Source organism: Xyrauchen texanus, chromosome 22, assembly GCF_025860055.1.
Source record: "Xyrauchen texanus isolate HMW12.3.18 chromosome 22, RBS_HiC_50CHRs, whole genome shotgun sequence".
In the NCBI taxonomy this organism is placed as follows: domain Eukaryota; kingdom Metazoa; phylum Chordata; class Actinopteri; order Cypriniformes; family Catostomidae; genus Xyrauchen; species Xyrauchen texanus.
This window is the reverse complement of record NC_068297.1, coordinates 22434198-22564549: the sequence shown is the minus strand read 5'-3', so window position 1 is coordinate 22564549 and position 130352 is coordinate 22434198. Positions and strand designations below refer to the sequence as shown.

At 36.8% G+C, this 130352-nt stretch overlaps 6 protein-coding genes across 9 annotated transcripts; 4 read left to right on the top strand and 2 right to left on the bottom strand.

The window, feature by feature from the left end:
* The first annotated feature begins 998 nt into the window (after positions 1–998).
* On the top strand, positions 999–14279 carry abraxas2 (abraxas 2, BRISC complex subunit). Of its 2 annotated transcripts, none has more exons than XM_052153924.1 (9): positions 999–1078; positions 3323–3413; positions 6081–6117; positions 6247–6313; positions 7735–7925; positions 8639–8758; positions 9328–9412; positions 10440–10557; positions 10654–14279. In XM_052153924.1, the coding sequence occupies exons 1-9, from the start codon at positions 1007–1009 to the stop codon at positions 11103–11105; spliced, it is 1233 nt and encodes a 410-aa protein (XP_052009884.1). In that variant the 5' UTR covers positions 999–1006; the 3' UTR covers positions 11106–14279. The 2 variants fall into 2 exon arrangements, with proteins under 2 accessions (XP_052009884.1, XP_052009883.1); XM_052153923.1 differs by having other exon boundaries at positions 8636–8758.
* A 2706-nt stretch (positions 14280–16985) lies between these two features.
* On the bottom strand, positions 16986–75896 carry arhgap5 (Rho GTPase activating protein 5). The gene is made up of 7 exons (XM_052153913.1): positions 75656–75896; positions 68634–72520; positions 68305–68458; positions 28495–28572; positions 25341–25472; positions 21399–21504; positions 16986–18860 (listed from the first exon to the last, which is right to left on the bottom strand). Exons 2-7 carry the CDS (start codon positions 72345–72347, stop codon positions 18545–18547), a joined length of 4500 nt encoding a protein of 1499 aa, XP_052009873.1. The 5' UTR covers positions 72348–72520; positions 75656–75896; the 3' UTR covers positions 16986–18544.
* A 6211-nt stretch (positions 75897–82107) lies between these two features.
* nubpl (nucleotide binding protein-like) lies at positions 82108–87938 on the bottom strand. Its single transcript, XM_052153927.1, has 11 exons — positions 87590–87938; positions 87034–87181; positions 86895–86929; positions 86678–86768; positions 86165–86204; positions 85990–86080; positions 85628–85721; positions 84395–84480; positions 84129–84249; positions 83862–83944; positions 82108–83308 (listed from the first exon to the last, which is right to left on the bottom strand). The coding sequence occupies exons 1-11, from the start codon at positions 87719–87721 to the stop codon at positions 83246–83248; spliced, it is 984 nt and encodes a 327-aa protein (XP_052009887.1). The 5' UTR covers positions 87722–87938; the 3' UTR covers positions 82108–83245.
* Positions 87939–87987: 49 nt separating this feature from the next.
* Positions 87988–89141, top strand: dtd2 (D-aminoacyl-tRNA deacylase 2). Its single transcript, XM_052153929.1, has 3 exons — positions 87988–88344; positions 88451–88520; positions 88654–89141. Exons 1-3 carry the CDS (start codon positions 88231–88233, stop codon positions 88974–88976), a joined length of 507 nt encoding a protein of 168 aa, XP_052009889.1. The 5' UTR covers positions 87988–88230; the 3' UTR covers positions 88977–89141.
* Positions 89142–90507: 1366 nt separating this feature from the next.
* On the top strand, positions 90508–100108 carry pomt2 (protein-O-mannosyltransferase 2). The gene is made up of 21 exons (XM_052153918.1): positions 90508–91069; positions 91161–91245; positions 91383–91487; positions 93883–93991; positions 94143–94251; positions 94346–94505; positions 94598–94704; positions 94814–94896; positions 95020–95129; positions 95976–96042; positions 96124–96184; positions 97034–97112; positions 97427–97578; positions 97666–97757; positions 97892–97968; positions 98072–98143; positions 98227–98286; positions 98372–98477; positions 98554–98694; positions 99199–99310; positions 99622–100108. The coding sequence occupies exons 1-21, from the start codon at positions 90741–90743 to the stop codon at positions 99725–99727; spliced, it is 2322 nt and encodes a 773-aa protein (XP_052009878.1). The 5' UTR covers positions 90508–90740; the 3' UTR covers positions 99728–100108.
* A 375-nt stretch (positions 100109–100483) lies between these two features.
* On the top strand, positions 100484–122944 carry lin52 (lin-52 DREAM MuvB core complex component). 3 transcript variants are annotated; one of them, XM_052153932.1, is made up of 6 exons: positions 100484–100507; positions 101121–101195; positions 101437–101474; positions 101547–101613; positions 101850–101933; positions 122246–122944. In XM_052153932.1, exons 1-6 carry the CDS (start codon positions 100489–100491, stop codon positions 122299–122301), a joined length of 339 nt encoding a protein of 112 aa, XP_052009892.1. In that variant the 5' UTR covers positions 100484–100488; the 3' UTR covers positions 122302–122944. The 3 variants fall into 3 exon arrangements, with proteins under 3 accessions (XP_052009892.1, XP_052009893.1, XP_052009890.1); XM_052153933.1 differs by lacking the exon at positions 122246–122944 and adding an exon at positions 110121–110381; XM_052153930.1 differs by lacking the exon at positions 122246–122944 and adding an exon at positions 102028–102194.
* The last annotated feature ends 7408 nt before the right edge of the window (positions 122945–130352 follow it).

Here is a 130352-nt window from a genome sequence, read left to right as displayed (position 1 = left end):
GAATACAAAATTCCTGTGTCTCCTGGAGATTATGCCAAAGTCTTTGGAGCAATTTCTTCTGGTGTTTGCATGTTATATAGAGCTCAACCAAGATTGGACACACAACAAATAACTTTGTTATCGCTGACTAACACTTCAGTTGGTAAGATCTGTTTTTCTTGTAACAATGGTAAGAACAATAAACTAATTAGAGCCCTGTTCAAAACAGATATTATCACAGTCCCATATGTGGTTCCATACTGGAATAAATTTGTGAAAAACATTGACTGGAAGAAGGTCTGGCTCTTACCCAACCAATATTTGCTGACCAACAAAATTAGAGAAATATCGTTTAAAATAATTCATACGTTTTACCCGTCTAATGATCATATTGTTAAAAAATTTAAAAAAGACATTGATGTAATGTGCACTTTCTGCTCTATGAGTATTGAAACAGTTACCCATTTGTTTTGGAACTGCCCTTTTGTCCAAAGTTTCTGGTCTGATATTTGTAATTTTATTGCAGAAAAAATTTAGAAAGATTTCAAGTTGTTTTGGAAGGATGTTCTTTTTGGTCTTTATGACCTCCATAGAACTAAGACTAGGCCTAATGAAACTTTCATTATTAATCTCATTATTCTCTTGGCAAAATTTTACATTCATAAATGTAAGTTTGCGCATTCCAAAACATCTTTTATTGCTTTTAACAATGAGGTTAAGCAATATGTCAACACGCTTAAGTATTCTCTTAATCAAAAGGCAACAAAAACTGTGAATGTGTGTAAACAATTTGATATCTTTTTGTAAATCCGTACTTCCCCTGGCAAAATTGTGATGATGTGAGTCTTTTGTTTATGTTTTGTTTATGTTAAAACACCCGCAATGTTGGAATCTGCACAATGTATTATTGTTATAATGGAGATGAACGTTCCTGTAAACTGTGCAATTGTTGAATAAAAAAAAAAAAAAAAAAAAAAAGGTTTGTGCGGGCTCAAAGCATTGTGGGATCGGCGCGTGTGTTTCCATCATGGCGGCGACAATTTCGGGTTACACTTTTAGTTCTGTGTGTTATCACAGCGCCAACAGCAATTCCGACCATGTAAGTACTTTGACACCTTCCTTTATGGGTAAATTTGTAAAGGCACGACCGCATGCCGAAACAACGAGCAGTTGGCTGCATCAAATCACAATTAATTCATTTCCCGGAGTCATCTTCCTGGTGTGGCTGTACAGTGGCTGTGTACCAAAACGTAGTGAGCTGCCTACATAGACAGCATTGTGGGGGACCGTTGGTGTAATAGAACATTGATAATCGTGATTCAGCTGCATTTTAGAGCGTTTCGTGGCAGCAGCATTTTGGGGATATCTAGGTCGAGTTGAGCTGATCGCAGCGCTCTTATGTTGCTTATAAATACTGACTAGTTAGGAAGCTCACTACAAGTTGAGACGCAATCGGGGTGACAGCTAGCAAACTGACAAGCCGACAGCATTTACTAGCTTGTCAGAAAGTGACATTGCCATTAATCTATTGCTTGATCACTCTCTGGTATTAATGTTTGCTTTTAATAAATGGAATCTCGGCCAATGCGTGTTACGGGAATCAGTGCGTTAAGAGTCACTTTAGCTGGCCGGCTAACTTGCTGGCAAATGTGAAAGTCTAGCAGTGCGTGTGTAATGACGCGTCCGCAAGCTGTTTGATTCGATAATGATTTTCTTTATCTGCTGTCATGCTCACTAATGTTGTAGTTGCATTGACACCGTAGAAGTTAAGCATTAGGAAGTAGGTGAGCTTCCATCGACCCTGCAGGCTTTTCTGCATAGCTGGTTTCGGTTGGTTAGTCAGGTGTTATGTTTAACCTATTACTTCAAGTCCTTTTTCCATGAATTATAATCTGAGTGACTACTATTTTAGTAACTTTGATTTGAGCATGCGTATTGCATTTACTGCCAAAGTAGGTAGCGTTCATGCATGAGCTTTTGTTAATTTTCCACCTTCATGAATCCAATTTTAATGGTTAAATATCAATGTTTAATTAGTCCTTTTGAAATAAATATTTAAAGAAACAGCCCGATAAGTGTGTTTGATTTTGTTGTCTTCCTGAAAAGCTGTTTATTTGCAGTTCTGTAATAGTGTCATTATACCAATGTTTTAGAGTTGTTTTTTTTTCTTTCATGCTTCTTTTATACAACAATTAGTTCCAGTCCACTCATTTTAATTGTTTTTATCACTCTGCTTGTCTGTGTTTGCTAGTATTGCTGCTGTACATAGAATTCCAATTTTATGGTTCACACTAAGGGTCGACCTATCCTGGATTTTGGTGATACTGATAACTAAATTGGTGGGAAAGTTTGATAACAGTTCAGACATTTTCTTATTCTTTCCTTAATATGATCGGCACATACAGGTCAGGCACAGTTTAACCAGACAAAATAAAGATTTTGAGCATAACGTGAGACTTATCTATAAACAATCCTTAAACTGGGACTCTTGTTTTGAAATGACAGAGACTTGGCCCCTTAACAATGCTATATATTAAGGATTAACCAAATTAAGTTTTTTTTTTTAATCGATTATAATTAATCAAATGAGGTTTAATGAGGAATAAGGTTTATTACTATTCACAAAAAAGGAAGTCGATGACAATGAATGTGCTGACGGGTCACATTTTTATATAGTCACATTTTTGTTTTGCATGCCCTCACTTCAACTTTAAACACTTGATTATCTAATCAAAATAACAAAATATGCATTGAAGTGAAAAAAAAAAATATATGGATGAATATTGTCAGTGATGACAGTTTTAAACAGCAAATCCCCACAAGGTGTCTGTAATTGTTTTATTTCACCTCTAGAGTCCTCTGTTATATTGAAGAATCAAACTGTTTAACTGTAGAATCCTCCTGCACCGGCAACAGAGGAACACAGAGAAGATTATTAGCAACATAGATTTTTGCAGATCATCGACAGTTCCAAAAAGCAGCTATTGGCACTGATTAATCGGTAAGACCGATATTGGTCTACCTCTAGTTCACATCAGTGTCACCAAACTATGTTTGTTGGCAGACAAAAAATAAACAAAATATCATGCAATTTTTGTGCCAGTTACTCGAGCAGTTTCTCCATATTAACTTCTTGTTTATAGAAAGCAGGATCACCCTTGTGTTGATGTACTGCATGTGATTTCACTGAAATATAAACTGTTATCTAATGTATATTTAGATATAGTATATCTTTGACTGATTTAATGAGTTCTGATGGATTGAAGTCCATAACTTTATCTTTGCCATACAAATGCTATTTTGATAGTACTGAAATAAAATGTGTGTTTATTGGCTCTTTTAGGAAGGCTTCCTGTTGGGAGAAGTGAGACAGGAGGAGACTTTAAGCATCAGTGACTCACACATCGGTAGCTCCGAATTCCTCAATGTAATAGGTAAAACCTTCTTTGCTTGCTTTTACTTTGACAAAGCTATAAGGCACAATTTAGTGTCCTGTGTGACCATGGAAGCTTGATTATGCATCGTAAAAAACAAGCATTCGTTTACTGAAATCCTTGGTGGAAACCTCAGTTGATACAAGCCTCAGGTCAGAGACATAACATTTTTCTTAGTGCAGGCCATAGTGAGAAAGCATTCCAGTGCAATGGCTTTCCATTGTGCTAAAAGTAGCATAGATAACACAGGGGCTTTTATCAGTTCAAGATATGACATGACCTGCACATGGGGGCAAATGCAAGCAGGAGCATATGACATCACTAAAATATCAATATTGCAGGGCTTTAGTTAGATGGAGGTCAAGATGATTGTTTAATCTCAAAGTACTGAAGACTGTCTTGGTTGTCAATAACTTTGATTGTTAGTAACCTGGACAAGAATAGACTAATCTCTGAACTTCAGTACTACAGGCAGTTTACCACTTGAAGGTCTTAGCATTATATGGACACACATCATTACCATGTTTTCAGAGTGACAATATCAGAGAGAGGCAATAACAAAATGTGCAGATACATCAAGACATTTGCTTCTTTTCTGTGATTTTCTTGCATCTCAAATGAGCTGGCTGTGCAAAAGAATGTCATCACTGCATTAACAACTATTTTGTTGTTGTTGTTGTTTTGTTCAGTTCAGTTCTGGATGCAATATTTCCCAACTTAGTTCTAACAGTCATAATTTGCTCACCCTCATGTCATTCCCAAACCTTATGACTTCCTTTTAATATGAGGAATACAAAAGGAAACATTTTATTGTGTGTCCCACTCTGTCAATACAATGGCAGTTGATAATGACTAATTTTGAAGCACTTTAAGGCTCATGCATCATATTCCAAACCTTCTGAAGCTATACAATAGGTTAAGAAACAACACAAATTTTAGTCATGCTGTTTCTAAGATCTTATAGACGAAGGGGGGGGTTGCTCAGAAATCTTTAAAATGTCTTAATGTCTTAAATTCAGTTATTACATAAATTATGCAACAAAATATTTCTTAATTTCTTAATTTTGGGGGGCATGGGTAGCTCAGTGAGCATTGATGCTTACTACCACACCTGGAGTCACGAGTTAGAATCCAGGGAGTGCTAAGTGACTCCAGCCAGGTCTCCAAAGCAACCAAATTTTTCCGGTTGTTAGGGAGGGTTGAGTCACATTGGGTAACCTCCTCGTGGTCGCAATTTGTGGTTCTCGCTCTCAATGGGGCGCGTGGTAAGATGTGCATGGATCGCTGAGAATAGCATGAGCCTTCACATGCTGCGAGTCTCTGTGGTGTCATGCGCGGCGAGCCACGTGATAAGTTGCGTGGATTGACTATCTCAGAAGCGGAGGCAGCTGAGGCTTGTCCTCCGCCACCCGAATTGAGGTGAGTAACTGCGTCACCATGAGGACCTAATAAGTAGTGGGAATTGGGCATACCAAATAGGGAGAAAAGGGGATTAAATTATTTTTTTATTTAAAGAGGTCTTAAATTTGGGGGCAGAAAGATTGGTATCGTGATATGATCTAATGTGATTATTAAACTTCAAAAGAAAACAATTTAATTAAATAAATGCATGCGCTGCATCTTTCAGAGTGAAAACACGGCACTGTATGATCATGATGTAGTGTTGATGAAATATGACAATGTTTACTTTTAATTGTTTATACTGTTACATGTTGTAGATTATTGTAGGTGTGCACATTTTATATCCCTTATTTGTTTGAATTAGCATCTGGAAGCAGTAAAGAGCAAACATTTCAAAATCCCCAGTGTATATCAAAGTTAAAGTGCATCTGGAATTTAATTAAATTTGGACTCTTGTAGCCTCTGTTTGGCCCTTCCCATCACAGGAATGAAAGTCTAAGAACATTTAATATTGGCTACCAATTAAAAAAAAAAACTATTGGCAGACTAACTGTCTTTCTTTCAAAACATCAAATTAGCACAATCCAATATCAGTCGACCTCTAATTTGTATTTATTTATATAATGGTACATAAACCAATTTTATTGTTGTATATATTTCACAATAAGTTTGTTTTGGTATGGGGATATGGTAATTATTTTATTTGTTCAGGTCTTGGAAAAAGTTTATTTTTTTTAAAGTCTTAAATTAGATTTTAACAACTCTGCAGCAACCCTGAAATAGCTCTTCTTCAACATTAAGAGATCATGTCTCTATGATTGGCAGTTCTCCTAGAACATCGTCATCTCTGATCAATTTTCAAAGAACTACACAAAGTGGGTCTGAAAAGTATCTTACATTTGAGATCAAGGTTATCCATGAAGGTTGTGATTCCACATTGCATGAAACCTAACAGTTGAGAACCACAGAGGGCTATAATTATTTGAGTGTAGCAAGAGTGTTTACTTGGCCAATTCTAAGTCTAAGGTTACTTGGCAGATTATTTAATATAGATTCCTTCATACCTCACCACTGATTTACATAAATATAACAAAAAATATCCTTGTGAATATTTTAGAATTTATATACATGTTTTGGACAGTCTCAGTACACTTGGTTTTCTCAGATATTTGTGTTTTGTCAAATAAAGAAAATGGCATGATTTCATGATTAGTCATGAGTTGAATATGATTTGACGATTAGTCATATGTTCTATTTCTCTTTCAGAAGTACATAATCATGAACCTTGTGCACAACTGTTTAGGTAAGTACTTCTTGTCTAAACATTAGTAGATATATTCTCAAATAATTATTTTGAATGCAGGATGTTGATATATTTTTCCATGTCCAAGTTATCTGTAAGTTTTAATTGAATATATAATTTATGTTTCAGCTTTTATGACTATGCAGGTTATGTCAATGAAGAAAATCTCAACAGAATCCTCAAGGACAGGAGAAAAGTAAGTAGCTTTATTAGAGGGTCAAGTAAACAATGTAATGCAAATGCATACCAAAAAAGTGAGCGAGCACATGACATTATTAACAGGTACCATACATTGGCTTAACAATTAAGAAATTGAATTTGACCCAGTTTTTCAGACTTATTTGACTTTATCAGGGTCCTACAAAAGCAAATCATTGTTTATAAATAAATGTATATGCTCTCTTCTGTAATCTATTAGATCACAATTGTACCATTACTACAACTGTAGTAGGATTAAAGGAGTGTTCTTAGGCATGACACCAATTGGAGTATGATTTACTTAAACTCCCTTAAATAAAAATTCACATCATTTACTCACCCTCATGCCATCCCAGATGTGTATGACTTTCTGCTGAACACAATTATTTTTAGAAGTATATTTTAACTCTGTAGGTCTAGTCAATGCAAGTGAATGGATACCAAAGTTTTGAATCTCCAAAAAGCACTTAAAGTCAACATAAAAGTAATCCATAAGACTGCAGTGGTTGAATCCATGTCTTCAGAAATTATATGATAGGTGTGGGAGAAACAGATCAATATGTTTGTCTTTTTTTTTTTTTTTTTTTTTGCTATAAATTCTCCTCCCTGCCCAGTAGGTGGTAATATACATCAAGAATGCAAATTGCCAAAAACAAAAGAAGGATGTGAAAGTGGAGATTGATAGTTTAAAAAAAAAGGACTTCAATATTGATCTGTTTCTCAGCGACACTTCTGAAGATATGGATTTAACACTGAGTCTTATGGATTACTTTTATGCTGCATTTATGTGCTTTTTGTAGCTTAAAAATGTTGGCACCAATTCACTTGTATTGTGAGGACCTACAGAGCTGAAATATTGTTATAAAAAATCTTCATTTGTGGTCCACTGAAGAATGTATGTCTGGGATGGCATGAGGGTGAGTAAATGATGAGAGCATTTTTATTTTTGGGTGAACTATACCCAAATATATTTGCATAAATGCATTGCTCAGCTTTGAGTGGCTTATTGCTTTTATAAAACAGCAGAAACTGCAATATGATCAAAGACATCAATGTTCAATAAACAGCTTATTTAAAAAATAATAAGAGGGATAAACAATGCTTTCTTACAGTACTGTAAGATATTACTTGCAGTAGCTGTTGACTGTTTACAGTTACCAGGCAACAGCAACTCAGCACATCAATTTAGACTAGTCCAGTCACTGGTATGTCTGTCTAGTGCATGTTTCTATAGATATAAAAAATAAAAAACAGCACAGATGGACACAAAACACATTCGGTGTGAATGCCCCTAACAGGTTCGGGCATGGCTCATACAATCAGAATTTAGATCTTGTTTTAATTGAACTTTTAGCATGCTTTTAATATAAAATAATTTTTTACGTACACGGTATGAAGATGTTTCTTCTTTCAATGCAGAATGTTATCGGCTGGTACCGGTTTCGAAGGAACACCCAACAGCAGATGTCATTCAGGGAGCAGGTGATCCACAAGCAGTTGACCCAAATACTTGGCATCCCAGATCTCGTCTTCCTTCTCTTCAGCTTCATCTCCACCGCCAATAGTTCCACACATGCTCTGGAGTATGTGCTCTTCAGGCCCAACAGAAAGTATGTACATGCTGTTTAATGAATATTTATGGAAATATGATATAATTAAGGATAGAACAGATCTTGCAATATGTTAAAATCATGATTCTATTTAAAGGAATGTTTTGCCCCTATGCCACTGAAACTAGCATGACTTTCTTCTGCAAAACACAAATGAAGATATTTTGACGGAGTCAATGGTGACCAACATTTCCGAGCACCAAAAAGGTATTATAAAGTTAATCAATCTTGACATCTGCAGTCTTTTTGCGATCACGATTTAAAGCTTGATTATACACTGTATAAGCGCTCTGCATATATGTCAAGTGCAAGGAAGTGTAATTGGATGCCTATGAGACTGCAGATGTTATGATTTATAGTGAAAAGTGGGTTCCATTTTTGTCTGTTTTTCATCCAAACTGATCATATCTCTTCAGAAGACCTGGATTAAACACCTGAGTGTTCAACACCCCCATTGACTTGCGTTGTATGGATTTAGTCACATCATATCTCCATTAAAATATCTTTGTGTTCTGCAGAATAAAGAAAATGAATGAGTTTGAGTCGGCATAAGAGTGAGAAAATTAAGAGAGAATAATCACTTTTGGGTGAACTATTCCTTTTATTAATGACTCATTCTTGAACAAAGGTCTTTTATCAAAGACCAAAATTGCTCCGAAGTTGTTTACCATATCATATATAATGTTTACAAATGGGATTATGTTCCTCAGCAGGTATAATCAGAGGATATCACTAAGCATCCCAAACCTGGGTAACACCAGTCAACAGGAATATAAAGTCTCTTCAGTGCCCAACACCTCCAAGAACTACGCTAGCATCATTAAAGAACATGGGTGAGGGAACCTGACAGCTGCATTGAATTGTTTTAGCTGTACACTCACAATATAGCAAGTAAATGCTGGATTTCATTTTTATATATATATATATATATATATATATATATATATATATATATATATATATATATATATATATATATATAAAACAGTTGACCGAAATAGGTTTTTCTATGGCAGATACTGGTACTGATATATGGAGATTAGGTTGGCTTAGCATGCTCCTCCACAAATTTGACAAAGTATTTACTTGTGTTTTATTCAAAAATAATTTAGAACAGAACATTTTTATTATCCATTAACAAGGTCAGTAGTTTCTGGAACTAGCACAAGTGGGAACAACTGCCTCTACCAGCAATTTATATTTTCGGGTAGAACTAAGGTAGAAAAATCAAGATTATTTCACTCTTACACCATCTCATATGACTTTTTTTCTACGAAACACTAACACAAGTATATTATGTGTTTGCACTCAGGATCATGATAGTCAATGCAAACCTCTCGACAACTTTTAGGCTTAGAAATGTCTTAAACTGATTGCTAATTAAATTGCATTTAATTTATAGGGCTGAGTTCTTCGATAAGGATGGGGTGATGAAAGACATTCGAGCAATTTTTCAGGTGTACGGTGCTCTACAAGAAAGGGTGCAGGTGAGGTGTACTGTTAAACTCCTGTAAAAGTTGGTTAAATGAAGAGTTCACCCAAAAATAAACTTTTCTCATCATTTACCCACATGTGTATGTGTTCAGCTCAAGAAAAAAAAGTCAAAGATTTTTAGAAAAATATCTCTGCTCTGTAAGTCCATACAATGCAAGTAAATGGTTCAAAGGTCCAAAAAGAACATATTCAAAGTTTAAGCTACCATCCACTTGCATTGAATTGACCAACAGAGCTAAAAATCTTAATTTGTGTTCAGCAGAGGAAAGAAAGACGTACACATCTGGAATGCCATGAGGGTGAGTAAATGATGAGAGAATTTTTCTTTTTGGGTTAACTATTCCTTTAGCATTCAGCAGAGTTTGCGAAATATTAAATTCAAAATATCTTTTATTTTTGTCTTAAATGTAGAAGTTCTTGTACTGGCTGCAAATGCCATAACTGCACTGTTAAAATATTATATTGTTGTACTTTCTAACATTATAAAATATCATATTACAGGGTTCTCACAGTCATGGAAAACTATTATATAATAGGGAATTTGAATGTTGTTATTTCCAGGTTTGAAAAATCAAGCCTATTATTCTAGTTATGCTCCACTCTAAAATAATTCATTGACTAGAAATAGCTTTTTGTGAGCGCATTTATTTATCCTTATTATTTAAAAGTAAAAAAAATAAATAAAAAAAAAACTGTGGGAACCCTGTTTATAATATTGTTATATATATATATATATATATATGAATGTATGTATGTATGTGTAATGGGAGCCAGCTGGTACATGATAGCTGTGCGGTATATGTAAAACACACTCCCCTGACCTCAAGGGGCACACTAGCGACTATAGCCTTAAGCCTCCTTGTTAGCATGCCTGCCTCCCCTGCTGGAGACGCCGGTTCAAATCCTGCTCGTAGCGGGTCAAGCAGGACCGGTTATATGTACAGTGTATATATAACATTAAATACAATCAGTTACTGTATAATAATAATAATATGCTATGATTTTTCTGTTGTCTTCCAGGCAGTGTGTTCCGAAGTGGATCAAAGTGAACAAGTGAGGGAGAAAATCCAAGGGGAAGTGAACAAACTCAAAGAGGAAATCACTCTCAGGAAACATAACACAGCTGAGGAAGAGAGAAGTATGTGCTGATGACTGTTAATAATTGCTCATTAACAAAAGGGGAAACTATTGCTCTTTAAATATCCGTCCTATTTTTTGTTTCCTTCCTTCACAGGACTTCAAGAAGCAACCAACACTGTTGTCTCACTTCCAGATGACTCCGTGCTCTCCGACCCTTTACACTCTTCACTGACACAAGTGGTGCTCTCAGGTCCCTCGGTGGAGCCCAGTTTAGAGAGACCTGTCAACTCATCGTCTCCACCACTTTACAGCACCGCACTGCCTCCAGATTCACCAAGCGCTATCCTGCTGCCTCGACCCCAAGCTGTGGGCTCGCCCGGCCACCCGTCTCCCAGTCTGGGCTTGGGCAATGGAGACGGCTCCAGCTCAGATTCTTTGAACCGTCAAGCCACCGGCCAGGAAGATGATGATGATGAGGACAGTAGCGAGTATGAGAATTTAGTTAGCGAGCAACTGCAGTCGCCTTCCGTAACAGAAGCTGTCACACTTGGACGACCGGCTACCCTGTGGCCTGATGGAGATGCCCACAGCCCACCGGGCTCCTAGTGATGAAACAAAGTGGGAATATAGACAAATAAACAGAACTAGCTTTGATTGTGAGGAGGAGAAAGGGGTGAATGGGTTTTGGAGGGTGGTGTTCAGAACACAAGGAAGCACTTGCCTTTTGGAGTTATAGATACAAGTTATGACATGCTGTCCTATTGTACACATTTTAAGGGAGAGTTTACCAAAATTGTAAAATTCTGCTATCATTTACTCACCCTCATGTTGTTTTAAACCCATATGACCTTCTTTCTTCCATGGAACAAGATGGCTAACATTCAGCCTAACAAATCTTTTTTGTAGTTTCGTGTTTGGAACTACGTGAGGGTGAGTAAATGATGACACAATTTTCATTTTTGGGTGAACTGTTCCTTTAAAGAAAATTGCTGAGCTTTGAGCAGGGGAGTTCATTGTATTGAGACTGTAATGCATCCTGTGCAGAATTGTGAAGTGGTGATGGAATAATATCCCCAGCCATGTACTGACATGCCGTTTCATACTCTCCTCCCTGCTTTTGTTGGGGTGGTGAGATGCAAATTGCTTACTGGTTATCTCTTGGCATCTGCTACATACCCACTGGGATCATTCAGTTCTTACACCATTTATGTCTTCTACTGTTTTGCCTTCTTTTGAGCTGCATTTGAATAGAAACACAAAGGGAATGTGTTTGTTTTTGCGGCCTTCAATTTCATCTCTGTGAGCTTGCACCATGATAAAAAAAAATGCAGTTATTATAATTGCTTAGGACTGCACCACTCTGATACTGATCTAGAACAGTTCTTGTTCTGGAAGTTATTTTTTATTTGATCAGTTTTGTTCTGTTGAGTAATATTAATGGCCTGCTTGCCAACAAAAACAATCATTTTGGTCAAGGATTATACTAGTTAGCTCTTTGATAATGGGTGCATATACTATTTTTTTTTTATGACGTAATGTAGATCATTAATCATTTCACTGGTTTGATTTAAAAGAACACTTTTTTTTTTTTTTTTTGTCCTAATGTTGAACCAATAATGATATTATTTTCTGCTGCTCTTCAAACAAACATTTTACTATTGAGCTTTAACTGAAGTTACCAATCAGAATTCTGAACTGAAAGGGTCAATGATCAAACTACAGCATCATCAATCTCAGGATTATTTTACAGTACCAGAATGGTTTCTTTCTCTCCATCTATTCCTTAGTTAAAAAGAAATTATTGTATTTATTTACATTTTATTCCCCAAACCAATGCAGTGGTGGTTCTGTTTAGCGCTCTGTGATAATGTGAAGTAAAATATTTCAGCTATATGCAGCAGATGAAAAACTTTAAGGTAGATTAATCTTACAGAGTAGCACAGTATCTGTTGTATGTTTCGTAATGTCTTATTCACTTTCAACCGAGGCTTTTTCCCTGTTTGGTTTGTTTGGGGTTGAATCTCACAAAATGTCATGTTCATACTCCACTGCTAAATCAAAAGAAAATGTATATGTTGTCGACATGCATAAAGAAAATGAAGCCTATTTTAAGGACCGTTAACATTTTTGCATGGACATTATGAAGAAAATTGAGCAGTGCACTCCCCTTTAAATTCATATTGCAGTAATACATCTGATTGCCTAAATTTCTTAATCATTCTTAACTGTATTACATTTAAAAACACTGTTGTGCAATTCATATTTTATTAAAACCAGCAATTAAGGCAGGACATAAAAATACTACTGTGATGCATAATAACTTTAAAATAAAAAATACAAATCTATTTTTTGGCATTACAGTAGTACAAATATGCTTAATTGTCATGAAAATAAAAGAAAAGACCTCATTTTGTTCATGCAAATATAATCTCTCTTGATTTTGGGGTGAAATATGACTTGATCTATGCAGGTTTTGTGAGATTCATTCATGTTCAGTGCATTGTGTATTATTTGAGCAAAAAACTTGAATCAGATTAATGAACTTTTTCTTTTGTTTTTACCCAACAAATCCTAAATTCTTAATCTTTTCTCAGGATCTGACTTGCTGACATTTATGTTGCCAGAGGTTGAGAATGTCTCACTTTTCATTCAGTATGTTTCTCCAGTTTTGGGTTTGACAAAAAAAAATAACAAAGCTTGTTTCCTGGCATGAGAGTGCACTGACAGAAATGATTTAGTTGGCTGTATCATGCTGCATTGTCTGCTTTTAAATGTTTAGTCCTAGTTTTAGGCCTCAAAGAGTATCTTCTAATTTAAGTCTGAAAGCCAACACCCTGGATGCTTTTTCACAAGAATCTGAAAGTTTCACTGAAAGTGTTAAACTGAACAATGTCAATGTGGTGGAGAAATGCCACATTTAAACTTTACATGTTTGGACAGCTGGCAGCCACTCCCTCAAAGCTTTAAAAATGTGATTTTATCAAAAGAACATGTCAGATCATAACTGCCACTTAAAATGAAATAATATATAAATATATACACACACTTTGATCTTTTGTTTCCTTTAAAAAATATTCACTGTTTATGAACTATCACAGTTTTATTGTCACAATATGCAAAAACCTCTTGAAACCCTTTTCAAAAATCCTAAAGGATCCTATGAAATGAAATAAGATCTGTTGCATAATGTGAAATTCCTCCATGTTATTTTGTATACTCTTGGATATTGTGTAAACTGTATCAGAACCCTACACGTGTTGTATTAATGAAATTGGATAAATGATCAGTTAAATAAAGGAACTCATTGGGAATCTAGGAATTTTTAAATCTACGTCTACACTAATATATCTTTGAATGCAAACTCCATTTCAGTTTCTAACATTATCATTTTCAGTACACTGTTATTTAGAGCCTTTTCAAAAGTCTCTTGTTTTCAGTGGTGGAAAATTATGAAGAGCAAAATCAATGCGTTTCTAAAAAAAAAAATTAGAGAGGGTGTGGCCTCAATTCCTTGTGACGTTCTATAGGGACATGATCCTATTGGGAACCTCATAGTCCTTTTTGGAGCTATGAGTTTTCTAAAAGATCTAGTTGTTTTGTGTTCTATAGGATCCTTTAGGGTTGTTCCAAATGACAGATCAAATAACCCTGTTATTTCATTGACAATGTTAATAAGATTGCTGCCATATTGCCTTTTGCCGTCTCCCTACACATACTTTCAAATCGGATATTGAAATAAATCCAAATGTGGCAACATGCCATTTTAATGGGGAAATTACAAAGATGTTACTGTTATTGTTATTGTCAGTTTAGTCAGCTGTGGGTCGAACATGTCTGTTTCCCTGAAAACCAGCAGCTGTGAGTGATTAACATTGCTCCCATCAGAATTGGAATGAAGTCTCTCAGTGCAGGTCATGCTTTACAAGTGCAATCTGTGGTTGGCAAGCTGTTGCACTAGTGCACCAAGCACCTGCAAGCATCAACCGTTGCCATCTACTTCTGCCATAAATATTCCACCATGTTTACAATATATAAAGTACATTTACAATTCTAGAAGCAGTGCTTTAGCGAGCATAGATTGTATCTTTAACATCCTTTGGTGTCATAAACGCCTAATTTATCTGAAGCGTCTAGCAATAAAATATTTAAAAAAAAAAAGTGCAAAATATTTTACTTTTTAATTACCAGGCCAATTTATATTTTGCATTCTCTTAAAGAGATTGTTCACCCCAAAATGAAAATTCTCTCTTCTTTTAATCAACCTCATGCCAACCCAGATTTAGTTCTTCCTTCTGCAGAACTAAAAACAAAGATTTTTCAAAGAATATTTCAGCTCTATGGGGTCATACAATGCAAGTGAATGGTGGCCAGAAATGTGAAGCTCCAAAAAGCACATAAAGGCAGCATTGAAGTAATCCATACGACTCCAGTGGTGAAATCCATGTATTCAGTAACGATACAGTAGGTGTTGGTGAGAAACAGATCATGAATCAGATCATTTCATCCATGAAAAACAAAAGATGTTGTTGACAGCTTTAGTCACCATTCACTTTCATTGCATCTCTTTCCCATTCAATGAAAGTGAATGCTGACTGAGGCTATTGAACCCGAACATTCTGCTTAAAAGAATATTCGTGTTCAATACAATTTAAGCTCAACTGACAAGCATCTGTGGCATAATATTAGTTACCACAATTACCAAAAATTAATTTTGACTCATCCCTACTGCAAAAATCTGTGTTCCAGAGAGGCACTTACAATGGAAGTGAATGGGCCCCAATTTTTTATTCAACTACTCACTTTTTCAAAAGTATATCCACAAGACATGAACAGTATGTGTTATCATGATTTTATTGCCAATTTTGTTGCCATGACGATGTAAAGTCAACAAACACTGTAATCACTGTAAAAATTTAAACAACTTTACAACTAATAATACATGACTGTAAGTGCTTTTATAAAACTATAAGCTTCACATTTCTGCTTTTAAACCCTCCATAGATTGGCCCTCATTCACTTCCTTTGTAAGTGCCTCGCTGTAACCGCAATTTTCATTTTTTGTTTTTAAAGAAAGATGGGGACGATTCGAAATACATTTTTGTGGTAATCCACATTACAGCAAAAATGCTGTCGATTGAGCTTAACTTGTACTGAACCCAGAACATTCCTTAAACATCTAAACACTTTTTGTTCCATATGATAAGGAAAGTCATATGGGCAGGGGCGTAACTAGATGGAGGGCAGGGTGGGCAGCCGCCCTAAGGCCCAGCGCGAGAGTGATGAAAATGTCCAAGGCCCCCTAAGGAGGGGGCAAGACAGTTTCTTTGCATTGGGGCCCACTAGATCCAAGTTACGCCACTGCATATGGGTTTAGAGCACATAAGGGTGAGTAAATTATGACAGAAATTTCATTTTGGGGTGAACTATCCCCTTTAACTAATTGTCATAGATCAAGAGGGCTATTAAACATAAAGACTCAAAGCCACATTTTAACAAATGAGAGTTTCACAAGAGTTCCACTTCTTGCCAAGAATAACTATTTGATTTGTTACTCCACACACAGACAAAGTGACTTTAGAGATCAAATGCAGGAGGCTAGAAAGAGAACAATCCCCCCTTTGTTAAATTCTCACATAAGAGGTCAAAAGCTTTCAGCTATGATTGGACTGTGGAGCAAGTGTTGATAGAAAGCTCAGAGGGAACAATGAATTCCTTTCAAAACAATGTCAAATAATTGTGATTTTGGTCTTTTTCCATTTGATCATCTATAAACTTACACATTATTCTCTGTGCTTGGGGCTATTAATGAGGATTTATGAACCTATTCTGCAAAACATGAACATGTAGAGATTGTGTTTAAGAATGAATATATATATATATATATATATATATATATATATATATATATATATATATATATATAAAATCAATAAAGTGCATATATGTTGTTGGTTTTGTTTGTGTAGTTGAAATCTAGTTGACATGTCTCCCAGTGTGACGTGCTAGCTTTTTGTAAAATATAATAAATTTTTTTTACCTCATTAATTGAGACTACATGGAATATTAGAACTTTAAAAAAAAAGTTTTTACACTGCAAGGCGGTTTTAAAGGTGCACTTAGTAATAAGTCATAATCTGTTTATGTTCACTGACAACTGCAATGCAAAAAAGTACAGTCAGCTATATTTCTTCTTGATTGAAAGGGTCTAATTACATTATTATGATTATAGCTTAGCAATTATACAAAAAACTTAAATATAAACATTAACAAACATTTTAAACAGAATTTATGAAAAACACGTCCATGTTATTTGTCAACTACCCATGTTGGCCTGATGGTGGCGCACTTCATTCACAGATATGCAGGGGACATTATAAATGCAGCCTGTCACTGTGGCTTGTTTATAGATACAGTTGTTGTTACTTTAAGATGATGTATTACAGCTTGTGCATAAACTGAAAAATAAGCTCAGACCAATATCATTTGTCAAAATCATTTATTTACTATAATACATAGCAGATGATGTTAAAATATTTAGTTTGTACATCATATGAGGCAGTCATATGAACATAATGTTTCTCTTTTTTTAAACTACACTAATGGGATGCTAGCAGCTGCACACTTACCCTATTGAGCCCTTTCCTCAGTTTTAGTGATTCAATTAAGATATAAATCTTGTCTTACAAAGCTTTTGCAAAAACCTTTTCATCTCCATTTCCATCCATTCACATTCAAACTCCTGCATCACTTCAACAAAACTAAACATCTCTGTGCTATTCCACACAAAGATTGCAAGCTTTCTAAAACAGCATTTGTTACAGTGGAACAAAATTCAGTACCATCTAAAAAAAAAAAAAAAGTTTATTCATAGGGAATGGGTACAAAGGGACGGGTACACCGTCAATGAATCTAACCCCAAACTTTAATACATCATACCACAAAGGAATCAGATTATAGATTTTACAAGATTATACAGAGCTCCAGTACCCCGGGATTTTTGTTTTGTCAGCTGTCAGATAACGCTGACATTTATATATATTGTTTATACAGATATTTATATTTTCCTATTTTAGGGAAACAATTAAACAAAGCCAAAATCTGATATTAAAAGTCGAACTATGGCATGACACAAACAAACAAATATAATAATTTTACCCTATTTTAATGTTCCCTCAAACAAGTGAGATAAAAAACAAGTCTTGCATACAAAACAGTTAAGCATTAATGTTTCTTCAGCTGTTAAACGTTCAGTTATTAGAGCCAAAGGACATGCAAATTCAGTTCATGAAATGATTAAACAGAACCATAGACATTTTGAAGGTGGTCTGCGAAAAAAAAAAAAAAAAAACATTAAACCAAATGTAGATAACCAGGCCATCTTCTAATGCCTAGATCTCTGAGATGTGCCAAATGGTTCCAGTGGGCTGTTTCCCTTCTGTGGTTTCCAGAGTACAATGGCCTCCTGGTTCAATGTCTGTAGGACAAAGTGCATCCTAAGCAGGTGCCCCTGATTTTAAAACGTATATTAGTTCCACCCCAGATGGTGCAAGGCCTTGGGACACCACTACCCCAACTACTGCCATCTTTAAAATAAAAATGTACAAAAAAAAAAATCTTTAGTCCATTGTAAAATAAAAATGAGAGACAAACAGACAAATGGCACACTTTGCCATTATTACAAGCCGTGCATGTGGTATTAATTTTAGTGAAAGATTTACAGCTCTTTTGTCTTCAGAAACAAACAAAAATGGCATTATAAATATATCTTCCTTATATTTGCAATGTGTGAATCTAGTTAATGTGCACATTTACTGTCAAAATAACATTGACATTTTTCTTAATATTTTTTTATTCAATCCCTTTCAGTCTGGCCAAGAAACAAAAGAGGGAGAATAACAACAAAAACAAAAAATATTTTTTTATGCAATAGTCACATTTTCCGTTGTACTAAATCTTTTGACTTTTTTGACTTTTTATTTTCAGAGGCTTGCACGCACATGCACGTGCGTGTTGCAGTCAGCCGAATGTGAAGTTGAGTTTGGGGTCTATATGAGGGGTTCTGGGGGCAGTGGGTGCTGGATCTGCTGTGGTTGGAGGGGAGGAGGGAGCTGCAGGGCCAGCAGGGACTCCAAGCCGTGGCCGTGAGGGGGAGGGGTGCCCTCGGCGCTGGAGGGCTCTGTGATTTCACCACTGTAGAAGAAGTACTGGCACTGTAGGATGAAACTCTCAATGACAGACTGATTGAGTTTAGTGGTGGAGAGCGTGTCCTTGTTCTCAAAATCAGGCCTCATAAGCGTAGGCCAGAAACAGATGGACAGATTGTCTGCGGTCATCAGCGTGGTCTTACTATGCTGACTTACCCTGGAGAAAGGAGACATAGAGTTAAATTTACAACGTATTTTTATTTAATGTTAATGCTAATCTTCATGATAAAAGATTACTGTGAGTGGAATTAATTATTAATAGCAATTAATTTATCAATTTGCATTCATAAATTTGGTAGATGCCTCTATACAAAACAAATTACAGTGCATTAAACCTATGCATTTTTTCAGTTTTTGGGTTCCCTGGAAATTAAGGGTAGACCAATAAATCGGTTTTCCGATTAATCGATGCCGATAGTTGCTTATCTGCAAAACTGCAGAATGTGTTTCCTCTGTGGCCAGTGCTGGAGAAGTCTACAGTTAGAATGGCTTGGCTTTACAGTATAACCATGGCCTCTAGAGGTAAAATAAAAAATTATCACTGACACCTTGTGGGGATTTACTGTATCTAAATCTTTCATCACTGACAGTCAGTATTCATCTACAATAATCCTCACTTCAATGCATATTTTGTTATTTTGATTAGTTAATCAAGTGATCTAAAATTAAGCTAGAGCATGCAAAGAAAAATGGATGATATAGAAAAGTGCCCCGTCAGCACATACAGTGAGGGAAAAAGTATTTGATCCACTGCTGATTTTGTATGTCTCTCAATCAGAGATTTCTGGCTCCCGGGTGTCTTTTATACAGGTAACAAGCTGAGATTAGGAGCACACTCTTAAAGGGAGTGCTCCTAATCTCACCTTGTTACCTGTATAAAAGACACCTGTTCACAGAAGCAATCAATCAATCAGATTCCAAACTCTCCAACATGGCCAAGACCAAAGAGCTGTCCAAGGATGTCAGGGACAAGATTGTAGATCTACACAAGGCTACAAGACCATCGCCAAGCAGCTTGGTGAGAAGGTGACAACAGTTGGTGCACAGAAACACAAATTAACTGTCAATCTGCCTCGATCTGGGGCTCCATGCAAGATCTCATCACGTGGAGTTGCAATGATCATGAGAACGGTGAGGAATCAGCCCAGAACTACACAGGAGGATCTTGACAATGATCTCAAGGCAGCTGGGACCATAGTCACCAAGAAAACAATTGGTAACACACTACGCCTTGAAGGACTGAAATCATGCAGCGCCCGAAGGTCCCCCTGCTCAAGAAAGCACATGTACAGGCCCATCTGAAGTTTGCCAATGAACATCTGAATGATTCAGAGGAGAACTGGGTGAAAGTGTTGTGGTCAGATATGACCAAAATCGAGCTCTTTGGCAACAACTCAACTCGCCGTGTTTGGAGGAGGAGGAATGCTGCCAATGACCCCAAGAACACCAACCCCACCGTCATAATGTTTCCACCGTCATGGAGGTGGAAACATTATGCTTTGGGGGTGTTTTTCTGCTAAGGAGACAGTACAACTTCACCGCATAAAAGGGACGATGGACGGGGCCATGTACTGTCAAATCTTGGGTGAGAACCTCCTTCCCTCAGCCAGGGCATTGAAATTGGGTTGTGGATGGGTATTCCAGCATGACAATGACCCAAAACACACGGCCAAGGCAACAAAGGAGTGGCTCAAGAAGAAGCACATTAAGGTTCCGGAGTGGCCTTGCCAGTCTCCAGACCTTAATCCCATAGAAAATCTGTGGAGGGAGCTGAAGGTTTGAGTTGCAAAACATCAGCCTCGAAACCTTAATAACTTGGAGAAGATCTGCAAAGAGGAGTGGGACAAAATCCCTCCTGAGATGTGTGCAAACTTGGTGGCCAACTACAAGAAACGTCTGACCTCTGTGATTCCCAACAAGGGTTTTGCCACCAAGTTCTAAGTCATGTTTTGCAGAGGGGTCGAAAACTTATTTCCCTCATTAAAATGCAATTCAATTTATAACATTTTTGTTCAAATTAACCTACCATTAAAATTATAGAATGATCATTTGTTTGTCAGTGGGCAAACATACAATATCAGCAGGGGATCAAATACATTTTCCTCACTGTACAATGTATCTTCATTTCATATTTTGTGATTATTAATAAACCTTATTCCTTGTAAAAAACTCATCTTCTGAATAAAGGCTATAAAAATTAAATATAGAAAAACGTATAAAAAACGTAATATAGAGCATAGACCTTATTCACGCTAGCGCCATATCATTTTTCAACAGGAACGACAACGAGGCTGAGAGGAAAAGACTTACAGTGTCTTCAATGTGCTGCACTGCACTTTAAAGTGTTTTTGGATCGTTCTGTGTTTAGTACTCCACTAAAATTCTGCTCTAAAAGTCTTTTTTGTGCTTAGATTAAATCCAAGTATAATTGGGAGAAACAGTGTGCCATTTTTTCGAGCTTTCTTGTACTTGTACTTTTTCCTTTTTATTATCATGCAGTAATACACTGACATAGTACTCCTAAAAGTATTTTTTTTTTTAAACTTTAAGCATATATGCATGTTTAAAATCTACAGTCTTTCTCTTCCGGGAAAATGGATAAAACATTGTAATGACTGATCTTCCACCGATGGATGTATAGATTTCCATCCAATTAAATGATAATAAATAAAGCCACAAAAAGTCAGAGCTTTACCTGTTTAGGTGAGTGATGACATATTTGAAAACTTCATAATTTACAGGAGGAAATTTTCTCACGATTTCTTTCAGCACCTGCAGCCTCTCGTAGTGATCTACAATTTCTGGAGAAAGGGAGAGAAGTGAGGAAAGATTCAGACTTTGAGAATTTCAGACTTATTACAGACTTTGTGGTGATAATTATTTCATGTTCCACAAGGACTGAACATATCAAACTATGGAGCACGTAATTAACACATTTGTGTTTTAAACTTTTACAGCAAAAACACAAAGATAAAAGAACAGGCAAGCATCAAAACTAGCACTTGCAACAATTGCACTTTTTGTACACAAATTATGCACTCTTAACCACAACAAACACAGATTTTAGTGAAATATCAGAATTTTCAGAGAGAACATCATCCCTGAATTTACAGTCATTTATCTACAGCAGAGTGGATCATAAATAATGAGGAATACAGCACAGGGGGTCTTGGATTATATTTAGCACTGGGAAGCAACAAACGTAAATGCAGATACATTTAAATTACTTCACCAGATTCCTTGGGCTGGGATTAGACAGTGTGGTGATGGGATTAATATTGAACGCAGTAAAAAGTAGTAAAAAATAAAAAAAAAAACGAAATTGGGTCTGCAAAGAGAGAAAAAAATGGAGACTGGTAGGCTGTTGAGGCATTGAGGTAACACAAGCAGGTCTCTCCTTGTCTTCATATTTGTAGCAGACACACTTCCTATCTTTATTGAAGACATAACCATGTGCTGATATATCTGATGTAAACTGAATCAATGAACTTGGCTTATTTTGCCTTGAATATTAGCAAAAATAAAAGGTTGGGTGTTAACCATCACAGGTGGAGAAGAACTGTGCCTACAGTAATCTACAGCTGGGGTACAATCAACCATTGTAAAATATATACATTATATATCGATATATATATCTATACATTTACTGTATATACATATATATATATATATATATATATATATATATATATATATATATATATATACTGGCGACCAAAAGTTTGGAATAATGTACAGATTTTTCTGTTTCGGAGGGAAAGTGGAAAAAGGAAAAAGTGGCATTCAACTGATCACAAAGTATAGCCAGGACATTACTGATGTAAAAAACAGCACCAAAATCTCATTTTTGAATCAAATCTAGACAGGCCCCACTTCCAGCAGCCATCAGTCCAACACCTTATCCTTGAGTAATCAAGCTAAATTGCCCATTTGGTACTAGAAAATCACTTGCCATTGTATCAAACACAGTTGAAAGTTATTTGGTTAATTAAATGAAGCTTAACATTGTCTTTTAGGGGTGGGGGAAAAAAAAATTTCACCGGTGCGTCGCGATTCATACTCAAACGATTCTGAATTGATTCTCAAAAGAATCAATTCTGAGATCAATTTAAATCACGGTAGAGCAGTGGCGCGAGTTAAGTGCATACACTAAAATCAAGTGCACAAACACGACTGTTTGCAGACCAGCTGTATCAAATACATGACCATTTGTGCCTGAATGAAACTACGATCCTGAAATTCTTTCACAAACACACGCATATAGCAACGGGAGAGTTTATTTGTGATAACAAGTCAACATAGAGTACAACATGAAAGATGAGCTCGCACCCATAATTGCACTGATTTGCAGACAACGGGGAAAGCAGAAAACAATTTATGATGAGGCAGCAGTTTGGGAGATGTTTGAACATGAGAGCTTAATGTGATCTCATGTTACATTAAATTAGATCAAATGACCATTCGACAACAAAACATTTTGTTGAAAATTTTATTTTGTCGACGTTGTCGATAACGTCAGCTAATCGTTTTAGCCCTAATATATATATATATATATATATATATATATATATATATATATATATATATATATATATATATATTAGGGATGTCAATATATAGCATTTTTTAAATCTAATTAATTGCATGAAATGGCAATTCCTTAATTGAATTAATAGAATGTAATCGCATATATAAATATTTGCTGAGAAAGCCCCTCAAATAACAATAATTCTATATATAATGATCAAATAATTATTAAAAGTTATATAAAAATTATAAATATAATATAATTTGCAAAAATATTTCGGATAATTAAAATAATAATAATAATACGTTTATTTTATATAGTGCCTTTCTTGAACCCAAGGTCCTTTTATATGAGAGCAAATACATGAAATACAGCAAATGGACAAATAACATACATTAAACAAAAACAAATTAAATATTCCTAACAAGCAGCAAAGCGATAACACTGAATGAAGAGATGAGTTTTTAGATGTAACTTAAAGGAGGAGAAGGTGGCGAGTTCCCGAAGGGGTTGTGGAAAAACATTCCTAAGCTGAGAAGCCATGTAACTTTCAATTCATGTCAAATATAGCCATTTAAAAACTAGTGGCTTTTCATTGGCAGATGCTAATGCAGATATATAAAGCAGGGTTTTTCCAACCTTTTTTGACATAAGTACCCCCACGTCACCAACAGTAAGGCTCAAGTACCCCTTCATTGGTAAAAAAAAACAAAAATGTGTACCACAGAATATCATGTAATGTTATAATTAATATTGATAAATATTGCATTTTGACTTAAACAAATACATTGAAACAAAAGAATTTAGAATTTATTCTCTCTCTACCGGTATATATAATTTTCTTTTAGTGGACATAATATACTTTTCAAAGACTTAAAGTTGAGTCCTCAAGTTGTGTCAACTCTGTTACCACCATAACACCCCCTTATTAATGAAGAAACTCACAGATAAAAAAACTCACAGATACAAGTAAATGTCTCTTTTTTTATCACTTTATCTTATATTTTATCAGGTGTTTTCAGAAGGGGACGATGTTAAATTGTTATCCCGGTTGCTATGATTTTGTACAGAAAAAAGTGGACATTAGATCTGAAGAAATATCAGCACTAAATTCTCTTTCTAATAAACACCTAATAATCTCATAACCTTGAGCTTAAATCTAGTGATGGCTACATCAACTGTAATGTCAAAATGTCAACTCTGTTACTGTTTTAAAGAAATAGCTATATTCCAACATATTTTAGAAAATGTCATTTAGCTTTAGATGGCACAGCAAAATTTCTTAGCACAATGAAGACTAACCTTTCTAACCTTTCAGAAATGCACATAAACTATCAACTTTTTGAAATGGAAAAGGTACTGATTGGAATGACCCATAATGAAAAGACGAAGTTGATGGTTATGACGTTTGTTCATCAACAGCAACTAACAAAACTAGGCAATTTGAGCAGGAACAAACCCGTTTTTGAGTGATTTCTTTCTGTTGCAGCAATTGGCATTAACCAGAAGGCAAAGAACCTCAATCACATATGGACAATGTGATAACTTATCAACAAATTATCAAATGTATTGTGTTAAACATGCTAAATATAAATGTGTATGCTTTTCATTTTACATCAAATCATTACTGTGAACCGTATATATCAAAATGAACTATTCAGATAATTAAATATGTTTAACTGCATTCATAATTTTTCCATTGAAATAGGATGTCTCAGTTCCTTTTGTAATTATTTATAAATTAACTCCAGATGGATATTTAACATAAGTATTATATGGTATTTGCATTCTTTATATGGTGGAATTAATTTACCATTGGAAGTCGACATGAATAACAAGCGCAAGCTTGTTCAAAGTTGAACACATACATAAAATGAGAAGTACACAAAATTGCTTAAATTAAATGAACACTTTTCACAATATGTACTTTCCATTGGCAAAGCCATCGGTTTTTGTAAATTTGGCAGTTATCGGCCAATGCTGATAATCTTCAAAATGCCAAATATTGGCAGTTATAATCAAAGTGTTTAATGAAACAGTTTGTAGCTTAAAAAAGATAGAAACCTCTAACAAAAAGTGACTGAGACAAAGTAATTAGTCAATACTTACTGGCTGCTTCCACTAGCTCTGGGTGGAGAGAGTATGGTATGAGGGGGTCAGGGAGGTCAGCAAAGAAAGCTTTCAGGGCCCCAGCCACTGCGTTCACAGCTACATCCATCACAATCAGATCAACACTATGGTCTGAGAGAGGAATAAAAATAGTGTGAGCTTATAGTTATGAACTGCCTTTTTCAGAGTTGGTAAAGCACATAAAACAGCTTTACCTGGATATAGCGGGGGAAAAAAAAGAAAAGTGGAGAGCAAAGAGAACAAAAACAGTGGAGAAAAAAACAATGAAAGTGAGGAAAATACAGAAGAGAGAGGAAGGCTGTAAGAGTGGGGTTTCAAGTGAAATGACAGCTGTCAGACTAGATAAAAAAAAAAAAGACCTGAAAAAGCACTGAATGAACATGAGAAAGGGGGTAAAGCACCTAATTCACAGAATCGGGAGGCTGCAGAAGAAAAAATGAGAGAAAGACTAATGGCTCCAGGCCAGTGGACAGACTGTTGCGTATAGTGGCTCTTTTGGGCAAACGATGGCTCACTGAGTGAATAATCTGATCACTCGGCCACTCATGTGCACAGCTCACCCGCTAGAGATCACTAGTATTTGAGTGGATTTCATTTTGGCCACATAAGAAAAACATTGGTAACACTTTACATTAAGGTTCTATACATTAACAGTAGTTAATGCATTCGATTTAATTTAATAAGAAATAACTACATTTATTTACAGCATCTATTAATATGTTAATGTTAAAAATAAGTCTGCAAATTAGTATTTGAGGACTTGGCAATGACTTTTAAGATATTGACATTGACAGCAACAAACTGCACCTAAAACTATTTTAACAAAACATAATTCCTTTATTGTTTTTATGAACTCATATTAAAGAGATTACATGGACTCTTTGTACTTAAAAAAATTATTTGTCACTAAGCAGGACATTTTAAAATGAACTAGTGAAGGCACAAAGTTCATAAAAAATGGTAAAAACTTAAAAGATATGGTGACCACCAATGATCATCTGATAATTCTGAACACGATGCATACAAAAAATGAATAAAATAAACACAGGTGTATTTGTACACAGTTAGTTCATGTAAACTATTGTGTTAATTTAACATATACAATCATATCATAAAGTGTTACCCATAAATATATTGCCTGTAACCACCTCAGTATATTTAAAGTGCAGAGGCTGTTTAATTTAAAGTTTTTAAAATGAGACATTAATGGATCACTCTATTATAAACTGGCAACAAGGAGATCTTTTGAGGCTAAACTTTGCTGCATAGCGTCTAGTGCCAATCACTGCTTGATGTAATCCTGCTGGCACCATGTCATTTTAAATGTCAAGTTTGTTTATATAGAAATGGGCCATTTAAAGTGTGGCAGATCATAATCACGTCATTCAGTGACTTTTTCTTATTTGGCAGCTGCAGTTATTCATGCTGCTGAATGGAGCGTTCACCCTTTCAGTAAGTCTTGATAAAAGTAAAACTTCAAAAAGTAGGGCAGGTTAATATTTTACTGAGTTTGTAGTTTAGTGAGTACATGGTACATACAGTTCTTCCACAATAAAATTAGCTCTTCCTTGCACAAGACAAAAAATAATCAAAACAAAGTAAAATAAATCTTATTTTTTTAAACATGAGCCATTTGCTAACTAGCAAATGACCAGATGTTGTTTTGAAGTTGAGAGATTACTTTGTTTAGGTTATATAAATATTTTACTGCTTTGTGAATAATACACTGTGTCATAATCAGGCACACACCATGCTTGGTAGCCCCATCCAATGTTTAATTTCATTGGTCCACAACAGAGCTGTTGAGCCATGATGTCACTTTGTAGGCAAACCCTGAAGGCTAATTCGCCATGGGTTTCCAAAGGAATTTCCTATGGGTGTTTATAAAGGAATTTTGGATTTACAAGTAGAATAAGGTCTGTAGTAAATTTACCTGAAGATACATAGACATTTTCTTCATAAATTACACACATTCATACCACAAATGCAAATTTTTGTTTTGTTTATTTTGTTTATACAAGTATTTTGCTTCAATGCAGGTTAAAAATTCACATTTGGGGTATGATTGAATATAATATGTTTTAGAACAAAATGTCCAAATGTATGAAACAGGAAAATTCTGAGAGAACTAATGGCTCAAACATGCCAATTCTCTTTTGGATTTCTGGACTAAACCTAAACATTTCTATTGGTCCAAATATGTTTCTTTACTTCATTTATAAGTGTTGTTTTATAATACATTTTGCTTTTCAGTATAAATTTCTCCAACTTGTTATCATAAACACAATATATGGCACATTTCCAGAAACATACATTGATCTTAAATGATTTTAAATTGTACTGGAATGTATTTAATTTATGTATGTTACTATATTTCATTGTATGTAATTCATTCAATTTCATTTTATGGACCATGGTGGAAGAACACTTAATTTCCCAGAATGCTCTAATTTAATCAATACACAGTCAATAATTTCACATTTTGATGATCTGAAAACAATGTGGTAAACATTATGTTGTGCTCTACCTGAAAAGTTGACTTTGCAGTTGGAGGGGAATAGGCATAATAAGACAGAATTAATAATGCAAATATTTTTGTTTTGTTTTGTTTGTTTTGTAACTATTGTACATTTCTTTGAATTACAATTCAGTAAATTGCTCTTCCTGTCCTTCTAATTAAAATTTTAATTAAATATTCTGTGGGGTGTAGCCAATTTAATTCCACCTCCAACTCCACTTCAACTTCAGCCTGACCCTGATGAAAGTACTGTAATACAATTTAGTACAATATCACCACCTGAAATTATTTGAATGGATGTACCAACAAACCACTGGATCACATAAAATTACCTGAGACTGTTTAGCTTTCTGGTAAATACTGCAGCGCAGAGTGTCTCTCGGGACAGCCTTAACAAATTGAACCATAATTATTCTAAATGGTGACCAGATATCCACCCGTTGTGAGAGCCTGGCAAAATCTAATTTACAAATTAACCATTCAAATTGGAGTTTATTAGGGCCTCCTTCTATCCAATTTATGGAATATGTTCCTACATGTGTCCTAGCAACATGTTATCAGAAGCTTGCAAAGGAAGCCTAATGTCCCACAGAGCCAAGTTAAAGGAGCACATACCCTGGTCGAATTGTTTCTGAATGTTGTCTTGATCAGTCTTGTTTCCACTCACTCGATAAAGGCCCTCTGTGGTGAGACCTGCAAATTTAAAGTGGCACTTCATTAAAATCAATCCTGCAAAGGTTATGTGACAAAATCTCAGTGCAACAAAGCAGTTAGTGGCAGAGTGCTCTTGAAGGAACCACATAGAGGAAAGCAAAAAACAGCAGCACCGTAGTCAATTCACAGTTTATTATTAAACATAAAAGTGAAGAAACATTAGCAATAAATAAGGAAGAAAACATACATTAAGGTCACCAAATCTGAATTTTTGGCAGCAAAACAAGATTTTGAAATGAAACAATGCATCTCTATAAACTCGTACTGTTCGAAATCAAGTCGATTTTTCAATTGTTTGGATGCTGAACAATTAATTCAGGTATGCAAACTTTTATCCAAAAACAAAAATTGGTGACTATTCTTCCGGCATCCTTCCACCTCTCCATCTTATATTTCTAACATTTATCTCAGTCCCGTACTCAAGCCCCTCCATTATGGACAGCATGCAAAATCTCTTTACCTTAATTCGATCCAGGACTACTTGAACTAGGGGCGGGAAAATATAGATATTCCGATGCAACGCGATCTTCATGTTATATCAATTCTTAAATCCCAAGATCAATCTTTTACTCTATGCGACAACCCTCTACAAAGTGAGTTAATCACTTGTATATGCGACCAAATTTCACGCTATTTAAAAAAAAAAAAATCTGTGATTAGGCACTGGCTGGTAAACTTTCAGATTTCACTCACCAGTGTTTGAGTAGTAGCTTATAGTGGCGAAGAAGTTCAGTAGCGAGATCCTTTAACTGCGTGCTGAGAGTAAAAGTTTGGTTTGACTCATTCTGTGTCCAAAGACGAGATCCACACAATCCATATGTCACTGAATAATGTCTCTTTTAATACCCTTTATGTTCTGTACTGTCAGTTGATGATTAAAAACAACAAAAAAGAAACATTTAATTCTAATCACACATAGCACGGATGCGCTTAAGAAACGCATCCTCAATCATTAAAATGCACTCACTGGCTGATGCCGGTAGTCTTAAAGAGACAATACCGATTTAGCACATGTTCAATATATCAATGTAAATAATTCTAGAGTACAAATTATGCATTTAAACTAGGGCTGCATGATATGTAAAAAAAAAAAAAATGCAATATAAGATAAGTTGTTAGAAAATGTGATATGTGATACCCTCACCACCCAGGTTGATTGGAAGATCGCAAACATTATTGTCTTTTGTTCCAAATTGCATATAGACTGCATATAATATGTACAGTTTGACCATTATCTATGTAGCAGATTTTACAATTAATCTTTAATTATTTGTAATTTTTTGTTGCTGTAAAAAGCATGTGAATATAAAGTTAATTTCACCATATTGTGGAATATCCTAAAATAATATGTGTTGTAAATGATTTTATTTTTACACTCTTAATTCATATTCGTACTAATTTCAAAATTAGTTCATTCAAGTTGGGAACTTTTATTTTGAAAAAAGTTGTCTAGAAGTGTTTGCTATAGACATTTACTTTCTGCTTTGGTTTAATGTGATTGTTGTCAGTCTGAAATTGAGATTGAGAGGAATGATTTCACAAGATAGTCCATTAATTTAAATCTTTGAAATCCCCATCCTTTGATATATCCACACAGAACACAGCAGCCAATAAACAAGAAACGTTTGGGTTTGTTTAACAGCATATGGTCTCATTGTTACCTGCACACACAAACACTCTGAGTCGAAGCAAAGGACAGTGCCAGTTATAGCTAAATACTGTATGCTCAAATTGTGACACTCCACTGTATTAAAATCATTGCAAGCACTTTCCATATGCATATTGTGATATGTACACTTTATCGTGCAGCCCTAATGTAAACAGTAAACATGTTACTAAACTATATATGCACATGCAAAATATTATATGCAATTTCAAGACATTTATTAATGGAATACACTGAATTAAAAAAAAATTCAAAAGCTGAAATGATGATAGATATGATGAAAACTAAGAAACTTTTTAGAATTGTACCTATAAGGGTTAGGAAATCACCTAATAACTAATAGTATTGGCTGAGAGAGAATTTATTTCATATGTGAGCAAAATGGGCACTGAATCCCATATACTAGGGCTGCCCTCTAATAGTCGACCAAATGTTAGTTGATGAGAAGCATCTTGGCCGACCAAGTTTTGACTGGTCGGTTGGTCGCAGAAAAAAAAACTTCACAGGAAACCGACGAACACTGATATTACTGCTGGTTGGAAGCTAGATGATACTATGGGGTAATTTTCGTTATGCAGGGTTAGGGTTTACCCTACACAATAAAGCAAGACACCTTGATTTCAAACTTTGAACTTTATTTAATATTTATTTTAACAAAAAATTCAGAGGAAACTGGAAAAAAATTAAGTCCAATTAAAATGTGTGATGTTCAACTTTTGAAAGATGCCTTTACAACAGTTGTGAAGGGCAACATCTCTCTGGCAAAGAACCTACTTCATCTGTGAACTCTCTACCGGTCGGATATTTAGCTGGAAAATACATCGTGTGTGTGAATAATTTTCACGATATATATATATATATATCGCAATATCCAATTGCATCGGCAACACCCGGTCTGAGTGCTCAGTGAATATTCTTGCTTTAGTGATACTGCATTGAAAATGTAATTAATTAATTTAAAAAACAAAAAACTTACATCAAATACATTTCTAAATTCAAATTGCACTCCAAACAAAACGAAGAAGCAATTAAAATAATGAAGTGATCAAAAAATATTATATATATAGGCTGCAGAGTTGTGGTCATAATGAACTGTTCAGTGGAAATAAAGCAGACTGAACTCAAAGCACCTCCTGAGCTGAGATGTGTGAGGTAATTTGCAGAAAGCATTTTCCCAAAAAGTTAAATGGTGAGTGTAAAAATGTTTTAGATTTTTATTTCTCATCCATAAAAACACTATCATTACACAGGTATTCATATTTCACTAAAGACCAAGTATAACTATGAACAGACATTCCACAGTATTTCATTCCTTTTACAACTATTGTTCAAATATTTAAAGTCATGCACTCAAGCCAGTAAACTAGGCCACTCCAGATGGATGAGTGGACATACAAGCAACTGAATGTGAAAAAGATTCAAATGAAAAAGTAGGCCAGAAATGCAGATAATGCTACAGAACTCAAACGACACTTCCCTGTTCCCTGACCGAAAACTCAGCTCACATCTCTTATTTTCATTTTGTCTAATCTACTGAAGCCCGTTTATCAAGCTAAAGATAGCTCTGTGAAGTCGTGACCGTGTGCAGCTCCGCGGCGCTCCGGAGTGCCGAAGCAAAACACAGGGTGCCCGCAGTCACTATTTAAGCTTGTGGGCTGCTAACGGCTGTGAGTGAAAACCGCTGGCATTCTTCAGATGTTCCCACATGTCAGAGCTAGTTCCTCCTACAAAGTAGTGCGAGGCTACAGTGAGGCGCCTGTTTAGCTCACTGGTGTGTTCACAGAAAAGGGCAGGTGTGCAGTGACGAATGTGGGCTTTTATGAAAAAAGGAGACTTTTGAAGAACAATTGAAGAAACATTGACATTGAAAGGTTTTTCAAGCACAGGATATTTTTCGGTGGCCATCTAAGGGCCATCACAGTGTGCACAAACAAATTCAATGACATTCATCTCACATTCTAAATAGATTTCTCATCTTACATGCACATTTATGTAGGGCCCTATGAAATCCATTTATTTTTTCCAAATTCCATTTTATTTTCTCCTGTTTTACATTTTAATTTCTGGGTTTTAAAGTTTAATTACATTTTATCATACAGTTTATTCAAATGAACTCTGTATAAATGTTATAATTAAATGAGAACAGAACAATTACTTTTCAATATAACATAAAATCATTTTTATTAAATGAAGTGCTTCTATACTGATCCTCACAGCACATTCCAAAACACAACATTGCAGGGGTTGTTGTTGTTTTTTTTGGTCAGATACAGTGCTGCAGAGTAGAGCATCACAGTTTTAATAATAGCAGTTATGAAACTCTTGCTTTTGAGATATTGCTTAAATATAATGTCATTATTATTGCTATATTATTATTCACATTATTACTATTAATACAAAAACATTGAATATTATATTTTACTATACAGAAGTAATACATTTCTGTCCCATTTCTTTTCAATTTCTCACGCCTAGTTAAATGGATCTTTTATGACGAATTCACTTCACTCCTCCAGAAAAGCTGTTCACTATATGGGCTAGTATGCTCATTAAACCACTAAAGGCTATGATTTAATTATATAAATATACTGTATAGTCTGGATGAGCTCCTTGCTTCACAGTGAATAAAATGATCTTCTCTTTGTCTTTTCTCAGATGCTTTGTCTCAATTCTTGAATGAGAAGTACTTTTTTTCTTCTTCAAAACAATAAGTTCAAATCTTTTGAACAATAATTTCAAATCACTAACAGTTTAGAGAATGATAAGACTTTAAAAAAGTGAGCCAAAGCGATTGAGAAAAACGTTAATGATGAGGTTAGTGTGTCAGCAGTGGTTTCTCGCATTTCACTTACTGTTAAAGCACACAGCTGACCCAGACCGTATAGGCTATTTGTTTAATTAAATTACAGCCTTCTGTGGTTTAACCATCACAAAATGACATATCACCATTTTTTATTTGTTTAATTGTGCATTTTAGGGGTCAACCTATTATTGGCCTGGCCGATAATTGGATCCGATATTAATATTTTTTCTAATTATCGCAATCGTTATTGTGTCTGATCTGATTGCCAATTAAATAAACGAATTTTAAAACGTGTTCCATTGGCTCTAATGCCACCGCCTCTCTCTGAAAGATCTCTGCTTGTAGTCTGGCTCAATGTCATGCTGCAGTATTATCAGAATGGTTATATGTCACGAGTAAATGGCCAATCAAAACTGTACTGGGGGAGAGGTGGGATACAGGAAAGCAGCGAGAGAAAGGTATATCACTGAGAGGACAAGCTGTTTTCAAAGGTAAGAATGCAGATACTGAAGTTGCAATAAACATCACAATACTCTATGTCAGCAGTTGCCAATTAGCGGACCGGGTTCCAGGTCTGGACAGGTTTCATCGGAAGTGCGAGACATTATGACAACGGTTGCCCCCTTACATCTTTTCTACACAAAAGATTAGCTGCGCGACAAACAACAGAGCTGTGTACATTGCAAGCACTCCGGGGAGTAGATAGCAGTGTTGTAGTACTCGAGTACAGGACTCGGACTCAAGTAATACTCAAGTCGCGATATTGATGACTCATCTAAGACTTGAACACTAATGACTCGGACTTGGACCCGTGCATTAGGTGCATTCTGAGAGGACTCTTTACAACCGTTAACTTTTGCGTTCTGCCCTTTTATGGTTGAGAACACATGCATGTCATGCCATGTACCGGTTGTGCGACAGCGAATCTCTGCGCTTGCATGCGGATTTCCTTTGCTTTCACTCAAAACTGGACACGCACTCTCAAATCTCCCTGCTCTCATTCAGAGAGTGTGTGTGTCACTCAAAACATGTAATCTGTACTCACAAATCTATTATAATGCAAAATAACTGCCTCTGTTTATTCATACAAATATTCTGCCTCTGTTTGACATGGTATAGTGAGGGAGAATGCAGAGTTTGAGGAATCAACTCGCCATTTGGTTGGTGGTGCATAATAAATGGTTAAATTCATACTATACTGTAAGAATGATATTCTGTGCTCACTGACAATGTAAGATATTTGAGCAAATAAAATGACAGAAACCGTTAACAAGAATACATTGCAACTCAAGTCCTCTCAAAACTTTCACCTCAGTAGAAAACTTACCTGCACAAGTTTGTCTAGAACTTTTTTTTTCTTGGTAGATTTTTCGGAATCTACCATATATGGCGGCACATTAGGTGGCATTAGAAAATAAGCGGAACAAAATCGTAAATCGTTATTATGAGTTATAATTATAACGAGACCATAAGATCATATTGGCTTGTGTTCATACTTTTTTGACAGGTGCAGTTTTACATGCAAGTTTATCACAAATGTAGGCAAAAACAGTTATGAAATTCCATTGTTAAAAGGAAAAACATTCATCCATGAAAAATCATGTGAATTGCTCCAACACCTAAATTATGAATTTTGTTAATATAACACAAGAGGACAATACCTGAGAATAAATAAACTTCAAATAAATAGCAAGAAGGCACTTTTGTTTACAGTGGAAAGTTATTTTTCCTGACATCTCATTTTTTATTTCCTTGATTATTGTATAGGCCAGTATACAACATTGTGATTAGACAGACAGACAGGTAGACAGACAGACATATAGATAGATTGTTGATAGTTGATTTAAAACCAAATGTATTTATTTGTTAAGTTTCAAATGTGATGACATTTTGTATAAGAGGAAGTAGCTTTCATTTATTACGTTTTTAATTCACTGACTGCATTGTTCAAAAATAGGCATGACAATATAGTACATTTAATATATTATTATTTTTTTATTTTTTTTAAATCAGTAGTTTTTAGTTTCAGATGCCAATGTAGAAATGTAGTATTGAAAGTCAGCCATGATTACTTTAATCCATTAGTGAAAGTGTCAAATAACAGGATGGTTACTGAGATTAAGCAAGTAGTATTCGGCCGGTCACGTGATTGTAACATGACCCCATGTCTTTATAAGGTTACTGATTTGACTGGAGTCTTCATTTTTATGTAAGTGGTCATGATATCCTACAAATATTGCAAAATTACAAATGTCTTCAGACATTTTTTTACTGAGGAAAGAATTACTGAGTATATATCGTTATTGTGATATAACATTCTGGTCATATCGCCCACCCTTACACATCTTGATATGTCTATTTTTAGCCAAGGATACAAATGTTGATCATCAACAGCCAATGTAACCAAAAGCAAAAACTAAAAGACAGTTAAAATTTTGTAAAATAAAGAATGTTTTTGGAGGGCCTTGGTAGCTCAGTTAGTATTGACACTGACTACCACCCCTGGAGTTGCGAGTTTGAATCCAGGGTGTGCTGAATGACTCCAACCAGGTCTCCTAAGCAACCAAATTGGCCGAGTTCCTAGGGAGGGTACAGTAACATGGGGTAACCTCCTTGTGGTCACAATTAGTGGTTCTCACTCTTAATGGGGCATGTGGTAAGTTGTACATGGATCGTGGAGAGTAGCATGATTCTCCACACGCAGTCTCCACGGTGTCATGCACAATGAGCCACATGATAAGAGTCGTGGATTGACTGTCTCAGAAAAGGAGGCAAAAACTTGTCCTCCACCACCCAGATTGAAGTGAGTAACTCGCCACCACAAGGACCTACTTATAAGCTGAGGTTATTGTTGCTTCGAGGACAACAGTAGGCATTCACGTGCACTTCATCTTCAGCAGCACACTTTAAGTTATTTTATTGAGTTTTCTAGCATGCTGACATGTAAATTGTAGCGTACTATAGGTTCGGTTTTAATCATTTTGATTTGCTTTTATGTCTTTTCTATAATCTTCTGATTATTTTAGTGTTGTACTGCACCCAGAGCCGCTGAGCTCTGCATGAGCCACGCGGCAAAAATAGGCTCAACGGCGAAAATATCCACTCACTGCCGTGTCTGGGATGCGTCCCAGAAGCGACTTGCGCTTGCAGTGGGAACAGTGTAATCTGTTAATATGGGCACCAAAACGAAAACTTTTCGCTCACAGCGGATGTCTGAAACCGCCGTTAGGGTCTATTCACATGTTTTTGCATGCATATGCTTTGTTTTCCAATAGTTTTCCTCTGTAAACCCATCCTGGACAGACATCTTTGACTGTTGCACTGCATCTCGCTGTTTCTTTGGCATCTTGCGCAGGACCGGCGAGACTTCTAGCTTGATTTTAGTGCAGGTGTCACAAAGATTCAACATTCTGAACAAGTTTAGGCTGCAAAGAGCCTTTGTTTCACATTATTCCTGATTGTTTTTGCAAAAAGCAAAGTTTGGTGCTTGATAAACATAAGCCAATGATTTTTCATTAAAATGCACAGGGGTAGATGATATACTGGTTAAAAACTAAATAAAGATTCATTGCAATGTACATGACTGAACATTTTTAGTTTTCAAATGTTTGAAAAGTCGATTACTTTGGACACGAGTCCTATTTAAAAAAATTAAATAAAATTTTAATAACTTTTGTTTATCAGTTTTCCCAAAAATGTGTACTGCATTGCTCAGCTCTAGAGAATTACCTTAGAAACTGAATAATGAACAGATTTTGGAAAACTTGTAGCTTGTTGTTTTGTGATGTCATTGAACTAGAACTGTGACTATCTTCCTTATTGGTGGCCCACCGATGACTCATGGAGATTTAATTATGGTTTAATGTTGTTAACATGCAATGGCGTGGGTTTGGATCCAGCCCTTTGTCAGGCCTGTCACATGTGAGAGTGTGAACCCTGGCCTGGTGGTGTTATGCACCGCCTGACACTGAACCAGCCCAGCCTTAGCGTGAGCTCACTTGCAAGTCCAGGAAACCGGCGAGACTAAATGCACTGTATGACATCAAATTCAAAGCCTTGAAGGAATTCACAGATACAAAACAGTCAACCTGCTCAGGAATGTGTCAGCTGCAGCTATTTGCTATTTCCTAGATCCTAGATAAAGCACAGTAGACACAAAGATATGGTAAACATAAAGATTTGTACTTTCTTGAGTCTTAGCCACTCAGATGACCCACTTTCTAAGAATTACTTGTGACATTGTAAATAGACTTTAACCAGTCCGAATCACCTAAAATGTTACTCATCATATGGAAATAATTCCAGCAGTTGTTGTAGTAACAGCACCAGTTAAGACAGATTGCAACCGTAATCCCACTGTTCCACAGTTTGCCTAAAGTATATGAATTTAAAACACAAAAATATTTAAAGATATTAGTTAGAAATAAAACTAAAATTATTATTTTTTTTAAAAATCAGTTAGCACTAGGACTGGTTGATTTAGCTAAAAAAAAAGAAAAAATGTCTCTTGATATTTTTAAGCCTTTTAATAGTATTCAATATTTAACCACAATATTTCTGTATTTGCTATGATAAGGCTTAAAAGTGTGATTTTATTTTCCAATCTGAGCATCAATCATTTTAGTAGAAGTAGATCTGGTGCTACTTTAACCACTCACAAGATGCATGGATAGAAACAGGACTTGCACAGAGGAATCCAGCAATACTTGCAGTGAAAACCTTTATTAGACTTAAAATGAATAACATTAACCAACGATGAAGGCCTACATGCCGAAACGCGTTGGACAATGTTATTAATTTTAAGTCTAATAAAGCTTTCACTGCAAGTTTGCTATACTCCTCTGTGCGCATCAATCTTTTTAACCAAAGTAATTTTTTACTAAACGAATGCAACTATTGCATTGAATAATTTAACAATTTATATGCACCAATACATAGTAATGAACAATATATATTTTTTAAATGCTACAGGAAGACCACCATGCACATTTTTGAGTGAAGACGCAAACAAATGGTTGAATCAGAGTTATGAATTGATTCATTGAAACAGTTTGAACTTCACAGAATGAATCAAGGTAATCAACTCTAAGGCCTTTTGGCTACTGAAGAGTCAGATACACTATTTTAGCATCTGTCTTAATGCAAAGGATTTTGAAATTAGTCCAATGACATGGTTTCTTTAGGAAAAAATCTATTAAAATTCTCTCATGATTTGACCCTCATGCCATCCCAGATGTGAATGACTTTTTTCTTCAGCAGAACACAAATTAAGATATTTAGAAGGATATTTCAGCTCTGTTGGTCCAATGCAAGTGAATCAGTGCCAACATTTTTAAACTCCAAAATCCACATAAAGGGAGCATAAAAGTAATCCATATGACTCCAGTGGTAAAATCAATATATTCAGACATGATTTCATAGGTGTGGGTGAGAAACAGATAAATTTTTAAAGTAATTTTTTGTCATATCTTCTCCTCCCTGCCCATTAGGGGGCAATATGCATGAAAGATGTGAATCACCAAAAACAGAAGAAGGAGAATGAGAAAGTGAAAGTAAAATGGAAATTGACTGGCAGAAAGGAGAATTTATAGTAAAAAAGCAGACATAAATATTGATCTGTTTCTCAACCACACCTATCATATTGCTTCAGAATATATGGATTTAACCACCAGAGTTGTCTGGAGTACTGGAGTACAAAGCAAGCAATTTCCTTCATAAGGTCAATGGAGTAAGTTATCTTGTGGAACTCACACTGCAGCCGAGTGGACCGACTCACTGAACATTCGCTTGACTGTTTGTGGATCATAGATCAGTCCTTGATCATGGTGTGCAAAAGTGTGCAAGCCCCTAGAGCAGCATTGAAGCTTCACAAGATGTGTAAAAATCTTGGTCTGACAGATATTTGGAGACAATTAAAACCATCTGGTCGGGACTATACATTTTTTTCATTAGTCCATAAGATTTACTCTAGAATAGATATTTTTTTATATCTACGTCCATCATTTCATCTGATGATGATTGCTCAATTGGAAAAAAAATTTGTCTCAGATAATGCCCTGGTGTGTTTAGATTGTCTGGAGTGCTTTTATTATACCCTTATGTGGATTTTGGAGCTTCACAACTTTGGCACCCATTCACTTGGTTGGACATATAGAGCTGAGAAATTCTTCTAAAAATCTTTGTGTTCAGCAGATAAAAGAATGTCATACACATCTGGGATAGCATGAGCTTGAGTAAATGATGAGATAATTTTCATTTTTGGATGAACTAACCCTTTATTGGCTAACTAAAAAGTGCTCTAAAATCATTGCAATATTTATGTTGCTGCCTATTTTTATATCACCAGCAGGGTTATCGCAAATATATTGTGAATATCTGATATATTGTCCAGCCTACGTTCCTTGTTCATCATACTAAAATGTGTAAAAACAGTCTGCGCGTGCATAAGCACACAGATCCAGTATTGCGTATCAGTAATTTTCAGATGTGATGATCTTATTTAGTCAAATGCTGTGAGGAAGGTCAATGTCATAGGTGTCCTGAAAACAGTAACAGGAAGCAGTGCCAAGGGAAGTGATCTTAATTTAGATGCATGTCTATTGTCCTCCCGAATACCTTATAATCTAGCACTCGACTTTATCTGCACCTCCTCATCAGTAGATTAGCATCATGCACTGCCTCACAGGCAACAAAAGGCCACAATGATACAGGAAATCACACATTACCGTAGCACAGGAAATATCAAAATAGACCACAAATGCAAAAACAGACCATAAATCAAATCAGACACTAATATAAAAAGCCAGAAAATCCCAATATAACATACATTTATCAGTCTGACATATTAGTACTTCTCCTTTGATAGAGCATGATTACCATTCTGGCTTAAAATTATCTGAAAAGATGTACACAGAAGGTCAGGAAATGAACACCTGCCATTATGAGTCCTGCTGTTTTATTACTAGAACGCCTGATTAAATGTTTACACAGCCAGAAATTTACACACTGGACAATATCGCATGAAAAGTACACCAAACCCAAACTACACATGTCTGATTTTGGGAATAAATACATCAATGTTAGGTTTTTAAGATCGTTTGTTTTCAGAAAAACCCTTTGATAGGGTCTTCCCTGTGGGGGTACATATGACAAAGGTTGGGAAACACTGCTGTAGAGCATAATGGCAAATGTCATGCAACTTATTCCCATGTACCAGTGATGTCTGGAAGGGGTTGAACATGCAGTAAAAGGGCAGAGCTCAGGGTCACAGCATCTGTAAATGCTACAGTGCATGTTTGTACAGAATCAATGTTCTTGCTTCAGTGCTAGGACGAACATCATGTTGGGACTGTAATATTTTCACTGAGCTTCCTTTTTAACATTGTCATCAAATTTTTTCAGAATATGGCATGCCAGCACAGGAACTTACTAGGGATGGGCTGCTATCAAAAGATTCATACCTCCACAGAGGCCTGTAAAACCAACCCAACATAGAGTACTCCCAGTCCCCTTCTTTGATCCATTTTGTATTGGTGAATTGCTGAACTTGGTAATTTTGAAATGTTTGAATATCTTAAAAGGAACAATTTATTTTAAATTAAAATGATTCATGCTCTTCCCCACAGGTTTGAAGATGGCTACAAAAGAATGCTCTGCACTGTTTGATTATACAAAGCTCAGACTAGTAAAGTGGTACCAACAATTGTTGAATTAATGTTGGACTGTAAATCTGTGATAAAAAAAAATAAGTGACCTGCCTACCTCACAGTGGGATTAAGGATTTTTTTTTTCTAGTTTTAACATTTTTAATGACATAAATTGTGAGATTCGATACACTCTGTTCCATAACAGTTCTAGGAAGACCATATGTTAAAGAATTCAAAATCCTCTGGCTTTGGAGACATCAAAAGACAACTTATGTGCTCATGCTGACACCCCTGAACAGGCCACGAGCCAGGGAATGGATTTGGTCGGAAAGATGAGGGAATTGCGGCGAGATATGTTGAACATGTCGGCAATGCTGACGAAGGTCGTTGCTGACTTAGAGGATCTTGCTGTAATATGTCGATCGATCACTGCCATCGAGATGAAATTCTCTGAGGTGGTTACAAGAGTGGGGGATGTCGAGAAACGGATCGATTATCTGGAGTCATCGGAGAGGGGATTATCTGCTAATCCGCTAGCAACCAAGGTGGATTAGGAGCATGTCTGGGTGAAATTGGAGGACATGGAGAACCGTAGCCGGCGGAATAACATCCATATTGTTGGATTTCCTGAGGCCGAAGAGGGTCAGGATATGGTGAAATTCCTCAATGGGCTTTTTCCGAATCTGCTTGACAAATAAGGCCATAAACTGGAAATCGAGCAAGCTCACAGGGTTCCTTCTCGGCGAGTTGTGGACGGAGGTAGGCCCAGATAAAAAAAATAAATATCTTGTGTTACGTGAGGCGAGGAGTAAAGGAAGTCTTTCTTGGAAAACCCACAGCATTTTCTTGTTCCCAGACTTGTGAATTCGACAAGAGAGAAACGTGATCGATTCAAGGAATGCAAGAAACTTTTACATAAACGGAAGTTCTCTTTTGTACTGATATTCCTGGCTAAATTGAGAATAGATTCTAAGGATGGCCGTAAAACATTCACAGCAAGCGATTTCCTTCATAAAGTAAATGGAGTAAGTTATCTTGTGGTACTCACGTTGCAGCCGAGTGGACCGACTCACTGAACATTCACTTGCCTGTTTGTGGATCATAGATCAGTCCTTGATCATAGTGAAGCAAAAGTGTGCAAGCCCCCTAGAGCAGCATTGAAGCTTCACAAGATGTGTAAAAATCTTGGTCTGACAGATATTTGGAGACAATTAAAACCATCTGGTAGGGGCTATACATTTTTTTCATTAGTCCATAAGATTTACTCTAGAATAGATATTTTTTTATATCTAAGTCCATCATTTCATCTGTTGATGATTGCTCAATTGGAAACATTTTTGTCTCAGATCACGCCCTGGTGTGTTTAGAGGTGTTTCCACATATGGGGAAAAATAAATCATATAGTTGGTGCTTTAATGTATCCCTTTTGAAAAATCCTGAATTCCAACAAATGTTAAAGGCAGAAATCAATGTTTATATGGAGACCAATTGGTCCTCAGTATCCTCTGTAGGCATGGCTTGGGAGGCACTTAAGGTGGTTGTTAGGGGCCGGATCATACAGTATGCCTCATTCACCAAAAAATCAAAATTACAAGAACTCGTGGAATTGGAAGGGAATATTAAAAGTGCCAGGGCAGAGCTGAAGTGCTGAATGTTATCTAATGGCCCCTGAATGTTGTCTAATATTGTCTAATTTCCGACTGAAATACAGATATAATACTGTTTTGTCACAGAAGATGGAGTTTTGGCTATTCAGGGAAAGACAGTCATACATTGAGTAGGGGGACAAGGAAGGAAAACATCTGGCTAGATAAAACAGAGAGAGTCTTTTTACCTTGGCCATTGATATTAACAATGTTTTTAAAGAATTCTATCTTGATCTCTATAGTTTCACATCTTCGTTTACTGATATTACATATTATAAACTTTGTGGAACCATTAGAACTTCCTAAACTGACAGCTGAGCAAAATAATTCTCTTGATTCTGAGATAACCTTGAAGGAGCTTGGAAAAGTAATTAAGTCCTTGTCTACAGGCAAGGCTCCGGGGCCAGATGGCTTTGCCACTGAGTGTTTTAGATCTTATGCTACAGAATTGGCTCCAATTTTGCAAGAACTTTATATGGAATCATTAAAGAATGGAAAGCTTCAGCCAACCATGACACAAGCCCGGATCAGACTGATTCTAAAAAAGATCCAAACGAGTAAAAGAGTCCAATTTCCCTGATCCAGCTAGACGCTAAAATATTGTCAAAAAGTTTGGCTAACCGATGAAGTTATGACATCTGTTATACATATAGATCAGGTGGGGTTTATTCGGGGCCATAGCTCTTCTGATAACATCAGGTGTTTCATTAATATCATGTGGTCAGTGGTGAATGATCAGACTCCTGTCACTGCCATCTCACTTGATGCCAAAAAGGCGTTTGATATGGTAGAATGGGATTATCTTTTTAATATTTTGGAAATGTACGGGTTCGGGAATGCTTTTATTGGTTGGATTAAGTTACTTTATAGACAACCGGTGGCAGCGGTATGAACAAATGGATTAATTTCAGATTATTTTACTCTGGATAAGGGCACCCTGCATGGTTGCCCTCTTTCCCCATTATTGCTCTGTCTTGCCCTGGAACCATTAGCAACCGTGATAAGATAGGAGGAGGATTTTCCAGGGGTGGTGGCAGGAGGGGTGGCGCATAAGCTTTTGCTTTATGCAGATGATATTTTATTATTCCTCTCTGACCCTACTAGATCTATGCCTTGTCTCCACAGAATCATTAATTCCTTTTCTAAATTCTCAGGATACAGAGTTATTTGGTCTAAATCCGAAGCTTTTGCTCTGACAGTGTACAGCCCAGTACCGGCTTTTCAACCATGCCCCTTCCAGTGGCCCAAACAGGGCATTAAGTATTTGGGTATTTTATTCCCAGTAAATTTGTGTGATTTAGTTAGAGGGTCTAATTTCGATCCTTTAACAAAAAGGTTTTCGAGCGATGTGGGCATGTGGGCTTCATAACATTTATCTATGATTGGGAAGGTTAATTTTATTAAAGTGAATTGTATTCCAAAATTCAACTACCTGCTACAATCTCTCCCTATAGATGTCCTCCTCTGTTATTTCAAGCAATTTGATAGCATAGCGAAGTCCTTCATTTGGAATGGTAAACACCCCAGATTACATTTCAGTAAATTCCATTGGCCGATTGACAAAGGTAGGCTAGGCCTACTCCTAAGCAATCAAACTGGCCCGGTTGCTAGGGATGGTAGAGTCACATGAGTGGTTCTCGCTCCCAATTGGGCACGTGGTAAGTTGTGCATGGATTGAGCATCAGCCTCCACATGAGGATTCTCCGCGGTGTCTTGAACAACGATCCAAGTGATATGATGCGTGGATTGATGGTCTCAGAAGCGGAGGCAACAGAAACTTGTCCACCACCACCCGGATTGAGCTGAGTAACCGTGCCACCACGAGGACCTACTAAGTAGTGGGAATTGGGCATTCCAAATTGGAAGAAAAGGGGATAAAAAATTAAAAAAATAGTCATCTTAAGCCTGCAGCTAAACAACTCTGAAAATAACAAAAGCCATACTGATTTAGCCTCTTTTCACATCAAAAACCATCATCATGTCGAATTAATGATTTAGCTTTGTAACATTACATAATTAAATGTACTCTTATATTTTGGATACTGAGCAGCGCATGATTTCAAGCCATGTGTATAACTGGGGTTTAATAATGTTTATAAACTGTTGATTTCTTCTAATCCAATGTGTGGATTACTGATTTTCACCAACACGTTAAATCAAGAAAATGTGGGAATTTCGCGCACCGTGAATAATGTACAGCAATACTTAAAGGGGTCATGACATGGTTTTTTAAATTGTATTATTATGTTCCCTTAGGTGCAATTATAGTATTAATATATTTTTTTTTAAGAAAAACTTTTAAAATCTAGTGATTTATGACCTTTTCCCACCCTGTTTCTCATCCTCTGATTCAAACAGTCTGTTTTGGGGGCGTTTTCCATTTAAGACTTCAGTGTTAACGCCCACTGTTATGATTGGCTAACGTCAGTGCCTATGTATCAATTATTGACGCCCCAGCCAGAACAATATGCAAGTAAACTAAGTAAAAACACTGTGATTATTCATAATGAATGAAATTGCGCTTTAAAAAGTAGTTTAAAGTTTAAAATAGATTACTTACAGTTTGCGTCGTCGTTGTTCCCAGAATAGTCGGCACGGACTTATCTTTGAGCAACAGTTTTCTGGCAAAGCCAGCATCATATTGAGATTTGTTCTCAAAACAGTCATCCTTAAAATGTACAGAACAAACGCTTAAGTTAACACTGCGGTGACTGGGTCGTCCGCAAAAAATAAACTGCATCCATTTTTCCCTGACGTCTGGATCTTTCGGCAGCTTATTCAGAGGTTTTGTTTGACCACAGCCAGGAACAGCACATCTGTGTGGCATCGTAATTTTCCTGTGCACAAGTAGTCTCTGTCAGAGCTCGCTGTCCATCGACTGAACACTTGTGAGGCGCACGGCGATACTGAAATGAGCGTAGTTGTCTTGCGCTTATAGCGTAGTTATGTTGTGCTGGAGGCGGTCATATGCAAACGCTGTTACGTCACTTCTAACCGACACGTCACTTCTAACCATGAATCCAGAACGAGCTGTATTTTGAGTTTGATTAAATAAATGATTCGTTTAGAATGGGGAGGACGTCTTAAAATATTAAACTTGCAGGACGTTTTAATGATACAAAGACCTCTTATATACCAAAAGATCAAGGCAAATTTGGTTTCTCATGTCATGACCCCTTTAAAATGTTGCGCAAGATGTGCAATCCCACTGCAAAATTATAGAGTGGTGGTGGCGTAGTGGGCTAAAGCACATAACTGTTAATCAGAAGGTAGCTTGTTCGATCCCCACAGCCACCACCATTGTGTCCTTGAGCAAGGCACTTAACTCCAGGTTGCTCCGGGGGTTTGTCCCTGTAATAAGTGCACTGTAAAGTGGGTTTTTTCTCTGATATTTTCTACAAATTGGTAATTGCAGCGGCAAAGACACTTGGAAAACAGTGAGGACAGTTCTAGGAGAGTGGATTTTTACGCACAAACGTCACAAGAGTTTTCTCAGAATGGTGCCAAAACCAAAAAAAGACAAGGCTATGTTTTGCCAGTCTTTAACTGTCCAGTTTTGGTGAGCATTTACCCACAGCAGCCTCAGCTTTTGTTCTTGGCTGACAGAAGGGGAACCCAAAGTGGTCTTCAGCTGTTGTAGCCCTTCACCTCACGGTTGAATTGATTAAATTGAAGTATTTGAATAAAAAGCTGACACAGCATTAGGGTTGGGCAATGTCCCCTAAATTGGCAGTTGACGATGTTGACAGTAAAACATTGCGATGGACGATGATATCGTCCGGGGGGGTGGGGTGGGGTGGGGGGGGGGGGGTGGGGGGTGTTATATAATTTCATATAATTTTCAAAAATTATATGAAAAATTATAATTTCGTTATTTTACTAACCCAACTAATGACTCGTCGGCACTTTATCAGTAGGTTGCACGAAGCATTTTTTTTTTTTTTTAGCTTTCACTTAAGAAGAGTTGTGCACTTTTAATATATCTCTTTACATAAATACTATTTTCCACTTAAAAACTATAATTTCGTTATTTTACTCACTGATGAGCAAAAGGTCGAGGCAGAAATGACCATGTACCTGCAGGAAATGGCCATTGATGGGGAACAGGACCCGCTGACTTGGTGGAAAACAAACGACAAAAGGTTTCCGTTCATGGCAAGATTAGCACGGAAATATCTGTGCATATGTGCTACCAGTACTCCATCAGAGCAGGTCTTCAGCACAGCGGGTAGTGTAGTTACTCCAATCCGCAGCTTATTAAAACCAGATAAAGTGAATATGTTGGTATTTCTGGCCAGAAACATCGAAATTTAAACATGGTCTATGGTGAAAGATATTAGAATTCTTTACGCATTTTTCGCCATCCGTTGTGGAGCTATTCGATTTTGCATATTATTTTTTAAACGTTCATTTGTGTAGTTCATATGACCACTTTACAATATTTCAATAACATAATTTATTTTGTAGCCTGTGCTGAAGTTAATTGTGCTTCTAATTATAAGTGAAATGTTAATGCCGAGTTTCGGTCTGAGTGTTGTTCCCGTTTTCTTGTTCTTCTATGTTTTAATAAATGGGTGTTATTCACATTCACCTTGTTTCTTTCATTTGATTTGACATTATGGATTTATGGCCAAGGAAATTTTTCTTTAAAAGTATTAACCAGACAAAAGTTATGTGACGTTCGCTGGTCTGGGTTTATCACTGCCGCTTCAGTGTATACAAGAGCTTTGTGACAATGAGCAAGATTTTCTGAGACACTACAACTACTAATAATTAATTAATAAAGGCTATTTTCTTGTAGCCTACAACATAAAATATTTTAATCTAAATGTACAGTGTAAGACATGTAAAAAAAAAGACAAGAAGCTAACAATGTCAAGATCAATATTTGTGTAGCCTGCCTGACACAGTATTTTCACAGACTAACACGTCACGTCTCTGGCATATACTACAGAATTTAAAATAGCATATATGCATTAGTTATATTCTCAATTTAATTTACAGAGCAATCCCCGCAAAGTTTTTAGGTTAACTATAGAAGAGACTAGGATTAGTGAGTCACACTTGCAAGAATCGCAATAGGGGGTGTGGCATCACGATGGTGGCTCTACATCATGATGTTGGTCAGCCATCACGATGGACGATGATATCGTCCATCGGCACAACCCTTCACAGCATAGAAAAAAGTGCCCTCGTAAATGTAAAAAAAAATGCCTCTGAAAATCAAATCCAGGGGACAATTGCTGCCCCTTTATGGAAAAGGGACATTTCTGACACAGCTACTTAAACACCATAAAATGCATCACAGCTGAGATACGATTCCAGCAAAAGCTATTCCAAAAGGTTCTATGATACCTTTTGTCTGGCCAAAATGCAAGGAAGCAACGCATGTTTCCCTCAACAGAGAAGGTGTTTCCTGAATGCATTGCAACAAGCTCAATGAGGGAAAAAATCAAATACGACATACAAGTCAACAGAAATACTGTTTATAAATATACTGTAATATAATTCAATACTCTAGCGTGTCTATAAAAATAGTTCAATCAAACTAAAAGTTGACTAGTTTACCTAATATTTGTGTGCTCTTTATTTTATGCTTCTTAGAGTATCACGTCACTAGCTTAGCAACATGCTAATGTAATCATTATGTAGTTAATGTAAGTCAAGTCTTCACTCTAGAGCATTTCACATTGGGAGTTGTTTTTGTGTGGCACGTGGAGCAGCTTATATTAATTAAGTGAGACATCCAGCATCTCGCACAGGTGCAGTGCATCAAATTAAAAAAACTTCAGCATTTTAAAACACATCTTGAGACACCTGCATTCTGTTCCCTTTGTTGCACAGCATCTAGTTTTTCTGTTTATTTTTTTTACGCAAGAACACATTCGGTTTGAATGTTGTCTAAGAAGGCAGGTGTCTACAGTATTTAGGCAGTAGACAGCAAAGCAGCTCACTAGGCTTTGGAACAAGGCTCCTAATTTCTCAATATCATGGCAGGAATCAAGTGTGATTTCTGAGCCATTTTTCCAGTATGAGAGAGTAGCCATAACCCTTCAAATCAAGTAACATTTTTACATGGACGATCTTGTGCATCTGGTGCTGAACCATTATACACAATCACTTGACACCATCTGCTTAATTATTCTGCACATGATTCCCACCCCCACAGTGGAGTTCAAGAACAAATATCAGGGTCCACAAACAGAGATGAAGAAAGTGCTTTTCTAACCATCCTCCATCCGTCAGCATTTATCAAATCACATGCTCATTCCACAGGAAATCGCTTTTATAAATATACCAACCCTTATTAAAATAATTCTTCACAGGGTTTCAATATAGTTATCAAGGTTTAGAAAATTAACTCAGGTCAGGGTTGATCCTGCAATGCGTGATGTGAACCTTCAAATGCAAACATTAGTGTCACTAGAAGACACTCTATCTCCAATTCTCTAAAACAAACAAAAGCTGTCCTGCAAACTAAAGGCTTGCAGAATGTCGAGGGGGCAGAATCCGAGTCGAGTCATCAATTTCCACACTACTGATAATAATTGCCCTTTCCTGCAGTTCTCAGTGCCTATAATTCAAAGCTGCAGATGTGAAGGAGAATTTCAAAGCATATCAGCTCTCCTGCTATTAATTTCCAAATCCATGCAAAGATAAACACGTTTACTATGCCTCTTATTAAAGGAATAGTTCACCCCCCCAAAAAATCAAAATTTTTATCATCACGTCGTTCCAAACCTGTATAGCTTTCTTTTTTCTCTAGAACACAAAGGGTGAATTTTTTAGTCTGTTCAGTAGAAAAGAAGGCAGTTTTCTTTTTAAATGTCATATCTGGATTTTAAAGGATTGAGATCAATTTTTTTTATTTATTTTTTTTTCACTTTTCATTCTCAGTTATTTTTTGGAACCCATTCAACTTAAATACTGATATAATTTGTAAACAAATAATAATAATAATATATTACTGTGGAGCGGAGCGGGGCGGGGCCGGGTCAGAATATCGCGCGCCCGGTCCCCAATCGGCCTGATGAGGCGCGCAAGGGATAAAGGCGGCCGGTGACGATTGTTCGAGAGAGAGAGAATTACGGGCATGTCCGCATGTGTGTTTGTTTATGTTGTGTTTTAAGTTTCTTATTAAATTATTATTTATGTTGACAAGCCGGTTCTCGCCTCCTGCTTGCCCATCCTTTAACTGTTTTACATTGGTGCCGGTACCCGGGAGGGAGGAGGGATGCCCGTCGCAGAGTCCTCGACACTGCCATCCACCCTGGGGAGCGCTGCTGCCATCTGCCGGGTGACGGAGTAGCCTGACCGCCCGGATGCGGGGAACGGCCGTCGTCCGCGGGGCAAGTGGGGACGGGATACCCTGACTGCCTGGAGCGAGGGAGCCGCTGCCGGGGGCGGAGGAGTGCCCTGCCGTCCCCAGAGACGCGGAGGGGTCGAGGGAGACCGCCGTCCGCGAGGGGAGTGGGAAAAAACTCTCCGACCGCCCGGAGCGGTAGGGCCGCTGCCACGGGCGGAGGAGTGTCCCCATTTGCTGCCAGGAAAGCGGAGGCGCGTTCTGCCCGCGGGGGGGTCGAAGGTTTCACTCCGGTTCGCCCGGGGTTGGAGCAGCTGTCGTCCGCCTGAGTGTGGAGGAGTGTTCAAGGACCACACTACGGTACATCAGCGAACCGGTGAGTGAGCTTTTTCTCTCTCTCCTCTCTCTCTCCCTTTCGCACCGTGTTAGCCTTTTCCCTCGCCTATTTTGTTGTTGTTTGTCCCCTTCTGTCTCCTCCCAGGGCGAGGAAGGCGGGGATGACCACGCGAGATACACCCCGCCCCAAGGATGGGGGGGGTGTAAGTCATGCCGGTGGCACCCCGGCCTGAGATAACGCCGGGAGGAATGTGGAGCGGAGCGGAGGGGGGCGGTGCCGGGTCGGAATATCGCGCGCCCGGTCCCCAATCGGCCTGATGAGGCGCGCGAGAGATAAAGGTGGCCGGTGACGATTGTTCGAGAGAGAGAGAATTACGGGCATGTCCGCATGTGTGTTTGTTTATGTTGTGTTTTAAGTTTCTTATTAAATTATTATTTATGTTGACAAGCCGGTTCTCGCCTCCTTGCCCATCCTTTAACTGTTTTACAATTACTATTATCATTATTATTAATATTATTATTGACTTATAGAATTTTAAATACAACAGTAATAATTCTCACCCGTGCACCTTTAACCTCCTGGGATCTCTCGGTAGTCTTGGCAGGACTCCAGAGACCCCCCTTCGAGCCGCTTGAATCAATTGGACTCAGGGCCCTCTCTCTTAAGACGGCCCTGCTGATCGCGCTCGCCTCTATCAAGAGGGTCGGGGACCTGCAAGCATTCTCTGTCAGCGACACTTGCCTGAAGTTCGGTCCGGCGGATACGCTCATCCTAAGGCCGCGACCGGGCTATGTGCCCAAGGTTCCTACCACACCATTCCGAGATCAGGTAGTGAACCTGCAAGCGCTGCCCCGGGAGGAGGCAGACCCAGCCCTTTCGTTGCTATGTCCAGTGCGCGCCCTGCACATTTACCTGGACCGCACACAGAGCACCAGATGCTCTGAGCAGCACTTTGTCTGCTTTGGGGGATGGCAGAAAGGGAATGCCGTCTCCAAACAGAGGCTCGCCCACTTGGTTGTTGACGCCATCACACTGGCTTATCACACCCAGGCCGTGCCCCTACCCTTGCGGGTCCGAGCTCACTCAACAAGGGGTGTTGCATCCTCGTGGGCACTGGCCAAGGGCACCTCCCTAGCAGACATCTGTAGAGCCGCGGGTTGGGCAACACCCAACACCTTCGTGAGGTTTTACAACCTCCTCGTTGAGTCGGTTGCGTCTCGTGTTTTCTCAGCTCTGAGCCCGTAGAACTCGGTAACACGTAGACTGACCAGCCGGGTGGATCGCTTGCGCCCTGCGCCCTTTTCCTGATGTCAAGGTTAAGTAGTGCGCCTTTTTTCCCAGGGCGCCCCACTCCGAGTCGGGACCCTGGTCGATTCCTCCCCAGCCCTCCGGGTCGGCGGTTCAGCGGAGGAACTCGCCGACCCAAGCCACTGCGGGTACCCTGATGGCTACCCTGTACTGGTATAGGTGCTCCACAGGTAAGGCCTCCTGCTCGGACTCCCCCTGTGTGTAATTCCACGGTTCTGTCCCCTTACGAGCGGACCCCGTGTCTCCCTTAGGCAGTTACAGCTGCCCGGTCGCCGTGCTGTAGCAACTCCCCTTTCGAGGCTGGATCTACCACCGCACCATACTTTCCACACGAGTCCTAAGACGGCCGTGTGACGTGTCTACCACTTTTCCTCCCCAAGAAAAAGGGCAGGTGTGGTCTCCGCAGGGTCTGGGTAAGACCCCCTTCCCTATATGCGTGTAAGGGCCCCGGCCGTGATTGCTCTATGCGAGAAACATAGAGAGAAAAGAGGCCCAGCCAGGCTGGCCCGTTCCCATGTTGGCAAACATCACCTTGTTCCCCTTTCAGGGTAACTAGAAGGATCCCGATGTTCGTATGGGGCATTGGGGAAGGGTACGTGCAGCCAGGTACAGATGATGCGCGGCACTGGATGAATCCCTGCCCGCCTCTGTATCGGCAGTCCACGTACACGGTTCAGCACATGGCAAGATTGGAATGGGTCCCCTAGTGTCGCTTCTCCGACACAACGTGGAGAGAGCGACAGAAGGGGAACGTTTGGTTACGTATGTAACCTCCGTTCCCCAAGGGAGGGAACGACACGTTGTGTCTTTCCTCCGCCATGTCGCTGAACCGAGCCACTGTTGTGGCTGGACCATTTCCGGCTCCTCAGAAAAATCCTGAATGAACTCCCGTATTTACGCCGCTTAAATACCCATATGTCCGGGGGCGGGACTTGCAAATACTGGCTGCCAACTCTCATTGGCCTTTTTTCATAGATCAGAGGTGGATATCGGCGCTCAAGAGAGACCCCTAGTGTCGCTTCTCCGACACAACGTGTCGTTCCCTCCCTCGGGGAACGGAGGTTACATACGTAACCAAACGTTAGTTTTTTATCAGATTTATCAAAGAAATAATCATGATTAATCAATGATCAAAATAATCGTTAGTTGCAGCCCTATTTGCAACCTTATTTGCTATGCACTAACTATTGGGTTAACTGACTGAATGTTTTTATTACAAGTGTGATAACTCCGTTTTGTGGGCATATGAAGGGATGCATTTGACAGCAGCCTAGATTTTGTTAGAACAATAATGTTAGGATGAACAGAATATTTCAACTGTTTGCATAAAGTACTTGTGTAAAGGCAAAATACTCTGCATAGGCTACTTTAAAATGCTACTACCGTCTGTATGACTGTTGTTTGCAGATGTGTTTTGGTGTGCAGTGTGTTTAACCGGTCGACATCAATTACATATAAATTATGTAAATAAGTCACAGGACCTTTCAGGTGATAAAAAACAAAAAAAAAACACTACTTTTATTCTGGAAAATATGGTACCATCCACATTACATGACCCACTTCTATGAAAACTTTATGGTGCTTTTTTGTCATTTTGGAGCTTGACAGACAAAGTTATCATTTACTTTTATTATATGGAAGGCCAGGATAGTCTTTAAAAAATTGCCTTTTGTGTTTCATGGAAAAATCAAAGTCATGAGGGTTTTGGAATAAAGTGAAGGTAATTACAGTAAATGATGAATGAATTTTACTTTTGGTGAACTATCCCTTTAAATAATCGCAGATAGCCTACAACATGCAGAAAATGCAAAATGGGGTTGGGAACTGATGTCAAAAGCAATCCCAAAAAGCTCTGGGATATTGTTAGGTCAAGCAGTGACATGTAAGTTCCTAAGCCTCATGCTTTTTACATAAACTCTTAGATGCCTAGATTCTGGGGACAACTAAATGTGTCTGAAAGTGGTTACAAATTAAGCTTTGACATATTTAGTCATGCTGAGTTGACAGCTGCATGACTGGCGTAAGTGCTTTCCAAATAAAATGAGTCGAATCTAAGTTGTGAGTGCAGCAAGTTGGCCCTTATCAAAGAGGGGTGGGCTTGTGGGTGTTTTAGCCTCATGAGAAATTCATAGCAGTCGAGAGGATTTAGTCGAGCTGAGCGGCCTTATCTACTGCCTGCAGCTAAATGGCATCCCCTCGCACGGTCCTCAGAACTACGTGGCATTGATTTAACAAAAAATATCTGCTTCAAAGCCAGCATGCAAACAGTGCAGGTGCGCAGAGGGTTGACAAATGCAAATTCTGATATCACTAATAATAAGGTAGTATGTACGTGGAACATGTGCAAGAGCACAGACAAAACAAAATGAAAAACCATCCAAAAGACAAACAAAAAATCCCAATGTTTAATTATTCAGTGTAATTTATAATTAAGGACAGAGTTTGAGGCCGCTGCAGTGATGTGGTTTAGGGTCTGTGCTTAAACCACTGATGCATGTGTAATGTGTCGTCTGGTTGAAGTCAGATGAGCTGTGGTCACTGACCGGCGTACACCGGACATCTGTCCTTCAGCAAACAGTGATGGCATCATTCGCTCCAGCTCATCTCTAATTCATTATGAACAGATGGGATATGCTTAAAAATAGTTGTTTTAAAACCACAAACTACTGCAATTGCGTAATGTGTTGTGGATAGCATGTCCGCTTGGGAGTAGGTGTGTTGAACTATTACAAAATTAAAGTGTAGGTTCTTTTTAGTGCGTTGTCCACAGGTTGATACATTACTGACATAGATCTACTACAGAACAGATGTTTTTCTATGCATGTCTATGCAAGTGTCTGAAACAGTATGCATTTTGTAATTCAAAGATTAACATTTTATACAGTACTCTGCTACCCTTTCAAATGACTTCAATTTCATAGAGTGGTGTCAAGTTATCGTGAAAAAGTTGTTTTGCATTTCTTGAGTAAAAATGAAAGCTGTTGATTTAATTTGTTAATTTGGTGCGATTAATTAAATGTGTTAAAAATAAAATAACTCAATTAATCATGCAACTGATCCATATGTAAATTCCGTAATAACGAATGTTCCTTCCATTGAGGCAATTCAAGCTGGATGTACCACCTTGATGTTGCGGTAGGGGGCAGTCAGCATTCCAGCTGTGCAGGCAACAGTAACAGGCAACATACAGCCTTCCCTTTTGTGCTCAAAAACAGATGGACCAAGTAAAACAGAATGTAGGTGTCTCGAGGAGCGTTTGCAACATTTCAATCTAGAGTACCGTTCAAAAGTTTTGAAACATTCTTTATTATATTTTGTTTTTCCTTCACATTGTAGAATATTAGTAAAGTCATCAAAACTATGGAATAACATAAATGAAACTATGGGAATTATGTTGTGACAAAACAAAATCAAAACTGTTATATTTTAGCCGCTTTAAAGTAGTCACCCTTTGCAGACATGTACTCTTGACATTTTCTCAACCAACTTCTTCAGGTATCACCCTGGAATGCTTTTATAAACAGTATTGAAGATACTGAGATATAGAAATAGTTGTGATTAATTCAATTAATTAATTGGCACATCATATTATTTAATCGCTTATAAAAAAATGATCAATAGACAGCCCTAGTAAAACATTTCTCAATCCTTGGCAGTCTGATCAAAACTGAAAATGGAAGGTCAAGTGACGCATATTCTAATTTGGTATATCATATTCTGCATACTGTTGTACACTGCATATTTTGGCCAATATAGTACTGCATATGCTAATGCAGAAATATTTAGTGTAGCATGGTAGGATGAACATACAGTAGCTATGGCTTTTGGCAGTTTGTGCCAAAAATGGAAGTGAATAACCTCAATCCATCCAAAAATGATTATTCTGTTATACACCCTTGAACAATCACTATAAGCACGTTCGGAAACAAAACAAGTTTGTAAAGTTCTGCTGAAAAATTCTGAAAGTTCATAAGCTCCATGCTTGATTTGCTCAAACATAAACTCTCAAAGCTTATGGCATCATCACCCTTCCCTTCATTACATTTTCTAAGCCACATTCTGGGTTTAGCTGCACTGGCTGATGTGTGGCGACAGCCTGTCAAAGCCAAGCACTTCTGACATCCCCTTCCCTCCAGCACAACAAGCAGTAGCAGACCAAAGGGAATAACAGGACTTTGTATTGTCAGACACTTATTGCTAAGCATTCGCCAGAGACCTAGATGTGTCACAGGAGGAAAAAACCAGAGTCATCAAAACTTTACGCAACCCTCCAGCAAGGTGCTTGTCTCCAGTGAGCAACAGTCAACAGGAGGGAAAGTCCACTTACAGATCATGAAGAGCCTATTAACTTAAATGTGTGAAAGGAGAAAAGGGTATGGTATGAAGTGATATTATAAGGAGGTGCTCCAATCAGGGCTTGTCTATTTATACTGATGTAGTTACTTCCTGAAGAGCTTTACGTAAAAATGTTGAACATTAGGGCTGTTAATTTAATACGTAAATTTTGTGTGATTAATTAAAAACAAAAAACAAAACAAAAGTGATATCAAAAAATGTACGCTATTTATCATGCCTCTTGACCCGTACATGAATTCTATAATAAGGAACAGCCTATTACTACTATTAGTACTCAGGGGAGAGTGAGTGCTGACAGCAGTGAGGAAGAAAGAGAGAGAAACCGGTGGAGCCGTGACAAAGAGGTGCACGATTGAGATATATTACTATATATTACTGTTATAATATCTTATTATTATTATTATCATAATTTTTTACAATTTATAACAATATTTAAGTTGAATGGGTTCCAAAAAATAACTGTGTGAATGAAAAGTGGACTGATATCTTACAACTAAATTGAACAAAAAACAAAAAAGGTCTGAATCCTTTAAAGTCCAGATACAACTTGAAAACATTTTGCAAAAATGAAAAAAAAAAAAAATGTCCTGATGACTTATACTGGAATTACTGTTAATTTTGCTGTTACATTATCAAGTATACTAGTTAACAATACATTTTTCTTAATAAGCTATATATTTATGTTGAAATAATGTGTAGTTACAGGTTTGTGTTTCTTTACATATTAAAGAGTAATCCCAATTAGTTCCACACAATAACATAAAGATATTCTAAACTGAATATGCAAAAAACAACAATTCGGAATGGGTTGATACTGAGACTTCCGATATCGGAATCGGAAGAGAAAAAGTGGTATCGGTGTATCCCTAAGAATAATAGCCTGAAAAGTAGAGGGAATGATTTATTTCAGCTTTTATTTATTTCATCACATGCCCAGTGGGTCAGAAGTTTACATACACTTTGTTAGTATTTGGTAGCATTGCCTTTAAATTGTTTAATTTGGGTCAAACTTTTTGCAATAGCATTCCACAAGCTTCTTACAATAAGTTGCTGGAATTTTGGGCCATTCCTTCAGACAGAACTGGTGTAACTGATTCAGGATTGTAGGCCTCCTTGCTCGCACATGCTTTTTCAGTTCTGCCCACAAATCAAATTGAGGTCAGGGCTTTGTGATGACCACTCCAATACCTTGACTTTGTTGTCCTTGAGCCATTTTGCCACAACATTGGAGGTATGTTTGAGGTCAATGTCCATTTGAAAGACCTATTTGTGACTGAGCTTTAACTTCCTGGTTGATGTCTTGAAATGTTGCTTCAATATATCCACATAATGTGGTACCTTCAGGCGTTTGGAAATTGCTCCCAAGGATGAACCAGACTTGTGGAGATCCACATTTTTTAGTCTGAGGTATTGGCTGATTTCTTTCATATATACCACGTAGAGATGGTTTTAAGCTGAGTTTCTTGCTTGTTTTTAATCTGCCAAAATGAAGTATTTTTTGCATTTTTAATAATGAAGGATTGACGGATGTCTTAAAAACCTTGCACTCACGCAAAATTTGGAGGTTACGTGGTCTGAGTATGAAAGAGAGAGAAAGAAGAGGAGAGCGCTCGGAGCCATGTGTGTAAGTGAGAAAAAGATGCTTTTAATGCAAAAATAACTAACACACCTCTTTGTTATTGAGGCATATGGAAGTTTTTATCCTGATAGTAGGCTGCTATAATAAGTTCATAACTTTGCGTGTTAGATCAGCTGTTACTTGCCCCTGTGCAGCCAAATAATTTTCCACATTCTCACGTAGTCATTTGAATCGCTTAGGAGTGAATCCCCCCCAGTGGACTCAACTGTAACGGCAAGAATTGGTGAGAAATTCAGAGAGAACAGATTCAGCATTGCTCACGGCAGGTAAATGCGGAAATGAACATCCTTTTTGAAATATTCTAGAAGTTTTTTTAATATTCGACTAGCTGGTGCAGAATGATTACTCGATTAGTTGATTACTCATGCACTTCCCTAAATAATACTCTTACAAAAATTTTCCACGGTACCCATAGTATCTTCCAAAATACAGTACCAGTTACTATGGTTTTTGTTGCTACAACAAAAATGTGGTCACTTCGTATTAACTATCACAAAAGAGAAATGAAACAAAATGACACTATTTGAAGTTGATCCTGTATTAATTTATGATTTCACAGTAAATCTACAATACAGCAATGACATGAACTACATTTATGATTTAAAGGTAATCTATAGTTTAGAGTAATCAACAATAACAATAACTGCAATAACTATAGAACAGTACCATAGTAATTGTTTTGTAAGACTACAAAAGACAGCAAACATATTCAAATAAAGAATCTGTACTCTAAATCTATGAAGATTGGGCTATTTAAAATCCAATACATCATATTGAGGAGAAGATTCTCTGTAGCCCCAGGCCTCAAACTGCAGAAATGGGCATGACAATTATTCCCCACTGAGTTAAGTAATCCCTGTGGCTGAGAGGAAGCCTTGACGTATTGAAAAGCAGGGCTAAAAGGCTAAAGAGTAGTGAAAAGGCTGACTCTTGCACTTTCACTGTAAAAGAGTCACTTTAAAAAGTGCATCATTGCAACAACATTCTTGGAAAAGCGCAGCATATTGCTTTTGTGACCCAGTGGCAAGAACATGAATGCCCTCAAAAGGTGAAACTGAATGAGATGTATGCAAATTGCATCTGAAAAGATACAGGCTGTGTTAAAAAACTTAGTGCGCTACCTACCTAGACATTTGCTCTCTGAAATAATTTGTTATACAGTAATGCTATTAATCACAATGTGTAAATAAACAAAAATATATTTAAAAAAAAAGCATAAACAATCCTGTCCCAATCCCCTTAACAATACATTAAGATTTTTTAGGAAAAACGGTTCAATGTAGCAAAATGACGGTTCATGGATTGTCTGTAAACACACTTCTGACCTTTCACCTTAGGGCTGTCGTGATCATGTAATTTTAGTTGCTGATTAATTGCTATACAAATAATTGTGCTTAACAATATGCTTTTTTTGCTCATTTGTCAAAGCAGTAAGCTGAGTATGCCTGCTGTTAGCTATCCTTGCTTATGCAAGACGTTTTCAATTAAATGTGCTTCGATGGTACATATTTTATTTCACACTTGGTAGAGTGCAGTCATTGGTGAGGTAATCAGGCCAGTGCTTCAAATTTTGACTTGCCCTGCCAACACAAAAATGAAAATATTTGTTTTTACCATCATGGCAAAAAAAAAAAAGTGTCAGAAGCTAAATATTTTTTATATATATTATATTTTTTAAGACAATATTCCTCAAAAATGTATCACATTTAAATTTTAAAGATAAGATGTATGCCTTTTGTAATCTCATATAAGCGCTTTATAGATATAAATTCATAAATAAATCATATTAACCTCAGGTGTCCTTACACATGTTTTTAAGCAAAGAGTTCTGTCGAGCAAATGATGGGTTTTTAGATTTAGTCACTGAGTTAAATATTTGATTTTAGGCTTAAAGTAATAAACATATGGATCACTGAGAGAGGAGACCTTGCTAATAAATCAGTTGTGATGTGTAATATACATAAGGAACATATTAGGCCTAATTTGTGAATTAAGAATGTGGATATAAACAAAACTGACTGATACACAAAGCACAGAAATAAAATGCCAGTAAATTCCTGACATACTGTAAAAGGTGTGTTATGAGGATGATATGAAGTAGACTGTTTTAACAGTCATCTTCACCCTGCAGCTAAACAGCTCTGAAAATAATAACAGCCATAGTGATTTTTTTTTTTGCTTCTTTTCATATCAAAAACAATTTTCATGCCAAATTAATGTTTACACTTTGAAATATTACCTAATTAAATGTATACTTGCATTTTGGTACAACACATTGGTAATTGCTGCTGCTAAGACACTTGGAAACGTGTGAGGACAGTTCTAGGAGTGCACTCTTGTCCACTCACGTGCCTGTGCTTTGGCGCTATGGAGTTATATATGTGGCAAAATTCTGTGCATGCAAAATTTTATTTAGACTGTGCAAAATGATACTTTGAGCGTGCAAGTTGATATTTCGAGCACAAAAAAATTAGTTTGTACATGCAAGATGATATTTTGAGTCGGAAGGGAATATTAAAAGTGCCATGGCAGAGCTGAAGCACCGAATGTCATCTGATGGCCTCAGAGAATTGATGCGACTGAAATACAGGCTTGCACCAACCATGACGCAAGCCCGGATTAGTCTGATTCTTAAAAAGGACAAAGATCCAAGTGAGTGTAAGAATTACCATCAAATTTCCCTGATCCAGCTAGATTTCAAATATTGTCAACATTTTTGGCTAACCAATTAAATAAAGTTATGACAACTCTTATACATATAAATCAGGTGGGGTTTATTCAGGGCCATAGATCTTCTGTTGATGACATTACATGTTTTATCAATATCAGTGTCAATGTCAATGTCAGTGGCGAATGATCAGATTCTGGTAATCTCAATTGATGCCGAAAAGGTGTTTGATATGGTAGAATGGGATTATCTTTTTAAGATTTTGGAAATGTACGGGTTTGGGAGTACGTTTATTGGATGGATTAAGTTACTTTATAGACACACGATAGTGGTGGTACAAATAAATTGATTAATTTCAGATTACTTTACTCCTGATAGGGGTACCCGGCAGGGTTGCCCTCTTTCCCCATTAGTGTTCTGTCTTGCCCTGGAACCATTAACAGCCGCGATAAGAAAGGAGGATGATTTTCCAGGGGTGATGTCAGGAAGTGTGGCTTCTGCTTTACGCAGATGATATATTATTATTCGTATATAGATCTATGCCTTTCCTCCACAGAATTATTAATTCCTTTTCTAAGTTCAATAGTTTTTTGGTCTAAATCTGAAGCTTTGGCTCTGACAGCATACTGCCTGATCACGACTTTTCAGCCAGGTGCCTTTCAGTGGCCCAAACAGGGCATTAAGTAGTTTATTTTGACCCTTTAATTAAAAAGGTTTTCGAGCGATGTGGGCAGGTGGGCTTCATTACATTTATCGATGATTTGGAAGGATAGTGTTAGTAAAATTAATTGTATTCCAAAATTCAAATACCTGCTACCGTCTCTCCCTATAGATGTCCCTGTGACAGGGCGGAGGATGGGGCCGGGTTATGATTATACACACCCGGTCCCTTATCAGGCTAATTAAGCCTCCGAGAGGGATAAAGGCTGATGGCAGATGGTGGTGCAACGAGAGAAAGATAGTTTACGGACATGTCCGTCATGTGTGTGTTTGTGTCTTTTGTTTAAGTTCATCATTAAAATATTATTTATATTGCCAAGCCAGTTCTCGCCTCCTCCTTCCCATTGAACTACGTTACACTGGTGCCGAAGCCCGGGAAGGAGGAGGGATGCCCGTCGCGGAGTCCTCGACACTGCCGTCCACTACACTATCCACTACACTATTACACTATTACAATGTAGTTTTACACATGGGAGAGATGAAATTAACATAATTTCAGATGAAGGTGGTAGCTAACACGGCCAAGCTAGTAGCTATGTAAGTGTAACTTGGAAACCTAGATAAACAAATACTCGTCAAGAAAACCAAATACTAATATAGACCAAACTAAGAGAGCTAGACAGATATTTATCTAGCTAGTAAGCCTATTGGCAGTGTACAGACTAACAAATATATTTCAATAAGGTTAAATAAAAACAGTTAAGTCAACAAAAGAACTGCTTTCGTGTGGTCATAGTGTGTTACACATTTCCTTTCTGGAAAACAAACTATCCCCTTCTCTTCTGTTTTGATTAGCAGTTTGATCTGTGATCTAGCCAGCCAATCAAAATGTACCACCTCATCTCTGATTGGCGGACATTCTGGCACATTAAAATGTGTAAACTTGTTAAGCAAGCAAGCAGTCAAATCTATGAGCGCACACAGAGTGGGTAGTAGGAGAGAGCGAGTGAGATCTTGCACATGCAAAAAAGAGTGGATACATTTCATAAATCTGAGCAATTTCACAATAAAAAAGTGCAAAATGTATTTATTTTTGCTCAAAATGAATATATCTGTCATGTTCACTGTTGTCTTTTGTTTTTGTGCTTTTTATTTTGAAGTTTAGTTTAGTTCCTGTTTACTGTTGTCTTTTGTTTTTGTGCTTTTATGTTGAAGTTTAGTTTAGTTCCTGTTTCCTGTTTGGTTTTTGTAGTCCTTTGTAGTTTCTTTTTATGATTGGTGTTCCCCTGATTGTATCCACATGGTGTCCCTCATTCCCTTGTTTGTTCCTCTCTGTATTTAAACCCTGGTTCTTTGTTCAGTCATTGTCGATTGTTGAATGTTCACGTATTCATGTTTGTGCCCATGTTAGCATACTCTTGTCATTCGTGTTCGTTCGTGGAAACCTTACCCTTCGTGGATGTTTTATTAACCTATGTTCTGCTGTATGTTATTTTGTGTTTGAGTTTGTTTTTTCCCATCGTGGACTTTTCATTTGTTCCCGTGTTTGTCTGTGCTTTTTGAATAAAACCGCAGTTGGATCCGCACCTCCCGTCTGCCTTCTCCTCCTTCCCACACAATTCGTAACAATATCATCTTTGCAAGAAGATACATTGCTTTACAAAACTGAGTTCACACACACATACAAAATACCTTTTAATGCACTAAAAATATCATTTTGTGCACAAATAATTTTTTTTGTGTGCTCAAAATAAAATCTTGAAAATTTTATTTTGAGCTCGCAGAATTGTGGCATATATATAACTCCATATGGCGCGCCCAATATATTATGCGTTTGTGTGTCTTTGTGAGCTAATCTCTGAGCGCTCGGTTAGGAGGCTGTTTGCTCTGTGTATTTTTTGTGCTCTCTCGCTTGTTGTTTGCTTGCTCTAATGTTATAAATGGAGATATCGGGCAATTGACAGTTCTATCGGCAAGACACGCAGGCTTGAGTGAGGTTTAGGATGCCATTTATTTGATAAATGTAAAACAAAGTAATGTCTCTCTCTTTGGCATAGGCCCCGTCCGGCAGTCCGAAGGAGTTGTGCCCGGAACCGTCATATCCTGCCGGAGATAGGAGGCAGGGGCGAGGAGCCTACCCCTGTGCGGGACAGGGCTCAGTTGGTGGTGGTGGGGTGGCGGAGGTTGCCTGTGTTTTAGCGCACTGAAACAGCAATGTGATATATTGTGAGCAGACTTATAAAGCAATGGCTTACATGCGATTGGCTAGGAATTACCCCGCTAATGAAGTGATGATGTACAGCTGCTAGTCTTCCCGCTAGAACTACGCTGCACTACGTTGCACTTCCATTTCTAGCAACTGTCCCAAATCTCTCTCACACTGGCACATGTGCAAAGTAGCTTTCTTTTAAATTCTTGGGAATTACATCTTTTATTTGTCTGTATAAGTTGGGAACTGCCATTTTGGTGAGTTTTGAGATTTTATTTAAGCTTTTTACTGCATGCATATCACATATTTCAGCACTCGATTGGAAAATTCTACAATAGCCTATACTGCTGGAGAGGAAATGCAACTGCTCTTTTATAGTTTTGGTGCCTTTAAATGCCACTTTTGTGCTACACAAACAACCCACCTGAGTTATTGGGCTTTCCTTCTTACGTAAAGACCAAAATAAGCCCACAGGGAGGTCTTCGTGTTTGGCTTTGCAACTATCCTGGAGACCATGTTCAATGACAGCTCATCAAATTATGTTGCCAAAGCAACACCAATTAAACTTGAAATATGGGTTGGGATGTTCTACCTGTTTTGCTGCTGCAACAGAATATTAAAAAATACTTGTATACTTGTGAATACTTGTGTTATGTATTTTGCAGGCCTATGAGATTTAACCAAATAAAGGTCCAACGCTGTTAAAACTGAAGAGTGTAATTTATTCGCCACAAGCCTTACCTACAAAATTGCAAAAATTATTAGTGTTTTCAAAACGTTGCCCAGTTAAACTCTTAAGGAAATTATTTATCAAATAAATAATTAGTTCAGAGCAGCTTTTGGGTCCAAGTAAACTGCACAACAATTTTAAATTGCATTTAAACATTTGAAATTATAGACTGATCTTGATTGAACTGAATTCAGCAACAAATTACATTGAAAGTCCTGCTGCTGAAATTGGTCTTTGCTTACAGAAATGCAAATCATTGCCCCCAGTGGCCAAAGCCATAAGTTTTGTTAAACGTATTTGTACATGTGAGCTCCAGTTTCTGGGTGAACTGTCCAAAGAGTGGAACCAAAAGTTGTAAAAAAGTGGAACCAATTTTTAGTTGTAAATTATTAAATGCAGTCAAAAGGAATGCATATGTTATTTGAAGAGAAATCTAGAAATTCATACTCACACTTGAATTGATGCAAAGATGTCTGATTGGTGATAGGGCTTGTCAGTAATTTGGCAGTATTTTGTTGTTTTCAGGGTAGATGAAATTTCGGAAGCAACGTGTCAGTTTCCCAGGTGATCATGTTGGAAATTAAGCAGGATTTTAAATGCAACAATGGGGGACACATCCAGCCAACAAAATGCACCTAATTTGCAGTCCATTTGTTGCAAAATTTCTATTATTGCCACAAAATGTCCTTATTTTGATGGAAACATGATTGTAAAATCAGCTAAATCAGTAAATCAGCTTCAACAACAATGTTGAAATCAAAGTGATTGCAGTCTGCCCATATTATCACTCAAGATGATAATGTTTTAATTGTGACAGGCCTATTTGAGCCTTTCAAATATTTGCTTGGATCTGACGTCACTGGCTTTTTCTGAGAATATTCCTCCTCACTGTCTGTTCAGTTCATGGTTTCTGGCCTTCAGGTTATTACCACAAAGCACTGCAATAAAGAAATGACAACGGTGGCACTCTTGTGCTGGATAAATGGAGCATCCAACACTGTATGAGCCATGAAAGTCAATTAGGAAACATCTATAAGGTCAATTTTCTCTATACAGTTTCTAACACAACTTGCTCAGATTTTCAGTATGGATGAGACACAAAGATTAATAACTGTGTATGTGCATACAGTATGTTTGGGGAAGTGGGTTCTTGAGTAAGTTGTTCTTGACCAAAAGAAAAACTGTTTGGCATAGCCTAATAATTTCCTCTGGGTTTCACAATGCAGGAGCAAGCGAGATAGAGAAGCATAAATGGGTGTGAGAAAGGGGAAGCCTAGAGGGGGAATCTCGGTATCGGCCGATACTGATCCCAAGCCGATACCAGTGTGTTTTTTTTGCATATTCAGTTTAGAATATCTTGACATTATTGTGTGGAACTAATTAGGTGTTCTCTTAAATATCTAAAAAAAAAAAACACAAACCTCTATCTACACATTATTTCAATATAAATGTATAGCTTATTAAGAAACACTTTATTTATTATTTATTTACTTTCATTAACTAGTATACTGGATAATGTAGCAGCAAAATGAACAGTAATTCCAGTCTAAGTGTAGAAAAGAAACCAAAGTCTTTTGTTGTTGTTGTTGTTGTTTTAATGCATCTGGACTGTAAGATATCAGTCCACTTATACAGTTATTTTTTGGAACCCATTTAACTTAAATATTGTTATAAATTGTACACAAATACTAATTATGACAATTATAATAATAATAATAATAATAATAATAATAATAAATAGTTATTAATATTATTATTATTCACTTTTAATTTTTATTTTAAATACAACAGTAATATATTTCATTCATGCACTTTTTAAACCCTCACAAATTTATTTTGACATTCTAAACTCTCCAGGAAGTCCTGTATGTGTCAGTTTGTAGGCAAGTTCACAGTAGTTTAATTAGCTTCTTATTCAAATTCTGATCAAATGCACCTCTGGTGCCATTCTGCATATTATAAGTGAACCGAACTATTGAGCATCTACATCTGAGATGTTGTTCGTGAGTAGAGCTCAAATATTGCGCACTGCGTAAAGGCTAAAAATAGCCATAAGTGAATCACTCAGGGATGCGTGTGCTTATGTGTGTGTCAACAGAGCAGCACCAATCACTAACATGTTAGCACTGCGCATGCATACTATATTACTATAAAATAGTAATGATTATAGCAAAAATCTGAATTGTTGATTATTGCCCTTGATATTGTAATCGCGATTATTAATGTTGATTAAAATATTAAATTACTGTGATGTTACAAAGTAAGCAACTGTGTGGTTCTTCAGAGTAGCAGATTTCAATGGTGGATATGAGCTGTGCTCCAGTTTCTTAAATCGACCTTAAATCGACCAAGTTACTACATTCAGGAAGCCCTTTGGTGGTGAGATGGGACCATTCATCCCGTTAGATCTTCAATGGTGATCTTGTTCATGTAAGATCTTGGTTAGATCATTTTTGGCCTCAGTGGTTGCACTTTGGAAATTAAAAACAATAATTTGCGATGGCAGTTTGTGCGATTCGTGAAAATGTTTGATCTAGCAATACCAGCTGTGTGGCAAATGGGTCTTATTAGAGCAGACGCGATATCAATGACGGTGATTCCTGAAATATGCTATTCATGCCCTATTCTTTATTTTGGCTACACCTACAAAACACACTTAGAACAGTGAATTACTTTAATGCTATTTTGTACAAATCACATTCACATTGGCCTACTTATTAACACGACAAAACAAAACTGTTATCAATGATGATTATGATTTTTGCTGCCCTACTTGACTGTAACGAACATGACTAATCCTTTTAAAAACAGCAATATCGTAACCGATACCGATCCATAAATCGGATCGTTGCATCCCTATGGTCGATGAACCTTTTCATCTGCCATCTCTGCCAATTCCAGAGGAAGTGAAAGGAAAACTTAACAAAGCCCAGATACAGCAAAAGTCATGACAAACCACCCACATTCAATATAACTATTCAGTGTTGACAACAGAACCATAAATAACATTGCTTTTTATAATATACCACATATAGGCTCTACTAAAGACAAAACATGACGTAGGCAACACATCTCTAAATACTGTATATTAGCAAATGTTAAGTGCCGCTCGAAAGTCAATTTTCAAAATATGAGATTTAAAAAAAAAAATTAAACATGGAAGTCAAAGTTTTCAGATTTTTTAAATATAAAACAAGTTAACATTTTGTCATAAAATTAAAAATAAATGTTTTTCGAATTCCATGTTACTAATAAAATCAGCAAATCTGTGACACTGACCATGTTAACTCCATGTTAACTCCTTTAAACAAAAGGTCAGATTCCCTTACTTCCATTGAAGCACACAAGATGCTCTTTGGAACATTTTCAAATCATGCTATAACATGGATCGTCAACTTGTGGAGTCCATGACAGCTCAAGTGCATACTGTATTTATAGACATACAAAATACAAAAAAAAAAGAACTTTTCACTCAAATTGTAATACTGATAATATAAATAGAAATTTTTAAAACTATATTAAATTACAAAATAAAATGCAGATTTTCACAAGTGGGCTTTTGAATGGCAAAAGTTAAAAGAAATACCACAAAAGAACAAATTACATATCATGTTGATAAAGCTAAATTAATGTTTTTATAAGGCTTCTTTGTACAACCCACAAAAGCGTCACAAACAGAATTAAACATCTCGCAAACAAAACCAACTGCACTGCACATGCACTGTGCTCTAAACAACAGAATGAAATCTAACCGTGATCTTAGTTGGATTAACACATAGGCTTCATCTGTGCATGCCCACACCAACAGAAAGCAAAATCAGTTCACCAGCAAATTGGCCTACTATTAATCTCACCACAGACACTTTGCCCACTTTCTGTACATTGACATACCACAAACAGTATCTTAATAATTTCCCTAAGAAACCACATCACTGCATGTCATCCATGCATGAGTTTAACTGATCTACAGCTGTTGCCAACCCTAAAGGCAGTATGTGGGTGTCACCTACTTACTTATGAAACCTCAAGCAATATCACGGGTCAGCTGGGCTTTATTGACATCTGTGTTAGTCAGAGTTTCCATTGAACACTGAATCAGTTACAAAACAAGATACTGAAATGTATGTTGTAATCAAATAATCTGCCACTGTTAAAAGGCCTCAATCACCTCTTTAAGCATAAAAAAGGTCTAAATAAGGCCAAAATATCCTAAAATAGTATCCTTGTGTCAATGATGTATGACAGTGCTCAGTGTTTATTTGTCACTTATAGACTCTGTGAAAACCACAATCTATCTGAACAAAGTGCTCTGTGAAAATTAGATCATTATAAACACGTCACCATACAAATCCATTTAATCATTTACCAAACTGAGAGCCCTCCTTCCCGGCCCATCAACTTCCTGCTGTGTCAGAATTTACCTCAGAGTAATGCGTTTAATTAATTTACTTATTGATGGTATTTGAAACGCATGCAGAATTTCCCACTCTTTAGAAAATAGGCTGCATCAGTGCTCCACAGTGCTCAACAAGAACTAAAACATTTGTAACAGTCAAATTGTGTCTGTGGCAAACAAGAAAATTAAAATGTCAGCTTAAGGATAACTGATTTTGAGCAAAAGAAAGATTCTTAGTAACCTGTGATTAAAGAACTGACAAGACGTGTTCACAAATTTTCAGGTGCGATTTGAGTTACTGAGCTTGAATTCAGTCATTCAGCTTTGGAAACCAGGAAACCTACCTGTCCGTTCAATGTAGTCGACACACTTCTCAATAAACAAAGGAATGGGCCTATCAGGAGACACCAAGTTCTGAAGCGGTACCCCAAAATAGTTGCTCTCCCAATTTCTTCGCGTTGGTGGGTACAATGGCTTTATTGTCTTTGTTGATTTTGTCTGTTAAGAAACAAAGACATTTTACTCAATAGAATAACTACAACGTATATTGACATATCAACAATAATATGTCTTTGTTTCTGATGTAAGCATTTCATATAGGAGAGCGTTGGACGTTATAATACACAATTACTAGATAAGTAAAGTTTATAAGTACTTGAAATAATTAGCTAACCTTTTTGGGTTCCTTGGTCTTTGGTGCTTTCTTTTTCTTCATTTTCTTATCATCCTGCTCTGGGTCTGATGTGATGGCTGGATTGTCTATTCCACCTTTCCAAGGATCCACTGGCGAAAGAAGAGGGTCCTCTTCACTTCCTCGATTGCCCCTTCCTTTTTTCTTTTTCTGCATTGCAGGCCCCGACTCATCGTCACTGACATCCGAATGCACTCGTCTATGATAAGCTTTTGTCTTGCTAAAGAGAATCTTGGACCGATGTTTGTACTTAGAAGGTCGTCTACCACCCTGAGACTTCAACATAGAGTCAAAGCCATTCTCCTCATCACCATGCAGAGCAAGTCCACCAAATGAGTTGCGGGTCTTCCCAGATCTACTGTGTGCATCTTCAGGTACAGCATATATATCATCATTAAAGCCTTTTGATTTGAGAGTGTCTGCCGGCTCTGCATAGTTGTCAGATGCTTCAAGGTCATTGCCATGAACCATCACTGGAGCACGTGTCCATCTAGAGCTCTTCATTCCAGCCTCAATGGTCCTCAGAAGGTTAGGATCCAGCTTCTTCACATTGGGCTTGGGCAGCACGTTGGGTTTGGGTTTTACTGGGGGAGGCACTTTGTGGTTACGCTCATAATCGCCAATGGGTGTGCTGTGAACAGGGTACTCATTTCCTTCAAGGTCGATTCTGTACTTTCGTTCACTAGGGTTGGGCAGCAGCAGAACTTCGTCCCCTATTGGGCTGTAAGGTGGTGGTCCCTCCCCATCATCCTCAGAGTCAGGGTAGTACTGGTAGGCAGGTGAATGACAGTGAGGTGATTGATGGAAGACATCTTCACCGATGCCTATTCCGTCCCTACTGTTATCAAACATGAAGAAGCTTTCGATGTTGCTCTTCTTCTCAAGAACCTCATTGAAAAAAGGTGTGAAAACTTCTGTCTGCCTATGATACTGAGACAAGGAGTAGAGCGCTGTAAATTTAGCTGTAATTTCCGTGGCAATGTGCTCCCCTTCAGTCATGAGCTCTTTTATCGCCTCGTTCTCAAAAAAGTCTGCTTGGCTGTCCGTAATGGCCACCAGTTGAACTGGAATGACATCCTGGACCTCGGCCAGGAATGCCCTCAGCATAGCCATGGAAGACTTTCGTTTTGCTGAGTAAACGAGTATGTACCCATGCACCAATTCGTCTTTTCTAATTCCAATGGAGGAGTGGTATGAGAGCACGGTGACCTGTATGCGTCTACGGCTGTCGCCGATGATTTTGTCGAGGATTAACGTGTTGCATTGACCATGCTGGCCAGCACTGCAGGAATGTGAGTCCAGAAAAGGAGAAAGAATGAGATCCACACTGAACGGATCTCCACACATGGCACACATGACTATCCGCAAATCAGTCTCTGACAAATCCTTAATGGAGGGCATTGGGCACATCACATCAAAATTGTGCTTCAATCCTTCTAACACTGCTCTGAGGGCCTGTTTAATCTGAGACTCATTAAACTTTCGCGGAAAAGTGCTGGGGGAAATATCTATAAATGTACACTGTAGCTTATTTGCAAGCTGTTGGCCCTGATGCCTTAAAATAGGCATGTTTTTACAAACATTGTCTCGCTGATTTGCTAGAATGAGAATGAATGGCACTGGCTGGCTATACCTATCCCTTCTGCTCTGGGCAATCTCGGCTCGGATCCGGTTTACACGGTCACCAATGTAATTAAGTGACTCTATAGAGCTGAAGACACAAAAGAACCCATGGGGCTTGAAAGTCGATAGCCAGGAATGGTTCAAAAGCATGCCAGAATTGACATCCACAGGCAAAAGGTCTAATTCATAGATTTTCCCGTCCAGGGTGTATTCATCATCAGTGGACTGAGCTCGGATTTCATTCGAAAGTTCCTGTGCCAGGCCTTCTCTGCCCACGAGACACAGGTTCACTTTATCAATGTTGGCACTGTTGTAGTAGATATTTGTGCGACCGTGATCCAACTGAACGAGCCTATTTGCGAGGACCTGCTCAACTTTTAGATCCACACAGGCCGTGCCACTGAGGCATGTTTCTTTTGTGGGGTGATAGACAAATCCAATGTGTTTCAGTAAAAGAGACTCCCTGTCGGTGGCAAGCTTTTGAAGGGCTCTGTATCTAGGCTCCTCGTTAAGTACAGCATGAATCTCACTCATTTTGTCACAGCTTGGGGTCGCATTCAAATCCAGGTCATAGAACAGCTCTGCATGCTCAAATAGCATTTCCTGAAACTCCTCTTTGGCCCTTTCAACTATTTCCTGCTGATGTCGACTATAAACATCTCTGCGATCTGATTCAATGATGTATTTGTACGCCTCATCCTCCATGACAAAACACATGACCTCTTCCCATGGTTGTCCAGGGCTAATAAAATGCACTCGCTCCAGCGTCTTCTTGAATTTCTCCTTCATCTCAAACCGCTTCTTCTCTGATATCAAATGCTGGACGTGGTTTTGATAAATCCTCTCTCCTTCCATGGTTTTGAGGATATCAAACGGCACTCTTCTGTCATCAGTTTTATCAAGGTGGTCTGTTTCATACCACGGTGTTTGTTCTAACTCAATGAAGCAGTACTGAAACTCAGGCCTGCTCTTCATAAGGTTTTGAGCCTCTGTCCAACTCAGGGTCTCAATTTCCTCCAGGTTGTTAAGCAACTTATTAAGAATTTTTGGCAGACTGGTAAAATAATCCTCCCTCCGCCTTTTGATATGCTCTTGTCTTAGCTGTTCTGTGTGCTTCGAAAATGTGTTTCTAGCCTTTCTGGTGCCTTCTAAATTTATGTAATCTTCATAGTCTGGGTGGTTTTTCAATTTATTGCTCACAATTTTCCAGTTTGTGTGATAATCTCGGACAGTTTGAACAATTAGTTTTTCAAACTTGTCTGAGACTGAAGCTACTAAATGTCTCTGGCCTTTGTAAGCTTCCAAGTAAGAGATGATTTTGGGTTTACCTCGAGTTTTGTCCATCTGCTGTGTAAGGGCATTGAAACAGAGGTCCACATTAACAGATGCTCGAGCCGATGTCTCGACAAGCATAAGATTCTTTTTTCCTGCCACAAATGTCTGGACCTCCCTTAAGTATTGCTCAACACACTCATCACATTTCGTTGCAGCAATGATGATGGGCTTTTTTGCCCTGGAAATTTGAGAATAAAGGTTGTGGACAAATTTCATTTGGTCATCGAATTTTCTGTTGCATCCTTTGCTTACATCTATACACAATACAAAGCCATCAATATTGAGCTTGCCATCAGGCATCTGTTTCTGATCAAAATCCTGTTCTAAACCAAGCTGGTCTGTGCAAATGTACATCAGTTTCTCAGCAGACTGAAGCTTTGTATTTGCAGCCCGTTTTGTGTAAGGCTGTAAGTTTGTGCTCCGATGAGGCAAGAAGGTCTGGTCATCGATAAACTCAGTCTGTTCAATTATCTGAATTCTACACTCGAGGCCATCGTCCCCTCGATGTAACACCTCTCCCCAGTATAAGAAGTGATCATTATTCACCACACGCCCTCCAAAGTCAATTGTGCTTAACACAGAAGTGTGCTCCAAGTAGTAGCAGTCTGCACTGGGGTGTACATATCTGTTGCATAGGCATGATTTACCTACGCCGCAGTTGCCCTTCTCTTTCTCAGTGCCTGAGAGCCCGACAACACTGACAGCATATGTCGGACGGGGCTCCTTATTCTTGGCCATTATTTTGCCCCTTTCATTGCTTGTTACGCAAAGCAAAGTATGCCAGCAAGGCAAGCATGCACTTCCATTGGCTAGTGCAGGTGCATTTCCATGTCTCTATTTGAATGTGATGCTGTATCTTTAATATGGATCATTTGTCCTGGTTGACTGCTTGTTCCTCTCTAGTCACCTTCCTACAACACAAAAATGCAAATTATAAATGAGATAAAGCTTTAAGTGTCCAAAAGTCATGCACATTATCACAAAATGTATCTTTTTAGCAAACAGCAGTGGATAAATGTGTTGACAAATGATACTCTGGCACAATCACAACATGAATTAGTACAATCAAACATTATGTTGACTAAAATATCAAGTGACAGAAGTGTATCCATCAATACCAAGCTATACCAAAATATTATGATCCATGTATTAGTGATGTGTTTCAGACAAATGCATGCCATGTCTCAATGTGCAGGAACAGCAATAATCTGATTTAATGGGCATGTTCAACAAGCTCACGCATTAATTAAATCATAATATAAGTGGTAAGAAGGCTTGATCCTGTGACACATGCAGGCACATTCAATATATGCATATACTCTTGTTTTCTGAAAATACTTTTGCAGCATTTGCAATATATATATATATCAGTGGGGATTTCTTTAAGACTGCAAGGGAAGCTCAGCTTCCCCTATAATGTCAAAAAAATAATGGTCAAATATGTACTATTGTGTAAACAATTTATTGACTAAAAATGCGTTAGAACACGTTCATCTCGAAGACGAGTTCGTTCAGAATCAGCTACATTACATATAGCAGGTCGGCTGACTCGATTTACTTCTCATACATTCCCGTAGCTTCAGTGCATTTCCCTGTTGAAGCCGAAGCGTCCATTGACTTCAACGGGGCTGCTCTGAACAGCTTTTTTCAGTGCTCGAAAATAGACGGTCATTGGATAAATGCTGCGATTATGTCCCGCCCACGGACGCTCAGCGTCTCTGGGGTGAATGAGGAGTGGGCTGGCCCGGACTCCGGGCTTCCGCGTGATGATTGGAGGATCTGTCGAAAGACTGCATCTCCTTTTGATTGACAGCTGAATCTGTACTATAAGAAGTCACTGAAGCTATTTCAGCTCAGTCCCATCGCGGATTTCTCAAGTGTAGTCGAAAGACAAACTGCTGCAACCTATTTCTTTATATTTGTTTGGCGAAATTGCTAGTCAATTTGCATAATACATTTCACACAATTATACACCACATTCCTTGTTTCAGTTTTACCAAGTTTAATATATTTTTGTTTTAGAGCGTTCGTCTCGTTCATTCGTTCATACAGTAGGCTAGGCTAGCGTCGTACGGGTGAAACTGCGCACGATGGCAGACGGTGCTAATATTGTCGACCTGATTTTGGTGAAGCCATTTGAAAGTCTTCTTTACGAGGAAAAAATTAGAATTAAACAGCAGGGCAGATCAACACCTAAGATTGATTTAGTGCAAAAAATAGGGTAAATAAGTTTATAATGTAGGCCGAAAATGAGCTTCCCTCTTTGAAAGACCAGCAGCCGCCACTGATATATATATATATATATATATATATATATATATATATATATTAATATTAATTATGCATGCATTCTGTGACATGAGATCATGCTTCTAGAAGGTAATAGAAGGTAACAATTGACTAAGTAACGAAGGATGTAAACAATTTTTTTTTAATGTCATACTTGTCCCAAGGACGCATAACTATGACCACTTTTGAGAGAGTACTATAAGCTTTTCCACATTGTGCAAGCTCGACAAGTCTCATGGTTTATAAAAGATGCTAAATGGTGCTGACAATGTCATAAATAACGATCGCGTTTATTGGACATCAACTACTAGAAACACAGGACATTCTTGTCAAGACGCGTTTCTTGATGACAACAAATGTTGACAGCTGTGCCTGGCTGTATTTCTCTAGCATGGATCTATGCAGGGAGGGAATGTAAAGCAGACAGTATAATCTGCTGAAGGTGAAGATCATCACCGCGCTGGAATTCCGACCGGCACGCGAGCTGCGCTATAGGCAGCATAACACGGGACGCGGCAAGCGCGAGGGTCTAGTTGATTTTCAGAGAGGCACGCAGAAAGCGGCAAATCGCAGGCGGCGCGCAAGCGGTGCTCGTGCACCCAAAATCCTGCCGCGAGAAATACAAATATGTGAACGCTTTATTCACAGCCAATCCTACAAAATTTTAACTGAACAACTAAGTATTTGTATAACTATTATATGAACTATATACACAGTTAAATAAACAGTTTAAAACTATTGTCCAACTACATCTACATTTTCATCATACATGCAAGTCTGCTGCTGTTGGTGTGCGTGTAGGTGACTTCGCGAGTTCTTGTTGATTGTAACTATGGCAACAACCGCCCCTGAAATCGCGACATTAGCACGGTTTGACTCCACAAAACGCTTCCTCTACTAGAGACTAGAGAAAGCGGCAACCGCGAGGCGATTCCACCGAAAACCGCGTCCCGTGTGAAACGGCCTTTACTGGGAGACGCGAGCCAAACTGCGATCAGATGCGCGAGCGCGTCACGTCGACTTTTGTTTATTCACAATTATGTCAACGAACTGAATTCGTTTTTTCAAACTAGCATGAACTGCCAAGAATTTGGAGTCATATACTTAAAAAACTCAGTACAGAGTATTTTTTTACTGTAATGCAGTAAAAAAGTGACTGTGTAACGGTACTGAGAATCGTCATCTAATACAATGGGGAAAGTAAAAGTAAAACGTCTGGATGCGTAATAGTAAGGATGAATAATGGTCCTAAACATATTATTTTATATTTTTCTATGGATTTGGGGGTAAATATTATGTTTATGTAATTTTCTAGACAGGTTTCGTGAGAATCACTCCTTTAACCCAATGGCTCTGCCTGCATTCAAATCCCATGACTTGCATTTCACGTGGGAATAATTTGATAACTGCAAATCACACGTGCTTACTTGTCGTGTTAAATAACGATAAGATACGTTTCGTTAATTTAAATAAAATGGGTTAGATTGTGTGCACCGACACAGGCCTTGCCCCGTTCAAGGCATTTGACGCTTCCTTTACTCGATAGCTTCCCAGTTAGCCAGGGCTAGTTTAGAGTGACACCGATACACCGCATTGTAAATGAAAGAGACACATCTGTGTAATTGTATAAAGCAACATAACTATTAACAACACACAGAAATGCATGACCTATTTAACCGATCAAAACGTAAACAGAAAAGTAAAAGACAAACAAGCATGATAGAAAGTCACATACTCCTCCGTGAGCATTCCCCTACCTAACATGGTCGCTCCCGACACCACAGACAGGAGGTGGCATTCCAACTATTCCCCGTAAATTCCACAGAATACATCCCCAAACAATTCCAGTTGTCTTTTTTTAACCCGTGAGTGATTGGAATAATCGGTGAAATCTCCAAAAGGGATTGTTTTCGGTATCTTCTAACAGTAAGGGTGGTATGCGTGTAATCGGAGAGCCATCCCCTCCCCTCTCATTCCAGTCAGTAATGGCGACGGATAGATCCAGCTCTCACTCACTCTCTCCCCACTAACTTTTCCATTCCGCTCACCGCGGGGACACGCTGCGCGCTCACGACTGGCCCCCAGGATCATGAAGGCTAATAATTTTTGTGGATTTTTGATGTCTTAATGCGATTTAATTTATGTTAGGGCAAAACCAAAAAAAAGTAAATAAAAGAAAATAATGCACGATTAGAAATGCACTGATGTGTATTAACATTGTAATTATACATTTATGTGTTATTGCTCAACATGATGAATAACGACATGCAATATGGAATTGGTTTCAGATAATAACATTTTTCTTCCGTGGATATGCAATTTACTAGACGGGAGAAGAGTGGTCAAATGTGTAAAATAATATTAGACAGAATTTTTTTAGGCAATTAGCCCATTAGCATTTACGTTTTCGTAAATATTAATTATTTGGACCAGTTACGTTTTTTAATTGTTTATAATAATTCTTTTAATAAAAAAATATATTGTGCATGTCTTATTTGAATTTTTTTAATTCATATTTTCTAAATGTAAAACTCTGTGGTCCTGGTCTGTTTGGATGAATGCTCAGCTGTCGCTATGCAACTTCAGTGACAGAAAAAAACTCTGGATGGATTTGGAAGCTCTGTCTCATCCTGTTTACACCATTTTTATATAATTAGATTTGTCACAAAGTAAAATTTAAACTTTTTTGTTTTGTTTTTATGTTTCCAATGAATTTCCTTATTAATGATTATTATTTTCTACCTTCCAAATGTTTAAATCAGTTACAGTTTTAATCAAAAAAGGCTACAATGTAATAAGCACATGATACAATTTTTTCATATTAAAAAGCTTGAAGAAGTTTATTTTTGTTCTGCTGCCATTAACCAATAGCACTAGACATGGGAGGGTCTGTTTAAAGGATTATTCCAGGATCAGTCTGATTGACAGCATTTGTGGTATAATGTTGACTACAAAAAAATTATAATTTTGACTCATCACTTCTTTAAAAAAAATATGAAAATAAATCTAGGTTACAGTGAGGCACTTACAATGGAAGTGAAAGGGGCCATTTTTAAAGGATTTAAAGGCAAACATTTGAAGCTTCTACTTTTATAAAAGCACTTACAGTATTTATGCTGTTGAATTGTTTTACAATCTGAGCTGTAAAGTTCTTCAAATTATAATTTGTACTGTAGCTTTTGGGGTTTATGCTGCTACGTTGTCATGGCAACAGAGTTGTAGTTAAAATTGGATATAATTGTACACAGGGTATTTAGCAATTTTATCGCACTAAAATCATCATAAAACTCATATTGTTTATGTCTTATGGCAATACTTTTGAAACAGCAATATTTTGTAGTTTACAAATTGGCCCACTTCCATTTGAAGTGTCTCACTGTAACCCATTTGTTTACTTTTTTTAAGAAAAGAAGGGACAAGTCAAAATTCATTTTCATGGCAATCAACATTATGCCACAAATGCTGTTGATTGAGATAAAATTTTACTTGGAATATTACTCAAATTAATTAAGGTGGGATATACTGTAATGTCAGCCCACATCGAGGTGTGCTCCAGCCACAGTGCAGCCTCTCTTGTGATTGAAATAACTATTTGAGTGACCTTTATTTCTGACTCTCTGTGTTTTGTATATTTTTCCCTGTTCACCAAAGCTATTGTCTTGAGAGAGATCAGTTCCCAAGACAACGCCTGTCTGTGGTCAGTGGTCGAACCACAGCACAAATGTCAAGTTTCTTGGTGTGTAAATGAAAATGGTCAGTCAAACACTACCGGCCACTATGTTTTTGAAATCATTGTTTTGATGAACATCTGCTTCACATTATTGCCACGATTGGTCAAGACAGGAAAAAGGAATCTTATTTGAAGGCCTATTATTTAAAACTGCTTATAATCAACAGGCCTGTTGCAATTGTAATTTAAAAGCATATGCCTGCATAACAAATCAAGAATGCTCAAAATTCAATGGGAAACTCATTCATTGGCAAGTCATTGTCATTTTTTCTCATTTTATTTTTCGGCAAGTGAGGTGTGGAGTTGTTTCAGTGCCAAAGCATAATTTTTAAGTGCCCCTTTGGAAACCATGACCATTAATTTGACAGTAGTATGACTTTTATCCAGAGCTGCTTTGTTTTTCTGTAAAAAGGGTCTGAAAGGCCGCAGCATGAATTTTATCAGTTACAGGATTGTTAGATGTTATTGCTATCAGTCATGTGCACCCATCATTTTCTCTAAGGACATTCATATCTTCTGGCAAGCACTATGGACCATAACCCATAGTGTCTGAATGCCAAAGTATGATTCCATTAAAACTCTGTTCCAATAACAAGAGGATGCAATGAATGTCTTTTCTTTAAGATTTTTGTGTGTTTGTCATTCAATTTATGATAATCAGGCAGTTCAGAAACAGCATCTAAACAGCATCTCTTATCATAGCCCTGAAGACAAACAGTTCCTAGCTCACCCTCTCAAGAGGCCATTGAACATTCCCTAGGCTTTCAACAGCCATGTTTCAATCATGTTCACTTCTCCAACTATATTTGAATTCTGCTAATTTACTGCCACAGATTCCAAAATCTCCTTTTCTGTTCCACAGAGGAAAGAAAGTTAAACAGGTTTGGAAAATGAACATTGAAAAAAATAAATAATTTACTAACCCTTATGCCATCCCAGTTGTGTACTATATGACTTTCTTTCAGCTGCTGAACTGAAATAAGATTTTTTTTAAATAATTTCTCACCTCTTTAGGTCCATACAATGCAAGCGAATGGGTGCCAAAATTTGGAAGCTCCAAAAATTACATAAATCAGCATAAAAGTAATCCATACGACTCCAGTGGTTAAATCCATGTCTTCAGATGTGATTTGATAGGAGTGGCTTTGAAACAGACCACTTTTACATTCTTCTTCTTGTGTTTTTGGTGATTCACATACTTTATGCATACCGCCCCCTAATGGGCATGGAGAAGAATTTCCAAAAAGGACTTAAATATTGACCTGTTTCTCACCCACACCTATTATATCACTTCTGAAATCTGGATTAAAACACTGGAGTTGTATGGATTACTTTTATGATGACTGTAAGTGCTTTTTGGAGCTTCTAAATTATAGCATCCAATTCACTTGCATATATTTATAAATCAGTTTGATTTCAAATTAAGTATTTTTGTTTCCTACCAAAGAAAGGAGCTGTTTCTAGATCCAGATATCCTAACTGGGATGTTTTCATTACTGTTATAAATTTTGAAGGGCGTCATACTATAAATAATAGCTAATCTATAAAAGAAAAAGAACTGCATTCATTTCTGTAATGTTTGATAGCTTCCACCACACCTTTTAATGCAGTAGTAATTAATGCTGTTAATTACTGTGAATCGTGCAAATGTATGGACATCAAAAGCACAGCATAAGTCCTCATATCAGCTCTAACATGTGTCCCTCTGTCTGTGCTTCCCTCTCTCTTTTTTCATAATGAATTATTTACCTTCCCCCACCCCCAAATCTCCTTCCAACACCCCTCAGATGTGCTGATTCCCTGTCAGCTGTGCCTGGAAGCCTTGCTGAGAATCACTGATGTCCACACCCTTTGTGTGGATTCTGATTGTGCAAGATAAGGCTAGCCATTGTTACATGGATTTACTGTCATTGACATCTGTTGGGTTAAATAGTTGAGAGCTAAGGTATATGTTCAAAACAGGAAGGGTATTCCCCCAAATTCATTTTCGATAAATACTTGCTCAACTACTCAATCTACTGGTACAGATGATATACAGCTTTTGCTCCGTTTTGATTGAACTAGTAGAGATCTGTTCACAAAGTGGTATTGTAAAGGAGACAGTCCAGTGCTAGAGCTATACTTAAAACCACCTTCAAATTGACGCCTCTATGAGCATACATTCCATCCTTCCATTCCCCTGTGTGCTGCAGTGCAATTGGAACCAGCTGCTGGTACTCTTTACACTGAGCAGCAGCAGCAGAACATCTACATTGCCATGGTTATGGATCCACGCTTGCAATACTGGGAAGGGCTGTGTTCCGGGTAACTAAAGACAAGGGCTAAGTTCGGAATAACAAACGAGCATTCTACTCTTACTATTTCATATATAGTAGTATATAATATGTCATTTTCGGTATGCATAGAATATCCTGATTACTTCAGTAGCCTACTATATTTGCATACTATACAGCATAAGCTACATGCACACTTTGCTTACTATTTCTGCTGTAGTGAGAATATTGCAGTGTGCTTTTCCAAACATAGGCTATTTACAGAATAGCATACTAAAACACTGCTTTTACAATTGCATATTTAGAAGCATATAGAACGTTAGAATACCCAGATGACCTACTACATTTACATGCCACATAGCATACTACTATTTCTGCTGCAGTAAGAATGGTATGGCAGGTTGCTATTTTGAACATAGGCTGTTTGAAATTGCATACTACCATTCTACACCCACTATTGGATATATAGCAGTATATGGTATGTTATTTTCAATATGCAAAGAATACCAGATGACCTATTTGCATACTACTATATTTAGCACACTACTCTTACTATCTCAGCCATATAAAGATATTAAAAAAATATTTTGCATATTGCCTATGTTTGGAATAGCTTACTACAAAAGTGTTATTTTATGTATGGATATAATATCCAGATGACCTTATATATTTGCATGCTAGATCATAATAGAAAACTACTTTTACTGATTCCACTGTACATACAGCATAAACAGTAAGAGTTGTAATATAGCAGCTATTCTGAACAGGCTATGTTTGGAAAAATATACTAATATAGTACTTTTACTATTGCATATGAGAGTATATACTGTGTATATATATATATATATATAATACTCTGCTCTGTATATATGCAGTGTATATACTCATCAAGCTAAATAATCTGATGTTTCTTGGAATCAGTTCTTAACATCTAGCATTAATGAAGATATAGAGCAGTATAACATAACGCTTTGAAAAACCTTGGCCCCAAAAGGCATGTACCGTACATAATTTTAATCAATTATACATATATGCTCTTTATTATGCATGTACGGATCACCATTTCAGCCAGTTCACAGGTGTAAGGCAAGCACATTACACTTTAGCCCACCAAGCCATATGTATTCCATATGTAAGGAGATGTTAAGAAATAACTTTATACAAAGCAATGAAGAATTCATCACATGCTAAATATACTGTACGATGAGAGGAGAGAGGTTATCATTCTTAAATTATTAATGTCACTGGCATGATAATAGTCCAATAGATTAAATTAATCAGGACTGATCACTGTTCAGCAATAGGCCTATTCCTTTTAAGACATTTTTTGATTATGAAATATGTTGAATTACATGATTTATCTTTAAATCCCTTTTGTTTGAACACTAGCTTATTTTATTAACAGTCGCTGCTGAATCAATCAAAGATTACACAGAAATAAGATGGTCCTCTCTCCTCTTGGGCTGCACAGCTACCCCGTTTAATTATTGATTTATTTCCATAGCCTTAGGAAGTATAAATTAAGTCCTCTATAAGCCATATTTACCACCTAGGGCAAAGTCTACATTTATTATTCCATTGACTACAAAGACATTGGGATGTGTAGAAAACCTTAACCTTGAGCTGGAAATTACTTGAAACACGCTAAGTCATGTTGTTTGTATATGCATTCTTGAGTTATGTGAATTCATCTTATGCAGTTTCCCCACAAACAGACTGTTTCTCTTATACATATTATGGGCATATTGTTATAGAATCAGCTTTACAGAATAAACTCTTTTTATTGTATTATAGGAACTAATCAGCTAATATGTTCTCATACAGCATTTTAATTTATTACTCTTATTTTGTACATTTTTACAGTAATTTATAGGGTCAACTGGCATTGTAATTTCCTATCTGGATGAACTAAATTATTTTTGTACACTTGGCTTCTTACTCTTAAAGTTACGTTCATCTAAATTTTTCCATACAATGAACATGATTTTGGTTTTCAAAGATTTTAATTTTAGTCTGATCCTCACGCACAGCTATCATATGGCTTCAGAATACTTGGAATATAGTGCATTCATTCTATGAAAAGCTCACTTTAATGAGCAGAATCACACAGCCCAAATCACTCAAGTCAGGTCTCATCCCATTTACTGCGAACATTTTTTGGTAATTATTTGAGACGGATAACAAAACACAAAAACAGTACTCTCAAACAGAATTTTTAATGAATTCCACATCACCATAGGACTGCTTTCATTTTCTGTTCACACCAAAATGAGTCACACCACTGTGCTCAACTACATCAGAGAAGGCATATTATCAGGATAATGCTTTCTTTATCGTGAAAACAAAGTGAAAATAAATAACACTAAAAGTAACTGTCCAAATTCAGCTGAGGTCATTGTACAGCTGAAACCCCGGGGTCAGTCTTCTGGGAACAGTTAGGCATTTGAGACCATAAGAAAGCAAAATAGCTTCATTGCAGTGATGAATCACAGACTGGCCTGTCTGGCCTGTGTTACACTCAATACGTCTGTTTCAGCTGAATCAAGAGGGGTGTGAAGATATGCAGGAAGTGACCCTGTTTTTCTCATCCCAATTTCATACCCTTTTGCACTGGGACCAATACTTCCTTATTAAATTGTGCTACTTATAAAAGAGGCTGATCACTACCATAAGAGGAAACGTTAGGTTGCTCACAGTTTAACTGAGCCTTAACATGGCTCATCTCATTATACATCGAACACAGCCAGAGTGAAGAAAGATTTATAATTACATTTGCAGTGCCATCATGCGGTGAAAACCTGTAACTACTACTATCATTTGAACAACAGCCCTTCAGATGTTTATGTAGAGAAAAGAGTCTGTAGAAATTAAGATGAATTTGGTAGCATTGCTCAGGCTAAAGCAAGACTGAATCTGACCTTTGGCCAAATTTATTTTTAGGACAGTTTCCACAGCTTAGTTTTAGACACTAAATAGATAATCCGCTGGCACACCACATTAAAGCACCGTATGTTTATAACAAAATCATTGCATAGCTGCAGTAAATTCTTATTTTAATTGTTTTGTAATTAAATATAAATAACTGTGATAACAGCATACATCCTTCAGAATTGTTCAAATGAAAAATTATTTAAAATGTCTTTATATTATATTATTTATATTAATCCTTAATATAAACAACATGAACAGTATGTTGGTACATAAATAAAAAGAGCATAAATAATAATATTCTAATAGGTATTTGATACCATCTTGGTTGGCTTGCTGATTTGGGGAGGATTTGGAAACTGAATACTGATCCTTTCCACTGGTCACTAAAACTACATCTTTAATCTGGAGGCCTTTCAACTTGAAAGCTCCGCTAGTCGTCGTACCACTGCTGCTGCTACTCTTCTGTAAGCCTCAGCCTTCAAAGAAGAGAAGTAAACATAAATAAAAGATATATTCAATATTTAAATAAAAATAATGTTAGAAAATAATGTATTTCTATAAATCCGCTGTTACTTAAAATCTGATTATAATCCTATAATATAATTATCATCTAGTAATAATCTGAAAAGCAGTACACTGTTAAACATTTTATTATTCAAACGTTTTGGAATTATGGCATAGTAGGAAGCACATCACAGTAATTCAAAGATAAATGTTCAGATATAAAAACTATTTGACAAATTAGAAAGTCTCAATGAGAATTTACAGTAAAACATGATAAAGTGATAAAATGTAAAGTCAAAGAGAAATATTTAAATAAAGGCTTCATACTTTTCTTTACTATTTAATCTAAAATGTATAACTATGTGCATTGCCATTTATGTACATATCAACTAATAAATTAAAAAAATGAGACAATCATGTGTCCTTATTAATATCTTGAGTATAAGCTTTAATCATTTATAAGATACTTACCTTGGAAAACAATGTAAGAAAGGCAAGACAGAGGGGTACGCATTAACGACTTACTTCTGGGCTATCTGGGGAAGACACAACCACAGGCTGTCCCTTGTCTGATGTCTCTCTAATATTGAGATGAAGAGGAATGTCTCCTGCAGTGAGAACAGAGAAACATACAGATCTTACAGGTTGGCAAATTCACTTCAATCGAATAGAAGTATATACAATTTACCATTTCACATAACTTTTTAATTTCAAGTCAAATGAAATACAATACTACAACAATCAGTAACAAAGTGACTCCTCTTTGAATTAACTGTTTAAGAAAGGCATTACCAAGCATCTCAACGCCAAGGGTATGAGCCAGCTCTTTAGCCCCATCTGAGCCAAATATGTGTGTTTGGTGATTGCACTTGGGGCACTGGAAAACACTCATGTTTTGAACCAGGCCCAGCACCTAAAAGAACAAAACATATTCTTTCAGTCGGGCAGGGTGTCAACCCCCGACTGAATCTCCACTACAGAAAAAGGCAAGTAAAATCACTGAAATAGATCTGATGATATGAGCAATGCCACCAAATCAACATAGAAAAAATACTTACAGGAACGTTAACCTTTCTGAACATCTCAGCACCTCTGCGTGCATCAAGCAAGGCAATGTCTTGAGGAGTGGACACTATTACTGCACCTTAACAGAAAAAAGCCATCAGCTTGTAATAACTTAAAAAATTTTATTAGGTTGAAAGATTTAAGTCTGATTAGGCTGAAAGAACTACTTGCATTATAATCTGAATATTACAATTTGCAATGTACTTGCATTATGTTTATGAGCAATCATAACCTAACGAGCGCACCTTTAACATAAAATTTCAACTAAGATTTTTACATTTCAACATAGATGTAACTGTTAATATTCTGAAATTCCTTAAAGATATAGTTCTTTTATCTTCTGAACTCAAATTAAGACTTTTAGAATAATTTTCCAGCTCTGTAGGTTCATACGATACAAGTGAATGGGTGCCAAAAATGTACTTGCATTTAAATCCAAAAATCACATAAATCAGCATAAAAGTAATCCATGTGACTCCACTGGTTAAATCCATGTATTTAGAAGTGATAAGATATGTGAGGGTGTGAACAAAATCAATATTTAAATGTTTTGATTTTATAAATTCTCCTGTCTGTTCAGTCAACCTCCACTTCAACATTCACCTTCACATTCTTCTTCTTTTGTTTTTGGTGATTCACATTCTTCATGCATTTAACCCCCTAATGGGCAGGGAGAAGAATTTCTAACAATAAGGGACTTAAATATTGATCTGTTTCTCTCACGCACACTTATCATATCACTTCTGAAAATATGGATTTAACCACTGGAGTCTTTTTGATTACTTTTATGACACTTTGATGTGCTTTTTGGAGCATAAAAATGTCGGCACCCATTAATTTGCATTGTGAGGACCTACAGAGCTGAAATATTCTTCTAAAAATCTTAAATTATGTTCTGCAGAAGAAAGTCATACACATCTGGGATGGCATGAGGGTGAGTAAATGATTAGAGAATTTTCCTTTTTGTGTGAACTATTCCTTTAAATCGTTATTGTACCAACTGACTCCTAATAAATTAATGACATGTAACTGAGGTCTTGTGAATTTGGATGTGAAAACAATTGGGGAGGACATTTTTGTTGGACTTTTTGGACGATTTGTAAAAAAAAAATTATCTGAATTGTAAACGGTGTATCGCTATAATACAAAACAGACTCCATTTTATGCTGCTACTGAAAGGAACGTGACAGGGCATAAATCAATCATATTAGTTATTGTTTATTTACCTGCTATTGGTATATTCTGAGTGATAGACAGTTGGACATCTCCAGTTCCTGGTGGCATATCAATCACAAGGTAATCCAGATGCCCCCAATCTACCTACATGGAAAAAGTCCATACAGTAGTGAATGGAGCAGCAATGCTCAGTTAATTTAGCTAGATTGCAGAAATGTAACCATTTTGCATGAAAAGAGGGTAGAGAACAATTCCCGTACTATAACTGAAGATATGCCATGAAAGACAATATGATTATTTGTGCATGATGAAGACAATACTGTTCTTCTACTGTATAGAAAAAGTATACATTATCTGACAGAATCCTATTACACATTGTGTATCCTGTTACACATTACACATTATACCACACCTGTCTAAGGAGTTTTTCAATAGCTGACATCACCATCAGACCCCGCCACACAATAGGTGCAACCTCTTCAACCAGAAAGCCCATTGACATACTGCAAAGTACAGTGAAAACAGAAAGTCAGAAATGTAATGACTAAATTTGATACTTTTCAACTATTACTCAATCATGTACTTACCAAGGGATTCCAAAATTCACAAGCGGTCTCATTAGGTTATCTGAAAACATGAGATCAGACATGAATGGCAGAATAGTTTTCTTATTGGGAAAGATATATTATTGTTTATTACTTTTTTTTTCTCCCCAATTTGGAATGCCCAATTCCCAATGCCCTCTAGGTCCTCATGGTGGCGTAGTGACTCGCCTCAATCTGGGTGGCGGAAAATGAATCTCAGTTGCCTCCGCGTCTGAAGATATCAATCCGCACATCTTATCACGTGGCTTGTTGAGCGCGTTACCATGGAGACATAGCGCGTGGGAGACTTCACGCCATTCTCTGAGACTCTACCCGCCCTAGAAACCGGGCCAATTTGGTTGCTAAGGAGACCTGGCAGGAGTCACTCAGCACGCCCTGGATTCAAACTTGTGACTCCAGGGGTGGTAGTCAACGTCTTTACTCGCTGAGCTACCCGGGCCCCCATATTTTTGTTTATTAAACAAATATAGATTAGTAGAACACTCAAAAACTCACTGTCTGTTAGTTCAGGGTTTCCTTTAAGGTTCATTAACTTTGGAACTGAGGGGCCATATACATCAGCATCCAGAAGACCCACTGATTTGCTCTATTGAAACAGTAATAATAGCAAGATAGAAAGCATGGATTTAATTGAAGACAAATCTGCTAGGAAGAACTGCATGAATTTCTTGGCTTTGACACAGTGTTTAAGACAAGGTTAACTGTGTGTTACCTGATCATTGGCCATAAGTCCAAGAGCAAGATTCACTGTGAAGACAATCAGAGAGTGTAACACAGAAATACTGGCAGTTGACTAAAGCTCAAAAAATACTCACATTGGAGATTATTGTGCCATGAAAAATACAACACACCTGCCGTTGTGGACTTTCCCACCCCACCTTTCCCTGATGCAACAACAATGACCTCTTTGACTCCAGCTATGGGCTTCTGTTTTGGCAAACCCCGTGCCATTTGCTGCCTCTGCCTCTCCTGCAGGGCTCTTTCACCAGCACCTGAAGTCTAAACAGAAGAAAGTGGATGGGTTATCAATTAAACTACGACCTAAACTAATGAAGTTCAAGCAAGCATTACCCCAAGAGGTTTAGGAAAATATGTCAGTCAGTAAGTGACAGTCTAATGTCGTTTAGATCTATGAATCGCACACAGCACAGAATGTTCCCCTAACATTAGCATTTGGTTTCCGTTTGGGAACCAATTCCTAAAGTTAGTAACGTTCGAAACTAAATTTCTCAGGACGTTCTGGTAACCAAAATTGTTAGTTGGGTCATTACAAAATTCTTAACATCATTAAGCCTTGATCATACATAACATTGTTATACTCATGGCACTGTAAAAAGACACATGAGTGCATTAGTTTTATATACAGACAGCTGTAAACACTACTTAGTATTTCTGGTATTTACTAACCTTATATCGGATTTCATTTCTATTGTGTTGTGACGGAAAATGTCTGCTATGATCCAAGGGTGTGCCTATATTTTTTGAAGCAAGTTTATAAACTTTCGAAAAAGTTCTGTAGGTGTCGTATAATTTAACCATCTTTTAAAGCTTACAGAGAAGAGGTCACGGGCTCTGTCATGAGAAAACCGCGCATATACAATGTTGTGGTTTCCATGTGACACTGGTTTGTATTGGTTAAGTGCTCTATTGCTGTCGTGAACTAATATTTCTCTAAGTAATACATTAAACTCGACAAGTATAGTGCCGTTTTTGGACTAGCAACGCCGTGTTTACATAAATGCATGACAGAGTTGTCGCGCTGTCGCCTGCTTATGACGTACAATGTTTGGCTTCATGAGCGGAAACGGAATGGTCGTGAAGTTCCATAGTTCATTTCCAAAGAGTGATAACAAATTAATTCGTAATTTTTTTTCTTCCTGCATATACAGTTCACGTATAATATTTACATTGTCTCTCAAATAATTCCATGACAGCGTTTCAATAGTTCCATTGAATTATTGAATTCCAATAGTCAGCATTGTATTGTATTGTCATCAATAATTCCACAATAATTCCACTGTCAGCATTGTACTGTTTATTTCGTGACAATGGCCGAGAGAACAGAGAACAGCATTAGAGCACGAGTGATTCTCCAGCAGTGTCTACACGCACGACTCCAAGTTAAACCTCCAGATGCAGAGAGTGAAGCTGAATGGGTTGAGGTATCGAGAAAAAAACAAAACATGATTCATTATTAATCCAATTCTAGTTTTTGTTTAATGTGGCTGTGACATCTGACATTCAGCACGTGTATTTCTGATTATCCAGATTAACAGGGGAATGGTAATATACATCTGCTTCTTCAAAGGTGCCACTGAAGATATCATCCCCAAAATGGGTATGCCATCGATTTGATAGTATATTTGCAATACAAACATACTGCACATAACATGCTACATTGAGCTTAATTAATTCTCTCTCTCTCTCTCTCTCTCTCTCTCTCTCTCTCTCTCTCTCTCTCTCTCTCTCAGTGAACACACTGTTAAATATTAAGCTTTGTGAGACAGCTTCAAGAAAGTATACCTCAGTCCTTGAATTACCTGGAAGTGTTCTTATTGTACCTCAAGCCACACTTGGAGGAAAACCGAAGGGAAAGGGGATGCAGTACCATGGCAACATCAGTAGAGATGAAGGGCTGATACTCTATGACAGCTTTGTGTCTCAGTGTGAAAACGAACTCTCAGCTTGCAAGAACAGTGAGACCGCAACAGATGTTAAACATGGAACTTATGGGAACAGACAAGTCCTGAAGCTGGATACTAATGGACCCTATACCCACCTAATGGAGTTTTAAGTGCACCATTCGTTTTTTGTTTTGTTTTGCTTATTTCATTTTTTGTTGAATCATTTTAACAGCATTGATCAGTAGTACTTTATTGTTTAGGCTTTGGCATTATGGACCATTATAAAACTATTAGTGCACATTTATAGTTCCACTTCTGATTCCAATAAATGTATGGCATGAGCTTGGAAGTGTGTTTGTGGTTTTATGCTATCTTGATGAGTTTCCTGTTTTGTGATTATCTTGCAGTTTGACCTGTACGTTGTTCAATGTGTTACATGTCTGATTTTGCTTATAATGCTGGATAATTTCATTATTTAGGTATAATGATGATTAGAAGAATTTTTAGCTCCGTAGGTTCATACAATGCAAATTAATGTCAACATTTTTAAGCTCCAAAAATTACATAAATCAGTATAAAAGTAATCCATATAACCAATCCAAGATGGTTCTGTTTAAATTTTTGGAAGTTTACCAAATGTTCTACAATGTACAATTATAATTATTTTTTAGTTACCATACTTTCCAATTATACAGTGAAACTAAAGATAGGGCGATTTATTATAAAGCAAATTTAAATTTAAAAGAGACATTTGTTTGCAAAGAATAACTCCCTTGTTAGCCCAGCAAACACTGAACATTAACGTATGGTTCACGTTCTAAGTACTTGGGTTAAAACATTTTATAACCATAAACTAACCTTCCCAGAACGTTGCAGGATGTTCTTGTGGGACAAACTCTAATGGTTCTATTTAAGTTAACTAAGCTAATGTTCCCAGATTGTTACAGGGAGGTATTTGTGTGACAACCTTAAAATAACTTATACAGAATGTTCTCTAATAGTTATTATAATTTTTTTTTTTTTTGTATAAACATAAACTAACCTTCCCAGAACGTTGCAGGGAGGTTTTTGTGTGACAACCTAAAAAGATACAGAACGTTCTCTAATGGTTATTTTTAGGTTTTTATTTTCGTAACCATACCTTCCCAGAACGTTGCGGTGGTTTTGTGACACATCCTAAAACTAAATTGTATAGAACGAGCTCTAATATTTATTTATTTTTTCGTTTCATTATTTTTCAATGTCTTATATTTGATCATTTTTATAAATGTTGCAGAGAGGTTAGTGACTGACAATGACTGACAATATGTGAAGTACATAATTTAATTAAATGTAGAAACAAAGATCACAGTGTAGGTCTATGATACTCATTTCACACGTTAGAAGTAATTAACCTCTATAAGTATTTTATTTCAAATAAAACAATTTGTCAGTTGTAGTAGTATTTAATGCACCAACATGAAGGATATATTTGACGTTGAGGTATTCTTAGTGAAACCTCACTGATCTCTGCCGACGCGTATTTACGTCCGTTACACAAATATACTTTATTTTTTTTCATTAAAACAAATTTTTACCTGCTCATCTGCATACAATTTGACCTATGAGCACTGTTAACTGAGTGTGTGTCCCTCTCCTGACCGATAGGTGGCAGTGAAGTGCAGACATTCCCAAAACCACAAACCAACAATCCAAAACACTACATGGAGATACAAGCATGAATAGAGCAACGCCGAGAGCCTTGCAATAATTTCAAACAAAGGAGCAACATGATTTCGCATTGAGTCATGCCAATACAATCAGACCGCAAGATTCTATGTCCTATAATGATGAACATTTTCTGAATGTAATTCTGCGACTCAAGTCATTGCTTTATTGAGGATTTGCCTTGAGGTTTAATAAATGACTAACTGTTTTCATCAAGAAACCTGCAAATGGAAGACCGACGGAAGGAGCATCACATACAAAGACAAGACATATCAGCTGTAAGACATCGAAAACAATGCAAGGTAAACGAATGGGGTGAAAGCATCCTACAGGTCAATCCTGAGCAACCCCCATCTGGAGTCTCTTCTAACCCCATCACATACGATCATATCAACAGACTGACTTCTAATGGAGCAAATAAAAAGCTTCTCAAGCGAGAAGGACACCTTATTTCTCCCTCCCGAGATGATTATGTGTCAGTTTACACTTTGGTCCTGGTGGTTTTGCTTTCTGTATGTACACGCTTTTACAAGATCACTGAGCCTCCCCATGTTTGGTGAGTATTTGAACTGTATAGTACCAGGCTCCAATTCATGAACATGGTTGCTGTCAATGCACAATCAATAAACATTATGGTCCATTTGCAGTTGGGATGAGACTCATTTTGGGAAAATGGGCAGCTATTACATTAATCGCACCTTCTTCTTTGATGTCCATCCACCCCTTGGAAAGGTATAGATTTCAAATTCAATGCAGCTAGACCCCCTGCTTTCTGCACTAAAATCTGGATTACGTTGTCAATTGTTTGTGTAGTCAATGTATTTGTGTCTGACTAATAAAGATACATTTGCACTCTTTTATTATTTCAGATGCTTATTGGTCTTGCTGGATACTTGACAGGCTATGATGGCACCTTTCCCTTCATAAAACCAGGGGACAAATATGAGCAGCACAACTACTGGGGGATGAGAGGGGTATGCCATTATCACAATTATTTTAATGCAGATCTCTGTGGGGGCTTTTTTGGTCACTATTAAAGTGTCAGTTTTACTACTGCTTATTCTTAGGGTTTGGGATTTCAACAAACAGCTAACCGTAATTATTAATATTCATCATTTAACTCCACCAGCACTGTTTGTACTCCAGACATTAATGATATGTCAAATCATGCAAATTGTTTAGGAGAGGTGAGCGATTACTGACTTCTATCTGAGCATTCAGTCTAATAATTTTCACTCAGAAGAACAATCAAACAAGTGAAACTTGACTTTAAAAGGGGGACCCAAGCCATATCTAGTGATCAGAATATCATAGATATTTTGGGGCAGGCTTCCTTGACTTGGGCTAGTAATCAAACAACCTGAACACCCAAGCAATTGCATAACAATTACTTGATAGAGGTAGATCAATATAGAGAATATTGTTTTTATCGATTAATCTGGGCCAGTAGTTGCTTTTTCAATCAGTAATTGACAAAAATTTATGCTGATAGTTTTTTTATTATTAATATTCCTTTGTGTTCCTCTGGGGCCGGTGTAGGAGGATTCGGCAGTTAGGACATTTTAATTCTACAGTATAACAGAGGCGTGCTCTGAAGTGAGGATAAAAATATGAATGAATATTGTAAATGATGAAGGATTTAGATACAGGAAATTCCAATATGATTGTTTTTATTTCACCTCTAGCACGCCTCTGTTATACTGTAGAATCAAAATGTTCTAACTGCTGAATCCTCCTACACCGGCCCCAGAGGAACACAAAGGAATAATGTTCAGTTTTGGGTGATCTACCCCTTTAACTGAAGTGAGAGCATGCATGTGTCCTGTCAGGACATGAATTGTATATCTTGTGAATAACAATAAACCTCATTCCTCATTAAACCTCATCTGGTAAAATATAAAAATGTAATTAAGTTAATACTCAATATATAGAGCATTGTAACAGGGTAAAGTCTCTGTCATTTTAAAACAGGTCCCTGGTGTGTTTCAGGCTTGCCTATTGTTAAAAGTCCAGCTATATGCATCAAATGTTCTTTTTTAGGGACCAAGCTTGTTCTTTTTTTCATTCTTCTGTCTTTGAAGTCATGGGCAGCTCATAGAACTGTACATAGGACATTTATGAAATTTGGCACACTAATAGAGGACAGTCTATCAGTGTGAATTTATGAAACAAGGCTATTTTTGTGTATAACATATGAATAGTTTGGCCTAAAATCAGGAGACTGGTCTCTTTAGATTTCTTGGGGGATAACAAGTTGAATGATACTCTATTTTCTTATGTAAAATGCTGTAATTCACAAACTCATTGGCGTATCATAACAAAACTTGGTATGTATCATCGGCACCGTGGCCTGAGGGGACTTCTAAAGTTTGGGGCCAGCCCCACCTTGTAGTCAAAAGTTATAATGAAATGTGTAAAATGCTTATACCTTTTGATTAATTTGCCCTATTGTCCTGTGACAGCTCTCTTTAGGATCTTTGGGTCATGCAGAGTATGTTAATACCCAATTTGCCATGGTCGGCCATACTTTCTGTCTGCCATTTTAATTTAATTGAAAACCTACTTTTGCCAAGTCCTCTTAGGCAATACATCTAATTTGCACAAAATTTGCAGTGTATCATCTAGAGACACTCTTTGCAAAAGTTTTTATTTTTTTGCAAAAAGTCTTTTGATAGACCAAAACGTTCTTGTGAAATGCGTCAACGAATTTCATGGCAATATGCCCAAATGTATCTGAAACTGTATCTGGGCATCACTTGTTGTATTGACATGAAAATTTGAATGTGTGATTGTTACCACACCCTGACAGCATCATATAAACTTGGTGACCACCTATTGGTCAAAAGTTAGAATAAATTGCATTGTATTGTAAGTAATACTACTTTTTTATGCCATTTTTCTTAAAACCATATTCATTGATATCCAGTCGTACTTTATTACTTGCCTTTGGTTTTCTTGGCCACATAATTGCTGCTTGCAGCTGTATTTAGTTTTTTTTATTAGGATTTAGGTTGAACAATAAACTGTATCTGGGATTTTATCAATTTTGGACACTTGTAGCTTCTATGTGCCTGTTATAGTAAGGAAATATTCTATGAATAGATTTTTAGAACTATTGGCTGATTAATGGATTATCGTCTTTGTTCTACTTTAGCTTTTGACGTCTGCAAAACCCACTACCTATCAACCTCAAATAGCATCATCCTAAAAACCACTCAGAAGTCCTTAACAACCACATAGTAACACCCTTGTATCATGTTGGTTGCTTTTGTCCATGTACATTTTTCAAGAAATTGCCATAGCTCTGGTTTGCAGATCCATATATTTGTATTTTTTTTCTAATGCCTGTGAGTACTTCTTTGTGTTCAGTTCTGTGCAGCTCTTGGTTCCTGTCTGCCTCCTTTTGCCTTCCTAATTGTTCTGGAGCTGTCGCATTCTACACCAGCAGCGCTCATTGCAGCTTGTCTGCTTATCTTTGGTGAGTCTGGTAGCAATCATAAACTTTGAGGGGACTTGCACAATGATCCCTTAGGGCAATATGCCAGTCTAACACCTAGTATACATGCCAGTGTTTGCTAAAATAATGTTTCAAACATGATATCTAAAGCACCTGGTCTATTTTACAACAGACACTGGCTGCATCACTCTCTCTCAGTACATCCTTCTGGACCCCATTCTGATGTTTTTCATCATGAGCTCTGTCCTGAGCATGGTCCGATTCAACAAATACAGACTCAGGTAGAGGAGGCTATAGCGTCTCTGTATTTCTGTGTGGTATGTGAACCTCACATATCAGGAATGCACATTGTCATTGTATCATTCTTGTTTTTAGGCCTTTCAGCTTCTCTTGGTGGCTGTGGCTGCTTCTAACGGGGGTCTGTCTCTCTGGGTCTCTGGGGGTGAAGTTTGTGGGGCTGTTTGTCATACTCTTGGTGGGAATCAACACTGCATTGGATCTCTGGAGGTTACTTGGGGACCTCAGTTTTTCTCTGGTATAAATGAGGAACAATTCCCAGTTTGGAATAGTCTTAAACATACATTTATTTTTGCCTGTTGTGCATACAAATATTTTCTTGCTTTTCAGGTGGATTTTGGGAAGCACTTGTTAGCTCGAGTTTTTGGGTTAATAATGCTTCCATTGTTCCTGTACACTACAATATTTGCTGTCCATTTTATAGTCTTAAACAGAAGGTATGTTTAACCTGGTGTTGTACAGATACTCTATTAATAAAGCCGGTTATGTCCAAGAATACAGGGGACTAATATACAATACAAATGCAATTTTCTTTTCCTTACACAGTGGTCCTGGAGATGGTTTCTTTAGTTCAGCTTTCCAGTCTCGCTTGATTGGAAACAATCTGCACAATGCCTCCATGCCAGAGTGTAAGTACAAATTAAATGTTTTTTCTGCTCTGGTTTTCTTGTATTATTTTGAAGATGTCTTGTGTAGTCAAAAGTTAAAGTTTTTACCAGTACCCTTGTCTTTGCATGCCTTCTTGCACACAGACCTGGCATATGGCTCTATTATAACCATAAAGAATTTGCGAATAGCAGGAGGTTATCTGCACTCTCACTGGCACCTTTATCCAGAGGGGGTTGGAGCTCATCAGCAGCAGGTCAGTTTTTCATGCATCGAGTTTATCAATATGTGTCCAGTTTTCACTGGCATTTTAAGGTTGCTGCATCAAGTTAAAAGTAGTGGAAACTTTGAAAATCGCATCTCAGTATTTCTGTATGCTGTTGTGCTTCCTCCTCAGTGTAGATCTTAAGTCTATGGAGTATGTGGAAGATTTTTTTTTTTTCCAAGGAATTTAGATATTTTGAGTTATGAAAAACTTGACATTTCAAATAATTTTTAATTAAGACAACTTGATTATTCCACTAATTACAGCATTAGGGTTTTCAGTGTTGATAGAGAAAGAGGTTAAAACAGATTAAAGGCCTTAAATGCATTAGCATATTTTGACACTTGGAGTTTGATTAGTCTTAGCCCATTTGAAAATGTCTGTTAATATAAATTAATGGGATTTTGGGGATTTTTTTTATAACCTGCTGTGCCAAAACTGTAATTCTGATCAGCAACTGGAGTCAGAAACACCTGATAGTCTGGGGCAAGTTTGGTTGATGTAGCTTGAAATCTCTAGGAAGAGTCAGACATTTTGGTCTTGGTTTAGGGATTTTGAGAAAAAAAAGAAGAAAAAACCTTCACCAAATCTGTAGAATTCAAGCCAACATAATTATGCATGGAATTATGAATGTTTTTTTATTTAGTACAGTACTTTGACTTATATTTGGTACTTTCGTAATATGTGTTGTATATACATTTTCTTTTAAATAAAATAGGTGTGACTTTTAAAATGCTTAAAGTGAAATTATTTAAAGCAGTGATTCATTTGTAAGTTGCTTTGGAAAAAATAATCTACTAAATGACTAAACTAAAATGTAAATCTTAACCTGTATAGGTAACCGCCTATCTGCACAAAGATTATAACAACCTGTGGTTGGTCAAGAGACCTGACAATTCTGAGGGTGAGCAGAGATCATTGAATATATTTGTATTCATCTATAGATACACTGCACACATGTCAGTAATTCCTGTTCTCTTTAAAGATCATGCAGGGTCCCCAGAGCTTGTCCGACATGGTGACATCATTAAACTAGAACACAAAGAGTAAGCATAATTTCTTTGCATTATTACTGTTTTTTTTGTGTGTGTGTGTGTGTGTGTGGTGGATATTTATCTTTTTTTGCATTTCTATTCTTATCTGCTTTATGGTGGTATGTTGCTCATTTTTATACTAAATAATTGTGGACTGTAACAAAAGATAAAAAGGGAGAGAATATTCTTATTTCTGTTATTCAGTGAATTAAGCATCAGTCTCAGTTTTGTTAGCTTACTCTAAACAAACCATAAAGCAGTTTTGGGTAAATTACTCAAAAAAAGCAATTCATTACAAATGAGTAATTGCTACTCTAAATTTGTGATCAGATTACTGACTTTACTGATTGCTTCATTTGAAAAGTAATCACATTACTAATTACATTTAAGTTACTTTATAAAATAACTTTACAGTGAATTTCTTTTTTTATTTTGCTAAACAAATGAAAAATAAGTCATATAATAATTCAGGGTGCACACACCCTTTAGCTGTCACAGAATGCACACAGATTTACAAATTAACATATATTCATGTATAATATTATTTTAGAAATATGTGTAAGCCAAATAAAGTAATTCAAATCTGATTACAAGAATTTAAGATGTAATCCACTACAATACATTTGTACTAAAGTTAATTAGATTACAGTAAATAATTACTTTGTAATTCAATCACACCCAACACTGCCCTTATACAGATAACACATTTGTACAAACATTTGCGACTCTAAATGCAGTTTTGCTCATAAAGTTTGTTTATATGTGAGCAATTTAATGTCTTGGGATAAAGAAGAATATTTTACATCGAAACACTGTGATAAATGTTATATCAAAAAGTGCACACCTGATTGTTTTCATCAGAACTACCAGGAATCTTCACAGTCATCTACATGCGGCTCCACTAACCAAAAAACACCTGCAGGTCACTGGTTACGGCATTGTGAGTAACACTGAACTTTCTCAAGAAATGTAATTCATGCATGCATACAAGGTTTTAGTGTTACTACAGAACATAAACATGGCCTGAACTCTACTGAAGAGCCAGTTGATCAGTAGGTATGTTTATCTATACAACAATTATAAGCTTCTTCAATTTAGATTCTTTTGATCAGGTTTTTGATTACAGTTTTGAGTGCCGTAATCATGCAATCATCTGATTTACCAGCAAAAATGATCTTCTAACTGACTTGGTCTTCAGCGCAGTTATAAAAGTTTAGAGGCAGTATCACCCCACATAATCGCTTATCTTTTCAGAATGGGACTGGAGACGCTAATGACTTGTGGCAGGTGGAGTTGTGTGGAGGGAGGAAGGGAGATCCAGTGAAAGTGCTGCGGAGTAAAGTGCGCTTTCTCCATCGCTCCACAGGGTGCGTGCTCTGCTCCTCTGGAAAGACACTTCCTAAGTGGTGAGAGCCTGTGTTCAACCAAATTCACCAGTAAAATCTGATCTAATTAGAGAATACACTTTAAAACTGCATTTTACTCTTTTACAGGGGATGGGAACAAGTTGAGGTTACATGTAGTCCATATGTCAAGGAGACCCCCAACTCACAGTGGAACATTGAGGATCACATCAACCCTAAATGTACACCCCTATATCTATTTTATAAATATGATATTAGTTGTTTAACATTTCTGAAAATGACCCATTAGGTTGATTTTTCACTGCAGTGTTTTAGCTGAAGTGTTAAAGTGTGATGTTCTTTTTTGTATCTGCAGTGCCCAACATCAGTCTGTCAGTGCTTAAACCCACTTTCCTGGAGATTCTTTGGGACTCTCATATTGTTATGATAAGAGTAAGCTCCCTTAAAGGTGCACTCAGTAATTCCACCTATTTAAAAACCTTAATTTTTTTTTACACATTATTGGTTTAATTATTGGTTTAAATTTATTTATAAGGGAAACAGTGGTTTGAAGCCCAAAGATAATGAGGTAAATTCTAAGCCCTGGCACTGGCCCATCAACTATCAGGTATGTTCCATAAAATCTGCTGCACAAAATGAAGAAATTGGCAGTAATCCACATTTGAATCACATTATCTCATTGGTAATTAGGGTTTGAGGTTCTCTGGAGTGAATGAGACTGAATACCGTGTTTATCTCCTAGGCAACCCTGTAAGTCTGTCTGCCCTTTCAATTGCCTTTTTCCCCCCTATGATCTACTGTCCTATCAATGCCAAAGATCATATTTTTCTTCCAGGTAATCTGGTGGCTTAACCTGTTCAGTCTGGGTCTATATGTTGTCATGGTGACAGTGGCTTCTTTGGCAGTGCAAAGAGGTGTGAAGCTGGAGGGAACGAGGAAAGGTAAGGTATAATATGAAAGGCAGTAATAGTTCTCACAAGCATGTAATCTATACAAAGTCTAAATCTTGTATTTCAGCGCACTGTCACTCTTTAATGAAGGGTGGAGGAATGCTGCTTTTGGGCTGGCTGCTACACTACCTACCCTTCTACATCATGGGTCGTATACTCTACTACCACCATTACTTTCCTGCCATGCTGTTCAGCAGTATGCTCACAGGTAACCAGGCATACCAGATAACTAAGGTCCCCTCATTGGATGCATTTTCCTTTTAAAAGGCAGATAAATTGGCAAAAAAAAAAAAAATAATGTTGTGCAAATTTATCTTAAGTTTAGACCTTTCTTAAAAATTACAGTTAATGGCTGATGTTCCAGCAACCCTCTCACAAATATTTGACTGTGTTGGAGCATTAATCTTTGCGTGGCATACAGTACATGCATTATCCTTTTGCCACAGTTCATATTCATTTTATATTATGGTATTTATGTTCATACAGACTTTAATTTTTTTTAAATTAATAATCAAATTCACCTTCCTTGTGTAATGTATGAGCACACATGGTTAAGCAGGTATGTTAAAAAGTGATGCACATCTTGCTTCCTTGTATGTGACCACACTTTACAGTAACTGTTCACTCTGCAGCTAGATGTAAAATACTCCCTACACACACAAGTTTTCCCAGTAAAGACCTGTCATTCTGAGTTGCTGCTTCTTCATTTAAGGTATTACTTTGGACATCTTCCTACAGAGTTTAGACCTCCTCTTTAGTCCATCTGTATCCCATTATCTTTTGAGAGGAGGTCAATCTATGCTCCTGTTAGGGTTCCTTTACAGGTAAGGCTCTTTTATGATTCAATTTAGTCATTTTTGTGGTCACACTATTGCTTTGCTTTCTTTTTAAATGCTTCATACTAAATTTCACCTTGGGTCTCACTGAATTACATATTGCCTAGAATAAGTGTCTTCTAAATGTAAAATGTTATTTATTTTTCTGTCTAATGGAAGCTCATATTATGTATTGTTCTTTTGTACCTAATCCTGCCTAATGTACTTTAGAATATATTTTATTTTATTTTATTTTATTGATGTCTTCTGCTCAAACTGTTCCAACACTGAAATTGTGACATCTCTATATCTTATTTCAGCTTTTACCTCTTCCACCCTCTCTCCTATGGTATAAGGGGGCCGTTGGCACATGATCCTGCCTCCTCTATGGCTGGGCTCAGGTGGATGGAATCCTGGGAATTTTAGACCATATTTTAAAGTGCATCAGATGGAATAAATTGTTAAATCCAGTTCAGTTGTTACCTGTGGACTGCTGTCAAAAAAACAAAACCCTGAGTGACATGTGGATGCAGATAATTTTGATAGCTGAACACTAAATAGTATTTTACACTAAATAGTATTTTACAGTTACAGTATCTTACAAACAAGTTGCATAGTGTTTAACCACTGTAGCTGAACTGAAATAAATCAACAGAAGTAATAAAGTGCCTTTCAGATTTCAAGATGGTTAATTGTATGTATTACTGGACAATACACATATACAGTGTGGTACTGCCTTCAGAAAGTTTTTGTACATTATTACTGTTACACATTGATTTTTTTTTTTTTCCTCCTTTCAAGAATAAATTGACCTCATTAATAGAGTTGATTGTTTATTGAAGAACAATAGTTCAGTTAATTACAACAGAATTACAGTTTATTGAAGAACAATGACTTCTACAAAAGGAAAAATGTTGTATTGCAACATTTCTCATTTACAAAGTTTACCAAATTGCATTGCATATCTTGCTTCTGGTTTAATCTTGTCCTCATTACGTAACTACATTCAAGCTCCATAAAAAATACTGTAAATAAAGTGAGTTGAAAACTAGTTACACTGTTACTGAAACTAGTGGTAATAATGTTTCTGTCAATGGTTGCGCTACTTCAATCACAACAGAAGGGCGGGACTACAGATGTCAACAACCTTCAGTCATTGGCTTGCACTAATCACGTGTGTTGTCAAGATGGCGTCTCCGAATGGAGGTAAATTTTAATTGCTCTTTTCCCTGGTAACGTTGGTTGTTACGGTAATAGTAGAAAGGACGGGTTAAACCATAAAAACCGTTATGCTGTTCAACAAAGCCTCCAAAATTGTACTTATTTCATATCAAAATAAGTTTTTTTGGCGCAAAAATATTTGTGGTCAGTTATTAGCAAGCTGCATGACAAATCACGTCAATTCTACAATAAATATCACATCAAATATAATTGTGTCAACAGTTATGCAAACAGAGTTTCCATTGTGTAATAACTTGCCTTTTAATTTTGAAATATAAATTTTTTTAAACAGTCCTTGCTATCCAGGTAGCTTGACCATAACAATAATTTACACCGCTAAGCATAACACAACCTTCACCTCCAATACGACGTTTCTCAACATTTATATTTTCCTGAAAGGGTCTTGCCACAAGTTGTGCAAGATGTCATTTAATTTCACATCATGTAGATTTTTAACAGCATTAAAAATCACTTTTATTACAATTAAATTTGGCAATGCAATGTCTATGTAGTCTAATGAGTTTATTGTTCCCGTGCAGCTTCTTCGACTGATCTGAATCACTGCTGTAATAAAGAGATTCTCTCTTGTTTTCTTTAGGTGAGGACTTTGAATCCTCTCTGCTGAGTTTTGAAAAACTTGACCGCGCTTCACCTGACCTGTGGCCAGAGCAGTGTAAGTTTGCTGTTTGAGCATATAAATGTTATTTATTTGGACTAAAACTATATTTTAAATGATGTCACATTTAGTTATATTTGTTGAAGTACACTAAACACATACGTTTAGGATGCTACAATAGCTAAATAGATTGTTTTCAAACAATTTTATTTGACAAAAATGTCTGTGCCTTGGACTATCCTTTTGAAAATCCAATGCAATATTCTCCAAAAACCTTTCCCTCTTTGATATTTAACAGTACCGGGTGTCTCAGAATTTGCAGCATCCTTCAAAAATGTGAGTAAAATACCAATTATAAGCAATATCTTTCTCAAGTTTGAATGAATTACATTTTTGTATTTTATCCAGCCCATCACAAATTCTCCACCCAAATGGATGGCTGAACTGGAGTCAGAAGATATTGAGATGTTGAAAGGTCTGGTCCCCTTTTTAATGTAGTCAGACAAATACATATTTACTCTCTTGAGGCAAAATGTGTTATTTTGATTTTAAATCCATGTTTTGGATCCATGCTACTCTTGCTGGTGCTTTCTTAAATTAAGGGGTTGTTCTGATTACATCTCAACGAAGCAATGCAGATTTTGGAAAAGTTCAATGTTTTTGATTAAATTGTGATGCCATACTGCAATAAATCCTTTATCTTTCTATTAGAATTGGGGAGTTTGACCACAGCAAATCTGATGGAGAAGGTGAAGGGCCTGCAGAATCTGGCATATCAGTTGGGCTTGGAGGAGTGTAAGTAATTTTAGATTTCTTAGAAACTTGTCAGAGCTAATGTTGCATCAGAGTGGCTAGTAGACTTTGTGACGCCAGCCCCTTTCCCCCCTAGATGGCGATATTACACCTAAGGAAAAACCATTTACATGCAACTGTTACCCATTAAGACTGGATCCAGCCAGTCTATGATTGTTCATCCCGTTTTCTCAAGTAGATTCATTTGGATTTATTGGTTAATTTATAGGCATATTTAAATGCTTTATAAAGTCTCAAATGAACACCCACTCAACATTTAATCAGACTGATTCATTGCCCATTGCCTCTGAAATGTTGTCGCTTCATAGCTAAGTTTAGTGTTTATTCACACTGCCAGAATTAAAGGTAAGACAAGTGTTTCAGAGGTTCACAAGTTGAAAATAGGCACTAAATATACAAATCTCACACAATTTAAAAGTGAGACCTGCAGATCAATAAAGATTTGTTTTTATGTACATTACATTCCTAATGTCATCACCCTCAAGCATGTTCTAAGACATCCTACAACTGTATTTGCCAGAAGACTCTACTTTTTTTCTCTTCACTTTTTATAAGCTCTTATATATGAGGTGTATATGTGACCTGCTCCATAATTTGAGCCACTTTGACCCAGAAACATTGAGTTTTATGCACGAAAGTCAAATGGAATGTCCTAGCTTTCTAATGATATAGGAAACAATTAATTAAAATGATTATTTAAAAAGGAATATTTAAGTAATATTTACATTTTATTTGTGTATAAAACAATAATTATTCTGTTTCTAAAATCAAAATTATAAATATGTCTCTGGGTAAAAATGACTCAAAATGATGGAGCAGGTCAAATGTAGTTTAAACAAAAATAAAAAAGGAGTAGAAAAAAAGACTAGATTTTCCACCTTTGTAACCTGAAAATGTGGAGAATCTCTATATTACTCCTTACCTGATAATGTCTTTGTTTTTACATATTGCATTAAAATAATAGCAGAAAACTTCTAAAGAATAACAATGAGGTTATTATTTTAGTATAAAAGTGCAATATTTTTAAGAGTTATCAGTTTAATAAAATTAGCTAAACATTGTTAAAAATAGAAATGCATAAACCTGGTGGCTGTGCTGCTAGCTTTTACGATTTGTAACTTTGCACTCAATTAGGCTGCTAGCAGTGTAATAAGTCACCTTGGATGTCACCACCCCCCAATCATTTTGTCCTCTGCTGGTTCATGGTGATTTGGACAGGAGTGTACTCCAAAATAGTTGTTTTATTCAGTAGTAAATATAATAGTATTAATCTGTTTTTGCTGTTCTGACTTTTAGCCTTAAAGGGATAGTTCACCCAAAAATGCAAATTATGTTATAATTTACTCACCCTCATGTTGTTCAAAACCCTTATGAATCACTATACTCTGTGGAACACAAAAGGAGATAATAGGCTTAGGCTAAATGACAGCCTAAAAAAAGATGCAATGAAAGTGAATTGTTACAGAGCCTACTACCATGGGGGTAAGTGAATGAATTTACATTTTTGGGTGGACTATCTAGGGATGCACCGATACCACTTTTTCTCTTCCAGTATCGGAAATCTCAGTATCGGCCAATCCCGATCCGATACCAGTGTTGTTTTTTTGCATAATCAGTTTAGAATATCTTAACATTATTGTGTGGAACTAATTGGGATTACTCTTTAATATGTAGAGAAACACAAACCTCTAACTACACATTATTTCAATATAAATGTGTAGCTTATTAAGAAACACTTTATTATTAACTAGTATACTGGATAATGTAGCAGCAAAACTAACAGTAATTTCAGTGGATATCATCAGTATAAAAGAAAGTGTTTTTTTGCAAAACAATTTCAACATGTATCTGGACTTTACAGGATTCAGATCATTAGTCCACTTCATTCACATAGTTATTTTTTGGAACTCATTCAACATAAATATTATAATTTGTAAACAAATTATTATAATAATAGATTATCATAGTAATATATAGTAATATATCTCAATCATGCACCTTTAACCTTTAAACCCTCACGCTTTTATTTTGACATTCTGAACTATCCAGGAAGTATGTGTCTTTTTATTGTCAAGTTCACAGTTGTTTAATTCACTTCTTTTCAAATTGTGGTTAAAAAGCACCTTCAGTGTCGTTCTAAATGCATATAATAAGTGAATTGTAATTTTGAGCATCTACATCTGAGATGTAGTTCATCAGTAGCGATGAACTTACCCTCTTCAATGACACAAACATTGTAACATTATACAAAGCTCCTAGATCACATCAGATTTTCCACAACTCATGTTGTCTGGAGTTCTTTGTAAACTGAATGTTCTTGGACAGACATTTTATCAATGTTTTTCCACAATGATCCAAAAACACTTTAAACTGCAGTGCAGCCCATTGAAGAGACTAAGTCTATCCCTCACAACCTTGTTGTCGTTCCTATTAAAAATCAAAGATGCGCTAGTGTGAATAAAGTGTAAATCCACCACCCACATGTTGTAGTTGGTTTAGTCCCTGGTCAAACCCTGGGCTGTAGTGTGAAAAGTATACTGATGAAGAGATGAGAGGGTAGAGTGATGAATGTTACTGTGTGAGTTCACTGCTGATTTTAAAAATTCCAGTCCATCCGATAAAGTAAAGTCTCATTCAACCAGAATTATGCCTAACCAAATTTGTCATAGCTCTATGCCATTGGGGGAAATGATAAGGAAGTGGTTGTTCACTCATGTATTTCAAATCTGGTCCAATATACTGTGTATATATACCAGTGTGTTTCTATGTTGAGTAACACATTGAGGATAAAATTAGATTTTTGGGATGAAGTAGTCTTCAGTATCAGGCATTAGCATCACATTTAGTTTAAATATTTGAGTGGGTACACGTTCAAAAGTCTTTCCGTTGACAATGGTTTTTTTTAACATCATGTAAAATGTTAAATATGGGAAATATTCTGCATTTCAAGAAGAGTAATCAATATGCAAATTTATAACATTGGCCATGTTAACTTTTTTAAATTTTTTTAACGAAAGGTCCAATTTTCCTTGCTTCGATTGAAACACATAAGATGCTCTTTAGAATATTCTCAAATCATGCTGGGATAACATAAATCATCAGGTTTTGCACAAAACTAAGGAGTTTGTGCCAGATCGAGTGCATGCAATCATCAAAGCAAAAAGGTACTGAAATTAGTTTGTTTTTCATTTAAACTTTTTGCTCAAATTGTTATGCTGTAGTATCATTTGACTCAGACTTTTGAATGGCACTGTATTAGGACAGAACATCCGGTTTGTCAAATACTTGAGAATATGAATATTGCGAATTTTAAAAGACATTTTTGCATAGTCTTGAAGCACAAACGGTTTGGTGTTTGCAAGCATAAAATTAGATATACTTTTATGTAGACAAAAATATTGGCAGATTTACACCGTAAGATCTATTGGCTTGGATATGAGGTCACTTAGCTTTGCAAATCTCTGCCTGCTGTGAGAAGTTCAGAATCATGTTTTGCACCATTTTATTTTTGTGCATTATAATACAAGGGCATTTTTTTAATAAGCATTCCAGTATGTAATGGCTCCTACACAGAGAAGAAAGGAAGCATTGCTTTGTAGATATGAAATTATGATTATCATTCGACTCAGAGCAGCAGTTAACGCAACTCCATTTAATGTGGTGTAGTTTAATTTTCTTCCTTTTCGCAACTGTCAGGGGAAGGCTTGTAAATTTTAGGTACTTTTTCATCATGCTTTCTCTCTTCAGCGCCTTTAAACGAGCCGACGAGTGGTAGTGTTAGGAAATGAAAGGTTGCATAGGAGGAAGATTTACTGCACCTTTAGCACAATGGCCATTAAAGTCTTGATCGGGTTAATGGGGATAATGCAATCAGGCATTGAAAACTCACCCCGGAGGCAAGGTTATCAGCCACAGTTTTGTTTTATTTATTTATTTTGTTGGCTTTAGGGCATATAGATGCATTAGCTGCGTATGTTTCGGGTGAAAAATATGTTAAGCTTTGATTAATCGTGGTCTTATGTTAAGCTTAAAAGGTAGAGATGTAAATAAATGCATATGAGAGGTGTAAATGTAGCAAAATCAATGCGCTTTCAAACTAAAATATATTAGAATGGATGTGGCTTAAGATTCAGTGCATTCAGAAGTATTCAGACTCCTTTTTTCATATCTCTAGAGATGTTTGATTGGGTTCAAGTCCAGGCTCTGGCTGGGCCACTCAAGGATATTCACTGAGTTGTCCCTAAGCCACACTTGCGTTGTCATGGCTGTGTGCTTTGTGTCATTGTCTGTTGGAAGGTGAACCTTTGGCCCAGTCTGAGATCCTGCGTGCTATGGACATTGTCTTGCACTGAGAAGAGGCTTCTGTCTGGCCACTCTGCCATAAAGCCCAGATCGGTGGAGTGTCGTAGTGATGGTTTTACTTCTGCGAGTTTCTCCCATCTCCACACATGATCTCTGGAACTCAACCAGAGTGGCCATCAGGTTCTTGGTCACCTCTCTTACCAAGGCCGTTCTCCCCCGATTGCTCAGCTTGGCCAGCTCTAGGAAGAGTCCCGTTTGTTCCAAACTTTTACTATTTAAGAATTATGGAGGCCACTGTGCTCTTAAGAACCTTCAATGCAACCGGCATTTTTTGTAGCCTTCCTCTGAGCTTTGCAGGCAGTTCCTTTGAACTCATGACTTGGTTTTTGCTCTGATATGCATTTTCTGCTGTGAGACCTTATATAGACAGGTGTGTGTGCCTTTCCAAATCATGTCCAATCAATTGAATTTGCCTAGAAACATCTCAAAGATGATGCAGAGAAATGTGATGCACCTGAGCTAAATTTCAAGTGTCATAGCAAAGGGTCTGAATGCTTATGTCAGTGTGATATATCAGTTTTTTATAAATTAGCAAAGTTATACAAAATCTGGTTTTGCTTTGCCATTATGGGGTGTGGAGTTTTAAAATAATTTAAAGCATTTTAGAATTAGGCTACAACATAACAAATGTTCTAAATACTTTATGAATGCACTGTACCTGATTTCAGGCATAAATCAATTTGAACAAAATGTGTAGTTACAGTCCTGCGAATTGCCTTTGCATGGCAGTGTAGTGAAATGTGTGTAAACCTTTTGGGGGGCATGACAGCAGCAAGCAATAAGGCTCACCAAGTGTGAATATGTGTGAGATCATGTGCATGTGTGTATGTATTTGTGTGCGTGACATGTGCCAGACCAGTCTCCTTGGGGACATTTACCCCTCCTCTGTTAGCGGAGTGATGCTGATCAGGGTCGTTGTGGGAGGGCCTGACGCGTGCCTAGCCCTCCAGCCCCCCAACAGTACCCATCTGCTCTGGGCTGTGATGAATGCTGCTGTCGTGGGCTGCTGAGTATGGTCATCAGGCCCCTCCACTCCCACAGGACCAGTCGCTACACTGATAAGTGCTGTTATTGAAGGTAATTGAAAGGAGAGTGCTCCTCTGGGACAGCCAGACCTCAGGCGATGCTGATGATACCAGTGATTCCACTGCAGATGCATCTACAGATGATGTAACACTTGTTTCTACTTGAGTAATTGTGGGGGTGTCAAATAATTTGCTCATTTGGAATTATCTTTTAGGTCCAAGAAGATTACAACTGTATATTGTGTGATTGGTAGCAAATTAAGTTTTTGAAACACCCATCCCTAAGTATTAAAGAAGTGTTCCGGGTTTGATACATGTTAAACGCAATCAACAGCATTTGTGGCATAATGTGGATTACCAATAAAAATTATTTTGATTCGTCCCAAGTTTATAAATAAAATAAATAATTACAGTTACAGAAAGACACTTACAATGGAAATGAATGGTGCTGAGTGTATTTTAAACGTTAAAATGCACTCAAAATGTAAACATTATATGTTAATATGATTTTAGTGAAATAAAATCAGGGATTTGCCTGCGTTATGTCTTCATGACAATGGAGTTGTAACATTGGATATAACCTTACACAGATAAGGTTAGTAAGCGATTTCATCTCTTAAATAATCTAAACACCTATAAAGTTTACATCGTCTGGCTTTATTTTTTAAACATTGTATATTTGAATGTTTATGGACTGGCCACGTTCACTTCCATTGTATGTACTTTAACCAAGATTTCTTTTTTTTTAATGAACGATAAGTCAATTTCTTTTCTTTTTGTGGTCATCAGCATGCAGCACACATGCTGTCAATTGAGTTTAAAGGAATAATCCTGGGCCAGTTCAAGTTAAGCTCAATCGACAGTGTTTGTGGCATAATATTCATTACCACAAGTAATTTTGACTTGCCTCTGCTTTTCTTTAAAAAAAGCAAAAATCAAGGTAACATTGAGGCACTTACAATTGAAGTGAATGGGGGCCAATTTTTTGTTAAAATACTTTTTCAAAAGAATAGCCACAAGACATTAACACTATTTGTGCTAACATGATTTTAGTATAATAAAATCACCTACTAACATTTTCTGTGTATAGTTATAGGCAATTTTACAACTTAGTTGGTGTAATGTCAACAAATCTTAAAATGACTGTAAAAATTACTAATTTAACAACTTGACAGTTCATATAATACATGCATTTTTACAGAAGAAAGAATTGAAGCCTCAAATTTCTGCCTTTTTAAACCCTGCAAAATTTGGCCACATTCACTTCTATTGTAAGTGCCCTACTGTAACCGCAAGTTTTGCCTTTTTTAAAGAAAAGGAGGAATGAGTCGAAATACATTTTTGTGGTAATCAACATTATACCACAAATTCTGTCAATTAAGCTTAACTTGTATTGAACCTGGAATATTCCTTTTTAAGCTTTGAAAAGTAACTCATCTGGCACTGTTTATGCAAACATCACTCCCATTATATCCATAAAATGTAAAGTTAAGGCCAAAGGATTCTTCGGTATTCCACAACTTGTTGCTACATATCACACATAGTGTGCTTGATGCAATTTTCTTCATCAGTATGTTGGGATGTCCGTGTGCAGCCCAGTTTTTCTTGACATGTGAACAGTCATGTGCCTCGTATGAATATGCGCCTGCCGTGACTGTACTCTACATAAAAGAATATAAAAAGCAATTGTAGTTTGTATGTGACAAACACGTCCGTATGAGCTTGTGGTAAAAAAGTGTACTTTGAAAGATGCTTGACCATGTGCGAGATATAACTATGCTGTGGGGATGGGGGTTGTATACCCTTACCTTTAGTCTTTTGTTGTTTTCCTGGACCGATGTTGCAAAAACGTTTTATTAAAGAAATGAATGCAAAAGTCTGTTATTTCTGCACAACTACTATCGCCAAATAGAATTGTAAAAATTATGTTTTCTAAGAGGTTTCTAAAACCGAGTTCTGCCTACAACTGATGTCGGGTTGGTATGGCTGCTCAAACAAATGGAGCAATGTTTTGAAAGGGAAATCGGGGAAATCAAACTACAATTGGCTTTCTTATAGTTGCACAAAACTCTGTCCACAAAATGGGATTGGAAAAATAATTGAAAAAATGTTATCATATTTTACCGAAGTAGAAAATAGGTATATGGAGAAAGTATATATATATGGTACAGGTGTAAGGAGGAAATTGGCGAATATGCGTATTACATTTATATTAAAAGTTACATATATTACAAATTAAAGTATCTAAAGAATGGAGTAGAAGGGCTTTAAACATTCAAGAATCCTCTAGTGTTCAATCTGTTCTTACACCCAGTATGAAGGTCACAACCATCCTACACTAATGGCCCCAATGTTCGCTGCCACCTCCTCTAGATCAATCTCTTCTCTATTAAGCGGAGTGTGTCACTGAATATGATTGCAGTGATGCTACCCTACCGTAGTAATGTGCTTCTATCAATCCATCAGAGACACCCGACCGCAGGGGCTAGCAGTTATGAAGTGCTGCTAGATGACAGGCTGAGCTAGGGGAAAGCTCTCCTCTTCTTTACTCTCCTCTGTCTTCCTGTCCTCTCATCTTCCCCTCCCCTCACACCATCCCTCTCTGTCTGCTTTGCTTCTTTATGGACCATATAGTTCCAGATGTTTGCGGTATTGCAGTAAACAGAACAAAACTATCATCTTTTAAATAAAGGAATAGTTCACCCAAAAATGAAAATTCTGTCAGAATTTTATCACATCATGTCATTCCAAACCATTTGATTTTTTTTTTTCTCTTCTGCAGATCACAAAAGGAGATATTTTAACCCTTTCACACATCAAACACAGTAGGTTCTAAAAACCATTCCTCTTACCCAGACCTGGAAGTGGTGAGAATGAGTTGTCCTACGGACATAATGGCTCAAGTGGACTAACAAGTTTATAAAGTATATTATGATTTTTTTGACACCAGAAAACATCTCCACAGCACTGCATTTAAACAGCCAGCTCAGATGGTAAATGCTTTATACTTTTATATGGTGATTATTTGAATGTTTGTAACATAATAAAATAAAGATTTTGTGATTTTGAAAAGACTAAAGCAGCTGATTCATTATGACATGAAAATTGCTTCAGTCCCTCTCTGCTGGTAAAGAGCATGAATGCAGGTCCCACCGGTTTGATCGTACACCTCTGAGCCCAGCCTAGAGTAATCACACTGGTTTGATTCTACTTGTAAAAGGGTTTTAATGAATGAATATCACTTCACAAAAATGTCACAATAGTAGTCCATGCTGCTTGTGCGTCATATTCAATGTATTTTGAAGGCATATGATATAGGTTTTGTTGGGAAACAACTTTAAGCAAGTCATTTTTCAGTGAAAATCTTAAAGGAATAGTTCACCGCAAAATTTAAATTCTCTCATCATTCACCCTTATGCAATCCCAGATGTGTATGACTCAAATGAAGATGTTTAGAATAATTTCACAGCTTTTGTGGTCCATAGAATGCAAGCGAATGGGTGCCAAAGATTTAAAGCTCTAAAAATCACACAAGTCAGTGTAGAAGTAATCCAGATGACTCCAGTGGTTAAATCTATGACTTCAGAAGTGATATGATAGGTGTGGGTGAGAAACGGAAAAAAATGTAAGTTATTTTTTTACTATAAATTCTCCTCCCTGCTCAGTCAATCTCCACTTTCTTTCACATTCTTCTTCTTGTGTTTTTGGTGATTCACATTTTCCTACTGGGTAGGGAGAATTTCAAGCAAAGAAGGAATATAAAGAAGGAACTTAAATATTGAACTGTTTCTCACACCCACCCATCACATCACTTCTAAAGACATGGATTTAAACACTGGAGTCTTTTGGATTACATTTGTGATGACTTAATGTGCTTTTTGGAGCATCAAAATTATGGCACCCATTCAATTGCATTGCATGGACCTAAAAGAGCTAAGAAATTCTTCTAAAAATCATAATTTGTGTTATGCAGAAGAAAGTCATACACATCTGGGATGCATGAGAGTGAGTAAATGATAAGAGATTATATGTTCATAAGCGGTATTAGAGAAGTTTGTTCACAGTGGCTTGTGTGATCATGTGAGAACTTGCATTGTTTTTTAGCACTAAACAACAAGTTTTCCATTCAGTGAAAGTGATTTGTGACTGAGACTTTCAGTCCCTAACATTAAGCCTAACATCTCCTTTTGTGTTCCATGGAAGACAGACAGACATATGGGTGTGGAATGACATGAGGCTTGGTAAATAATGACAGAAATTTCATTTTTCAGTGACACTGACCCTTTAATTTAAATAACCAATTTTAATTTAATCTGCAAATTTCCTTTTTCCCATCTCCACATCTAAGCTTGGGTAACACCTCCGTGTTACCCAAGCTTATTTTAAAGTGTCTAAAGTGAACAGTCATACACACGAAAAGCAAGGGTGTTCAATCATAGCTATTTTTTTTTCTCTCTCAACATTTGGTATGTGAGGCATATTTTACTTCATTTTTTGTCATTCAGTACAACACAAAACTACTCCCTGACTGCACAGATACAACTAAGTTTGACTTGAATTTGTCCTGGCACAGCAGAAAAGTGGAGGGAATACATCCGGCTCACTCTCTCTACTCTGTCCTACCCAGCACCTCTGTCAACAGATCGGAAATGACACCTTAGTTCCATAAATACATTAGGAATTCATTGGATTTTCTTTCCCAGCTAATCATACTGCCTGTGTGAAAGCGTTTAGGGTTTTTAATGAATGAATTTTGACTGGTTTCCTATTAATAAGGACACCTCTATGGCAGGGGTGGAGGCGTGTGTGTAATGATTCGTGGTGTCAAGTGGGAGGAGGGAGGGTTGAGAAGAGGAGAGCTCTTGGCTGGGACGTTAAGAGGAAGCAGTGGCTCCCCTGGGAAATCACTCACCATGTCTGCATCTTAAATATCTCTGTGAGGTATCAATAAGTAGGTAATTGAATTTTGAACACAAACATGAGCGTCAGGTGTGTGTTCCAACACAGGGACGAGAGGGTGGGTTTGTGTGCGAGCGCATGGCCATCCTCCCCGTTCCCCTGAGGTTTAGGCATTGAGAATGGGAGTTAAATCTATTAAATAAAGATTACTCCCCGTAATAGCCAAGTGGCAGTTTCAGATGCGCAACAGGGGCACGATTAGTGTGTTTGAGTTTTAATGAAATTGAATTGGGGCAGTCAGGATTTGGAGGAAAATCATCCTGGAACCGAGTCCAGGGATTTATTTTCTTTCTCTTAAAGATTTTTGCATATACCAAGATGACATGGTACTCATGACCATTAAACAGCTGGAGTCATAAAATATATGTGAACAGAAATAGAACTCAACATTTTTATTTTACATGTTAAATGCACCAGTACCACCGTTCTCTATATGCATATTATGCAGTCTGCGTAGGGCACAGACTCAATAGAAAGACTCCATCTTACCATCCAGGTGGGTTTGCACCAAACTCATGCAAAAATATAAATTAACAAATATAAATGTTGATTGTGAACACAAAGCTTTCGGACATCGCTTTAAATGATCATAAAATGGCAACTAATCCTGGATTCATACACCGTGTTCATGACACCCAGTGACACAGAGGAGACACACTTTATATCTGTGGAGTGATAAAATGATGAAACAAAATTTTCATGAGAAATATGGGCTTGTGGGTTTACAACCCCAATTCCCAAAAGTTGGGACTGCATGAAAATGCTAATAAAACAAAAAGGAGTGATTTGTAAATTATAGTCACCATTTGCTAAATTGAAAACACTACAACTACACATTATATGATGTTTTACCTTGTGAAATGAATGGTTTCTTTTTAATGCACAGTAATTTCAAATCAGATGATTGCAACATGCTCCAAACAAGTTGAGACTGGGCAATTTAAGACTAATAACAATTTGACTAGTTGAAATAACAAGGTGACGTGAAACAGGAGATGTTAAACTGGTGAGGCACTCATGTTATAGGATAGAAGGAGCCTCCAAAAACAGCCTAGTCCTTCAAGAGCAAGGATCATTTGAGACTTGTCAATTTGCCAACAGAGGCTTCAGCAAATAATCCAGAAATTTGAGAACAATGTTCCCCGAAGACAAATTGGAAGTATTTTGTCACTGTCTTAAAAACATAATTATCTGTAATGAATATCTTGGGATTACTTTAGTAAACCTTTGTTAGTCAACACCATTTGCCGCTGCATCCACAGATGCAAGTTAAAACTTTACTATGCAAAGCAGAAGCCCTTCATCAACACTGTCCAGAAGCGCTGCCGACTTCTCTGGGCTTGATCTCATCTTAGATGGAAAGTCTTTTTTGGTCCGCATTTCAAATAGTTTATGAAAAACAGCCGTCATGTTCTCCGGGCTAAAGAGGAAAAGGACCATCCAAGCTGTTATCAGCATCTGGTCCAAAATCCAGTGTCTGTATGAGCCAGGGATGTGTCAGTGCCCATGGCATGGGTAACTCGCACATCTTTGAGGCCGATATGTTAAGATTTTGGAGCATCATATACGGCCATCCAGCTCTGTCTTTTTTGGGGCATCCCAGAATTCTCAGTATGACAACTTTAAACCACATACTGGCAGAATAATAGAGAGTGTGGGTGCTAGACTGGCCTGTCTGCAGTCCTGACCATCTCCAATTGAGAAAGTGTGGCACATTATGAAGTGTGGCACACAATACGGCAACTAAGACCCCGTACAATGAATGGGGAAAATTCCACTTTTTAAATTTAACAAACTTGTGTGTTCAGTGCCTTAATGCAGTAATAATAATAATAATAATAATAATAATAATAATATATATATGAGAGAGAGAGTTAAGAGATCTAAAATATCTATAAAACAGTAAAAATGTAAAAAAATATTTATCTATTTGTGAATTTAAATAGATTAGTAATTGATTCGTCAATATTTTACATTTTAGTGTCTATACAAACATGTACATTTAAATGTTACAAATATGAACATACAAATAGCTACATGTATTAATGAGATCAGGCTGGAATGTAAAATGTAAAACTAAAGTTTAACAAAAAGAGAGACATGTTTTATTTAAAAATATTTGTATATTATGTCATAACTTTTTAAAGCTTAAAAACATAAAAATCATACATCTTTACTTTTATTTTTGTTTTATAAATTTGAATTTAAATATATAAAAATTACTTCTTAAGGTGTATAAAGCACAAATATGAGACTATATGACAATTAATCTCAAAAGCCCTAAAACAGACAATGAATCGTCATAATCGCAATTATTTGTTTGACAATTAATCGTTAGCCAAATTTTGTTATCTTTGCAACCCTAGAAGTGAAGGGTCAATCCGTAAATGTTCAAATACTCACTTTTTCAAAAGTATTGCCACAAGACAAAGATTCTGTTAAAGTCACTTACTAACTTTTTCTGTGCAATGTTATATCCAATTTTACAACTTTGTTGCCATTATGGTGTAATGCATTCCTCAAACCATAAAAACAATCATTTAAACATCTTGACAGCAAAAAAATCCACATGTTTTAACAGAAGAATTAATGTGAGTGCTTTTATTAAATTATAAACTTCACATTTCTGCCTTTCAAACCCTCCAAAAATTGGCCCCTTTCGCTTCTGTTGTAAGTGCCTCACTGTATCCTCGATATTTGCTCTTATTTTTTAAGATAAAATCATTTTTTTTGGAACTAAACATTAACTTGTATTGAACCCAGAATATTCCTTTAAACAAAGCAATATTTTAAAACAACAACACATTACATCAAACTGTTTTTTTTATAGCACTTTGGTTTTGCTTATATAACGGCTCATTTATGTCTACAGTTATTTTGCATCTTAACCCATCATGAAGCATATTTATGGTACTACGTTCAAATTTTAATGAGTGTACCTACAACATCAAGAAGATAATATGGGTTCTGGAATCCATAATATGCCATTTAGTATGGATGTCAATGGCAACAAGCTGCTGATTAACTAAGTACAGAATTTGTAATTGACCTTTCTAATCAACTAAACAAATCTCTAACTCCTGCTAATCAGTATTGATCTGCCCGTCCACTGACAGCACATGGTGTGTATGTATGCATGCAAATGCTTGTGTGTGTGTGTGTGTGTGTGTGTGTGTGTGTGTGTGTGCGTGTTTGTGTGTATGTGTGTGTGTTCGAGCGAGGTTTGCTGGCAGGACCCTCTACACTCCCTTTTTTAATCTAACTCACTCAATGCAAATCATTTCCCTTCTGCTCTGACGGGAATTGAGGATAAATGGAAATCTAATTAATGAGTGGATCAGAGGGGTGCACTCTGGTGAAGGGGTCTCATGGGAGCCTGCTTAGCCAGGCAGACTCCTGTTTTGTTTTGGACAGAAAATGTGAGGGAGATTGGGAGAGGGGTACTTAGAGTTATAGGCCTACAGGCGTTGTTAGTTCAGCCATGACAAAACTCTTCCCCCTGTTTGTGGACCCCTCCAGAAACCAGTGGCCCATTTAACAAACCGTTAGCTTCCGTATTGTTGACATAAAACCTGGGATTAAGACACACATATACTTATGGAAAGTGCCTATCTCATTAATCTCTTGCGGTGAAATTGCAGTGTAATGTTGTTGAATGACTCTAACATCTTATATTCATCATTGCAAATAGTATTTTCACCTATAGTGTTGATTTCATTTTAAATAGTTTTAAAATGCTTAAGATTATCTTGTGCATGTCAGGTTTAACTAAAGGAACATTTTGGGTTCAAAACAAGTTAAGCTCAATCGACAGCATTTGTGGCAAAATGTTGATTACCACAAAATCTAATTAATTTTAACGTTTCCCTCCTTTTATTTAAAAAAGCAGAAATTGAGGTTACAGCGAGGCACTTACAATGGAAGTGAATGAATCCACTTTTTGGAGGCAGAAATGTGAAGCATATACATTTATAAAAGCTCTTACATTAATTGTTCTGTTAAAAACGTAAAATTTACTAGCTGTAAATTAGTTTAAATCCTCGTTTTTACAATCGTTTTAGGGATAACAGTCATCATTAGTGTTTTTGTCATCATTGCAATGATTGGATATAAACTTTACACAGAAATGTATTTTGATCACACTAAAATCATGTTAATATGCATATTGTTCACGTGTTGCTATTACACTTTTTAGTGTTTCCCCTATATGCATTAAGGAGCGGTGCTGCACTGTTATGATCTTTTGACATTTCACATAGTTCATTAAGATCCATGACGCAATGTAAACTTGCCAGCACCAGTCAGTTGCGTGCTTATACTGTGTGCAGTTAAACAGGACACTTGCATGAAGCGAAAGGGACCCACCATGTGCACGTATTCGCAATGACGTCATCGTACAGCAGCCCATCAAAGGCTTTTCGCGAGTGCGTACAGCAACACACTCTCATGGCGAAATCATCAGGATTCTTACGACTTTTCAAAATTTGGCTAATTCGTATGATATCATGCGACTGCACTTGTTTGAATTCCTATGACTTTCACAACATTTTCCATCTAATATATGACAATTACTTTTGCTTCTGTCACACACAACAGCTTCCTATCCTGTTTACTCTCTACTGATTGGTTAAGGTTCGATAAGGGGTTTGGGTAAGGGCAGAACCATATAGAGAGAGAGTTGCGACAACTCCATTGACTCCAATGGAACGTCTTTTTTTACAGCAATGGCGGCTCGTGGAGCCTCTCAATAGTTCCCGGAAGTAGCAGCAAACACATGCCGCGCCGTAGAGATGAAGCAGAACAAACCGTTTGTGACGCACTTTTAAAAGGTAAGACGTTTAAAGAATAATATTATCTTATTCTGTATATTATCAGTACATCTAAATAAAAATAACTTGTAAATTAAAACCTTATAGTTGAGTATTACTCATTAAATTAGGAGATAAGGGATGATATCGGATAACTAACAGATTAGGCTAGGATTGGAGCTGGATAAAGTTAGTAACGAAAAAAAAGTAATATATTATTACAATTTAAAATAACTGTTTTCTATTTTAATGTATTTTAAAATGTAATTTACTGCTGTGATTGCAAGCTGAATTTTCAGCATCATTACTTTTGAACGGCAGTTTATATACGAGTATGCTTAAGTTGTTTTAAAGCTGAATATATTGTGTATATGAATAAGTATTGTAAGAATTATACATTAGATATATAATATTTATAATACATAAATAATTATATTACTATATATAGAATTGTAAGAATTGTAAACAATAAGCTTCATTTCACTAAATTTTACATTTACGTAACTGCTGCTAATAGTTAGTTCATTGACCCATTGTGCGGTGCGAGCTGGAAATCACCTGTCACCAGCCTGTCTCTGTACTATCTGAAAAGTCATAAATATGACATTAGTTACCATGAGATTAGTGAAAACAATGAACATGAGGTAACATAAAAAGGCAACAGAAACCCTAGCCTGAAATAAGTTGAGGCAAATAACGGTAAGCGAACACTAATCCTCAAATATTAGCTGATTTGATCTTTAAAAACAACATCGCTGTAACATACTCATGCTACATACATATGTCAGTGTGTTACATAAATATATAAAATAAATGCATTTATTGACTACTAATTACCAGAAATCGCAGTTCTGTCACTCTACTCTAACAGTTCGAAATGCCCGCAAAAGCACTTCCTGGAACTATCTGAAGTGTACGTGAATCACGTGACGATCAAGCATTTAGAACTTCCGTTGACGCAACTCTCCTTTATATGGCTCTGGGTAAGGGCATAATATTAATAAGTATGTGTCCTTGACATGTGTTTGTGTGTGCTCACTTCCGCGTCAGACATCTGGGAATTTGCACATGATGAAGTTGTATGAGTTTATACAAACAACACCGTGCGAGACTATACGAAATAGACTACTCGTAAATTATTTACAACTTTTCATGAGATCGTGTTGGCGTACACTTACACAACAGAGAAGCAGGAGACTCAACATTTATACCTCTTCTAGCTGAAAGACTTTTCCTCTAACTTCTGCACGTGGCACAAGACGTGAATTTGGCTGTAGAAAAAACCCTATGAAAACCTTTAATGCCTCTTGCCTTGGTGATTTAACAAGTTTAAAACCATGTTTAATGGCACACCATTATAAACAACAATGACCAGAACATAAATTATAAGGCTGTACAATCCATACATCACCATAACAAAATTGTACCTTGAATTTACTATAGTAACATTTACTGTGTTAACAATGGTATTTTGGCAGATGTGCTATGTAATTCATACTAAATATCTGTGTTTGTAGTCCTATAAAATTATTAATTTCTGTTAACAATTATGTCAGTTTAAAAAGTTTCTATTTTGTTTTTATAGTTTCTAGATGTTTAGTTTCTGTCATTTTAACTTACTATCGTAGTAAGGAGCCATGCTTGGTTTTTACCAGTGGCTGCCTGTAATCTCACTTAAAACAATGGCACTAATAGAGGAACTGGCAACTTTTCATAATTTGGACTGAGCAATCAGTTTTTCTTCTGTGTACAATTTGTTCTATAATCTGCTCTTTGATTGTAGGAAAAAGTAGCTGACTTTGTTTGCCTTCAGAAATTCAAAGAGATGAGTATATTTCAATTTAGCCCTATATAAATTATCTCTCTCTCTCTCTCTCTCTCTATATATATATATATATATATATATATATATATATATATATATATATAATGTAAACTTTTTTTACAGATGTTACTGTTGCATCAAGTCAAAATCACTGCTATAATGTCTAATGTGCATTTCAGCAAATTAAAATATTATATAAAATGTACAATATTGCCAATATATTTATTAGTTTCTATCATTAAATATTATTAAAAAAAAAAGTAAATTAAATGATGGAATAAATGGACAAAAAATAGTTATTTTTCCACTGTTGCTACCAAATCAGGTGCCACCATCTATAGAATTTGGCCTGGAGCCCTGTGGTGACATGTATGTTCTGTTTGATAGGTTTATATTTTCTATTGGTGTTTAATAAAAATAGTGAAAGTGATTTTCTGAGCGCTTCAAATGTCAAAAGCTCCCAGTAAATAATAAACCCACATGACAAGGTGAATATGAATAACCCATCTATAATGATTCTAAGGTCATTTTAAGCCATTACACCACCGATGTGCGTAAATATGGGTCCAGCCTCGCAGGCTCGTGGACTGCTGCTGAAAACAATCCTAGAGGAAACACTGTTTTTGAAACAGTGAGCATTTCAATGTTTATAAATTTGCCCCATTCACTTCCAATGCAAGTGCGCTGTAACCCAGATTAATTTTATTTTTTTAAAGAAAAGTCCAAATAAATTGTAGTGGTTGTCAACATTGTCGCAAATGCTGTTGATATAGCTTAACTTGTATTGGACCCTGAACATTTCTTTATAGGAAGTTATTAATGGGACTATTAAAACGTGTTACTAATTACTACTTATTACATACCAAGTGAAAATCTTAATTAAGCTGATACAAAAATGTCAAGTCATTTTTAAGCTGGTATAGCATGTGGACCTCACAAAATATATAATTAATTTTTTGGTTGAGATAGTACTTTTATTATTCATATTTTATTATCTTATTTTTTTTATTGAAGGCTCAAGCTCATTCCCCTTGTCGAGAAAAGTAAGCTTAACTTATTAAATCCAATACACTGGATATGACGTGCTATATGTTACACTTTTCATTTAAAAAGTAAATAAATGTGTGCATTAGATTGAACAAATAATATGCAATGATCGTTGATGGATGCATAGTCCATCAAAACTTATTAAGGTATTGTGCATTGTTCAAGGTGGCAGAGACACATTATCCATTGTAAAAGCCGCAGATGACAATTGATTTAAGATTGTAGTCTATGGTTTTTGATATTGTATATCATGATATTCCTTTATTGATTCTCACAAATGAACAGAACAAAGCAAAACATACAGTTGTGGTCAAAAGTTTACACACACTTGTAAAGAACTTATATATCATGGCAGTCTTGAGTTTCCAATAGTTTCTTATTTTTCTGTGATGGAATGATTGGAACACGAACGTCTTTGACACCAAAAACATTTATGCATTTTAGTTCTTTTAGGAATTTATTATGGTTCTTCTGGAAATATGGAAAATCTTCTGGGTCAAAAATATATATACAGCAACTTGAATTATCAATTTTGGTGATGTTGAAAGTTGTTTCAATCAAATTAGCTTTGTGGCATGGCCTCTTAATTATGAGTTGTAATTATGTTTGACCACAGCTGGTGACATCTCTGAGCCCTTTTAAATAGGGCTGGTTTGAGACTCTCATTTGACTCAGCCACAAACGCTGCAATGGGAAAGTCTAAGGAGCTCAACATGGATTTGAAAAAGCAGATCATTGACTTGAATTAGGAAAGTCAATTTGAGCCATTTCAGAGCAGTTACGGGTCCCAAGATCAACTTTGCAAACAATTGTTTTTAAGTATAAAGTGCATGGCATAGTTGTGTAACTGCCATGCTCAGGAAGAAAATGCAAGCTATCACTTGCTGCTGAGAGAAAAATGGTCAGAATGGTCGAGAGTCAACCAAGATCAGCCAAAAGGCAGGTCTGCTATGAATTGGTAGCTGCTGGCACACAGGTGTCACTGTCCACTGTGAACATAAGTGGAGCCAGTTCTGTGACATAAGATCAAAATAATTCTGCATCAAACCCATCTGGCCCCGTTGACAAGGCTTTAATTACCTCAACAAGCTCATTCAAGTAATAGAGTCCAGATAGTTATTTTTGATCATTCGTCAATTTAGGAAGTTCTAAATGGCTCTAAGAAATTACTAATATCCTTATAAGTATTAGGAAATATAAAGATCTAAATATTTGAAAGCCTTATTAATTTCTGTGGCAGAAGTAAATATCTTGCTTCCAGAAGACTTCACTGAAGGAATGGTGGAAGAAAACTCTCTCGGATTTATGTATCTTGGATTTATGTACGTTTCCCTGTCTTGCCTCCTGGTTCAAAGTATCAAAGTCTGTCTTGCCCTGAATAACCAAAACTCTACCTTCTGTGACAAAATGTTGTACTTCTATTTTAGCTAAGTCCGCTATCTAAGACCATCGGATGACATTTGGTTCATCAGCTCTGTTTCAACACTTTTTAATACTCATTTACAATTCTATGAATTCCTGTGCTTTGATAATTTTATGAATGAGGCATATTGTATGATCCACCCCCTAAGAACTGCCTTAAGGGCCTCCCATGAGGACACTGAGGACCAGTTGTTTTCTACATAACGTTGACTTCTGTCTTTAACATTTGTTGAACACACAAAAACATGATCTGAAACTAAAATGTTTCCAATTGAGCAATCAGTGGCAAAAGGAATAAGTGACATATATAAGAGAGTTATATATTTAAAAAAAATATATCTATTCTATAGTAATTCTTGTGAAATTATGAAATCAAGATATAATCCCTCCCACATGGACTCCATTGGTTTTCAAATGTCTGTAAGGCCAAGAATTTTGCACATTCTCTGTAGTGTCAACATTGCTCTAAATGGTCTATGCATTTATGCATCACTAAGATCAAGGACCGGATCCATTAACAGATTGAAGTCTCCACCCAAATCCTTATTATGAAGGATCTTAGCTGCTTGTAACTTAACCTCAAGATCTATAAAAAAAAGTTCTGATCATCAGCATTGGGTGCATAAATATTAGCCAATATAAGTTTTTGCCAATATAAGCCCCTGTATTTCAGTCAAAACAATAATTCCTATATTATCTTTGATCTATTTGAGACATTAAATTGTATATGCTTACTTATCAATGTGATAACTCCCCTGCTCGTATAGTAGGATAATTCCAATTGCATATAAAGGCAGCATAAGAAACAACCTGTCGACCATTGATTTTATTGTTTGTGTTTTCCAGCCAGAGAAATGACAAGAGGGAAATTCCTTAACATCTTGGAGAGACCGAAAAAGTGAAGACCCAGATAAAACCGTTGACGACGACCTTTAATCTTTTGGGTCAGCTGCCAGCTGATTGTGGTGTTGTAAGGCAGAATAACAGTTCCATGATATGTTAGCTTTCAAATTATTTAACTGAAATTATACGAATTTTGGGTCAAAGCATCATAACAATGCATAATTTTTATGCATTTGCAAAACTTTTTCATGTTCTTTTAATGACTGCAGTTGAGTAGAAATTATTGGGTAGCCTAGTGGTGTGCTTATCACTACATGTTCATTATGTATTTATTTTTCTCTCTCTAGTGTTTAATACTGTTTAATACAATTTAAGTTGTTTAATAAAATGTCATTGTTGTTTGAATGAAATACAATTGGATATGATGTTGTTTACATGCCCCAAAAATGTGCTAATTTTATTTTCGTAAATTGTTATTACAGTCAACCGCTCTTAAATGGTACCAGCTAGTAAGGCTTTGGATCCCATTATCTGTCCAATGTAGCCTCTTTAAAGTTGTTTATTAAACAATGAGGGAGTTTATGAAGTAGCATCAAAACTTTTAATTAGGGCAATAACTTCATGCTTGTGGCTCCATTAACATCTCTCTTTTGGTCTTCTACATGTAAGAGGCTTTGACATGAAAGTGCTGCCACACCAGTACAAGACCATTTTTTCTATTGAATGGGAATTGGAAGTTTTGAATGGCCCCAGCACAAAACATTGCATAAAAATAATATTGCTCATTGTCATCTGTTAACAAGAGTTGACATAATTACTAGGGCCATTTCTTCTCTAATTAGCACACTTCCAGGGACATTGGCACGAATGGTCCAGGAGAAAAGGGAATCAGACAGGCATGCTGAACGGCAAACAAAGAACGCTCTGGCGATCGTAATTAGGTGAGACAGTGGCCAGGACTGTTCTCGGCTGGAGATGTTGTATAGGCTTTGGCTGCGGTTGGCGAGTGTTCACTTCTGCTCCCACCAATTCTTAGAGGTATGCCTCTCCCATGGTGCCTAATAAGCCCCTAATTGTCTTTCTGGTTCACATGGATGGAGACTGCTGGTTCAGCCCTGCAAATCTATTACTCATGTCTGATTCCACAATGGAGGACAGAAGTTTTTGCTTCTTTTTTTTTTTTTTTATTGTCTACAGAAGTTTTGATTTTCTTTGTTTGTTGTTGTTGTTTTTCTTTTGTAAAGTTTAAAGTGGATTGAGTTGAGAGAGCCACCGTAAGAGCATACAAACTTACTAGGATATGCAACTTACTAGGATGGCTTTTTGCCATCTTTGTGTAAATAGCCTTGCATATACTGGTTGAATGATTAAATTAAGTTATATTTTTCTCTCTCCTCTTGTTTTTTTGTTTTGTCTTTTTACAGGTGCTTGCACTTTAGAGTACACAATGCTCAGGATAGAGACAGGTGTACTTACGAAGTCTACAAGTGTAGCATTCTTAAAGTTGAAAAAACTTTGAACTTGTTGGTTCCTTGTGTGTCCAATTGCATGTTGTTACACTTACACATTGTGACAGTAGTGATGTGCAGTCGGTGTTGTGAATGAATCAGTCACTTCTGTGACATCACTGAAGTTGTGGTTCACATAATGGCTCCCGCCAATAGTCTCTGCCTGTCAAGTAGGTCCTGTCCAGACATCCTTCTTTAGATGAGGGTCATTCCCCACAGAGGGGCTGTCTCCATGGTTGGGGAAAGAATAGAGAAACACCAGCACTTCCATAAACAACCCATTGGCCTGACCTCGACGGGCCTTGCTGCCCTAACAAACGTCAATCCAATGTGCCCTCAGGCCTTTAATTAGCTGTCAATTAGTGCAAATTAATCAACTCCTCGCCTAATTAAGCAATGCCGGCAGGCAGTTTCTAACGCGCTATTGTAGGAGCTCCATGAGAAAACTGGAGCTAGCAAACTCACTCTGCATCAGGGGGCCATCATGCCCTTGACAGTTCATAGAGGGAAAGAACTCTACTGTTTAAATTTTTGTACTACCTACTTGGCACAAGGTGATTGCTGTAGACTGCTGTCCTCAGTTTCTGATTTTAAAAACCTTATTGTAAATCCATAAGTAGGATTTTTTTTTATTGCTCTCATAGGCATATCAGTGTATTTAAAAAAAAGTATTTATAGGGGGCCTGAGTAGCTTAGCGAGCATTGATGCTGACTACCACCCCTGGAGTCGCAAGTTCGAATCCAGGGTGTGCTGAGTGTCTCCAGCCAGGCCTGGTTGCTAGGGAGGGTAAAGTCACATGGGGTAACCTCTTCGTGGTTGCTATAATGTGGTTCTCGCTTCGGTGGTGTGTGTCGTGTTGTGTTGTGCGTGGATGCCGCGGAGAATGGCGTGAAGCCTCCACAGGCACTACGTCTCCGTGGTAACGTGCTCAACGAGCCTCAAAATGTATTGTCCTAAGAGAAAAAAATTCCTTAATGGAACAGTTTGCCCAAAAATGAAAAGCTTTGTCATCATTTACTCACCCTCAAGTTGTTCACCAACTTTTTGATATCCTTCCATGGAACACAAATGAGAATTTCAGCTGAATGTTGATGCTGCACATTTCCACATAATGAAAATAAATGGTGACTGGGGCTGTTGAGTTCCAAATATTTCAAGTCATCTAAGCCACACAACAGAATTTCACTGTTGTGAAAAAGTTGTTCACTGAAAATCTTCCCCTCTGCCATAGCTCACAGATCTCATTTATGGTTGGCTGCATATATTCAAATTGAACTTGTTGATCAGTCACACAAGAATCAATGATGTTTTGATTTCAAAGCTTGGTGCAGTGTGTCTAAAGGTTTATTCATTAATTTATAAAGCACAGTTTTATACAACAGGAGTTGAAGCACAGTGCTGAGCAATTATATATACAAATAACAACAAAGGAGCCATTATTTTTATTTATTTATTTAAGTTACGTGTCACAAGTGTGAATTACATTTTGTTTAGCTCTGCCAGAGGGGAAGTTTATCAGAGATTATTACACGACTCTGAAATACTCTATTGGTTATTCTATTCTAATCTATTCTGATTGGTTAATTGATAATTAAAATAAAATGAAAAACATAAATACAAGACCTGATTTCCCTGTCGAGGTTAATTTTGCATTAATGACAGGCTATAATAACTTTCAGATTTGGTTTGTTCTTTACATAAAGCTACCGTTTTACTTCAGAAGACTTGGAATATAGGGCATGAAATGGATAGAATTTTTTTGTATGATACTTAAGTGCTTTTTATCATTTTTGGAATGTGATGGCCCCAAACCACATTCACTTTTATATGGAAAAGAACAGCCTGGACATTCTACAAGATATCTTTGTTAGGGTTACATAGAAGGAAGTAAAATAGAGGTTTAATAGGTTTAGAATGAGGAGGGGTGAATAAAGGACATTTGTTTTCGTTTTTGGGCAAACTGCTACTACTTTAGAGCTGAATTTGTTTTGGTTTTATTTATACATCTATACGTTAAGCACTGCGAGTATACACAAACCAAATGCAATGTTCTCTAAAACAATTCATCACCACCAATTCATTGCAAATACAGAATTATGATGAGGAGAGCACAAGTGATTCTTCATTTAGATTTGCTGGCATGAGATCAAGCACTAGCAATCTATGTAGGGGCTGGGCTAATGCAATGCAGTGTCCCTATAATACAGCCCCATCCCAAAGCTCATTTCCTTGTAGTGACCTTCCAGATGTGAAAGTTCTTCACCTACTCACAAAGACTAATAGCTGTCAAGCATTTCAATATAAGAGAGGTCTTTATTTGTATGCATCCCTTCATCATGTAATTGTTACAACTTTGGCCAAACTCTCATTTTATCAGCTTTGAAAATGTACACAGTGGTGTGTCCCAAATTCAATGTAGAGGTCAAGGAAATCCATCTGTTTGACTAATGCATTTTGTTTGTGCACAAGTCACTCAAAAAAAATAACTCTTTGAATGAACTTGATTCAATCGTGTAATATTACTAAATAATCTCAATTTAAATACTTCAGGCCAATGGAACCTAAATTAATTGAGTAAATCCAACTAAATTAGACATGTTAATGAACTAAAATTATTCTCTGTTATATACTTGCTTCTGCTAGTACAGTGAATGCTATAGCATGCTGAATACATTCTTACGGGAAAACACTATGCTTTCTCAATGAGTAAAGCAATATAGAGCATTCTTTACTTGTACCTGTCCTCAACCTAAGATCAAGTTCCACTATTCACCATAGTCTGCAAAAGTCCAACATAACAGAAACTGTAGACCATCTTTACATCTTTAGATGCATCACAAGTAATCCGATCACATGTGGTCAGGTAAGAAACATAACTGTTTACACCTGGTCGCTTAAATTAATCAACTGTGGCCACTTGTTTTTGGATTTGGAGGGGGATCTCTGATTCATGATGACAAATATCAGTTAATATGTTACTGTATTACTGCATGATTTTAAAGCCCAACAAATTCAAAAAAGACAAAGAAAGCTAAAAAAAAAAAAAAATGCTGCAGTGTATCTCCTAGCTGCAGCTGTAATTTAATGTTAGCACCGAAGCAACATTTTGAGGAGAAATCTCTGTTATTTTAGTGGATTACTTGAATTAAATGAGTTTTAGATGCACTGAAAAAAGTTCCCATGCTTGCAGGTGCATTTCAAGCCTTTTTTTGTTGTAATCTTGATGATTACGGCTAAAAATCTAGTATCTCAAAATATTAGAATAAAGAATTTATAATACAGAAATTTAGACCTTCTGAAAAGTATGTTAACACTCAATACTTGATCCTTTTGCATGAATTACTGCAAATAAGTATTGCTCAGTGGTCCAAAGTCCTCTTTTCAGATGAAAGCAAATTTAGCATTTCATTTGGAAATCAAGGACCCAGAGTCTGGAGGAAGAGTGGAGAGGCAAAGAATCCAAGTTGCTTGAAATCCAGTGTGAAGTTTCCAACACAACAAAGTATAAAACACTATTATTTTTTGCATTAATCTTGCACATATTATTACACTTGATTTTAACATTTACTTTCCCTAGAAATGCCCTGCCCGGTATCAGTGAACCAAGCAAAAAATATTAATGCTGTGGCAACACAAATAGATAAGGTAAAGCTCTAAAGCATTGAAACAACAAATTGAATTTGTTCATTTGGTTAAATTTCATTTTTGGAGTAATATGAACGAGGGAGGACTCAGTAAAACAGACAGTGAAAGTTCATTATTTGAGTGAGAAGTTTTTACTTTAAAACAACTTGGCATATTTCTTGCCTGTCAGCTCTGGTAAGTAGGGGCGGACTGGCCATCGGGAGAACTGCCCCCCAGACTCCCCGCCCACCACCACACCCAACAACTTTTGGGCCAGACTACCCTCCCATTTGCTATGTAAAATCATGGGCAAATTTCTCTTTCCTGTCTGCCCCTGCAGGTAGGGGTGAGCATATTCAAACAGAGAAGATGGGGGAGAATTTTTTATTTTTTTTTGCAACAGCTGTTTGCCTTTTAATCTGCCACCATCAGATCTTGCAGTCCTTCCACCCAATGTACACGAATGACTGAACTAAATCTTTCCTTAATCTAGAGTCTTATTAGTTTGTCCTCTTATGCATGTAAATCAGGATTATTAAAAGCCATTGAGGGAGAGTGCCCCCCCCCTCACAATAAACAACAAAGCCCTGCACAGATTACAGCAGAAGTGGTGGCTAAGAGAGGGCATGAAGCAGTTTGTAATTGACAGGCTGCTTTGACAGAGAGAGAGCCTTGTGAATAGATGAGTTTATTTAGACTGGGTGATGTGTCATTAGCATATCTTGATAACATTGATTTCTTCATTACCCTTAATGAAATTTCCACTTAATGGCTTCTAATGGTCTAATTAGTTTCAACTGGTGCCTATATCATTGCAACTGTAATATTTTGCTCCCTCTTCATCTGTGATGTAGAGTTTAATGCTTTGATGCAATGTGTGACAATGGAACCTCTTGAGCGACGTTTCATTTTCTTGCGCTTATTTATGTATTTTGATTCTACAAGTGCAGATACTTTATGTGCAATAGTCCTAATATGTGATTAACTTTAGTTTTGTATGGCTGCCAGGTCATCATGTAATTGCTATGGAGCCAGGCCAACAAAGAATTAGCATGGAGTGGTAATTGAATAATGTCCTATTAGGCCACAAATCACAAACCTTTCTGTGTTTTTAAGATGAGAAACTGCCGCAATTTAAACAGGATTACATTGCACATTTATTGGTCAAATTTGGGGCTTTGCGCATGGTTATTATCAGGCCACTTCACCGACCCACTGCTCCTGATCAAGGCTGTTCGATCAAATATTAAGCGGTCGATCATGGCGTCATGCGTTCTTACTATTAATTAGCCAGAAAAGCATCAGCGGACGCTGTCTCGTGCATGGAGCACTCTCGTGTTTTTGTCGTCTTCTCACGTTCTGCTGGTGTCATATGAATACCGTTTATTTATGCATCAGCACATGGCAATTTGATAAGATTGGTGTCATCCCTGTCTCCATCAACGGCTCACTGCTCATTTCCATAAATTATCTCCCTGTAATTATGTGTCCAGATGTCCAAATTGTGCCACAAATGATCTGCAAACGAATCAAATCCCACTGTAATTTAGTAATAGCTGATTAGACCTCGGTGTATTAAAGACACTCGGATGCAATTAGAGTAAGCTATGTTTTGCAGTTCAAACGAGTATGTGCACAACTAGCCTATAGTTTATATGCAACAGTTTCAACATATAAATCTGAATTATTCTGCTTAATCGGTGTAAGCTATTTTTTAGGTACTTTAAAATAAAGTGAAGAGCACATATATTCAATAAACACCGATATAGGCTAATTTAAATTGAATTTAGGTCTTATTTACCTGTCCTTATTTAAGGTCCTTATTTAATTATATTCTACTGAAATCAAACACTTCTTTTATAATCGTTTATTATTTTGAACAAAATATATTCTTCATGCTCAAACATTTTAATTGGCCAAGATTAATTCAATATCAATTTGATATTCAAATTCGGGCAGAACATGTTATAAATGTGTATTAGAGTTTTCTTGCCTCACAAGAGGGATTTATAATGGTGATGTTACATTTCTGGCCAAATAATGGTGATCTACGTATTTACGGGCCTAATCTCAACCATCCAAAGCATTTTATTTAAAAAAAAGAAAATATATTTTTAGGGGCTTAGCAATTGCAAGTTAACACGAGAGAAGGAATCTGGGGCGATTGACATGAACTGTAAATCCTCACAGGTTTTGTGACCTAATATGAACAGCCATAATATTTGATGACCATTCAATACGCATCTGGATTGCTTTAATCTGTCGCAATTAGATACTTTACATTAGACATTAGGACTATAGCCTAATAAGCAGAATTAAAATGGGAACCATGTCAACGTGTTTGTGCATACCTTACCTATAATCTAAGGAATGTTCTGGTTTCTGAAAATAATGTGCAGAATTGTGACCTGTCAATCTGTGTGGCATCAGTCAAATCAGACTTTCTGGTTATTTTTTTATTTGGTTTCATAGGCTATATGCTATTTTAGGCGTTATTTTTTAATGCCCATGCATCCTAAAATCCACTAATCTATATATATAATTTATTTTTTATTTTTTTGCAATGCTGATGACATAGACTCTAGGTTTAGGGGTGACATCACAGTCGTCCCGGTGCAATTTTCCATTTCACTGATTTCCATGTGAAGGGTCTTTATTTTACCATTTATAGGCTATACCAGACAAAATTAATAAAGGATTAATGAATTCATCCGCCAACAATTAATAATGTTGACTTTCCCATTTCAGATTTTTTATTAATATTCTAATAGACCAATAACAGCAAATTGACTAAAGTTTTAAGCTAAAAACAGAACACATTTCGTTTAATATTTTTTTCTATTGGGTATCTATTATTATAATATCTATAATATGTTATTATAATAACTGTATTATTATATTAGAGTGAAATAATTTATTAGAACTATATTTAAATTTTTTAATTTTCATTTCGAAAATAGCACTTTATATTTGCTAA

Coding starts and splice junctions, on each gene's coding strand:
- abraxas2 (XM_052153923.1), top strand. CDS start 1,007: ATGGCGGCGACAATTTCGGGTTACACTTTTAGTTCTGTGTGTTATCAC. Junction 1,079..3,322: donor CCAACAGCAATTCCGACCAT/GTAAGTACTTTG, acceptor TGGCTCTTTTAG/GAAGGCTTCCTGTTGGGAGA. Junction 6,314..7,734: donor TCCTCAAGGACAGGAGAAAA/GTAAGTAGCTTT, acceptor CTTTCAATGCAG/AATGTTATCGGCTGGTACCG.
- arhgap5 (XM_052153913.1), bottom strand. CDS start 72,347: ATGGCCAAGAATAAGGAGCCCCGTCCGACATATGCTGTCAGTGTTGTC. Junction 28,573..68,304: donor CGACTACATTGAACGGACAG/GTAGGTTTCCTG, acceptor TTAAATTTGCAG/GTCTCACCACAGAGGGCCTT. Junction 18,861..21,398: donor GTCATCACTCACCTAAACAG/GTAAAGCTCTGA, acceptor TCCTTTCTCCAG/GGTAAGTCAGCATAGTAAGA.
- nubpl (XM_052153927.1), bottom strand. CDS start 87,721: ATGGTTAAATTATACGACACCTACAGAACTTTTTCGAAAGTTTATAAA. Junction 86,930..87,033: donor GGGAAAGTCCACAACGGCAG/GTGTGTTGTATT, acceptor TTGTCTTCACAG/TGAATCTTGCTCTTGGACTT. Junction 86,205..86,677: donor AAACCCTGAACTAACAGACA/GTGAGTTTTTGA, acceptor TCATGTTTTCAG/ATAACCTAATGAGACCGCTT.
- dtd2 (XM_052153929.1), top strand. CDS start 88,231: ATGGCCGAGAGAACAGAGAACAGCATTAGAGCACGAGTGATTCTCCAG. Junction 88,345..88,450: donor GTGAAGCTGAATGGGTTGAG/GTATCGAGAAAA, acceptor CTGATTATCCAG/ATTAACAGGGGAATGGTAAT. Junction 88,521..88,653: donor AGATATCATCCCCAAAATGG/GTATGCCATCGA, acceptor TCTCTCTCTCAG/TGAACACACTGTTAAATATT.
- pomt2 (XM_052153918.1), top strand. CDS start 90,741: ATGGAAGACCGACGGAAGGAGCATCACATACAAAGACAAGACATATCA. Junction 96,043..96,123: donor GAGACCTGACAATTCTGAGG/GTGAGCAGAGAT, acceptor TTCTCTTTAAAG/ATCATGCAGGGTCCCCAGAG. Junction 97,758..97,891: donor GGATCACATCAACCCTAAAT/GTACACCCCTAT, acceptor TTGTATCTGCAG/TGCCCAACATCAGTCTGTCA.
- lin52 (XM_052153930.1), top strand. Junction 101,196..101,436: donor TGACCTGTGGCCAGAGCAGT/GTAAGTTTGCTG, acceptor GATATTTAACAG/TACCGGGTGTCTCAGAATTT. Junction 101,934..102,027: donor TCAGTTGGGCTTGGAGGAGT/GTAAGTAATTTT, acceptor TTTCCCCCCTAG/ATGGCGATATTACACCTAAG.